This window comes from Amblyomma maculatum, chromosome 1 (genome assembly GCF_055883805.1).
Source record: "Amblyomma maculatum isolate TAMU_Amacu chromosome 1, ASM5588380v1, whole genome shotgun sequence".
Classification (NCBI taxonomy): Eukaryota; Metazoa; Arthropoda; class Arachnida; order Ixodida; family Ixodidae; genus Amblyomma; species Amblyomma maculatum.
This window is the reverse complement of record NC_139344.1, coordinates 328,810,649-328,949,586: the sequence shown is the minus strand read 5'-3', so window position 1 is coordinate 328,949,586 and position 138,938 is coordinate 328,810,649. Positions and strand designations below refer to the sequence as shown.

The following is a 138,938-nucleotide window of genomic DNA, read 5'->3' as shown; positions in this document are numbered from 1 at the left end:
ATTGGGGACACTTAAGCTCATCCTTTAAGAGTATGACGCGAGAGCGTAAGTTTCGTTTCCAGCCCACATATAAATGAGAAGGGTTCAATACTACTGAACCGAATGTGGAGCGAAATAATTAGCTGCCGGTGACCTGAGCGTTCTTCTTCTTCTTCGTTTCTTCTTCGTCTTCTTTTTCTTCTTCTTCGGTTCAAGGTCAAACTTGGCCCTTCCCGGGACGACGCGACGGGCCGAAACCTGGCGCAGTATGGCTATCGCAATAAAACTTTGCTAGGGGTAAGCTTTATATATATATATATACAGACTTGATCTTTAAATTCTACAAAATAAAAATAAAAATTCGCTACCTGACCAAGATATATTCAATTCATCTTAGTCCCAAGGGTGTCCTCGCGTCCAGGGAGTGAGGCTATATCCAAGGTTTCGTCATCCGGATGGTGGGTGAGCTCGACTTATAATCAGCGAGTAATCGCATAGTGACATTTCACGACATTACGACGCAGCCACGAGAGTAGGGGAAAATACCTCCTTTACATAAGATACTTATATTTCGGCAGGTCATCAGGCGACAGCTGCAAACTAGCTCTTTCTCCCATCTCTATACATCCACTGCAGGGGCTTTGGAGGTCACGGAGAGTCACGGGAAAATACCCTCTCCACATAATACACTTATTATATTTTAGCAAGTCATCAGGAGACAGCTGCAAACTGGCTCTTTCTGCCATCTCTATACACCCACTGCAGGGGCTTTGGAGGTAACGGAGAGTCAAGGGCTATATTGTCCGCCTAACGCGACCAAGGAGAAGCAAACCAGTGAATTAAAGAACTTTTACTTAACTGACGAAAATAAAGTTTCTCTCTCTCATTGGGCTGTGCAAAGTTAAATAATGCTTTAGGCAGCTTAAAAAAAATTACAGATCCAAATAGAAAAGCTGAAGGACCAATTCTCTTGATGCAACATGAAGGGGGAGAAAGGATGATGCTTATCAATGCGCTTGGTATAGTGTCACATGGTGGTGACAATGCCAAAGAAAGCAATCGAGGGGACTGGTATTGCATTTAAAGGAACTCCTTATTAGGCTAATTTGCGTCCTCAAAAGAAATAAGCAACTCGGTGCGCGGATGCCCGTTGCACTCCCTACTCGTCAACACTCTATTTAAAGTCTGCTAAGAAATATCTAGATAAACCGCTAAATGTATACAACAACTTGGAACATTGTGGAAGCTAGCGCGAATGGCTGCATTCATTCGAGATAAATCAATATGGAGCTGCACCCGGTAGCTTTGAATATGCCCGAAGATAACGAAATTTTCGCGTCATTCCTAGGTAATTCGGCGCATTAAAAGCAAATTGATACCTTCGGGTGTTGGCAGCCACAGAAAACATCACAGTAGTTTGTGAAAATATATTACGACCTCTCAAAACCTCCCGCTATATGCACATTAAAGATGCGATGATGATATTATACTTGCTTCATAATTTCGTGGTCCCTGCTTTTAATGCAATGGGCAGAACTCTCTTTCTCTCTCTTACGTCGTCAAAGCTTTTAGTTGGATAATGCCTTTAATGAGGAAATTATGAAGTATAACACCCGAAAGCCATGTGAGTGCACGAAAAGGCGATAGAAAAGCGTCGTCGCTCCTTAACCGCCCTCGCAAGGCACATTTTATTTATTTATTTATTTATTTATTTATTTATTTATTTATTTATTTATTTATTTATTTATTTATTTATTTATTTATTTATTTATTTATTTATTTGATACATACTGCTAACCTCCTTGCGGAGGTTGTTGCAGGTTTGGGGTACCACACACAACGCAGCAATGGTACCATATTGACCATATGGCACCAATATGGTGTTGGCGTTAGAGAAACCCGCGACCCGCATACACTGAAGTAATCATTTCTATTTGTTTAGTCTGTTCTCTCAAGATGACGGTGAGAAATCAGCACATGCAGTTTGATAAAATGTTCAAAGTGTAATTCACGCTGTTATTTCGTATACCTGCAGACTATAGAACTTTAATGCAACCGTTTCTTACGAGCACGAAAGAGAACAGAGCGGACGGCATTCCGTTCCGAACTATAGGTGGGAAGAATGTCTCTCGTCAGCCGTACATATGATGCATGTCTGTCAAAGAAAAGAACATTGATTTATGGAGTTTGAAGCAGAATTTTTTGGATACAAAAGGCAAAAGAGAAGGGCACTTCAGATGCAAAGAATGAACGTGACATGTATGTACAGACGACATTCATCCATGGTGAAGAGTTCAAAGTAATCATTAACTCACAGCATAGTCTTTTTCTGGGCCACAACAGCATGGCTTTGGGTCGAGGCTAACGCTACTTCTTTGTAGACAGAAGCGAGGAGGGGTGTGCGGCCCATGCCACATACTCCCTTGGTGTCGTCCATGTCAATGTCCCACACCGCAGTACAACCTATCTTGAACTTCCGGAAGAGTTCGGAAATCTTTGATGACAGCGATGTTGGGCTTTCATACCCGATCCAATTCTTCCCGTGCGTCTGGTAGGCGCAGATTTCTTTGAAGTCCAGAAAAGATTGCGAGTCGTCGAGTGTGCACACTTCGTAAAAGGCCATGCGACCTTTGATGCGTGTGTAGTTTCCTTCGACGCCGGGTCCAAAGGTTCTTGCGGGTACACTTGGTCGCCCAGCGGACGGCAGCTCGATTAGGCGCAAGGTTAAAGCCGAAAACGATAGGCTGAAGCAGATTTTCTGCGTCGTATAAGGAGGCATGTCTTCAACGATGCCAATCAGGGCATTCGTCATAGAAGGGCCACTGCTCGTATAGGGAGACATACAGTGAGTCATATTCGTGTCCGAACCGTAAATGTTGTGAGTCTGAACGATGAAGTAGTCGACGTTTGCTACGAGTTCTTCAAATATATAACCGTTTCTCTGCGTTCTGAAAGGCGGAATTGTGAGCGCGATTGTGTAGTTTCGGGGCAAAATACTTTTCAGCCTAGCGACAAGCTTCGTCAACCATCGAACGTCTTCTGGCGAGCTGCACTCTCCAGCGTCTGAAGCAGTCCAGTGGATGTGTACTCCATCGTAGTCGTTTTCAGTCAACCAAGACAGAACGTTCTGCGAGAACTTCGTCCTTCGTTTCGGTGACGAGGCGAGGAGGCTAATATTCGCCGTGCCTCTCTCATATTCGCCGAACGACACTAGCACCTTCAGATGGGCATACTTTGCCTTAAGCAGGGCGAAGTTCTTGAAGCCTTCTTTGACCACATCATACCCGGGATCAGCGCTGGTCAGTTCGTCCTCGCTGACCTTTGCAGAGGCATAGATCACATGCGTGCAGAGGTGTCCGTTGATGAGGCCGGTGCGAAAGGCCCACTCCTTGTCCCTTCGGTAGCTGGTGTGGTTGAAGACGCAAAAGATGGGACGTTTAAGCGTGTCATTTGCCGGGTAGTCCTCGATAGGATCTGTGAACGGCGGTTTCCATGGCGTTTCCTCGATGACTCTCGGCTTGCGACACTCTTCCGATTCTTGGTACGGCTTGTTCGAGGCTGTCGTCGGGGGGAAGTCCGATACGCGAGGTTGAGGGAACGTTGGCTTGCTTGACAGAGCCCATCTTCGCTTCCATTCTCCGACGAACTCCTTCTGCTCTCGGTACTTCTGGTAGTTACGTGCGAGTGAGATTGCACCCACTCCTAGCGGGAAAGCCAGGATAGCCCAGGTCATGTTACCGAAGAACCAAATGTAGTACAGCCTATGGTGGTGTTGCGCAGCTCTCGCAGCGTCTCTAGACCTCATTGGTTTTCGCTTTACCTTCGCAACTTGAATTAATTTGCGTGATGACGGAGCAGTCGCGATTTTATCAAAACTTCCATAACCTACGGTTACTGGCTTGCCTTCCATGCTCATAATGATTGGCCCTTCTTCCTCGTCGATGGCTGAAGCGCACTGAGCTAAAGAAAAAAAAAAAAGAGAGACTCATCTTGCAAACAGTAATCCCATTATTGTTGGTGCTGACTGATAATGCACGACCGTCAGGAATAAGAAGAAGACAAATGGAAAATGAATAGAACAGATAAGAAAAACTAAAAACTACTGCCACCGAAAATGAAATGTATGCCTCGAAACGATGTCATCGGCGTCTTGACGTACAGGCATGTAGGCAACATCTATCGTTAAGCTAAGCTGATGAAGACTGCATGAATTAGGGCTGGCTGTAGAACAGCTTCACAAACGCACTCGGTTTCATTATGAGACACTCGTGAGGCCATAGTATGTTTTCAAAGCTCCACGCCGAAAAGCAACGTTCAAAAAGGTAAGCAGTCGTGTCGCCTCTGTCCTGATTTCCTTGTGCCGCCAGGGTTGAGGAGGCGGCTTGGGGAGTGGGGTTCGGGCCCATTGGCTATGTGCTCTAACGATTTTCATATTCCCCTTTGCTGTTAAGGCTGAGCGAAATCTCAAACCATAGCAAGCTGTTTGTTGCAGCCACGTATGTGCCAAAAGCGCCATCTATTGCATCCAGGCAAAATTCTTCTGAAATTAACCTCTTCATGAGCTTGTTCATTCGGTTCGTTATTTCAGAAGATCTATAGCAGGGAAAAGTTATAGCGAATATAGGGCTTACAGGTACAATAACCTCCCGTGTGTAAGTTCAAAGCTACAGAGAAGCAGCGTCCCAACGATGGCAACACAGAGAGAAAGAGAGAGAGAGAGAGAGAGAGAGAGAGAGAGAGCCCTAGCGCACACTACCAACTGTTAACGCGTGCTAACAACGAGCCAATATTCTTCCTTCAAACCCATCACATCACACAGTACAATCTCGCAAAATCCTTCTTTCTGTTGTCGTTTTCGACACATCAACGTTGACCTCTTTATTTGGTATGCACTGGCTTCCTATGATAATTATTTCATCGTTTCTTATTGCTTGCTCAGTTCTTCCTTCGACGCGCTCAAGGTGGAAATACTGTCCAAACTCGATGAAGGCTTCGACTCTCTCAAGTTCCTCCAGCGGCTAGGACGAGTTCAAATGAGCGAGTCGCAGTTCAGTGCTCTGATCCAGGTCTGCAACGACTTCGTGTGGACCAAGACCACCATCGAGCGGGCCTTCCGCAAGTACCCGCGCAGCAGCGCGTCTAATGTAGACAAGAGGATTTTCCGCGAAGTGCTCATCCAGCTGTACAAATACGTCACCAAGAGCCTCATCATGCTGCTCACGCAAGTCGGCGTCCAGTGTCCGCAGAATGCCGCAGCCCAGCTGAGCCATGTGCTCGAAATGTTGCTGAAGAGCGTCCAGACCGTAGCTCACCACGAGTGCCTACAGGCGACGCAGAGCAAGTTCGCGGTCATGAACGTCCGCTTGCTATCTAAAACTACGCGACCTAAGGACAGCGACGTCGAGTTCATTACAGTCATGAAGGCCATGAAGAAGGAGCTCGGACAGCGCAAGAACACAATCAAAGCCAGCTCTTGGTTGCCTCTCAGTATGCAGCGATAATTCCCCCAGAAAGTATGCGAGGTCTCCTGTCTCAAGGCAGTGGTGGTGCGCCTGACTGGGGTATCTCGCGCTGTTATCAATGTGTGCGACGTACACTTTGCAGTCTATTAAGTGGGGACTATCTAGCGAGGTGCCTGGACGTTGCAGCCATGTGCTTGTTCAAGGTCGCATACATGTGAAGTAGTTCGCAGTATATTTACCGTCGTCACTGAACGAGAGCATCATGTATATATATTTATTTGTCTACTAATGGTGAATATAAGTTACGCCTTTTATTGTTATGATTTTGTGCGGCATAAAATCTTCATAGCAAATGCACTTCGTCCACTTGCGTCGGTCACCTTGTAATATTTCTTTTACTAGCAAAATGTGAAAAGCTCCTTCAGGGAATTTTCCTTGCGTTCAATTTCGCTTATGGTATCCCAACCGAATGTTATGTTAACTCTCGTAACACATATCTTGCTTTGATCTCGGGACTATCAAGGTGATTTGAAATTAGACATTGCCGCATTGGCTGCTGTCAATTCGCGATGTCACTATGAGTACAGGTTGAGGATTCATTTGCGCATCTCTTGTCTTGTACTACGCAGTAAAATACCGATAGCTACTTTTGTTAAGTGAATGGTGTAAATTTCGCGCTTTATTTAGTGTGTTGCAAGCTTGCTTGTAATGTGGCGTCATCTAGTAACTCTTGTAGACAGTACGTTGCCCATACTCTCTTGTAAAACGCGTTTTAAGACAGTAAATATTATACGTACTATAAATAAATTGTAGAAGCCTTAGACGTTAGTGAGTTGTGAGTTTTCTTAAGTGAATGGCGTAACTTTCGCGCTTTATTTAGATCTTTGCAAGCTTGTTTGTAATGTGGCGCCCTCTAGTAACACTTATAGACAGTACGTTGTATAGCCTATACCTATACTCTCTTGTAAAACGCTTTTTAAAGCAATAAATAATATACCTGCTGTAAATAAATTGCAAAAACGTTTAAAATTAGTGAAATATGAGTTTATTTAATGATAAAAAGAAATTGTATGTTCTGTGTTCTGTGTGTTACCGGTGTTACTGCGTTTTGACGTGCAGCGGGTGCTACGTCTGGCAACAGCAATCAAAACGAACATGGCAGCCTCGTTACGTTACGCTCGTATTTTCAATGTCGTGTTCCAATCGCGATCTCTGCTTTTCTCTTCCTCGAAACCCTGTCATGCGATGAATATAATATGGTCTAGAAAGAAGAGCCACGCCGTACAATACAAGGAGTTCGGCGACCCCTGCAAGGTTTTAGAACTTACTGAAGACCCAGCACCGGAGTCGCTAGGTGCCGAGGAAATTCTTGTTAAGATCTTAGCAGCCCCGATAAACCCATCAGATATAAATATAATACAAGGTACTTATGGATACAGGCCAGATCTTCCTGCAAAAGCAGGATTGGAAGGTGTCGGAGAAGTTGTTGAGGTACGTACTTGCTGAGAGCTGTCTCTTTGTAAGCTTTTCTTGTTTGGAGGTTTGTTCGGGATGCCCTCAAGATTTAACAGGATCTGTTGGCGGGCTAGTTGGTGAATGTCTACTGTAGTCATGGTGAAATGCGCAACAAACACGACACAAAAGTAAGAGGGACACGTAGCACGGGACGAGCGCTAACTACCAACTCTTTATTGAAGGAAAACAAGATTGCCTGTCGGATTCTGCTGTGCCGTCTGAGAAGATAGCGAGGTAGTTGAAAAGTAGAGAAGTGATTTAGGCATGAGATTCTGCAGCGCACAACAGAGAAGGACACAACACAAATGCTGTTGTGTGCTATGGAACCTCAAGCTTATTACACACTAGCCCGAACCCTAATCCTTCTATGCTTTAGGTATTATTTCCTTTTCCCCCTGTGTAGCAGTGTTTTGCAGTGAAATGGCATGCGAACTTATCCAGCAGAGCCTAAAAGGAAAAGCTCGCTTTCATAAAGGTCCCAGGCATTTAAATGATGATTGTTTTTATTGTTTGTTTTTATATCACCAGGCTCCGAGAAAGTTTACTTTCAAACGTTTGATACTTTTTTTTTTTGTCGGTATGGGTAATGTTGCAAGTACGCGCGCACACACACAGACACGCAGGCACATATTGCTTTGCATAGTAAAAAAAAAAAAAAAAAAAAAAAAAAAAAAAAAAAAAAATTGCAGACACAGAGCTGGACATGTACAAGCTATCACAGTTGATATTTAATGAAGTTCGGTATGAGAGAAACCGAGTTTTGTGCCAGCTTGCCGAACTAGGCACTTCCAGCTTGCAAATTAAGTTGCTGCTTTTTATGGCATATATCCATTCCACATGGTGGCTGCACACATAATATGGCTGCTAAAAAAACAAAAGCTCATGAACGTTGTTTGACAAGTTTTTAGTCAAGTAGCAAGGTTTTACAGTGTCTCAATAAACTTTGAAAAGCTGGTGGAACAAATATTAAAGCAAGCAACATGAAAAGGACTGTGCACTACAATGAGGAAGCATTATAGAGAGCTTGCATGAAGCGATGCATGCTGGGTAATCCGCCATGATGATGTCATTGGCAGCAGATGGCGGGTAGCGCAGCCAGGCTGAATGGAGCGAGTGCCTTCTTGTTTTCGACGGTTCACCGAGCAAACACACGGCTTTTCGTGTGCTGCCCTTGCGTGCGTGCAAGATCTTGCAAGATATCAGCGAGGAACCTACGCGTCGACGCTGGGCCCGAAAAATCGGGCGCACTATGAAGAAATGCAAAACAGTGCAGCGCGGACCTGTTCATGCTATGTGCAGACGACTATGTGTGCAGGTCCAGGCGCACCTGTGGCCGCCCGTCACATCGCCGACATTCATGACTTCTAGCTCTGGCGAGTAGTTTCATACTTTCCCGAATTGGCGTCAATCTCCGTGTTTTGCCTGTGCAAACCACTCGCGTCTGCGTCGTTAGAGAGATCCTTTGCCTTCTCATACTGGTGCAGACATATTTTTGGAATTGTGAAGAACCTGCAGTCGGCCTGTCCGATGGCGCCAGCATCGTCTCCGCGCACTACGCGACCATAGACGAGGCTTTTGTGGCAGTGACGTGCTGCGTCGTCTGCTGCCAACGACATCATCATGGCGAATTACCCAGCATGCATCACTTCATGCAAGCTCCCTATATTAGGCTGATAGAGAAATACAAAGTTGAGTACTCTCTCCTGGTAACGTTCAAAGTTTTTCATCCATGTCTGCCACCTTTTTCATTCAGACATAGCATCTCATGCACAAAAAAAGAAACAGAGATGGGAGAGACGACAGAACACATGCTATGCAACTGGAATTTACCGTGGGAAAATTTCAGCAGTTGCGATAGAAAGCCACGGCTGGACATTGCGAATGATGCCTTTAATATTCATCATGCACACCAAAGAAGAAACAGAACAGCATTAGGAAAGATAAGTAGAACAGAAGGCAGGGAAATCTTTGAAGCCTTTTGCATAAAAGAGGCTGGAAGTGAGAAAGTGCTCTGTCATACCTACAAATAAGCCCTCTGTTGCATCTACAAATAAAGAAAGAGTGCATCTGTATTTTTTTTTTTATATATTACAGTACATAGCCCCCAAGAGGCTAGAAATGTTGATGGCTTCATTGGAAACTGTCTAAAAATTTTAGTTTGTCCTATATTGATTCCGGTGGATTTCAAACCTTTAAAGCCATCTTTTTTTTTAACATCCCTTCTGGCATCCCTCATGACCTGAGTCGCTTTTGGACGTGAAACTCTATGACACAAATCAAACATCTCTTCTGCCTTTAGGTCTGCTTCTTTGTAATTATTATGTGAGTGGTTTCCCATATCTTCTTTTATTTTCAATTGTACTTGTTTTCACATCTGATTGAGTTGAACATAGTTCTCTGTTGCTGCCACCTTTTTACTGTTGTTTGTCTAACCCCATGTTCTTTCTTGGTGTGACCATACACGTTTTACTGAATGTTAGCGTAGCTATCTTTATAATTGTCAGTAGTTTTAACCTTATATTTTGCTTTTTTGATGCTTCCATCACTATTACCACATTGAAATTTTGTGGCTTTCGTGCTCTTGAGGTTCATCTCCCCTTTATTTAAATTGTCAGGATTTACATCTACTACCTATATTCTATGCTAGGTGTCGCTTCTCCTGAATTTTCAGCCTTTATCAGGCTTGCTCATGTTCGCATGACTTTTTTTTTTTGATGCCACATGCTTTTTTTTTGTCTTTCATTAACCTGATGACTCAACTGCAGCTGAATGCTGTTTTGGCTAAAAAATGTAAAAAGGAAGAAATCACTGTATAAATGCTTTTGTCCCATAGTAAATTTCTTGTGCAAGTCTAGCGCATGTCCTGTTGTCTCTCCTATTTGTGTGTACCTGTTTGTGTACTAGATACTATGAGTACTCTAACCAACTAGCTCATTTAAGAGCCTAGGTAACATTCTGGTGTTGCTCACTTGAAAATCTGCTCACCCAGCTCCTGTATGGCTCCCTTGCTCTAGTAGCAGCTGTGACAAAAAAACTGCTTTGCTATAGGAGGTATACACGTGACGTCATCCGCAAGGGGCGCTAGTGGCCGGTGCGGCATTTGTAATATACGTGGTTGTGTTTGCGGGTGCCGCAACTAGCTGCAGTATTCAACTCGTTGTGATCAGTGTGATGAGCCTTTCGCGTCTTGTCGGAATTTCTGCAAGCTCTAGAGAAAGCATGCGAATGAGTGGATACACCCGTAGACTGCGTGGAACAAGAAAAACGACAGTCTCGATATATGTTCGACTATGTGAAAACATCGGCTCGTAGTCGTATGACTGCGGTAACTTCGTCATGGTGGGCGGCGTAGTACAAGACCACTGCTTCGCATTGAATTCCCATACACCTGGGCCTGCCTTGTCAAGTGCGGTCTCAAGTTTTGCGACAGGTGAAGCAATTAAAACGTACAAATCCATGAAAGCATTTTAATTTTTTGGCAAGCGGGCGAGGCCGAGAGACACGTGTGTGAGGGTGCAGATGGTCGACGTGCTGTTTTCAGAGGTGAGTAAATTGCGATGTGTCTGTTCTTTTTGCTAGTGCTGTCACCTCTGCTGACTTGCAAGTGACGTGTTACAACCGTATGAAGGGTTATCGCTGCATTGTTGCGAACCTAGGTTGCATAGGTTATGTGCATTTCAAGCAGAGTTACGTTTAGTTCAGTACAGTCGTGACCCTATGGACCATATCACGCCAAGCTTTCCGGTCTCCCACTGTGTTCCTAATATCACATAGCTTCATCTGCAGCGCCTCGAGGATGCCATCTAACCAACACGTTCGCTGCCTACCCCTTCCCCTGTGACCCTCAATCTTTCCCAGCATCAAAGTTTTCTCCAGCGACTCCTCTCTTCTCATCAGATGACCAAAGTAGTTGAGCTTTAACTTTAGAATTTGACCCTCTAATGAGCAGTCAGGGTTTATGGTCGACAATATCGACTGATTTGGTCTTTTAGCAGTCCAAGGAACTCTCAAGAGTCTCTGCCAGCACCACAATTCAAAAGCGTCAATTCTTCGGGCCTTCTACGTTGCCGACACTAAATTTGTAAAACATGCTTGCTGAGTGTGCCGTTTATGGTGCGAGCATGTGACAGTATTTGTTCGACCTTCTGTCACCCAAATTAAGCAACTGCATTACTTCGCTTGTATACTGCTGGAACAGCGCCCATGAAAGCTTCGATTGGCAGTTTGCCGGCTAACGCCACTCGAAATGTGCGTTTCACGGCCATGCTAGCTTCGGAATTGGGGCAACTTAATGCACTCTGTGTTCAAGATGTGTTCTGCCTTGGTGGTAGCTAACAATGGATTTAATGAACTGCAAGTCGGGTTGCGCGCAATGTGCAGCCGGCTACTTTTGCTGTCGAACGGTTGTACGGGTAACTGCCTAGTTACAACACTGAACAGCCAGTGTTATGTCCCGGAGCACGAAAATACCGTTACAGACTCCATACTTATAAAGGGCTTCACAATGAAAAGTGGGTGTTGAAGTATTTACAACTTGATAAAACTTTACGGATCACTTCCAATATACGGCGGGCACCTGACAGCGAACCTGATACTGCGCGAGACGACGTGCTCCGATGACATTGGCGACCTCCGACATTGCGGACAAGGCTTGACGATGTCCGTGCCTGCTGGTGGTACTGCCTCATGAATACCTCTTATATGACGAAGGTGCCCGTAACTGTACTTACGAAAACATTCCAGTTTGCTGCAGATGATATGATGCAGCCAGCCTGCATAGAAAGCTTGTGTAGTTGAGTGTTTACATTCAGATTGTTTTACTTTATCATGATGAGGCAGCTTTGCTGTGGATGCACGTGGTTGATTTGTAACAACTATTTACAAGTTGCTCATTTTCTTAGCTTTCCTGTAGTAAACAATTTTTGTTTAATGCATTACCATTGCATTGGGAGATTTCCCACATGCTTAACTGAATAATTCTTTATATGAGGTGTTTCAACGAACACTTTCAAAAATTCATAAAAATATTGAGCTCAAGTTAGAAAAAAATATTTGCAGTGGCAAACTCTCTGATGCGGTGGGCAGTTTGCTGCAGAACTTTATTTATACCACTAATTGACAAACTCTCACTAAACTTTTAATTATCGCTGTTGGGTGGTCAGTCCCGATGGGGAGTTCGAAGCTTTGAGCAACACAATGCTGTATCAGCTTTTGAAATTAGGGAAAACTAATTTTCTAAAGCACGGTAGCATCAGGAGATTCGACGCTTTTCTCTGTACAAAACCAAAACTGAGTGCAAAAGATGTGCATGAAGCTTGGCATAGAATCAAAATCCAATGATGATGTGTGCAGTGGCTATCTTGCCAAATTTGAACTGCCTGCTCTACTACGATGAGTTATGCACTTTATTTCATTTCGTCGCTATCAAAAATAATCATCATGTAGTTGACAATGTCTTGCCTTTCCCTTGCACCAAAGTGTGCTGCAAGAGAATGTACATGGCATGGTGCAATACCAGTTGCAGTTCAATCTGAGCACCTTAGCCACAGCACATGTCGTCAGTGGACATTGCTTCTGTACTGATCTTCCTGTGCATATCTAGCACTCAGTTTCAGTTTTGTACAAAAAAGAAGCATCGAAGTTTATTTGGGGCATTAGGAAATAAGCTTTCCCTCATTTCAAAAAATTATATGGCATCGTCGTCTTCGAGCCTTCAAACCCCTATTGGAACTAACCACCAAACTGCCGGCCTCGGCGGCCGCTTTTCGATGAGGGCGAAAAGCAAGGCGTCCGTGTGCCGTACGATGTCAGTGCACGTTAAAGAATCCCAGGTGGTAAAAATTTCTGGAGTCCTCCACTACAGCGTCTCTCATAGCCTGAGTCGCTTTGGGACGTTAAACCCCACAAACCACAAACCAAACCTAGCAATTAAAAATGAAATTAAGGGGTTAGAAATTTCAGTTAAATAGAAATAAATTTCAGTTAGAAAGAAATAAAAAGGGTTTACCTTTCTACTTTAATTGTAAACACTTTCTTGTGTTATAGGTTGGACCACAGGTGAGAAATATGGAAGTAGGGAGTTGGGTACTCTTGCCTGGTGGTGCATGGGGAACGTGGAGGAACTTTGGGAAAGGAGACCAGAAAGGCTTTCGGAAGGTAAGTGTGCATTGGCTTCACACACAAAATAAATGTCCGGGAGAAAATGACTACCTATTTATAGAATAATGGGCTGCAGAAGCTAGCTTAGGAAAGCCCACTAAGCACATTGAATTGTGCAAATGGATGAAGAAATTAAACTTTTATAGAGGTGCTTTGGCTTGTGGGTAGACTCCTTAGTCTATAGCCTTGTTTGCATCCTGCCACATCCCTTGCCATTTGTGCTAGATTCCAGTTTCCTCTGGCTGAGTCCAAGCTAACCAGCGCTCGCTGCTGAAGTATTGGGTTTCTTAATTTAGTGATAGATTTATTTCTTTGACAGGGCCATACTCTGTGGTGTAGGTTGTGGTGCTCGTCGGTGTTATTCTGGCACATAAAGTGGTAACCGCATGAGGCGACAACCCCTAGCGATCCATCGCGCGACATCGCCGCCAATGCCTGTTGTTGTCGCTGGTGCATACCGCGCGGAGCGACGGGGCTCAGCGACAGAGAGGCGCGTTTTCAGCGTTGCTGTTACTGCTGCCTCATCATTCGGTCAAGGGGATGTGCAATCTCGCTATATCCCATTTCTAGCACTAAACAGAATGAAGTAACGATAAAACATTGATGAAATTTATCTTAACGCATTGCATTTTAAAGGGTCATAGCTAGCGCAGCGGTGCGCTACTACACTACGATGCTGACTTGCATTGCAAGTAGTGACTTTCTCCTGCTCCTTTCGAAAATTAACAATATCTAGCCACACTCGTCTCGATCACTCATATATACACGGATCAGACGAAGTCAGAGCGTGCAGGCACTAGGTTCTTTGCCCAAACCGGACTAGGAAAACAAACTTCACACACAAAAACAAACAAAAAAAGCCAGAACGGAAGTTGAGCACACCAAAGCCTTCTGCGATTGGCTGCCTCGCGAGCTGCTTCCGGGCGACACGCGAAATTTTCTAAAAACCCAGAAACTGAGCGACAGCGACGAGCGGCAATGCTTTAGCGGCCCTCAGCCCGTCGCGCGCTATGTCGCCACGAATTGTCGCCTCATGCGGTTAGCGCTTAAATAGGTCCATCTTCTGAAAGAAGCTTAAGCGTGAGGATGTATTAGTTTGCATTTTTAGTAGGGCAACCTCCTCTTTATTTATTTTATTTTATTTTATTTGAGCATACTGCAAGCCAGAGTTGGCTCAAGCAGGAGGGGCATACAGCTAAATATAAACCTATAAAAGCATCAGCCACAACAGCCGCTAGTCAATAACAGGACACAAAACCAGCAGGCACCAAAAAACAATACTAGGAAACATACAATAAATTCTCCAGCTCATTTACAAAACGCTTGGATGAAGATAGACCCGAAGGAAGACTATTTCATTCCGCGACAGTATTCGGGAAAAAACTGTGCTTAAATCCACTAGTTCTTGCGAAAATTGGTGCTAATGAATGCTCATGTATATGTTGTGTTCTCCTAGTGCTTGCCAATTTAACACAATCAGGAAGATCTGCCTTCAGATTTCCAGTCAAGTAATTATGCTTTTGCTTTGTGTTTTGCTCGTTTGTGGGTATACCCTTTTACTTTGTCTGTGCCTGAGCGCACTGCGTGTTTTGTGGGTGTCCGATGACAAACCACTGTCATTTTAGTAATCACTGTGCATCATCACGAAGAGGAAAGGTTGAAGCTTCGACTAGTAACAGTGACATATTTCTCTAAATTAGGTGATAAACGAGGTATGTGAGAGAATAAACTGTAAAGGAAAACAGTGTTGTCTTTTCCTGCCTCCACAGTCTTTATTGAAGCATTCACATTATGCTATCAGCAGTTTTCTGGTCTTTTGTACCAAATTTTGCATCTTCTCTGCAGTTTTGGTCTAACTGACAAAATAAGCATTGCTTCTGTTTAGTCACAGTGCTTTGAAGTGCGACTGTGGTCGGAACTCTGTGCTAATACAAATGCTTTTGGGTTTCTGATGAGCTGGCAACGTCCAGCGGGTGTCTTGGTTGTATGTTTGTCTCCACAATCTCATGGCAATCTAGCTCGCAGTCGAAAAACTCCTAAAGCTTGTTAAGCTCCGGTTCATATAAGGCCAAGCGGTCTATCCACTTGCCTTCTGCCTGCAAATCAGCATGATTGGAGCTGTGCTGTCTTGATGATATGCGAATCTCATGAAATAAAAGGACCAGGTCCATCAGAAGGTGTCTCAGCCTCACTCAGCATGGAACAATATGTGCTTGAGCTCATGCCGAAGGCTTTTATAGTTTTTTTTATGTGCAGCTGCACGTGGTCAGAGAGATGTCGTAATCGTCGAATGTCAGATGAACGATATTATTGGCTTTAGGTGTAGAGGCTACTAACATGTTCCTGTATGGTGAGCTAATGATCGTATAAACATTTTTTGCAGAATCTCGACGGCGTCTTTGTAGCAGGTTTTGGTGGGCTGCAAACTTGCAGCGGCCGATGCCGCTCATCCTGTCATGAAGCTGTTCAAGTAAATTGAACTTGTCAAAAGCAGTCAGCACCTTGTTCTTTTGGATGGCTGATTTTAATTGCATCCAGAAACGCTGCCGAGACTTGCAGTTCCTATCAAATTCACAAAGTCTCCTTGTGTCAGCTTACACTTTGCATCATCAGCTGTGATGCAGTCAATAGTCTGCCGAGGAACTGGGCATAGCCACTTGTACTGCGACTAAAACTGAAGGTGTCACTGTCATCCTGACCACCTTGTCACCGAACATTGCAGTGTCAACCTACTCGCTTTTGTCCAGGTAATCTGGCACTTCATTGGTGGTTATTTCGTTAAACTTCTCAACTTGACAGTACAATGCTTCGGCCCTTAGCAATGGAATGTTTACCTCGAGAGTAAGAGGATCTGGCACTCCTCATGTCATTTCATCTAAGATGGCATTAAGCCGCAAGTGGAGGTACTGATATCTTTGAAGCTGTCACTTCATTTTGTCCGCTGAAGCAGGAGGCGTCCACACTGAGGTTGCGACAGCCATGGATCTTCATAAAACAGGAGCAGCTTGTTGTATAGCTAATTGTAGCTAAGATCGGATGTTAGTACTTGTGAATCCGTTAGTAATGTCCGTTAGTAATGTTAGTAATGTCAGATTGCAGACAGGTGTCAAGACAAAATGTTTCTTTAATGATACAATGAACAATTGAACGCAAGCAAACTAGTTAGTGAATGAGTAACAATGATGGTGGTGTCTTTGTCTTCATCTGTCGATGAGGTGCTGACAGTGCCCCTAGAAACAAGCTAAAGCAGAGCCAGAAACAGGCTAACATTGACTTGTGCACTACATTAGCAGACGTTTTTGTGATCTTTGTGGATGAATGCCAAACCATGCGATAGAAACTGTATACATCCTGACATAATTAGCGGGCCTCAAAATAGGCGAGGCTAGATAAACGCTGAGCGGTCTTATCACCTGCATAAAGTGCTTAAGAACAATTTTGCTGATTAGCATAGCAGTGAATGTAATATCATCAGCGTTTTTATATGGTGAATGAAGTCTACAGCTTGAGGCATTTTAGCATTTTTAAATCCTTTAAAAGCTGAGATTTTAGCGAACATTTTTTCTTTTGTTCCAAATAGGACCAAATTTTAGTTGTAATAATTAAATTAAATTCCTCAAGTATACAGATGAATGTATCACTTGCTCTAAATTATGCATACTTTATCTTGTTCTGTGTTTGTTTTTCTTGGGAAATGATGCAGTCCATTTCCTTATACTGGGGCTGTCCAACCCATATTTTGATGGTGTGGTTTGTCATACACTTTTTCAGGTTTCAAACAAGCTGGATATAGTGACAGCAGCAACAATGACAGTGAACACACCAACGGCCTTCCGCATGCTCTCAGATTTTGAGACAATGATGCCTGGCGACACGTTCATTCAGAATGGGGCCAACAGTGGCGTCGGGCAGGCGGCCATTCAGATTGGGAAGAGCATGGGCCTCAACTCAGTCAACATTGTACGGGACCGGCCCAATTTGCAAGAACTCAAGGACACACTGAAATCCCTTGGAGCAGACTACATTGTTACTGAAGAGGAGTTGAGGTAAAGAATTTGAATGAATGAAGCGTTTTAGCATATTACCGCATGCTGTGCTCGGGCTGGTGGCAGTAAGTGAAAGCTGATGCTTTTTCATCTTTTGAAGTAGCTCACCTGATCTGCTCTCATAGTCGTGTTAAGAAAGCAATATCAGCGAGTATCAGGTTGAGCCTGTCAACTTTGTTGCTGTTGAATCACGTGATTACTGCCCAGTTTAGAGATTTCATCAATGGCACATTTGATTTCAGTAACTTTTTAACATGTCTCTATGTTTTTCAGCATTTTTGCTTACTGTGTCATCGGGAACAAAACTGGTTTGCATAATGTGAGCTTCAACCAGCTGTGTTTGTTGCTGAAACATTATAAATATGCACAAGATTTATGGGTGGGCGTTAACATGCTTGTTCCAGTCCCTTTCTTAACTGCTTGCTGAAATGCTGAGGGACCGTGAAGATGTGGTTTAATTTACATCTAAACAAGTTGAAAGAGAAGAGACATTGTGGAGTGATTAGACACTTCACGCGACAACTCTGTGAAAGAAGTTGGCATTACGCTTGATGATTATTTGATGCTTTTATTCCTAGCCAGGGCAGAGTTCTACAATGCTTACTGGCTACGAAACTTTCCGGAATTCTATGGGAGCGCTTGATATGCCACTCTGTGGTGCCACCGTCTGCAGATGTGCATCACTGAGAGAGCTTGATGCACTCGCAGCCAGGAAGAAAGCCCCCTTAACTGTTAATGTGACATCATAATTCAACGGTGACTGTACTTTTTGGCAGTGAGATGACGTAATTTGTGTACATGGGATCATGTCAAGCACTTATCAGTTAATATATGTCAGCATGCCATTCCAGCCACATTGGCACAACCGAGAAAAGTCTTGCTGGCCCCCGCTTCAGTGAAACTCACCTGTAGAGGAAGACGAAGCAGGTAGTAGTGCATGACTAGGGACCGAAGGATCATGGAGGGTCCAGTTCTCAATCTCATCTTCCCATCTCAAAGAGGCTGCCCGAGTTGGCAATTCCTGCCAGCATCTGATAACTACAACTGCGCAGTAATAAAAAAGCATCAGTTTATTACTTTTTGGTAATTGGCAGGAAACATTCCCTGCATCTGAACTGTGCAAACTGTATAAAACGATGAATAAGCTTTATTTGCTGTTTTCAGGTGTCAGCGCCTTTAATCTGAACTAGCTCGTTTGTTTCACTTGTGTGGCGTGGCTATGAGCAGTAACTTCAGAGGCTTTGCAATGGTGTTGCTCCAAAGAAACCCAGATAAAGTTTTCAATTTCATATTTGAATGCATAGTGCTTGCTATATAATTCATCATTGTGAAAAAAGTAGCTACCTGAGTTGGCAGCTCCTGCCAACAGCCATCATGTGGTCTTGTGATGTCACTTGACCTGTCGACAAATCAGTGCCAGCCATGTCACCTGCCATTTGCCATCTACTAGAGGCGTGCTTGTGATTTTTCGCTCACCACGTCAACAATGCCAACAGTGCCTGATTTTCCAGAGAACAAGAATCGCATAAAAATATGTAACCTGCTTCTGTGCAAGAAAGTGTACTCTCAGAAGATGGCTTCCCCTCACCATTGCAGAGAACTGCCGAGGAGCTGTCTTGCGGACGCACATTTTCTCGGGCCGAAGCTTTTGTGGCCAATGCGGAAAACCGTAGGGTACAATCGCACCTACTTTCACTGGCCAGATATCCGTATCACGTGTTCATCACGTGCCATGCGCTGCTTCCCACAGACTAAAAGGCACATCCATCTAAACATGGTGTACATAAAGCACGAAAACACAGAGAGAACAGGATGGACAGGAATGCACCAGCAACTGATGCATGGCTGAAGAAACACTTCTCGCTCAGTGAGCATGCGCCAGGAAATTTAGCAGTGTCAACAACATACAAACCAAATCAAACCATGATGTAGCTGTACTATAAACATACGGAAGAAAGCAAGACAAATTCTAAACCCTACGGGTTATTGAAGCAACCAATCTGCACATGTTAAAGGCAAAAATTTTTCACCTCTCTTTGTTTATGTGTCTTATAAGCACCGTTTTTAGACGGATCGTTACCAACTGGCCTAACTTTCTATTTTACTGACTAAAAGGCACAAAGTGCTGCTGCTCAGTGCTTGGAGGCTTGAAAATTTTAGGATCACATTTTCAACTGACACAGCGCTGGAACATGCGTTATCGTAGTGCTAAGATGGCCAGATATCGACCGTACGCATATTTCCTATGGCATATGCAATGGTGCATGGTGTGCCTTCTAGAGGAAAGGGTAACAGCTATGCTGTAGATGGATCGACAGAGAGAGAGAGAGAGAGACACTTCTGGGCACCTTTGAAGTGTTCTGGGCAGAATGGAAAGCAAAATTGAAAAAAACAAATCCACACAAATAGCCGCTGTCGGACAGTGAGAAGGATGAGATTTCGAAACAAGAGAAATTGACCAATGCCATTTTAGAGTAGGATAACATGAGTTGCTTTTATGCTCTCAGCTTTCAGTTCACCTCATGCTTAGCACAGTGATTGACTGTTTTCAATTATCTTTTTGCTGAAATTAGAGATGTAAAATGTGCAGAAATTTTGGGTACTGGAAACAAAGCCAAAAAAGAAAACAAGCTTTTCCCAGGAATATATGAAACATTGTGATGATACTTGGAACACAAATATGGAGGACAATTTATATCCAGACATGCCTGATGTTTGATACGCGAAATACTTTCTCAGGGATTCTTGTTCATACGCATAAGGTCTTTACTGGTGTTTTATCTTCTTAAAATACTGCTACTTGGGGGCGTGTGGTAGTGATGGGGTACACAACTTTTGTGTGCTCCCTCAGAGGCAAAGAAGGCACATGTAGAGCAGTGCTGTAAGGTTCAGGAAGTGGCCGCCTTAGTTGCAGTCTCTGCAGAACCTCATTGATTGAAGTTTTCAGACTCAATGGAAAGGGCCAATCGTGTGCGACATCAACAACTGTGGCATGTAGGCTGCAGTAGCACTGCTTCTGTACAGAGCACAAAGCCCTCTATCACATGCCACATCTGTCCTCTAAAAGACTATGAAGGACTTAGGACAAAGAACAAATACGCAGAAGAACAATGATAGTTGCATAGTATAGTAATTAGAAGGTAGTACCGAATTGCATATATCCCTACAGGAAAAAAAAAAAAAAGAAGAAGAGGGCCTGCAGTGTTTGTTACTTGAGTCAGTTTATTACTTTTTGGTAATTGGCAGGAAACATTCCCTGCATCTGAACTGTGCAAACTGTATAAAAAGATGAATAAGTTTTATGCGCTGTTTTCAGGTGTCAGCGCCTTTAATCTGAACTAGCACATTTGTTTCACTTGTGGGACGTGGCTATGAGCAGTAACTTTATAGGCTTTGCAATGGTGTTGCTCCAAAGAGTGGAGGTTCTCGGCCATGGATGTGTCGGGGTCTCCTTGTGGACCATTGGAAATGGTGGGGGACCCCTGGAACTGAAAAGGGGGGGGGGGGGCGATTTTATGCAGACTGTTACCACATTTCTAGAAACAGGTTGTGGAATTGGGATAGGCTAAAATAGGCTCTAAAAATTCCTACTTAATAAGCTGCCACACCACGGCCTGCAGAGGACTTGGGAAAGAGGTGGCGTGTCAGCTCGTGAATGCATGATGCCGCTAGGAGGGATTCGACTCCTCCTAACACTGCGCTGTTCGCTCTTCGGACACCCAGGACTCTTCACATTGCAGCCCCGTCCAGCACTGCAGTGAGAGCTCGAGTTTCACTAGTACCAACATCAACAAATGTCGTAGAGGCTCTCTCCCTCTCTCTTGTGTGCGCCCTCTGCTCCTCACTTCAGGAACTAAAGTCGGCTTGAACATCTGTTCTTTTCTCCCTGTCTAGCCAGGCCAGAGCTATCGCGCAGCCTTTTCTTTTATTGTGACGTTGGTTTTGCAGATCCCCATTTGAGAAATACTGTTGTAGAGAACTGAAAAGAAAGCATCTCAGAAAGAAACAAAGTCTGCATCTTAAAAACGTCTTTTGAGCAGCACCAAAGTGCCTGAAAAAGCTTGACGAAGCACTGACAGAAAAGATATACTCCTGTGGGGCAGCTTTCTTGCTAAGCGCCGATGTTCGCGTAACCCCTTCGAGCTTCAGAGCCTCACATTCAAGCTGTCATCAGCTGCATGCTAACAGAGTGACTATAGGCAGTTGGATATGACAGGGTAATGAGGCACTTTAGCAGCGGAACAAACTGTGAAAGAATATGAAGAATTATCATTTGGTATGGGGGGCATACATCATCCCAATACAAGAGAGCATTAATTCTAGTCACACTTTGTTTCTCTATTGCCACCATGCTCGGGCATTAATGTTTAAATTTTCTTTTGGGAATGAAAATATGAAGGGTTGTAGTGTCAAAGCCAAAAAGGAAGTTTACCGTGAGCTCTTCTTATCTGTCAAAACAAATGTTTTAGGCATAGGTAATGTGGCAGTGGGGAAACAGCAGCTGATCTTTTTCGCTTCAAAATTTTGCCTCATGTGTGGCCTCATTGTCATGTATAACATAACTATGCAGCATGTGTTCTTTAGTCCTTTTTTTTGGACTGTATGAGAGATAGGCATTATTTATTGGCTCACCCTCGAATTGTTTCGGAACTATAGCATAATACTAAATTATGCACACTTTTTCTTGTTTTCTAGTTTTTCATATGTACCCATCCATCACGGCTGGAGCATTCTCTGAAATATTTACTGAATATCATATTTACTAGCCCTGTAGGCCCTGTATGATTTTCCTTTTTTTTTTCTTCATTTTCTGTCCTTTGAGAGAAACTCTGAAGGAAGCAGTTCTGTGCAGAACATTTCTTTTCTTTAGCCCACTCAACTTTATATAAAAGGCTGTTTTATTGATTGTTCTCATGTCACATATATGATATATGTGGACACACCTAGCATGTTCACATCTTTATTTATTTTATTTTTTTTCGGGACAAAAGCAAAATTTTGATAAGATGAACAAATGTTCTGCTTCTTTCAAATTGGCCCTAGATGGAGTGTTCTGTACCTTCAAGCTAATGTAGCATCTAAAGAAGTCTGCAATTTGTATCTTTCACCACAGTTGATGCAGATCGTTGTGAGTCTTATAGCTGTCAATGAGCCATCTCTGCTGCACATTTGAGTCACCCTGCAAAGTAAAGTGAACAACTGCTCTCCTGGTCAGGATGGGACAGAGGTCCCATAAGCTTACTTTAGTACGCCTGAAAGCCCATCTTTGCACCGAGATTGTGTAGTCGTGTGATTGAGTTTGGGGTTTCAGTAAGGTACAAAAGATAGCACCCCGCCAGGGTGGCACATTGGTTACGGCGTTCGACTACTGTTCCCAAGGATGCGGGATCGAGTCCCGGCCTTGGCGGCCGCTTTTCGATGCAGGCGAAATGCAAGGCGCTCGTGTGCTATGCGATGTCGATGCACGTTAAAGAACCCCAGGCGGTCGAAATTTCCAGAGTCCTTCACTGCGGCGTCTCTCATAGCCTGAGTCACTTTGGTACGCTAAACACCACAAACCAAACCGAAGATAGTGTGATCGAAATGAAGGTTCAGTAAGGTTCAGACCTGATGGCAGTTGGCCAGAGCTCTTTTACATATCATATTGTTCATTACGTGTCCCTGCTTATCCAAACGTTGATGCTAATCATTTCACAGGATGACACGGATGTTTTTTCAACTTTGCAACCTTAGCTGCCAGGTTGCATGAACTTAGGAAAGCTGTCACATGAAAATAGAACAATTTTTACCTTTGTGTAGCTCTTTAAAGAGATTGCGCACTGCAGGAACTAGGCTAAGAAGATTTTTGTGTTGTGATCTCTGTGCCGAAGCAATCCAGCGTGATTATACTGAAACTTTTTGAAGATCCTTGAAGGGCGCCTGCAACAAACGGGCCGTGCCATGCCATAGAGCAAGTACAAATTTATGAATAAGACATGCGTGACCAGCAAAGAAGACTGCTGCAATGCAGTGTAAAGATACTTTTCATCCTGTTTCTGGCCCCAGTCATGTTGGCGCAGTGGTTAGGGCCTTTGACTGCTGAACCCAAGGATGCGCGATTGAATCCTGGCCATGATGACCACCTTTTGATAGTGGCAAAAAGCGAGGCACCCATGTGGTGTGCGATGTCAGTGCACGCTAATGAACCCCACTTAGTCGAAATTTCCAGTCTTCACTGTGGCGTCTCTCATAGCCTCAGTCATTTTGAGATGTTAAACCCCATAAACCAAACCAAGCCATCATCGTAGTTGGAAACATTTCAGTGTTAGAGCTGAAAATCTTCCTAGAATGTTGCTCTTCATTTTGATCTCAGCTTGATGTGCATTTGAAGTAGAAGGATCAGACTCATGCAGGGCCTAAACAGTGCATTACAAAACATTTGTTTGAGAACTCTTTCCTGAAAGATATCTGGTTATACTATGTTTCATCCTAGTGCTATTATTCACATAAAGGTTCTCGCTGTTTAAAACACCTGATTGTGTGAGTGAACCTTGAAGTGACTGTCTTCATTCTCTTCAAGGCCTAAATGATATGAAAAAAATATATGAGGGGGGCTTATGTGAGTATTTTGCTGTGCTCCTGAAGGCTAGTTTATTGCTTCACACTTTGGTCAGAGGTGTATGTCATGTCTTCTTTTTTGCTGCACAACCTAATGCTAATGTTTCCCTTTTTTTTTTTTCTTCTTTCTTCCTTGTTGAATTAATTGCGAAAGGACCCCTGTCATGAAGGACATTTTCGCTGTGGTTCCACCTCCAAAGTTAGCACTGAACTGTGTTGGTGGCAAGAATGCCACGGACATGATGCGCCACCTGGCGAGAGGTGGCACGATGGTTACATACGGTGGCATGTCGAAGCAGCCTGTCATAGTGTCGACAGCTGCGCTCATCTTCCAGAACATCAAAGTGGTGGGATTTTGGAGAACATTTTGGGCCAAGGAGCATGCCAATAGCAAGCTTGATGACGAAATGTACGACTACTTGACCAAGATCTCCTTGGAAGGAAAGCTGCAGCCACCTGCTCATAACCTGGTCCCTTTTCAGAGCTATGAGGATGCTGTGAGGATGTCTATGGAATCTTTTGCAGGAGCGAAACAGATTTTGGTTATGGATGAGAGGTTTCTTTGAGTCTTTGAATGCATTGCAGGAGGCTGAATAGAAAAATGTTTTGCCAGTGTGCATTTTTTGCTTTATGACTCTAAGTGCTTGGATTGGGGTACTATATGTGCAGTTAGTCATTGCCAGTATCACGGTTTACTGAACTTTAAGCACTAAATTTCCAGCCTTACATCTCAAATCCATATCTTTTCTTTTTATGACTGTATAGTTTTTAAACTTGTTATCAGATTTATTTGTCGGTTAGCAGTCAGGATAGACTGAAAACTGGGAAGGAAAACCTTTAGAGCCGCATAATGTAAATTTTTAAAGAACCTCTGTGAAAGTGTTTTGCAGAAAAATATGGGTTTTCATTATTGATGGTCGTGGTACTGGTCTCGCAGAAAAAAAAAGAAAAAAAGATGGGTACCAGTCGTAGAAACTGTCATGCGTTCATTGGGCACCTGATCTGTGGCCCACAATAATGACAGGAACAAGGTAGAGAAATAAGTTGAGAGTAAAAGGTGATGGCAATTCACAGGTTAAAAGACTGTGGAGTACTAGAAGCTGTTAACTTTTCAATGGCACACAGACAGTAAGACTTCCTTACCTTTTTTTTCGGTACACTTTGTAGCCATCTAAACTGTATTCTAAGCATCATATTATTTTGAGCGTATCATGCATTGACCTTTTCTTGCTCATTCCATGAGACAGTCGCTGTTTGAATTCTTGGATATCAAATTCTTGTTAATGGTTGTCACTATAACATGAGCTACCGGATGAATATTTGATATTTTTGTGACTCCTTCTGTTCTGGCCAAGTATGATTAACGTGGTCCTCTCATTGCTTCAAGTCTGCTTGTTTTTGCATGATCATTGTCAGGGACCGTGCAAGTGTCTTGCTCACTTGCAGTTTTACGGCAGGGTTAGTCAAACTGGATAACTTGTGATGATGGGCCCTGATATGTAAAAAAACTGTTACTGGTCCTAGATGCATTACTGGAAATAGTATTAGGGTTGTGTGGGGAAGTAATTTTGGCAATGCTGGAACGGTTAAAGTATTAACAACTTCCAATTATGCTTGTTTATTTACAGCTAAAGATATTTAGCAATGAAACACTGGTATTGAGAATGTGACCTTGCATTGCCTCAGCACATGCATTTCCAGTTAGGACGAAGGGAAGTTTTGTAAGAATTTCCTTTGCTGTTCTTACTTAGATTTAAATAAAGCTTTGTATTGAAAGACAGTGTTCTTAAACTGTATTTTTGTGGTTGCACTGGCTAATGAGCTCAGTGTGTCTCGTTCTCTTCAGTGTCCTGAGTGTGCACACCGGTCATCACAATCACAATCATTGAACAACACTTCAGCATTATCTATATGTGGCGTACAAAGCAACAGTTACACTGGAGGTGCCTGGATTGTTAAGTACACCCTGGAGGGGAGCCAGCTGCTCACCATTTACAGTGCTTACATTGTATGTTTGTCCCATTGTTGTTACAGCTAGCACTTGCTAAACCTCAAAATAATATACCACCTAGCCCCAATAGCTGCTCCCTTGGCTCACCATGTATTCCTATGCAGTCATAGCCATTGCCAGTTTCTCTCTTTTTTTTTGCATGTTTATGTTGTGATACAAGCATCATTCACTGCTGACACCGTGTGAAGCAAACTTTGGGGCATCTATACGCTCGTTGAGTGGGCTGCAGAGTGGATGTGTGTACGTAGCCCCAGCTTGACAGAAAACACTGAAAGCATACTGTTTGATCACATGTCATTTTAACAAGTCTTGTTATTCCTACCTTATACTTTATAATGAGGAGTATGGTTGCTTCAAGTAATTTGAAGCAGTTCGTGCTTTGCGATAAATTGTAAAACATTGAGCACCATTTGAGTTTAGGCATAGGCAATGAAAAAGCTTGCTACTCTTTATGCTGTTAATATAGTTCACTTTTGTGCTACGGTGGTGCGAATTTTGTGGTGCCTAATTTTTTCTTATATTTTCATAGGTCTTGAGCACAAGTTCAACATGAGGTAGATCGTCGTAAGGCACAGGGCTCAATGAATGAAATAGTGTTCTTTACACTTATGTTACCACTCTACACATAGCCAGCCGTGAATGCATTTCTTCTAAGTGAGGCGCTCAGGGGACACATCTAGCAAAAGACATGGAGAGCAAAAAGCCATTTAGGAATGAAACATGAGGGAAGGCATCATTATGAATCCACTTGGGTAGAACGGGAAGTGGCTGGCGGTAAAGCAAAACAGAAATGTGTGGAAGAAAGGAAAACAATGAATAAAGGAGGGGGAAAAGAGCAAAAGAAAGTGTGAAAATTTTGCACAGTAGAATAGACTTAGACAACTTTATTTTTGTTTTTACTTTATATTTACTTAATTTAGACTAAATACAGAAATGTGCATTGAAATGTTCCAGCTTCACTCTTCCAGAAACCACTATGTTCACAGCTTACTCCTTTATCAGTAGCGTGCAAACCTTTTTGAAAAATCATTTTTCCTATGAACAGCCACAGACTGGATTGCCTTGCCTGCCACTACTTTTGCAGCTGAACCTGTTGCTAAGTGACTTTGAAAAGCATTGCAAGCACTTCATATTGTGTTTCTGTTTATAGAGAGTAACCTGGTATTTCTTCTGTGCATCTATTGTCAGAGTTTAAGAAGCCTTTTTTTTCTACTAGTTTAAAAAACTTTTTTAAAGCGCCATGGCCTGTTATTTGACTTCCAGCTACGCACCACTTTTTTATCAGACACTTGAGACTTCACATGCCCTCACACAGGGCATGTGAAGTCTCAAATGTCTGATGAGAAAGTGGTGCGTAAGTGGGAGTCAATAACAGGCCATGGCGCAGTCCCCTACAGCCATTACACTGGGCCAACATGTTTGATGGTTTAAACAAGCATGTGCATTCTTAGAGACTCCAGCGTGCAAATGCTTCATAAGCACAGGAGTGGTGGCCATGTCGACGCTGTAGGATGCAATGTGGCTTTTATGGTCATGCTTTCGCATTATCACATCTGAGCAGTCTTAAGTTTCTCTACCGAATTTTGGGTTTGCATGTTTGCCTTTTAGCATGTTTTTTGCTTGCCATGGTTTGTTGCTGTTAATGAAATGTCCATCCGTGTTAGTTACCATTGGCGGATATGGACAATACATGTTATCTGTTTTATTACATAGTTTTTCATACTAGCCTGGTCTCTCAGGAGTGCAGTATGGTTGCAAATAAACAAGTGAACCGTAAGCAAGAACGGCAGGGCAGAAAAAAACAAAGAAAGTAAAGCTAACGGTAAGCGGCCAACAGCTTAAAGGATTATGTCCAATGACTGTTCAGACTTGCAGTAAGACACTTTTCTGTGGGAATGAAGGGTACGCTGATAGAAATAACACCTGGGAAGTTTCATTTATACTCGTGGTAAGGCAGGTGCCACTTTTCGTGACCATTGAGCAGTTTTTAGCGGACAACAGGTAGCAGCAATTCCTGCAATAAGATACCCGCCACCCATTAACCACTTTGTACACGTGTGAGAGCCAATACACTGTGCAAACGGGGAATTATATGGTACATTTCTCTGTGTATGTATCGTAAATAATAAGAGGTGTTATTTTATTAGTGAATAGTTCTTTTTCAGCACAGAATGTCCGTCGAAGCCTGCAAAAATTATCTATGAAGAATGAAAACATGAAGGAAAAATCTATAAAGAATGAAATTTCAGTTAATTGCATCAAGATTAGGATTTTGTAATTGGAAATTACATATTTTGGCAACATGAATTTCGGCAGCATGAAGAGCAGGCAGTAGTGACATGGAACATTTAATGTCCAAATTAGTAGTAAAGATACTCTATAGAGTATAAGAAGGAAGTGTCAGGTCATTTTACCATTTAAGTGGACTAGAATGAAGTGCAAGGGAATATTGTCTAGCACTGGGCAGAAAATTACACGCTATATGCCAGAGGTGTGGTGCGCATGAATGTATGAAGGGCTGTTATTTGGAGGATAGTTAGTGAAATATTACTACAGTGATATTGGTTAATCTGGGACCCCAGTATATGCCTTGTTAGGATGAACACTTTGGCTTCATAAAGCGAGAACTGTCTATAAAGCGAATGGTATGTAATAATGTAATGTATGTAATAGAAAACTCACCTACGAGGTGTACGTTTGACCTAAACTTGAATATTCCAACGCAATATGGAACAATCACCAGCTATATCTAATTGAATCTCGAAAGCATTCAGAATCGGGCGGCTCGCTTCATCTGTTCCGAATATGATAGACAGGTTAGCGTTAGTGCCATTAAATCATCCATTAGCCTTGACTCATTAGCACTTCGAAGGAAGATTTTGCGGCTCTGCCTATTTCATAGTCTATATTATAATCGCCCTGACCTGAGAACTTTCTTTTTAGTGCCACCTGTATGAACATCACATCGTCTTTTCAATTCCATGAGCGTGCAGCGCATAACTGGTTCAATAAACTCTTTTAATAAGTCATTTTTAGCCTTGGCAATTGAAGAATGGAATTCAATCCCTGAACCAATAGTCTATGAATGTGACAACTCTAAATTCAGGCAGCCAATATCAGCTCACTTTGCCAAATAATCTTATTATCAGTAAACATTTCCTACTTGACTAATGTATCAAACACGAATTTTGCTTTGTAGTTCTTCCCTAAGCCCATGTATATGTCATATTTTTCTGCTTTAACTTGTATGTCTTTTCTTGCCTTTCTTTGCAATAACTGTGCATATATGCATTATTTTTTTTTTTTTTGAAAGGAAGTGAAAGTTTATTCGGTTGAACATATTTACAAAGTGCATAAAAATACAGACGAGGGTCTCATAGTCATAAGACTGCACCGGGACCCTCGATAGATGACAACAACAAAATGAATAATAACAGCAAAGTTAGCGAAAGGTTATAATATACAAAACGTGGCAAATCGGTATTTTTACACAAAAACAAAGGCACTAACACAGGAATTAGGCAAATCAGTAGTGAATGTATCATGAATCAAATGAGTGTTCTTTTCGTCGTTGTCCTTTCATTACTTACGGTTCCATAGAAATGTATAACGTTACCTTGCCTCTTTGCTTTTTATTTCACTGTATAATCATATGACCACATACTTATTTTACTCGTTAACTCCCCCCCTCCCCCCTCCCCTTATGTAATGCTGCATGACCCAGGGCCCTTAAGGGACAATAAATGACGATAATGATGAGTTTCAATGAAAAAATATTAAAAAAGTGCTATAGTAAATGTCCACTTTTATGCATAGTAATGGTCAATGAACTTGAAATAAGACATAATTTTGGGAGCTGCAAACCCTTCGTGCTATTTACCATTATGTTTGCAATAATGTGGTCCAGATTGAGTCTAGTGGTCTTTGTTATTCATGATGCATCTCACGGATGAATGGCAGTTTGTGCTATTACTGTTCATATCATAGAAACTGCTGCCACATATCGGCACTTGGTCGATTGAAACTTGACAGCTGCTTTCCACATAGCACAATCTGCAATGCATACACGGTGTTCGTGTGTGCAGGGAAATGCACGAAAGCAGCCGAAAGTAGCCCTGTTCTAACACCCAGACGCTGTCGGAAAGCAGGCGTTTAACTGCTGCTTCCCCTGCTTCACAAGGGAAGCTTTCAGCCGCTTTTGCATGCGGCACGCGTGTTTCCGAGCACTAGCGCCTCCATACCAGAGCACGAGGCCTCTGCGTTGCAGGGTCCGTATTCCGTGTTTGCGTCGTTTCCTAAAGTGTCATCTCTCTGACCTCGAGTTATGTGATTGGTGGAAACGTCGGAAGTGGAACTGATTTCTGGTTTCGGTGTTTCCACCAGTCAGGCGACTCGAGGTCAGGAATATAACGTCGACGCTTCCGGAAACGACGCAAACTCGTAATACAGACAGAGGATAGGCCAACATTTTATGCCGACGCAGTCGCTTATATCCAGTCGCCTGAAAACGGTATACCGGGTGATTTCTTTTAGGTCTAAATTGAAAAAAAAAAAAAAAAAAAACTAACTGCCTTAGGTTTATTTTATACCTGGCGCTATATTAGGAACTACGGTGAGCATCAGGTAAGAGGCAAAATGCTTCAAGTTCAACAATTAACTGGATACGTTAATTAACTTTTTAATTTTAGTTTTAGTGGATTTGCAAAATTGGAGCTTTGCCTCCAAATAGTGTAGCCAAGAAAAAGCTTCTTAAAAAATTGTAGTGCGTTACAAGGCACAAGGATGTAAGCCTGAGAGGTGGCTTCACATCGTAACACAGCGTCAGCAGGGCCGTCCGCGGAGATCGCTCCTACTCTGCACTTTGAGGCCGGATTTTGAGCGAAATGATTGCGCGCATTGGGTTCACCGACGCCGCCGCGTACAAACGAACTTGAAACTAACCGCCGCGTGCCCGTCTGGCTCTCAGGTATGGCTGGCAGGGTGGCGAAATTTCTAGGTGGAACGATCCATGTCACAAGCGGGCCAGCGTTGTGTTACGATTTCAATCCGACTAACAGGGAGACATTTGTGGGCCTTGGAACGCGTGCTGCAATTTTTATAAGTTTTTTTTTTCTTCTCTGCTATGCTATTTGATGCGCGTACAAGAAGATGCGCGTACTTCTGATGCGCGTACAAGAAGAGTGTGAGAAGTTTGGGCTTAAAATGAACATTAAAGAGACAAAGATCATGGCGTCTTCACCTATCAAGTCCTGGAGCATCAAGGGACAAGAAGTGGAAGCTGTGACAGATTTTCTCTTCTTGGGCTCCAAGATTACCCCGGAAGGAGACTGCAGCCATGAAATTAGGAGACGCCTGCTTCTGGGAAGGAGAGCCATGGCTAGCCTTGACCGCCTAGTAAAGTGCAGAGACATTAGTCTGCCAACCAAGATCCGTATAACTCGTGCTATGGTCTTTCCAGTTTTGATGTATGGATGCGAGAGTTGGACTGTGAAAAAGGCTGACCGCCGAAGAATTGACGCGTTTGTATTGTGGTGCTGGCGAAGACTCTTTAGAGTTCCTTTTGGACTGCCAGAAGATCAAATCAGTCGATATTGTCGACCATAAACCCTGACTGCTCATTGGAGGGTCAAATTCTAAAGTTAAAGCTCTGCTACTTTGGTCATCTGATGAGAAGAGAGGAGTCGCTGGAGAAGGATTTGATGTTGGGAAAGGTTGAGGGTCACCGGAGAAGGGGTAGGCAGCGAACGCGATGGTTAGATGGCATCCTCGAGGCGCTGCAGAGGAAGTTATGTGATGTTAGGAAGATAGTGAGAGACCGCAAAGCAGACATGGTCCATAGGGTCACGAAGAGTCGGACGCGACTGAACTGAACTGATGCTATTTGAGGGCGAGCCACAGTTCTGCATATGCAACATATCCCCCAAAACAAAAATTACAAATTTTATTTAACACTTTTAGTTAATTAGCGAACTAATCGAAACACCGTTTCTTACTTGGTTTCTGCCGTATAATATAGCCGCAGGGCTAAAATAAATCTAATGCCAGTTTCCTTTGTTTAAAAAAGTTGGGTGTTCTAAAAAAAAAAAAGCACATAATATAAAGGGACGTACAGTCATGAGCAAAAGTGGTATACAACACGCAGCCAGTGACATTGCAACACCACCTAGCAACGGTTTAATTAGCGGCGCGCACACGTGGCATCTACTCCTTGATGCTTGATTGCACTAGTCGATGCTGTTGCGCCTGCTCAGGAAGACTGGTCACCGGACAGGCAGGTTCAAATAAACACAGTTGCAAGAAGCATTTGTCTGGTCCACTTCTCTCGTCCCTGTCTGCCTCAGCGTTTCCAAAAGTAGCGATGATATACCAACTATCCCAGCAATTAACCTTGTTTAACACGATTAACAGCAATTAACAGTTGCCTGGTGGTGCCCCATTTTATCGACATGCATGTGTCGCTGTCGTTGGCCCTCTAGCTGCCGCTAGGTACCGTTTCGATGCAGTTTTCTCAAGCTTCGCCACCGGCTGCGTGTTGTATACCACTTTTGCTGATGACCGTACGAGCGCTCTCTCTAAACGCCGGTAACATTAGTAACAAATAATTACTTGGTTGCGAGGCATGTCTGCATTAAATTCCTTTCCAAAAATTCGTGTCCCTTGAACTATGTTGCCGATAGTGCGTAAGTCGAGTACGCAGGCTACTTTTGGTACCGTGTTGTAATAAGCAAAGCAAAAAATGGCGCTAGTTGGTTGTGCATCTCCAGAGTATGTATACCCGCACCTCCGTGACAGAGGAACGGACACAAAACAATACGGATAACGTGCGCGAAAAAGCTGGAACGTCAAACTTCCTGAACTTATCGAGCGAGCAGCACAAAAGGTAGTAACCGACGCATTGAAGTCCCATGTGCCGCAAGTTCACTTTTGATGGAGAGGTTTTGCCAGGTATGAACGGGGAACTGCACGAGCCTCTGCAGCCTCTAGAAAACTGATTTTAGTGTGCAGAAAAGGTATCGGTATAGAAAGCAGATGATCAACATGTGCGGAATCGTTCAGCAACGGAAATTCCTGAAACGTGACAAGCGTATTGTGTACAACGGCTTTCTGTCATGCGACAAGAGGTACGTGGGCTAGACTATGGGATGCATAAACACGCGGTTGATGGAACATTGAAAGAACTGCGGCGAGATCAGCCACCCGGCAACCGGGCTAACCTGACTGGGCATATGGCTATAATAGGATAAAACTTGTGTCCGATGACTCGCAAATCTTATATAATGCGGCATTTATTGACATGGACATATTTGCCAAATTTCTGTTTTCATGCCTTGTTTTAGATGTTTTTAATTTGCCTTTGTGATGTATATGACATAGTGTGCGCTCGTTTAGGCCATTTGGCTGTTGAGACATATTCAAATAAATATATCTATTAACTTATAAATACAACAGTCTCCAACTATGGTGCACGGCCCGTGCGGAACGTGTTACTATAGTGTTACTATGGTTAGCGTTACTCCGCCAACCAATCGCAGAATCAAACAAATTGACTTCATTTGACCTTTTCAAGATGGCGTCGTGCTTGTTAGCTCCAAAGCCTTTGCTGCTCTCTGAGGGTTTTCATCGGTAGAAGCGATGAAGCGTGCGGAAGGCATGAACAGAATCCGGGGTTCGCACTTTAGAAGGTCTTAGTACAGGTCATTTTATTGCTAGGGAATAGCAGGAATAGCATCCTGGAAAGTGGACGACGTCTAAACCCCGATTAGTTTTGTACAGAGGAAATTTTTTTACATAATAGTGAACAATAGTTGCAGTTATTAAATATAACTTTTCGGTGAAAACGAATTAATTATTAGTAATTTTGTACAAAACTTCCGACAAATTAGGTTTTTTGCTTCTTGTGAAAATGCGTGGCGTGCGCAGAGTTTTTACGGTTTTGAATGTTTTATTTAAACTCAATAAAGAATTAATGCGTTTATAATTTTTTTTTTTTTGTTTACCACCGTATTTAGGAAACGGAGAAGGTCTGAACGGCAGACTATTTCAGGGTCGCGGAGGAACAGTGACTGGCGGTAATGAGCCTACTGGTGAGGCTTAGCAGCAGAATTAAGTTGTATTCGACTATAGAGAGGCCTGCCGAGATTTGCTTAAACCGCCATAATCGGCAAGGTTGTTTCTTGGGTGGTTGGTGGGGTTTGCTCAATTTTTGGCGAAGCCTGAAGCGCAAAAAGACAGGGACATGAGAGAGAGGCAGGACACTATAATCGGTTGGTTCAGGGGTGGAAACGAAAGGCGCTGTTCTCTGAGGCATACGGAATAGCACCAGCTAGATCCGGGAAATGCGTGAGGGATCCGGCCATAGAGCTGTCTGGAGGTAAGTCGAATATTTGACAGGAGGCGAGGTGCGAAAGGCAGTACAGCGGGTCTTGGATTTTTTATTCGTGTATCTGATCATTTCTATACATCGCGTACGTTGTCTGTATTGTCAATTCCTCCCTCGTAGAGCTTAAGTGCAGCGCTTCGATACGTTAAAGATGCATGCAAATTTATGGGCGACGCTATGGCGCAGTAGCGTTAATGGCTTCTGTCGGTGGCTCTGCTTGCGGTTCGTCGTTCGCATACTCGAATGAGGGCTGCTATAATATCTCACACATTCTCACTAATGCGTTAACATTAAGTGGTTATATTTGAGGAGCTTGTCACCAGACTTTGTCGGCAGGATTGCGTTCAAGTGAGAGATAGAAAAAAGCGAATGAGTTGTTCGATAGAGGATGAAAAAAATGTCGGCAGGGAAAAAATTTGGTCCGTGTAGACTACTCAGTTAATTAATTAGGGCCTGTTAAGTCGGTTAGACGTCGAAACAGCCAAACGAGGTAATGGCAACGTCGAAAGTGAACACGTGGTACCTCACTTCTGGTCATGTCACCTATGAGGGCGTCGTAGTAGTGACGTAGTTAAGTCGATGTCGGATGTGACATCATAAAATCGGAAATGGACGTGTTTGGACGTGGAGCCGAATAAACGAGTTAAATTGATCAGAAAGGGTGTTAATTAATCAAAGGAAGTATAGTTAAAGCATACACAAGGGAAAAAGGTGTCCAACAATACGTAACGATTATATAACGTACAAAAGACGCGGTTGTTACAGTAGCTGCCGCCGTGTCGTCATGGCGCAGCCTAGCAACGCGTGACGTGCTTAGCATTCCTCCAATGCGGGTGGCCGCAGGGATCTCAAACATTTTTAACAAAGCTACCACATTATGCAGCTACCGTGTTAGTAAGCGACCTCGCTGCATAGATATAATTAAAGCACCACTTTAACCAAGCCATACGAACATGCCTGCATAGCCTAGAAGTAGCATGCATGACTCGGCATTCAAGATCCCTGCAAAGGTTGATTCCTGTCCCGCACTTTCACATCAAATGAGTGACACTAGTTGGCAGCTCCTCCCATATTTGTGACAGCATGTGACATTTTTACAGCACGCAACCTATCGGCGAATCGGTGCTCGGTCATGTCTTCTACCAGTACCAGCTACCGCCTGCCAAGGCCATGTTCGTGATTTAACTCCGACGCCGGATTTTTTGTAGAATGGGGCCTTTAGCTCTAGCGCGTTAGTAATCCACTGTTTTTATTATTTTTCTTTCATTTTTGAAACGTTCACATCAGTGTTCTCTCACATTTCTCGAAGCCTTCCTGGCATTCGTAGGCAGGTTGCGTCTGGCATCCTGTGTGTCAGTGTAGAGCCCACATTAAACCAGGGCGGATACGTTGTCCTTGGAATCGGTGGGGAATCGTCGGTCCCTAGCGCACACTGTCTACACTTTGCTACAAAACCTTGCGGTTGGCGGTCACCTTTTGTCCGTCGTCACTGAATTCGCGAGAGCATTCTTGTTGAGCTGTCTTCGGGTTCAGAACCTGGTGATCTCGGGGAACTCGTCGATTTTTGAGATACTCTCAACCGAGAGCGCCTCAGCGATGGTAGTCTTGCTCTCGTACTTATCTTGCTCATCAGTGCTGTTCTCAGCGAGGTCATCCTCATAGAAGCGCTTTATGCGTCCGCTCAGCAGGAACTGGCCGATGTGGCAGGCAACGCCTATGGAAAGGAAGATGACCGTGATGAGGTGCAACGAGTAGCGCAGCTTGTCCGCGTCGTAGACCCAGCAGTTGCCGCGCTGGCCACATTTCTCCTCCCAGACGATGCATGAACGGTCCAGGATGGCACCATACACAAGAGGGTAAGGGATGAAAGCTGCGAAAAGAATGAGAGGCCACTGTGAGATCAGGTTAAAAGTACACCGCTAAAACATAGCCATACAGTGATGAATAGTCAATAGACATACTAAATTCTCTTTTGTCCCAAATTGTTTTACCTTAACGATATGATGTCAAGTTGTGCACTCTGAATTAGGACATTATTTGCAACAGTTTTACATTTATTTTTAAGTTGTGTCACATTGCTACTGTTCTGTAGTATTTAGCCCATCCTAATTTTACCAAATAATAATAGTAGAAAGTTAAGCGCCGGTGTTTTCCCTGGATAGTATGGCAATGGCCGAAGTGTAATTGTTAGGGATGTGTAAATGGTACTTCGAAACCGAATTAAGTCCGGATAGTCGTGCTTCTGTACGAAATCGAATACAAATAGGTTAGCTGCGAACCATGTCGAAGGTAAATCGAATAACGGAAGAATCGAATCGAATATTTGCATGATTATTTGCGACTTGTGCAAATAATCCTACAAGAACGATATTGGCGCAGAACATCGAAGAACTAGCGGCCACGCTGTCATGGAGTTAGATAGAGCTGGAGCTGTCGAAATACGCGACAGTGATCGTACCATGAGGCACCGAGTGTGATGTTAACGTTTAATTCTGACCATCATTGTTGCACCTCGGAAAAATTACCATTTTTTTTTTCTGGCAACGGCAGTGACCAAGCAAGTGCCATATCTCAGGGGATAAGATTGAGGAGAGATGTGTGTGTGTGTGTGTGTGTGTGTGTGTGTGTGTGTGTGTGTGTGTGTGTGTGTGTGTGTGTGTGTGTGTGTGTGTGTGTGTGTGTGTGTGTGTGTGTGTGTGTGTGTGTGTGTGTGTGTGTGTGTGTGTGCGTGCGTGCGTGCGTGCGTGCGTGCGTGCGTGCGTGCGTGCGTGCGTGCGTGTGTGTGTGTGTGTGTGTGTGTGTGTGTGTGTGTGAGACAAATATGTAACAAAATACCAAGCAAACCAATTAGGTCATTCAGGTCTAAGTAAATTGGCTTATGGCGATAAAAATTTGAAAGAAAATACCGTAATAGTAATCAATTCATCATCATCATCATCAGCCTGACTATACCTACTGCAGGGCGAAGGCCTCTCCCACATTTCTCCACTTAACATTTCTCCACTTAACGGTACTATGTGCGTTCTCTGTTCGTGTGAAAAAAAAAAAAGAAAAGGAAAGATACAAATGGAATATTAATGCTTACCAAACATGTTCAAGAGAGAACCTGTGGCACCCAGGGCCATGCTCTTGTCAGTGGGATCAACGCTCCTGCGAACGACAGCCAGCCTGAATTAGCAACTGTTGCGTTATACTTGGTTAGAGCGAGTGCTAAAAGCGCCGGCAAGGGCTGCAGAGAAAGTTGCCGCATCGACAAGTCCGTTTCACGCAACCGGTGAAACTTGTCTTTGACATATAAAATTTTGCAACCTTGTAAAAGTGCATTTTTACTCTGCAGACTGATGTAGAGTAGTTCGGGCTAGTTGGTCTAGATAGTTCATTGCTATGCTCTAATGCAGCACACTGTTGTACTGTGTTCATCCTGCGTTTTCGTTTTGTGTCCGCTATATTACTCTACAGATTCTGTGGTTTTTAAGATTGCTTTGATAGTGAGTCCACCGAGGTTAAGAAAAGCCGATGATGCATTGATGCTGGCAGAAATTGAATCAGCTCTCCGCGAAAGCTTCGCCAATAAACGTAGCTCAGTTGTATACTCCCCCCCTTCCACTTCAATTTATTTATTTTGCTGTTTTCTATTCCCCCATGGCTGTACAATAAAAAAAATTCCGAGAGCACTGTGGAATCTATACACTGCAAAAATGCGAAAACCTGAGTGTTGCTGGTGCTCACTGCGCATCACGTTTGCTCTCATTATCATCATCAACTAAATGCACTGTCATTATCATTGCTAGTACCATCATTGTCATTATCACTAATTACAATGCCATCGCTATTATGATCCTTACGGTAAACAAGGAGAATTATGATGTGCGTTTCACGATCCTGGCCGTTGCATAGTTCTTAAAGTGCTAGGCTGGGGATCCGAGGGATGGAGGTTCGATTCCCGGTGGCGACCGTGTTTTTATTAAGGCGAAAGCTTTTAATGGCTCATACTGTCCTTCGCAGAAGGTGTCACACTTTGCGGCCACCCTAGGTTGCGGGATGCCACCGAAGATGACGGCCACCATAGATTAAGGTGGGCCATCCTGGGCCCACGCCCCCCAAAGGGGGACGTGTAAGCCTTAATACACTTTCGTTACGTGGGAGGCGGCAGCTGGCAACTGACATGACCGAGCACTAACTGGACGTAAGGCTTCCTGACATTACGTTTGGCATGCGCTGCCAACTCAGCCCTCTCCTTTCATATGGAAGGGTGATATCAGAGTCAGCCTGCCAAGACCCTTGCATTCACGTTATCCCTAGGTTACGCAGGCACGGAGCTTGCTCGAAACGCTGAGAGCGCCATTTTCCTGTGCAGTGCAGCAGTCGACCGTGGAGCGGGCAGCGCAAATAGTGCCAAAAGGATGGTTTAGTGGGGTCGTGGGCTCGGCAAAAGGTAAATTAGTCCGGACTGCGGGTTTTTCAATATACCGAAGATACGATTGCACGAATGCGACACGACCGTCGCAGACGAGAATGGCTTGCACGCATCAACAGACAGCATTCACAGAAGTCCGGACAAATACCAAGTGTGTGTACGTCATTTCGTATCAAGATTGCAGTCATCGAAAAGTTTAGACGGCCGACCTGCAAAATGAACACTTGAAGCTAGGATGGTGAGCTCCTGCAGCAGTCAACATTCGAGGTGCACGCATGCGCCACTCTCGTCTGCGACGTTCCGATCGCCGATCTTGTTGTCCCATTCGTGCAAGCGTACCTTTTGTATTTTGAAAAACCCGCAGTCGTCTTGTCCGGACTTCACCTTTTTCACTTTAGTCTGCTTTCGGCTATTACATATCCCACGACCGCGCAGTAGACCATCGCTTTGACACTTTGCGCTGCCCGCTCCACGGTCGACTGCTGCACTGTGGGGGACAATGGGGACATTTAAATATGTCTTGTAAATTGTCAACATACTTTTGATTTCTTGTACGTGGCATGAACGGTAAATGGTCTGCACTCTACATATTGCAAGCATTTGATAACCACTATCTGAACAGCTTTTCCGGGATCCTTTCCGGAGCAGTGCCCGAACATTTCCGGTAGTGTCGGTCAGAAAAAGCTGTTAATGCTACGAGGGATACTGACAGCCACGCTTATTATTACTTGTAATTGATAGGAAGTTGATTAGCTGATAACTAATGTGGGGCACACGGAATGTACTGAGGCGCACTGCAAAATGGTTCTAATGATTTTGAACGAATGTTAAAATGGCTATTGGGGCTTCAGACTGAAACAGCGAGTGTGACTGTCACTGATCAAGTTTGTAGTGCCATTCGCCTGTGTGGTACAGCTGGAAATTCAATAGCAGGATTTTTTATGTGCCGTAAGGCGTACCTGAGAAAGATAATCAGACCGCCTACACGGTCCGTGGAGCCGAGGAACTGGCAAGCGATAACAATGGCCAGAAAGAGGCCCAATTGCTGGCAAGAGGACCCACACAGTCCCGAGGTTACGTAGTCATCGTCCACTCCCTGGCCTCCTTGCGCAACGCAGTTACAGTTCTTGTATATCTGCGAAGGAAGTGGCAGAAAGAGGTCATCGTGAGAGCTCTTCATCGTACATGCGCTGGAATGGAAGAGGGGGGAAAAAAAAAGTCAGCGCTTTGCCAGGTCTTTCCGCCCATTTCTAGCAACCTGATGTAGTTCTACAATGTTAACAGCATTTCCTGTCCCGGCTAGCTTGTTCAGTTTAAGCAAAATATGATTCGTTTACCGTCACGTTGGACGGCGTGGTTCCCACACTTGTGCAGCCAGCGTGGCAAGGTGAGAAGTAGCTCGTCACTTTATTGCTTCCGCACACTGGCTCGTAGATCTGCGTATTGCAGTTGCAGTCCACATTGCACGTGTTCAGCAGCGAATTCCTGCAGAAGAAGTATGGGATCTTATCAGTATTGATGCTGTAGGTGTAATCTACGTTACACACCTGTTTTCCTGACCGTCATGTGGTTTTCGATTAGAAGGAAATAGTAAAAGTGAAAACGGCTTATGAGTTGCCTTGTTCACTTATTAGCCGGATATTTATCTTAAAATCTTGCACGAACTACCATTCGATATCAGTCTATCATCGCCTCGTCTACAAACCCTATAAAAAAAAAAAAGAAAAACTTGCTGGGGTAGAACTATACCTCAGTTTTCCGAGACAGCAAAACGAACAGGATCTAGAAACGTTACAAGTACACTGAGCCTCCCCGATGATTCTTGTTCAGTTAGCTTCGCAGTGTCAAGGATTCCCTCTTGAATGCCTTATTCTGCCTGCAGTGGACCAATTTTTCGAGGAAAGATAGGCATATTAGAGTACCCGAATGACTGCTGAAGTGCTTTGTAGTATTTCGTCTTTCATTAAAGGTGCTGACGTATGACTCACGTGGGGACGTTTGCACCCGGAGTGACTCCCGCAATGACAGGGCTCTCGCAGCCAATGAATATTAAGGCTACGAAGCCCGCCGTCATGGCTAGCGCGACGAATGCTGAGTAGCCGGCCACGGTACGTGGCCGCGGGCGGAACCGATGCACCAGGATGCCGCCGGTGAGCATGCCGACCATGGTAGTCACCACGTTGGCCGCTCCTGGAGCGATGGAGTGACACCAGAGACTGTGAAACTGTGGAACATATCCTACTCGAGTGCCATGCGTACGCTGACAAGCGTGCGTACTATGAACATAGCATGGAGAAGCTCTCCCCAGTGCCTTTAACAATAAACAGCGTATTAGGTCCCTTAATCTGCCCTAGGCAACAGAGACTCGCAATAACTTTTTATTTACGTATTCGAAAGATATTGGACTTTTTGACAAACTCTAAATTCACCTTGCATGTTTCCCACATGCATTTTACAAGCTGTGAACTCTAAGCACATTTGTCGGATCATGCATTTCACCATTGCGTTTTATACCATTACTCCACGAAGTACCTTAACACGTATTTAATGGCCGCATTTGATCTCCCCCTTCAATTCTATTATTTTCCTCACCATTCTTTTTCGATCTTTCCCTCCCGAATTCCCTTTCCTACACAGAGTGGCATGCCAGCGAAATCTAAACGCCGGCAAAATCCTGTTTTTCATTAAAGCGTCTCTCTCTCTCTCTCTCTCTCTCTCTCTCTCTCTCTCTCTCTCTCTCTCTCTCTCTCTCTCTCAATATCTGTGTACTTTTATCTCTGAGCTGGTCATATCGCAAATAGAAATGTTAACGCACTGCAATATGCACCTATCACAGTACGTCTGATATATGTCTGTAAAAAGCTATCCTCATCTTAAATATATGTAGCGACGCGCTACGCGTATCAGATTGTCTGTAAAAAGCTAAAGCTGCCTTAAATATCTAAAGCTGTGCTCTACAAATGTAATATAATCTTGAAGTCGACAATACGATACGTTTTCGACGTCTACGCAACTTTGTTAGACCTATACGTACAGTCGCGTGTAAAAAAAGATCAGCACACGTGACAGATCTCCGGATAACGGGAATGAACGCTGTTAACGAAGACGTGATAACGAGAGTACCGCGCCGTTCCGATTCTTCAGTATTATGGGAGGTTCAGCGAACTCTCATGACCCCACAAAAGTTATTTTTGCTGACATAAAAATAACAAAAAAAGAAGCCATCGTTGCTCATAAAGATCTAGCCGGGGTTGTCATATGCATAGTCACGTAAGGTCGGCACTTCAACGTTCGGTCGACGGCACGCTTGGTACAGGGTGGACGCCTGTCCCCTCTGTGCTGCAAAAATGAAAACGGCCCGATAGGCACGTCTACGATCCGCAGCGCTGCCTGATGCGATATTACAGCTCTGGTCGCCAGTATGGTGCTGATATATATATATATATATATATATATATATATATATATATATATATATATATATATATATATATATATATGGAGGCGAAACGAAGAGGCGTCCGTGTGCTGTGCGATGTCAGCGCACGTTAAAGATCCCCAGGTGGTCGAAATTTCCGGAGTCCTCCACTACGGCGTCTCTCATAGCCTCAGTCGCTTTGGGACGTTAAATCCCACAAACCAAACCAAACCATATATATATATTTTACTCGAGGCTCTACAGGCCTTTGTACACTGATGAAGATGCGAAAGTGCCGACTTCGCTGCTCGAAGGCCCGGGCTGACTTTGAAGAAAGTGCTGTGCTTAACGGATTTGAGTAGTACACCGTTCAATGTTTTGAATGCTACACGTTTCAGTTCTTTTTTTAATTTTATATGTCCCAAAGATTGTCCTGGGCGCCTGTAAAATGTGTCTACTATGCTCATACTACGGTATATATATACAGTGAGAGTCTCGTGACCTAGACTGTAGCATTTGTTTTTCGTTATCCAAGCTTCTTTATCAGTAAATACTGGTTATCAGCTTTTAACTGCTGGCTTGACGTCAAAGTACCAATAAAATGGTTTTAGATCGCCTTGAAAAACAGCTGATGTTAATGTTCGCACTAAGCTGTCTGTTACGCATAGTAGCTTTTTACCGTCTTTAAACGATAACTCGCGCGATTAAGAATTTAATAAGCTTCCACGTGACAGCGGTGCTGTTTCAACGACCCGATAGCCGTCTGTGAGAACTAAATCCGTTTTTATCTGGAGCGGCTTTATGTACGCACCAGATGAGAGATGCGAGCAAGCAGCAGTTCTTGTGATAGCCTTCTTTGAAGGCCCAATAAATTAAGCTACGTAAATCATTCCTAGTGTGAAACATCACAGCTAGATGTTTTTCGAGAGAATGTACAACTTTTGTATTGACACTTTTTTTCCTCAAGACAGTAATAAAAAGTTAGCTAAATAAAATAAGGGTGGGCTAAGGTGCCTGGTTCACTGAGACGACTGTATAGTTTCTATTTCTTTATGTTTAATGTGCGTGTATAAGTTATTCTGTGATGGCCTTTGTTACGCAGTGCTAATTTGACCTAATACCGCGTGGTTCAGTAAGCACTCAGAAATTACTGGACATTAAAAGTTTGCAAGGGCCACCGGACGCTGAAGTTCTCTAGCTTCTCAAGTGTAAGATTTACCTGCAGCCGCACTTGCTGACATGTAGCCTAAGCCGTCTCTTTAGAAACCCTTGTCGACGTCTGAAGCAGGATGTCTTGAAGGCAACTTGTCTAAGCTGTCTTCTAAGTGTCTTGCTTTGCTAAATTCGTATAAATTCTTCCAAATATATTTTCTAGGTGTTATGTTAGATATCCGTGGTCATTATAGACATCCCAAGATATCTGCGAGACATTTTGCGTTCAGTGGGTTCTTACCTGCGTAATAATTAGCCGTGGATGCCGACTGTCTGAACTGAAACTCAACGTACTTGCTGAACGAAGTGCCATACCCGGCCGTGGCAAGAAGGTCGAAGACCAGGCCAGTCGTGTGAAATATGAAGATCGGGTTAGTTGCCAGTCGCTTTAAGGTCACCATTATATCTGCATCGGAGAAATCGTCAATCGTACTTGTGAAGAGTTCATTTTATAACATATTATTTTCTCTGTTATGCTGCCGCGATAACCTCCAGATGAATGACAATGGCGTACCATGCGCTACAAAATAAAACATTCTGTTTCTGTTTCTGAATCACCATGCTTGAACGGATTGTTGGGTGCATCGCGGAATTCATTTAAGTACTCTGAAACATACAGCATTGCTGAACACCGTGATATCGAAACATTGTAGTATTGAATTTGGCGCATTATCGCACCGGAGGAAAAGTGCGAACAGACTGTCCCTTTTGTTGAGCTACTAGAGTTTATCTGAAGTTTTGAATGGCAACTTTCTGTTTTCTGTTTTTCATTTCATTTCATTTCTGCTTTGTACTGTTGTTTGTACTTTTTAATTCGATTTGTCTATTAGTTGTTGCACCGCCATATGCCAAGCGATAGGGTTCCACGACCTCGTCAAGCTGTTATAAAAGCTTTTAGCCGTGGGACCCGTCCAGGATATTTTCTGGGCAAATAAAGAAATGAAATGAAATGAAACTGTTCGCCTGATACGAGGTATACCACTCGGGGATTAGTTGCGACCACAACAGCTGCGAGAGGCTTATGCAACGTCTAAATTTTTTACGCAGCTCAATCAATCAATCAATCAATCAATCAATCAATCAATCAATCGTAGATAAATCAATCAACCAACCAAATTTCTTCCATCATGAGGGTGAAGAGGCTTATCTCTGCTTCGAGAAATGAGCCCTTCGCTAATTTTAAGCTGACGATGTGAAGGACGGTATACGTATGAATCTTTTTTCTCCAGGCACCTCAGCATCGTGAACGTACACAAAGTCTCGGGTGCGCATACCTTTGACCATGGCGATGCTGAAGCCTTGCTTTCTCGACCCTTCGGGTCCGTCCTCGCCCTTGATGGCGTCCTTGTGGGACTTGATCGCGGAGAGCTTCTGAGGGCGGTTCACCTTGTAGTTCTTCCCGGCGGGCAGAATGCGCGGGAAGAGCATCATGGGGAGAGCGACGATGCTGAGCCCGATGGCGAACAGGATATAGCCCATCCACCAGGCGCCCACCCACCGGGGGTCTCTGGGTGTGATGCCTGGGTCGTCTGCAGAGCGAAAGCGCAACGCGCTGGACTCAATTTTCACTTAAAAAGAAGAGAAAAAACGTAGGCTACCAGAATTGATTTACAAATTTTTGGTGCCGAGAAGGCGCCTTCAAGAAGGCGTCTTCAACAAACATTTACGGGCAGTGGAATCTGGAATCTAGTCTGCCGTGATATTACTTTCAGGGCTTTCGGTGTTGAAGCTAAGAACACTGGAAAAGAATACTGTTTATCAGGATCTTCGTCTAAACAATTCTACATTTCGCTATTAAAAACCATGATTACAAAATATGTGAATGTAATCGCTTCGCATCTGTACTTTAATCGCCCTTTCTCCCTTTTTTTTTTCCTGCATTTTTCATCGCACAGTCTAAATGTGTTGTTTCAGCCGCTGACTACAGATTTACTGAATTAAAGAACGTAAGAATGGTACTAATGTAAGAATGTCATCTTTCTATTTTTTTTTACATGCTTTATGTGCTCCTGCCAAGCTTATTTTGTTAGCTCTACTGACTTTCATGTTATATTGCTTTCTTTTTTTCCTTTCGCTTGACAATTACTTTTGTCATCTGCCAATGTTTCTACAAAGCACTCTGCACACGGCCAAAGAATAAAAATGTCACAGGACGGTTTACACCGTGCTACGTAGATTCAGCGACAGAAGCTTAGCTTCTCATGATATATGGGACCAAATAATTTGAGAGTGACATGACATATGGATAGTAATAGAGCGCGCTCTTTTTAGTTTCCCCGACATTACGGTTCTTCGAAGTACGCCACTTACCCTCGGACATTGTGTTTTGCAGTAATCACAGATGGACCATGTGACATTCACATTCCTTCGCTTTCGCCATACTTTCCCTCATCCTTCCATGGTATACCGTCTGGTCGGATCGTTCGTGTGGCAGACATTTTCCGGTTACTCATTCCTCGCACTTGCCACATCCTCCTCATAGTAAACTTTCTCGTTTGATGTTAACCGCCATCCTAGTGGTTTCCATGGAAGCAACCTCCAGGTTATACTGGCTCTACTACTATTTACAGATCGACATGAAGCTCTTGTACGTACTTTTAACTGCTGATGGTGTGGACACAAATTTATTTTATTTTAGCCCTCCTTTACCGCAATTGTTATCATTGGCGTGGCTTCACCGCAAGGGAAAATATGAAATCACCCGTTTTGGGCTATCTGCCGGAACAAATTCCCTAACCTCACTTTTTTTTTTTTTTTTTTTTTGCAACATTGTATCTAGTGGAACCTTCAAATGGCTGATGTATTGAAAGGTGCAGTGTACACGCGAAGTGGCTAACATTTAGCCCAGATGCAGAAATGCTGCCTGTATATTTCATAAAGTTTTATAAATGACAGACACGAGTTTATTAGATGGGGATGGGTGGAAAAAATTTCACATAAACTCAAGCAAGCATTTCGCCTGAAATGTCCCCAAGCACATAGGTGCTGGGACGTCCATTACCCAGTGGCTGGTATCAAAACAACGGCAGAGATGCAGTGAATTTCTTATCGAGCAAACGCATCCCGTAAACATTTCTTGCCGAGTGCACACTGTAAAGTCGGAACTCAACGGGCACATATTGTAAATACGAATATCTCGCGGCATTTCAGCCGCATTGACAATCCAACCACAAAAAAGAAATACCTCAATATATAGCCAAGCGCTTCCATATTCGACGCTTGACGAAGAGAGATAGCTGAAATGTCATTTATATTTTGATTTGAATTGTAAATGCGAATATCTCGCGGCATTTCCATCACTTTGTCAATCCAACCACAAAGAAGAAAGACCTCATCATGAAACCAGGCGCTTCCTATTTGACGTGTGACGAAGAGAGATAGGTGAATCGTTATTGGTATTTTGATTTGAATATTAGTTGCTGTTATGTTCTTTGGATGCATTACTAGTTTTTGAACGAGGTTTAGGTTGCCAACTCGGGGAGGATAATTCGCAGCAACCCATCATTTTTAAATCGAATTATGCGCAATAAGACCTATCGCAAGAAGGCAATTCATAGGATATATATTCGTGGCTTGGTATCAGACTGATGGATACATTTTTTTACATGTGAAATGAATTTCTGTCTGGCACAGTATTCAGCGGGAATAAAGCTCGCGGACTCACAAAAATGTACGAAAAAAAAAAAAAAGAAATGAGTCTGCGAGGCGGAAATTTTCATGCAGCAGTGCACTTACTTGAGCGTGCATATATCATTTATACTATACCGATGGGCTCATCAGTTGACTGGATGCCCACGCGCTTTTCATGATCAGCTGGGACCGGTTGTGGCTGGGACTAACAATGACTTTGTTCTTGCTTCATGCACGAACGCATCGCGATCAGTACACTACGAATTTTAATTTCGTTTCCTCTTTCTAAATTATGCTTTAAATTGAATGCAAGCCACTTTATACATTTATCGAGGTCGCTCAATGGAAACATTAACTATTGTAAAAATTTAAATTAATGCATACTGATATTTATTAGAGTATTGCCTTTTGCCTCAAAACAGTCAGTGGAATGTCCTGATTGATGATGTTAAGACTACTCCGCAATCTCCATTTATTTGTAAACTTTCTACCTTTTTACTACAGAATGAAATTGAATTTATTCGTGACGTTACTTTGTTTGTCAAACGCTTTAATTAAAATGAAGGCTATATCTGCTATTTTTTTCTTACTGCTGTCAACCACTATTCGATTCATTAACTTTTGGGTGCTTGCGTTTTTTTTCCCCTCAATTTTTCAGATATTGTTCTTTTTGAGTTACACTGTGTTTTGAACTTTACAGGAATTCAGTCGAAGGTAGCAATATGTTATAAATAAAAAAAAGCGATGAAATGATTACGATGCTTGGTGTACTTACGGAATGGATCTTCGTGTAAGCGGAGGCATACCCCAGCAGTCACGAATCCCAGAACAGGGCCCAGGAGTCTGAGGGAAGTCGAAATGCCTGCAAATTGAAAATAATTGTTCCGAGTTGTTTTCATTCACCTCGTTTATATTACCCTCTGCTGAAGGTGCAATAAAAAGGAGTGGAAAATTGAACAAACACAATCAACAAAAGGCCGTCCTCTCATGCCGGTCTTCATTTCTTGAAGCCGTAAGAATTCATTTTCATACACAATGACCATGCTTGCATTTTTTCATGTCTGTAATCGCACCCCTTATGTAACGTCTCCAGAGAGAGGTCTTTTAGGAAGGCAAGTGATGTGATGAATCAATGAGAAAAGTCTGCCTTCACCTTCCCCTCCAACGGCACACTCCGGGAGCTACCTGCAAATCCGCCCTTGAATGATGTAGAGTATGCGTGGAACTTCCGTAGCGTATTTGTCCAATCCTACCTGGAGTATGCAGTTTCCCCTTTACATATCTTTTTTCTTGCTTTGCAGAACTTACAATTCAAGAAAGCATGTGATCAGATCGTTTTGTTTGGTTTGCACTGCTGTCGCAACTATACCCCAAGTCCTTCGACTCTATATGACGTCGCTCTATTCAAGTATTCGGAGAGAGGCTCTCGAAGTGACTTTTATAGCAACGACAGTTACTCACAGAACTCCTATGCGCTTTGAGTCAAACATCTGTGAAGTGGCGCTAAACGATAAACATAGTCATGGTGACTCTGTGAGCCGAACTGTGGCTCGTGACCGCTTTGAATTTAGTCTTCCAAACGGAGCAATACCTTTTCTCTCAGTGAATTTTTGTAAAAGCACGCGGTTACTCCTCACACAAGCAAATATACCGCTTTAATCCTTTTTGGCCTGAATTTATCTGTTATTCTGGGCTTGTACACGTTCGTGCAAGCACGCAATACTCACCGAAGTAGAGCGGCGAATTTTTCTTCCGTATGTTGTCGTCCATGTAGCTGCCACCGGCGATGAAGAAGGTTGTTCCACCAAAGCCGTTAAGGAAGTTGGCCGCGAAGAAGAGCGCGAACGGCGTGTAGCTGTCCGTGAGCGAGGAGCCGCCACACGCCTTGTTGCCTGCCGCCGCTGAGTTGCAGAGCAGGCTGTCCGGACTTTTCCTCCGTACACTCAGGGCATGCGCCGAGTTCGCTGCGGAGCACGGTATCAGTGTGAGACGACGGACTGGCTTTGGACAGCCAGACAAGATTGTATTACGCCATAATTTCGCTCAGCGAAGCAACAGAAGTAGTTTTACAAGTAATAGTTTGACAAAACGGGACATCGGATAGCTTTTTCTGCGTATTTTTCCCCTCGATATTTTGAAGTCATGTTGATGCTGCTGAACGTCATGTTACCGGGGTTTTTCGTTCCGTAGGGTAGCTTTAAGGGTTGGTTCGGGTCATCATATTGAGGCCAGAGATAAAAGCAGAATATTGGACAAACAGGTGATATTTTATTCTGGGTTGAAGAGTCCCGTAACCAATCAAGTGATGCGTATCAGGCGCGCACAACATCGACGTAGCTGACGAAACCATAAGGATGGAGCATTGAGGCAAGTTAGCTAGCATGCCGCAGGCCGTGGAGACCTTTGGCGACATCGGTCCATTCTACGGCCTTGGACTTATAGGCGATTCCTCTGCTCGATGTGCACACGAACTGACTCGAGGCGGGTCGTATAAACATAGGGGTTTATTTCTCACATGTCCGGAGATCAGGGATGTCGTGGTCGGGAGCCAGCAGCAGGAGCACCCGCACTGAAGACAATGCCGGCCAGGAAGAGGGAGAGGCGACGGCGTGCGGGACCGGTTATCCCGGCACGAGCGGGAGAGGGTAGGGGTAAAGGGGCGGCGTATCCGTAGCTGCGGGAAAAGCCAAAGCCACCTAGATACTTTAACCTAGACTAGGAAAAGCGCTCCATTCAAATGTGGCTGGCGCGGTCCCCACAGACTGGATGTCCGAGTCATCTCTGGATCTTAGCTTATTCCTAGCTTATTTAGAGCAATCAGTCATTTTGTGGAAAACGAGGCCTTTGACATTGTCGCGTTAAAAGTACTTTATGTAAATGTCAGCTGGTGCAAACATCACAGCTTACTGTCTTTCGAGAATATCGACGACTTTTGAAATTACACTTGTTTCCTCAGACATTAATTATAAGATTTAGCTGATTATTGTTTACTGATAACTATCACGAACAAATAAATAAATACTGCTGGCTAGTCCAGACGACTCTCAACAGTTGTTAGTTCTGAGGCAGACTGATGGACTTTGCAGAAAGCTTATACGATCTCTTTTGTAGACGCGCCAGGATAGGGAAAAGCGCACGTCGGTACCGTCTCGAGACGACAGCCTCACAACGATTGCGCCATAACGCGAAAGCGCCAGCTACAATCAGCAATTGTGCAAAGCCATTGCGAGGAAATCTGCCATTTATCTGAAATCGGTTGATACCAAGAGTTCTGAAACCAGCATGGACTGCCCTCCAAAAAACATGAAAAACAACGCATTTCTGGACAATGTGACGATTGGATTCTTGAAGTGGACAGTTGGGGGACTACGCTGCCGGTCTCGTGTAGGCAAAACCACCCACTCCAAGAGCCACGTAAAGTCACGTATAAGCCCTGGAAGAAACGATGCCGTGAGTGGTAACATGGGTGTAACCAAGAAGTAAAATCCGCTCTTCGCCTGCGTTCTGCATTCACTAGCGGAAGAAGTAATGTTCCCATTGACTGTACTACTCTGTTCGCCGAAATGTGTAAGTCCGGGCTGACATGGTGGGCGTGGCGACAAAATGCCATCATAAACGAATAAAATAAAAAGGCATCCAGGAAGCCTGTGGACTCTTTGTTACACTTGTGTCTTGTACCTAAGGTGCACGAAGGCGTGCACCCGCGCTGGGGACTATCCCCTTGCAACAAACGAAGGTAGCGCAGAGCCAGCAGCTGGCAGCAGACAAAGAAGGGAAGGTGAACGCACCCTTCGAACGTGGCTGGCCGAGTGCCGCACGGCATACCAACACGAGAATAAAAAATTATTTTTTTTTCTTTTCAGCGTCCTTAGAGGTGTACCTGTTTTTTTTGGTAGTTTAAATTTCCTTTCTCCACAGCGACAGAGAGTGCTGAAAATTTTCATATTCGTTAGCGCATCGCAATGTGGATGGCTTCCGGTATCTCTCTTTCATCCTTGCTTTTACTTTTTCCTATTATTGCAATCTCGCTGAAAGCAGGTGCTCGCATTGCATGCAGTGACGCGGAAGGTAATCGGATCGAAACATTTTATAGGGAATGCTTATGTTCGCGAGTTAGGTCATTTATGCACCTGACGGTCTGTGTACACTCTATGAAAGAGCACTGAACAAGGGTTGAGGGTTGCCTCAGTTCGCAAGCCGAGATGGGGACTTGTCTTTGTGTGGTTGAAGACAAGTCCCCTTATCGAAACGTTGGCTCGGCTTGCGAACTGAGGCTGCCCCTCAACTCTTTATGAAGACAAGTTGTCCCCTTATCGAAACGTTGGCTCGGCTCGCGAACCGAGGCTGCCCCTCAACTCTTTATGAAGACAAGTTGTCCCCTTATCGAAACGTTGGCTCGGCTTGCGAACTGAGGCTGCCCCTCAACTCTTTATGAAGACAAGTTGTCCCTTTGTCGAAACGTTGGCTCGGCTTACGAATTGAGGCCGCCCTTCAACCCTTGTTCAGTGCTCTTTCATCTTATTTCACTCGTACTACTCTGGATCGTGTATACACTCTGCGAGAGGGGTATGATACGTGTGGGACATCCAACAAACTTGTTTGCATGCTTGATAACGCTGCCGTTAGAAGCTCCCTTCTGTCTCTGCCCTTCTAAACTGCCCTTCACACAGACCAGATAGCTTACTGGGTGCAGAGAATACCACAGTTACGCCGTGACACTTCCTTCACGTTATGGAAACTGCAGTGAAGGTAGAGAACTAGTTCGAATTTCTTTCCACCCTGGCATTTCCTTAGCCCTTGGCGGTTTCTCTTTTGGCGCAGTGGTTACGGCGCTCGACTACTGTTCCCAAGGACGCGGGATCGAATCCCGGCCTCGGCGGCAGCTTTTCGATGGAGGCGAAAAGCAAGGCGCCCGTGTGCTGTGCGATGTCAGTGCACGTTAAAGAACCCCAGGTGGTCGAAATTTCCGGAGTCCTCCACTACGGCGTCTCTCATAGCCTGAGTTGCTTTGGGACGTTAAACCCCACAAACCAAACCAAACCAAACCTTTTTATTTTCTGCGGCTAGGACTCGGCAAACCACGCTCAGTGCATCAGCCAGGTAACCTGAGTCACGTAGACGAATGACATGCTCCAGATATCTTTGTTCCGATATCTTAATTTAGTACTTTATTCTGAGCTTGTGCACGGCACTTCTAAGTTCAGTCATTTCACTAAATCTGTCTCTGCCAAAACACTCAAACAGAGCCCAGAGGGGCAGCTCACTGAGTATATGGAGTCCCGGCCCGTAGATCATGTAGGGAACGATGTTGAGGAAGCAGCTGACGACCGCCAGGAGTGCTCCGATCCCCATGATCTTCGGCCTGCTGACACGGTTCGCATAGTAGCCGGCCACCAGGTTGATGATGATGGGGCTCAGGTTGTCCGCGATCAGGATGATGCCCGTCGTCTGGCTGGACATGGCGAACCGCCGTTCGATGGTCGACAGGGTGCCCACGAAGTACGTCTTGCACGCGCCCTGCGATGAATAGTGCCTTTCATTGCCCCCACACTCAGGTTAACAGCACACTGCGCTCCAGCATCGAGAAAAGAAGTTCGCACTAGGAATAACAAAGTATAGTCAGCAGTCGCCATTAATTAGTAACCTTTACCGGAGCTGCACCAAGAAGCTAGGTTCTGGCTCTTGGCGTACCACGAAATTACTGAGAGAAGAGGACAAGGAAGGAAAGTCAAGGAGGAATCATGACCAGGAAAAGACAAGACCTAACTTTTTGCTTCTTTTACGATATTGGCGATATATGATTTGACGTGCGCTTTAGTTTTGCTGCGCGACATGAGGTGTGAAAACTGACCATTCTCTGAATGGTTTCTCTAAAATCGATCTTACACCTTAGTTAAATTCGATTACACATAACTACAGTGCTGACTTTGCAGGTTCGGTGGAATAACATATAATTCATCTTCTTACGAATAGAAGAACTGCAGTCATTTAATATGTTTGTAAGTCATTGTTAGTAACCGCCTCCATCTACATCCTGTTTTGAAATTTTTTACTGACGTTTCAAAATAACAAGCGAGGAAGGATTTAAAAAAAAATGCCATCTATTTATTGCGCAAGCATCAAAAACAAATTTTTATTTTTCCCTTTACACATGCTGAGTATCGAATACTTTTGGAGTATTTTCTCTCGCAGTAGAGGCGCCACAAGTAGGACAAATGTTTAAATTGTGCACCGCTTCGTCTACTCGATTCCTGCAGACAGCTTTTTCCTTTTTTGTTCTCCCCTGTTGTTATTGAATCAGGTGCCGGGAAGCAAGACGGGGATGAGACCTTAGCGGAATAACTATTCGGCGACTCCTATACAGTTTACAAGAAACACGCGAGATAGTGTGTGTTCGTGTGTACCTGGAGGATTCCCATGAGGCAGTAGACAAATAAGAACACCCTAGGACTGGCAAACCGCTGCAGGAACCGTGGGTAGCAGTTTCCCAGGCCGCACATGTAATCACGTTGCCGCTGAATTTCATCGTCGTCGCATCCACCACCCGCCATGCCGTCCGACCTAGGCCTCGCGTCGGACCTCTCCTGTTCTGCAATAGCCCGCTCGACGGTCCATGCCGGTTTCTGGGGACCTGCCGGAAGGCAGTAAGCAAAGGGGTATACACGCACACACAGACAAACATATTATCGGTGATGCTTGTAATAGCTTCGAAGATCGATTGATTGCTCATTCATTCATTCATTCATTCATTCATTCATTCATTCATTCATTCATTCATTCATTCATTCATTCATTCATTTAATAAGCAAGTTTTTTGCTCGAAGGATAGGGCGATTGCGAAAATCGCTTTTAAGTGGGAACTCAATTGACGTGAGGCTACGTGGACTTCGTGTGTAAACAAAATGCGCCACATTCAAAAACACGTCGTGGGCCATACTTTGTAATGATTCATTTCATTTTTGTTTCATCCTGTTATGACGAAAGCAACAGGAGGTGGGGAAGTGAACGGTCAATCGCAGTTACATCAGGCTCACTCGCGGTGCTGTCGCTAGGCGCCCTGATGCGGCCTTACCCATTCAGACCGATTAACATTGATCGTGCTCAGAGGGGCAAGAAGGAATGACTCAGAAACCACACTAGTATGCACCGAATAACGAAGTGTGGTGATAAAGAGATAAAAGAGGAGAGGGAAGAGAGAATAGAATGGTCACCATTGTATAACACGAGACTCAGGGGTAGCTGTTGAATTTTAATTTCACGATATGCAGGCAAACTGTGTGACAACGACAAGCATATGCAATGTGGCTCAAGGATGGTGCCACTAATTTAAAGAAAAATAAGCTTTTTGAGATATGAACGCGATTTCTACAGCATAGTTGTAGCAGTGCTAGTTGACGTCAGAAACATGGCAATAATGTTGTCCGGTATGCTGGTGAGCTAATTGCTTATATTTAACTTTTCAACAATTGTAGTTAGGCTTCTACGGTTGCGACAAGAGAGCTGTAGTCGACCAGTATCAATAGCCATGGCAGTTTTTGGAGTTTCGAAAACAAGGCTACCAGGTGTTGTGGCTTAACACGTTGTGGTTAAATCGCTGCGAAACATGCGCTCTCTCAAGGAATCTGCGCTCTAAGCACAGCTCCTAACGCCGTCAATCAATGCCTTCCGTCACCTTTTCTGTCCTGCGTAGACTGGAGCAGGATGCAGTGGCGAACATTGGCAGACTCGGCGGGGCAGAGAAGCGTCATTGATTGACGGTGCTAGAGCGCGGTGTTTTAGGAAGCACGTGTTTTTTTGGTACAAGGAAGCCGATATTCTTTGAGCGAGAACAACGAGGGTAGTCGCATTTTCGAAATTCTGAAAACTGACATGGCTATTAGCAATGGCCGGCTGCAAATCACTAATTGCAACTAAGCACCAAGTATGACAGTTAAAAAGATAGTTATCAAGGATTAGTTAGCCAGCTCACGAGTTAACATTACTATCCTCTTTATCGATGTCCACCAATACTGCTATACTAGTGTCGCAGTAGCCGTCTACATATCTCGAAAAGCCTATCTTTAAAAAGTAGTGTTCGGCTTCCTTGACACACTTGACATGAATAGTTATAGACTGCCTTTTATTTTTTAGATTTCTGCGTATATCTGATCTTCGACTAGCGCTGCTACCCAGTCTGTCGATTCAGGCGCACGGCGTCATCACCGCAGCTCTCGCCACGCTCTCCCTTCTCATTCCAAGTTGATCACTTTTCGGCTGACTCCCGTTTCTTACTGTACACTCTTCTTTTGTTATGACAACCATCAACATCCTCCAGTTCCACGTTCCTTCACTCACTAAACTATCCTCCATTGCACGGTGACCACTTGCCGGTTGCGCACTTTTCCGCTGTAACCGTATACGCTCTCCTCTTTCCACTGTAACCACTTCCTCCTTCTACGGTAACCATATTCTGGTCGCATATTCCCCAGCTGTCGCCATACTCCTCTTTCGCGGTAACCACCTTCTGGCCACGCATTATTTTTGTTTTCGCTCTCGCTGTAGTCTCCACGTGACACAGTAATCACCCTCTTGGAGGTTCCCGTGGAAGCAATCAAGTCCTTTGGTTGCGCATTCCTCCGCTGTCACCATTGCCCCCGTCCTCCCATGGTTAACACCTTCCTAGTAGTTCACGTGGCAGGTAACTCGCACCTTCCACGGTAAACGCCGTTTGGTTTCGCGTTCTTACGCTTTGTCATAACCCATCCCCTGGTGGTAATAAAATTCCGAGTTGCACCCGTGGCAACAACCCTTCAGTTTTACACACTAATATTAGCCTGCTGTTACTGCAACAACAACAGTCACTCGTACTACTATTGGTACTGATATTACATCGACGATGCGAAACACGGGGAACAGTCCTTCACAGCCGGTGCTATTAAATCGGTGTGCGTGCGTGTTTGCTTGTTTGGGTTGTCTTGCCTGTGCAACTGTTGACAGAATGAAAAAGATGGCAGAGAGAGAGAGAGGGAGAGAGAGAGAGAGAGGCTTATTGAAATGAAAGGCAGAGAGGCTGGCCGGAATAATTAAAATTTGGCCTGCTATTCTGCACTGGGGAAGGGGAGAAGAAAGAGGACCATGATAGGTGATTATGTGGGAGAAGGCATATGAAAAAATACAGGAACGGCAGCTTGCTTTACAAGCGCGAATCAAGTCCGGTGGCGCGCGAAAAACGGCAAAGAGCCTGCACTGCCTGCGCACCCTTCCCCTTGTCATGCCAAACGCCCATCAGCAATTCCCCGACAGAGGCCTTTTGTCCAAACGCTTCAAGGAAGCGGCTAGCACATTTCTTTCACACGCATACAGTGGGTAAACCAATAATATATGGTCCACAGTCTCGGGGATGCCACAAGTTGAACATTCCGGTGAGTCCGCCTGTTCAATTAAATATAAATCTAATCTTAGTGGCTTAGCGCATCAGTCAGCATGAGCTGAGTGGCATTTGTCGCCGAAAGGTATGGTGTAATATAAAGCTCCGAACATAGGCTGGGTGTGCAGGCGGCACGCTTTGCTCTCTGTCCCTGCTCTTTCCACAGCAACGATGTGCAGCAGTTTAAATAGTCGTTATCGCCTGGCACGTCACGGCACGGCACGGCTCACCAAGAGATTCGGGTTGCAGACTCGATCGATACAAGCCGCCTGGTGCGACCATGTGCCCTCCTCCCATCTGATCTACAAGGCAAGTGGAGTAATGGAGTAATTAAGAATCTACCCGAGCACAGCCGTACGGCTACAAAGGAAAGCTGTGCAGCTTTATCAGGAAGTTAGTATTTCGGAAAGCTGCAGGTTTCCTTGTAGCCGTGCGGCTGCCATCAGGGTGATGTTGATGAGTAAATGCTTTTCTATTAGAGATTTGCTCCACTTGTGGGAATCATGTAGGCCATTCGACAAAGAGAACTTGGCAACTTTTTTTCTCTGTCGCGAAGTTAGACAGCCGAAAATCTGGACGTTCCCAAGACTGCAGTAATTCTGAGATGTGAACTTAATCAGCTACAGTGAACCTTACGTCTTACAGACAAGCTGCTTTTCAAGTACAAAAACGCTCTAACCATAGTAAGAGCGTTTTTGTATTTGAAATTTCAAGGCTTTTTTTTTTTTTTTTGAGTTTTTGCGTGTGCAGGACACGACTAGTTTTCAGTTTTGAACCCTGTGAGACAGTCAAGCGTCTAAGCGTTAAAAATTTGGCTTGCACGCTCCGGCTCCTTAGTTTCGCATGCAGCACCCAGGGAAGCTGACCTGCGCGCTTCGCCATGGGTTGGAGTCAAATTCGTTGCCACATGCTATTCATTTATTTGATTTATTATGCGCCCATCTGATGGTGCGTGACATCACACTATGATGACGACAGAGTGTAACCGGCATGGCTGAAGCACTGCCGCTCACGTTTTTCTTGCTGCTTTTGCAGATACATGGCATCTCAGCTTTGAAGCAATGTTGCGGTTGCGCCGTTTCATGTGCATCGCTTACGAGTTCATCCTTTTCGTCTGGCATATTCGTCGACGGATCAAGGAACGCAACTTCGCCTGCAGCTATCAAGGACGGACAATTCGACGAGCATCGCCGCTGACTTCGACAGATGTGCCGTACCGGTCTGTGAACACTGGTGCAGTGATCGCCTTATCGACAGCCTACAAATACCGGGATGTGGCGGTCACCCAGATAGGCGTGGAACCAAGCACTGCAGCTCACGTTTTTTTTTTTTTTTTTTTTTTTTTTTTGCTGCTTTTGCAGGTTAGTAACTCAAACTTGCACTGTTTTCGCGCCCATTTCGTTTTGCCGGTTCCACCCCAAGTGTTATTTGCTTGTCTCAGAGCTCACTCGCAACCGAAAGATGACTCGCGTCGTCGTTTTCGCTTATTGCGTCACATTTCCTTTTATCTGTTGCTGCTACTTCTATGTGGCGATGTTGAGCCTAACCCAGGTCCGTCTACCGCAGTAACTCTGCAGATGCTCCTAGATGGCCAAGATACGAGCAAGGCCAAGGCCAAGTTGAGTGCAATAAAACTGACCCAAGTTGAAAGTAAGAGAGCCATGCATGATCTCGGCAGCTGTATTGTATCGATAGAATCAAGAATAGCGAGTCTTGATGAAATGAACTGTGGAGTTGATGAATGGAAAAAACAATTTGAAGAACAGCAGCGGATGTTGAGTTCAGCAATGGCGAAGGTTGAGCATCTGGAGAACCTGAGGAGGCGTTGCAATTTGCTTTTCTTTGGTGTCGAGGATACAAAACCAAACGAGTCAAATGAGGACTGAGGAAATGAGGAAGTCCGGTAGCAACCGTCCTTTAATAGCGATTTTCGCCTCATACGCCGACAAGCAGAAGGTTTTAAAGAGGGCTTATAAATTAAAAGGAAGCGATGTCAGTATTTCAGAGGACTTTTCTGAGGAAGTACGTAGAGAACGACTCTATGGCAGTCCGCGAAATTACGAGAACGAAGTGGCGACAAGATCAGCCTCACGTATGGCACTCTTATTATAAACGGTAAGAAGTACTTGTTTGATGATAATACAAATGAGGTCGTATCGGTAGTAGGTGATAAGGCCGGTGCTACAAAGGAGATAGTACCGGTCGGGTGGCAGTGTTGGCATAATGCAACGCTTATTTCCTTTCTTGTGATTACCTGCCGTAACATTAAAAACAAGGTTGATTATTTTGCAGCACTAGTTGATATGGTGAAGCCGTCTGTTATTCTCGGCACCGAATCATGGTTAGCAAATCAAATTTCTGATGGTGAATTTTTCTCAGATTGCTTTATATGTTATAGAAAGGACAGACACATGCATGGAGGAGGTGTATTTATTCTTGTGGATGCTACAATTTCTTCTTACCTGAACAAAAACAAAACGTTGCGGGCTAGTTGGTTCATCGCAAGGGGGAAACAGCGCAAGCTAAACACGGACAAAAAGGGAGGACGAGACACACACAGCGCTGACTTACAACTGAAGGTTTATTTCGGACATGTCGGTAAATATACAGTAGCATCAAGGGATACAACAACAACCTGGTTGGGAACAGTCATCGCCATCAGAAAACATACAGGTAAACACAGATCATCCAGCTCTCGATAAGAACTGCAATTCTTTATCTATAAGGGCTATGGAGGGGGTGCTGACACAATGTTCTTTAAGATGCGCAATGTTTAAAGCTTCAATAATCTCTCGCGTGGTTTTGTCACCACTCCTGCTTAACACGCTCGTGTTGACCAACTCGGGTGCATTTGCAATCTCGGCAATGAATGCCCAGATGGCCCGAGATTCGTTGCGTAACATTGTGATTGTGCTCAGACAATCTCTTGTTGAGGCATCTGCCGGTTTGGCCTACATATGCATGGCCGCAAGACAAGGGGATGGAATATACAACACCCTGAGCACAGGAAACGAACTGGTCGCGATGATTGATTGTGCATCCTGATTGCCTACCAGGTAAATGTTGCCGATGAATGTGAAGCTGTATGGTGCAGACTGGCGCTTAATAACAACAAAGTTATAACTTTGCGTTCGTTCTACCTTTTTCCTGATTCATCCGTTGATGTGTTTGCGCAGCCGGCGGTGACAGTTGACGCAATTCAATCGAATTTTATGGTGATCGGAGGTGATTTCAATCTACCTAGTATTAACTGGACTCATCAACCTCAATTCCAGTCTTATACGAACCGCTCCTGCCAAGAACTGATTAACTTGATTGAACTTTATGTGTTGCGTCAAACGGTTTTGGAACCGACACGTGGGGATCACATCTTAGATTTGTTGTTCACAAATCAACCTGAATTCGTCAGTTCCACTCAAGTGTTACCTGGAATAAGCGATCACAGTGATTTAAGGACAAGATGTTTGAACTGAGGCAGCGTTTTGTTCCGGCATAGATATTAACGAAAATGAGAAGTAAAAGCAAACCATGGTTTACTCGGGAGCTACGCGGTCTTACGCGCAAAAGGCAACGTGTTTACGTTAAATTTAAAGGAAATCCGACGCGTGAGAATTCGTTCAAGCTGCAGGAAATTGCCGGAAGAATTAAAGTTGCTGTGGCAGCTGCAAATAATTCATTTGGCATTTCAATGGAATTGAAATTAAAAGAAAATCCAAAGGAATTTTAGAAGCATGTAAAGAGAAATGGAAAAGACTCTAACTATACCACCTTTTGTGTCTAGTAACACCTTTGTTGATGACGACGCAGAAAAAGCTGAGTTCTTTAATAAGTATTTCAGCTCTGTTTTCAGCTCTGAAATTGAACGTACTGATACTGATTGAACATACATACTGAACATACGAATACCCTGAATTTCCAGCCAGTGGTGAGTGTTATGGATGATGTTGTGATCAGCATCAACGGTATACAGTCTCTGTTGCAGAATCTGAAGTTTGCTAAGGCTGGTTGTTTTGATGACTTGCCAAACAAATTCTACAAACTGTGTGCGGAGTCAGTCGCGCCCTACTTAAAGAGCATTTTTGAAAAATCGCGTGAAGAATCTTGTCTTCCAGATGACTGGACAATTGCAGGCATTGTGCCAATTTAGAAATCTGGCCCTCGCAACACTGTATCAAATTATAGACCAGTATTTCAGTTGCGTGCAAGACACTCGAACATAATTTGTACACCAGTATAGCAGCACATGTGGGCACACATTCATTGTTTAATCCTCGTCAGCATGGTTTTTGAAGTGGCCTATCGTGTACCACGCAGCTGACTGAATCTGGCAGGGGCACTGGTCAGGCGACATAGCGTGGACTGCGTGTTTTTGGACTTTAAAAGGGCCTTCGATACCGTAACGCATTCTTTACTAATTCAAAAAATGTCGTTTTACAATATTAGCCCTAAAGTGATATCATGGATAAAAGATTACCTATGTTTACGGCAGCAGTTTGTGGTTGTGAATGGCGCCGAGTCTCAAAGAGTACAGGTTGTGTCTGGTATTCCCCAGGGCTCTGTGTTGGGGCCACTATTGTTCTTACTGTACGTGAATGACATTAGGGACGGAATATTATCTAAAATGTGGTTATTTGCGAATGACTGCGTTCTTTCTTGTGTTGTCACTAGTGATCGAGATGTTGAAATGTTTCAGGAAGACTTGAGCAGAATCTCAGAGTGGTGTGTTAAATGGAATATGAATTTGAATTTGTCCAAAACTGTCCATATGAAGTTTACAAGAAGGAAAAACCCTGATGTGCATTCATAAGTTATTAGGAACACAATGTTAGAACAGGTATTCGAATTTAAATATCTAGACGTTTATTTTACTCCTGAATTGAGCTAAGGGGGGGGGGGAGTGGGGGGGGTGCGCCGTCACGTCGATTACGTCTCTGCTAAAGCATGCAGAAACTTGGGATTTCTTCGCCGAAATGCAAACACTTTTCCACTGTCATGTCGGGACATTTTATTCAAGACTTAAGTCAGGTCGATTCTGGACTACGCGTGCACTGTCTGGGACCCGCCTACTGCTAGAGATAAAGATAAGTTAGAGAGGGTGCAGAACATTGCCTCTTGTTTCGTGTCTGGCACACGCGGGGCTCGTTACAGTGCATCGCGTACGAAGGATGCACTCAACTGGGAATTGCTTAACACGCGCCGAAAGAAGTTACGTCTGAAGCTATTTCATGCTGTTTATTATTCAACTGTTCGTGTTGAACGTGAAAAGTATGTGCAGGAGCCTTTTTATAGATCTAACCGTGTTGACCATGTTTTTAAAGTCCGTCAATTCGCTGCAAAAAATGAATTGTTCAAAATGTCTTTTTTTCCGAAACCCATTAGGGAATGGAACACACTGCTGAGCGATGTTGTGAGTGTGACATCAAATGATGCGTTCTTTTTGAAGTTGTAGATATAGATGTACATCCTCCTTCTTGGTCTTTATGCTTGTAGCTGTGCCTGAGAGCAGAGGTGTCATGTGTGCTTCTTTTTGTACATTCCCTGCCCCCCTCCCACACACACACACACAAACGCACACATTGTAATGCCTTGGCGCTGTGGGTTTCTTAATAAATAAATAAATAAATAAATAAATAAATAAATAAATAAATAAATAAATAAATAAATAAATAAATAAATAAATAAATAAATAAATAAATAAATAAATAAATAAATAAATAAATAAATAAATAAATAAATAAATAAATAAATAAATAAATAAATAAATAAATAAATAAATAAATAAATAAATAAATAAATAAATAAATAAATAAATAAATAAATAAATAAATAAATAAATAAATAAATAAATAAATAAATAAATAAATAAATAAATAAATAAATAAATAAATAAATAAATAAATAAATAAATAAATAAATAAATAAATAAATAAATAAATAAATAAATAAATAAATAAATAAATAAATAAATAAATAAATAAATAAATAAATAAATAAATAAATAAATAAATAAATAAATAAATAAATAAATAAATAAATAAATAAATAAATAAATAAATAAATAAATAAATAAATAAATAAATAAATAAATAAATAAATAAATAAATAAATAAATAAATAGTACCTCAGGGCTTCATACCAGGGATTCGCCGACACGTCGCAACAGCCACTTCTACCGAGGCGGCGAGGACGCCGATAGACACCCCTGTGGCAAGGCACCTCCGCCGCAATCAGCGGTCCCGAACTAGGTACCACCTACCCCTCTTTTCAGGTCGTTATTGTTTCGACTGAAGGAATAATGCAAAGGAATATTCACAGATCTGATGCACAACCACTGCGCTTGCTGACAAAGAAAAGTAAAAAAAAAAAATGTGACAGGTCGACCTTTTATACATATGAGGAGTCGCAAAATTCCTTTAACAAAAGCTGGCTCGAATAAAAGTTCGCCGCCCGGCTGATATACCGCACATTTGAACGCCGCTATTATCCAGCTGTTTCTGCCAGGGTAGTGATGGAGCTACTGAAAGAGGACTGCTTTTGGTGATTCCTCTGGTTGCAGCTTCACCATCGTAGAAGTTGCGGTTGTCTCCACACCGAACAGCGGCTGCGGATCGCGCGCATCGAGTCACCTTTGTGGAGTTGGGCGATGGTACGAAACGTCCCGCGTTATTTTGCTGATCAATCACAAAAGTAAACAAAATCAGGTTTTTGATCCTTGAAGACATTAAGCAATACTGAGGAGTGTAAACTGAACATATTGTTTCTCTGGTAGTCATCTTTATTCTACAACGGTGGAGTCGCTGTCACACCATGCTTGGGCGTTTGCGCGCGGAAAGGAGTAAAGCGGAGAGTTACGGGAGAGTGAAAGCCTCGCAGAACGTAAGCGCGAAGCTCGGACCAGTTGCTATGACAACAGCGGTGGCCATCACGTGGCGCGGTACGTAGCACTGGATCATCAACTGCGGTGCCGAAGGAGACCTTTTGCTTGAAAGCAGTAGCCGATGTTCGTACGGCGCCGCCCAAACATACGGGACCTGCTAAATTTCACTACGTCGTCACTCATCAACTGCGCAGGTTGCGGCGGTGATGGAGGAGCATATTCTCGCAGCTGCTCGTGATTAGCGTCTATGTTTAATAGGAGTGTCTTTGTTTACGTGCGGTTGTATGCGGACGTCATGGACGTCGTTGCCTCGGGATGTTGCCGTGAGCTGGTCAGCAACCGACGCTGGCGCGCCGCGGCCAGTGTCTCGGTGCACAAACAAGACGCGCCTCGCCGTGCCGGAAGTATCGTCGCCGTTGTAAAGGGGGCAATGCTCGAAGATTTAACGTGTCTGCAGTACCGTCTATAATACGCGAGGAAACAAATGACCGCAAAAGACTAGTACGCGAGTGCAGAGAAGTTAAGATCGGCCTATGAGACGCACCATGCAAGGCAGTCACCTGCGAAATACGGAAACAGGGCTGTCGCTCCAGACCTCTCGGCCCCCAATGCCAATTCGCTAATGCAATTAAGCTTTCGCTGAATAATGCGATAAGCCTGTAGGCTCAGCTCTACAGTTTTTTTTTTTTTTAAGAACAAGAAGACTTTAATGACGCAGTACATTTTTTCACTGATTCTTAATGGTAGTCACTGCAGACTACATATGAATCTATAGGACCCCTTTAAATGGTGGGATATGGGAGAGGCATTTCCCCTGCAGCGGGTGCAGTCAAGCTGATCATAATTACTGCCCTCATTTGTCCAGTGTAGCCCCTAGCTGCTACGTCACCGACGGCGAATGTTGCCAGGGAGAAATTGTTTCCTGCTGCCTTCACTTCTGCTTTGTTCATGCAGCTCGCGAAAGTTGTTTTACGTAGATGCGAACGTCGGCGTCCTTAGTGATATTTCTTCAGGTAGCACAATGTGACGCAATATTCACGCAATAAACAGTCACATGCCGTTTTAAAGCCAATTTTAAGTCTTAATCTGTCTCCACATGCTATTCACGCCTCCTCGAAAGAGGTGCGGTGCACGGAGTTTTCTCGAGGACATTCTCGCTGGAGGAATCGCCAAGTAACACTTTCGAACACCAATGGTTATTAAAAAAGATAAGCGGCCGGTTCATTCACTCCATGTTGTAGCTAGCGGCGGAGCTTCGAGTCGAGGCGCGTTTGTGAAACCGGTGATGAAGATTTATTTCTGCCTCCTGTTCCTTATGTGTGAATAATTCGATCTCCCATGCCACCTGCAGTGCAAGCGCGGTAGGAGAATAACACAAAAGCTATGAGTGCCCTTTAAGTCATACGAAGCCGGCAATACTCTGTGCGTCAGAACGTTGGAATTTCGCGATCGCATGCAGAAGGAAGAGTGCATAAAAGATTTTTGCTGCGCGTTAAAGAAACCAGCAGTGATTCAAAGGCACGAAGCCATACGGGCATATTTCTTAAGGATGGCGTTGATCGATCATACTTTTTTGGGCTAGCTGGTACTTCATTGTTAATTAATTTTGGTAGCGCACAAATGCAAGTACTAAATGGGGCTGTGTATACGTCTCCATTTCTTGCACCCTTGCCTTTGAGCGCTACCTGAACCGGCAGTGAGAAGATAACAGCATAAATGCTTTGGTTTGGCTAGAAAACGATAAAAAAAAAAGAAATACAACTATATTCCGCTGGTATGATCCGTACTCCTGATATACTCATGCCGTGTGCATAGCTCTACAAACTGCGTTACAGTGGCGTCAGTCTAATTTTATAGCGTCCGGTTTATTTGTGTTGTATGTAACCTAACCTTGAGAGTTGGGCTACGCAACAAGGATAAAAGTGCCTGCGCTTGGGCTAGAACATGATTTTGTACAAGATGTTAATTCTGCTTGTTGTCGTCTTTAACTCTTTCCTCGTCAGCTTAAGCAGCGCACATATTGCCAATAATCAACAAACGTAGCGGAGCGAAAGAGAAATTTTTACGTTGTCTATCCTTTACCGTACAGGAACACCGGGGAATAAGTGGTGTGTGTGTGCGCGTGTGTGTGTGTGCGTGCGTGCGGTTGTGTGTGTGTGTGTGTGTGTGTGTGTGTGTGTGTGTGTGTGTGTGTGTGTGTGTGTGTGTGTGTGTGTGTGTGTGTGTGTGTGTGTGTGTGTGTGTGTGTGTGTGTGTGTGTGTGTGTGTGTGTGTGTGTGTGTGTGTGTGTGTGTGTTTGTGTGTGTGTGTGTGTGTGTGTGTGCGTGCGTGCGTGCGTGTGGGCGTGTGGGCGTGTGCGCGCGCGCGCCCACACACCTGGCCCAAGCTCTTTAAAAAAATCCCAAACTTTTAGTTTCCTCAAAATGGGTCTTAGTTCGTGCCGGAAGGGTTAAGCTTACGACGGGTAGCTAAAAATCTTAAGTAGCATTGACGGTAATTTATAAAACGATTACAGACGCGCTCATGTCCTTATCAGAAGAGAATTTCGCTGGGCAGCCGAGCCGTGGGCTCAGCGATTGTCATGACAGGTTATCGGCTACCGCGAGTACATTAAATCATTTGATCACAGAATGCTGCCGCAGTTGCTGTCATGAAGAATCCTCAAGAAAGCCTGCAATAAGATGACTTGCTGGAATATCTTGAAAAACAGACTGGGATTGTACAGTCAGGCTGGAATGAAACACGAACACCCTTTCACCTTTACAATGAATTATTCCTGCACAATCGATTTGTGAATACATACTTGGGCAGATGCTTCACCCAGGAAGATCAATTAAGCTAGATTTAGAATGCAGCTGAAAATAGCCTGGCAATATTTTTTTTCTTCTGCACAGCCGCTATTCGCGTTCCATTCTGAGCTGTCTGTCTTTTCACCTCTCAATACATATCGGTTGATTGACGCAGTGAATTTCTCATTGGGGAAGGTTAACAAATTCACCCGAACATAGCATTGTGGTTATACAAGGAAGTTGTACATTTTTTTCAGCTGTTCGAAGTCAAATAATAAATCAGAACCACAATCTTACCTGTCTGGGGATCATATCCTGGAGCACCATGGTATCCAGAAGATTTCAGTTCCAGGCCGAACTGATACATTACTCGCACAAAGAAGTGTTATTTCAGTGGCTTTCAGGATGAATGTGCAGCAGCCAAGCCTTTAAACGGCTGCAAACTTTCCTTCGCTGCGAGTGAAAACGTGTGCACGCTCTGAGTTCAGGGAAAGTGCAGTTGATCTATAGATCGTCAAGTAAATATAAAGGATCGCATAGAGGTGCGGCGATAGGCTAAGTTATGCAATACGAGCGTTAAGAAGAAATTATCTATGTTGTGTGACAAATATTAAAACAAAAAGAGTTGAAGAACGCATTGTCCTATCGGCATCTCCGGCTGGGCGAAAAGAGTTCTGCCTACGCGCCGGTCTATGTGTGCGTGACCTTTCTGAATCAAACGCATTGTTCGGCGGACATGGTTTCAATGAATTAGAAGCTCACCTGTAAACTACCGGCGAGAAAACATTCTCCGAGTTTCAAGTTTCCAGAAACATGGGACCCATGGCGACTGCTGTGCAAGTGAAATGCTTTAGATATTACTTTCCAGGAAGATGTACAGGGTGATCAATTTAAAGATGCTGACAGGTACAGCCTTTGTCAAAAGTTTATAGCCCAGAGGGTTTGCTTTTAAGCCGTATATTGTGAGTTCTTTAACAACTGTGGAAGTGGTAGCCATTGGAGAGGGTAGGATGAAAAATATTGCCTTGTAAAAATACACATAATTAACGAACATTAAATAATTATTTAAGTAAAATACATTAATTACCTTTTTAATGACTGCAGTCAGCGAATATGTTTATAGTGGAAACTTATTGGCAGCCATATTTCTGCACAATTCCACTCAGCAGGATTCTCTTAGCACTAGCGTATTCAATATATTCGCTTTTAGTTCGTCGGCTCGATTGGCGTAAGCGCGTACAAGGCAATAACTATCGGCATCAAATTCCTCCCGATTAGGTGCAGCGTTTTGTCAGGCAGCAACGCAGAGTGAGCTGGTGAAGCTGATAGCTATTTACCCTTCACTTTCGGCTTTCAAAATGGAATAAACACCTGACGCAACCGCTGCTTTACACTAAGCAGGAGTATCAATTAAGTGGACTGCCATACTTGCATGCATAATTACGGGAAATCATAGGACGGAATATATAAGAAAACGTCTGCTCTTCAACGAGGCTAAAAAATAGAGTAATCTGCAAATGTAACCAGCTCTCTGTTTTCAATTGAATATTTTCGCTGGAGAACGAAACAGTTGTTTGCTACATTTTCGCGTATTAGGTGTTTGATGGTGTGAATTATCATCTCACGGTGTGGTTCCCTTTTCCGCATAACATATGTGGGGAAGTGAATTTTACGCATCTCTAAAACTTAATTAGGATCATCACGTAGAAAGTTTTCAGTGGTCAGAACAACTATTCTGCAGCTAAAAGAGCAGTATATGCATGGTTCGGGCCAGCTAGAAATCAAGAGATCCGATTGAGGGTCACTGATCTAATGGTTCATTTCGACTAAATATAAAGCAGATATTTTGTCGTTTAACTGACTTCCTATTCCCTTGCCCGAAGTGTCATGCGACGATAGAAGAAACACTCTGGTACGGCTTTAGACACGACGTACTCAGTGGTGCTCTCTTGTGTTCGACATAACGATATTCTTTCGCAAAAACGTGCCGAGGAAGAGTTGGAAACAGCGGGCTTTCTCATGTATTTACATTAAACCTTCCAAACATTCCAGTGGACCATTTTGCTGCATTGTTTGGAAGAATGGTTCCCTGAAAACACACAATGCGCATGTTATAGCCTTAGTCAGAGCTCTTCATACAAAACTGTGCATACATATCTTTGCGGGAGAACAATATCACGGCAGACTCACGCTCGATGCTCTGGGTGATATTGCTTCATTAATATATTCTCACTGAATAGCCAGCGTCTCTTTTACTTTTTTTTTTTTAATTTTCAACTTTGCGGAAGTATGCATGGCACACCCATTGGCCAAGGTTTGGCGCAGAAACAACCAGCAGATGGAGCACCCACAGTCTGTTAGGTCGAACCAACGTTGAAACTGCACTGGGTACGCAGTTGAGGAGCCTGGAACTCTTGTCATGATATCGTAAGAGAATGTGAACTATCTTGGACGAAAAAAAGCAAGAAGCTATTTCGGAATAAATTGTAAAAAAAAAAAAAAGAATCACTCGTTGATTGCAGTATTAAACGGAAACTAACAAGCCTATTTTTGGGATGCCCTCAATGTTCGCCCCGTAAGAAACAACTGGAACTGAGAAGGATCGAGTGGAATAATCTCCAAATAAATTCTTCTCTGAGGACAAAACTACCGCTAGGTAAACGACAGGCCATTAAAGGCACTTAATACCCCTAAAGGTGAAGCTTGAGTGTCCTTCATTTTTTTTATTTGTATATTAAATATCTGGTCCTGTGATAGTATTGTATTGCATTGTATTGTAGGGTCGTTCACTTCTAACTATAACATGGTCACTGGTTTCAAAGCACCACTTCGTCCCTACCGGCCATGCAATAAATTTAAGTGGCAGGCCATGCAAGGAACCACCTCCCGGTCCCTCTGTGGTTATTTCGATTTTCTGCGATATGCGTCTGCGTCGGACGCAATGTTACTTCGAAAGTAGTAACCGTGTTGTAATTAGAAGTGGATGAGCCTGTACATATTGTTGTGACCGGAGTTCCGGCCAGACTTCAGTAGCTGACAATGGAGGCTATTGTAACCGGAGTTCTGGCCAGGCTTCAGCAGCTCACAATGGAGGCGTACTTAGCGGACGCCGGCGAGCGACCGCGAACAAAAGCAGCGAAGCGACGGCGACAACAGGGCACCTATTCTTGTGCTTAATGGGCACGAGACGCGTCGCCGAGCAGCATTGACCCCGCTCGCCGAATTCTCGAGGCAAGCAGGTGGCCCCCTTGGAATTTCGCGGGGTGAATGACCACCGTCAATGGGCGACTTCTCGGACCATTTTGCCCTGGTACCGAAACTCCATCGCCCGCACAAAATCGTCATCGACACCAGAAGATTTGCCCTCGCCACCGGAAGATGTGCAAGGAGGTTCACCCTCGGCAGTGGGTGGCACCTCGAGTGATCCCTTGCCCCCACTGATTGGATAGCATCGATGAACTCTGCTTCCCCAGCTAGGGAACTGGGGATACCAAAGCATATTTAACTGACGGATTTTGTTTGTACAGATAGCTCCGTTTTCCTCTCATGACCTGTACCTTCTTCAGTATGTAAAAAGTGTATATAAACTTTGCGTTTTGCCTCTCCTCCCTGGCTGTCTTCCGCCTCGATGCATCGTCGCCTCCTGAGCCCGCTGCGGTGAAGCTCGCCCCCTGAACCGGCACACTTCAATATCATGTTTCATTTAAAAGGGGTTCTCATTAAAGTAGATTCATGGCTAGATAGATTGCTTGAACGCGTGGCTTGGACGGCCCGAAATGCCGCCAGCGACGCAAACTCAACGTCGCGGTCACACAACCCGCCGATGAATCGGGACGAATCAGTGCGCGCCCATGTCACCTGGCAGCCACCGCCTGCCAGCGCCGTACCCGTGATGTTTCGTTCACAACGCCAACGCCGTATCTTCTGCAACTCGTTAACGATTTCACATTAGAGAGAAGGCAGCGAAAAAAAGAAGATAGGTCAAGACAAACCTTCTCTGACTCGTCCGAAACTACACAACACGCCCGCTCATGCGTTTTAGCGACAGCCTTAACGACCCAATTCATCAAAAATTCGACGACGGCGTTGGTTTGTGCTCGAAAAATCACGAGCATGGCCCTGGAAGGCGGTAGCTGGCAGCTGACATGGCCGATCACTAACTGGATGTAGGTTTCCCGAAATTACGTTTGGCGGGACCTGTCAACTCGGGTCTCTCCTTTCATATATAGGAGAGTGATATCAGAATCAGCCTGCCAGGGCCCTTGCATTCACGTTAGCTCTAGGCCACGCAGACACGTTCATACGGCTCGGTTAAAGCGGGGCTTTATACGTGGCTGGTAGCCTACGCTATCGTGTCATACCCTTAAAGGCGGAGCTTATAGTGTATCTTCCATGATTTTTTATTTAACTTTTGTATGCGTATGCTTTGGTGTTCTGTCGACTCTTGAGGAATATCTCGTTGAAGTCATTGCGAAAGCAACATGTGATATGTTCCGCGGGTTAATAGACGAGCACTTCGACGAACAATCGCTAATTTTCACGATATATATATACTTGATGTAAGGCGCCTGGTTAAGTTGATGAGAGTGGTCGTTTGAGACGTTGTAATAAATCTTTAGAATTATTTCTGAAGCACTGAACGTTCATTTGGTCCTAGATTTGAATTTAACTCTCAGATTCCAGTGTCTCATATTCCGAGTTTCATTCATACTGGAAGTGAGAGAGCAATTTCTGCGGAGCCCACGCAAATTCTACTCGACTCAGAGGATTTAAGATATGAGCGTGCCACCTGGACCTGGGCGTGCCTCTTACCGCCTCTGGGTATTGGTGCCATCTCACCTTTAACTAAACAAATGTGTTAAAAGGTAATCCTTCAATACAATATCAAAGTAATTTCTGCAATATCTCTTTTTTTGAGACATAATGAATACCATATATATGTTCATAAACCACTCACTGCTTATGCACAGCCTCAAAGGCTACAAGCAGCAATATTGAAATTCACTAATTTCACCGAAGCTTGTACCGTAGGTTTCCAGCAGTCTTTCGTTCGCTTGTACTAATGTTTGAGCGTGTTGACGTTTTCGTTTATCGCAAATAAATTATAATATTTCCATATGCTTGGCCTTAATCGCAGCATTGTCTACTGGCCACCTTGCATTTGGGACGTCATCAACTGCTTCATCGTTGATAATGACCCGCGTTTTCGTAATGCGATATGTTCACAGTTTGTTTTGGTCATGTTTTGGTTGATACTCAGTTTATGTAGGTTTGTATGCGTTATGTTCAATATCTTGAACCGTCGGTCATTACACATAAGATAGAGACGTGCAGCAAACATGCGGTCAGGAGCAAAAAAATTCCTGCCTTGGTTTTGGAGACTGCGCGTTCACGCACATCTCTCCTCGCACCGGATGCCAGCCGAATAAGAGTCCTTAAAACGCTGGACTGACAGCCAGTACTTCTATTTTTTTTCTTTATTGCCTGGTTTTGACACACGACAACACGAAAGGAAACTCCGATCAAAACATGAAAAAAGACACAACGAATGTACATGAATTTATGTCATGATCAGCCAGTATTAGTCTGGCCTCGTCGCATTAAAACCCCCGCAGCGACAACAAAGGCTCTACCCTTGAGAGCCATTCGGGAGGTTCTGCAGCCACTTTTTGAATGGCAATCAACCACTTCATACGCTCTCGAAAGTAAATTCGAGCAGGTCTGGCATCCCTGTCACAGTGATAGCCTGCCATTCTGGAGCGCCACATACTGTGGAGGCCCATAAGCATAATAAAGTCAAATGGAACCCCATCCTCATTCTCTATTCTTAAGTATCGAAGGCCGTGCGAGTCTAGTGGAACTTATCTAGTGGAGCCAGTAGCGCTGTTAATGCAAAAGCATTCATACGCACACCACCACATATCAAGAATCATGTCCGATCTTGTTTATGCCGAATTGGCAACCCTGGTTACACAGGCACGTCGCCTCGCGCGGGTAATTCAAACTAATTAAACTGTATAGCACCTCTCACTTGAATGAACGTTAAAGAAACCCGTGCTGGTTGAAATTTCCGGAGCTCTCCATTACGGCGTCTCTCATAGCCTGTGTCACTTTGGGACGTCAAACCCCATAAACCAAATCAAACCAGGCCTAAGTGTCTTTGGCTTTGTTTTTGTTCAACACTACGCCAGCCAGCTCGGCTCGTCGCGTATGCTTGTATGCCGTAGCCGCAAATGGCAGGATCTGCCAACTCGGGTATCTAGTTTTCCTGGTATTCATAGGGTATTCACCCTGGTATTCATAGGGCTTGGTTAAAGCGGGGCTTTAAATGCGGGCTGGTGGCCTTCGCTATCGCGTCATACACTTAAAGGCGGAGCTTAAGTGTCCCCCATATTTAGATGCAATAAACGCTTTTACTACCACCACCTAAAATGCCGGTGAAATTTAATGCGTTCTGGTTGCGTTGGATGCAAAGCTCGGTTGCCCGCAGCCAAAGATTTCGCTCCACACTCGTATGCCGTAGCCTCAAATGGCAGGTTCAACGAAACCCTAAGGAGACGGCGTGTAGAATAAACGGATGAAGAGCGCGCTGCACGTATCGAGAAAAGAAGGAAGAGGACCTTGGCCGGTTTAATCGTTGAGCCTGTAGACGTCGAAGGTGGTCGGCGCGCAGACTTTGCACAAAGAGTGGGTGAGCACGAGTCGGCCACGCGAGAGTTTCACCGCCGCCAAACAAGCCCTTTGGAAGTGTGTGTTCTGTGTGCGACCAGCTGGGGCATAAAAATGATCTAACACCGATGAGTGAAATTATGCATCTGTCTGTTCATTTGGCCACAAGCGTAGCGATGCAGCCGTTGCTTTCGCAATTCAAGTATGGTTAACCAGAGCTAAACCACAGTCAACTTTTTTTATTCTACTTTTGGTTTCTTGGCTACGATGGGGTGTAACTTGGCTACGAGCGATAACGTTGGCGATTTTTTATTGGTGTTCCTGGAAGGAAGGCTATATATAGCAAGCGTTGAAGAATATATAAGGGCTTAAAAGCGCGATCCGCATGAGCCCTATAATTTTAAATAATTTGAAGGCGGAAGCCTTCATTGCTTCATCGTTGTCAGCAGGAGCTGTCGGCAGAGGGTGTCACACTTTCGAGGGATATAGTTAAAAATAAATAAATAAACCTTGCCTTCACCGGGAATCGAGCCTGCCTCCCTTGGATCCCCAGCCGAGCGTTTTACCAAGAGGATAGCGGGATTCCGCGAGTTACAGATACTGCGTCTTTAATTTCTTGTAAACGAATTATATAACGCCGGTAAACTTTGATGCGTTCAATGAAATGCTGGTTGTGTTCGACAAGGGGCGTGCCTTGTACCGTCACTTGTACCGTCGCGACTGGCCATGACGTCACAAGGGGATTCATGCATATACGAAGCTGACCCCGCCGGGCGTCCGATCCAGGTGTCCGTGCAGCGCTTTTTATTTGGCGCTTCCTCGAACGCCGCACCACTCAGTAAACAGAAGCAGACACAGGTGTCTAGGAGGCGTTAGTACAGCAGGTATCAGAGGTATTTCGAATTGGTTTACAGGATAGAAAAGGCGCAGTGTAAGTCACAATTCTGTATCGAAAGTTGTCGAAAGTTGCACCTATCTTTCAGGGCATCGAATTGGTGTGTTTTTGGAGAGCACCCCGTTGACGAACTCCCACGCCGATAGCATGATGGACGATGAGATATACGAATATAGAAGAACATTTTTTTAGAGGGACACCCACTCATCACCTTGCTATCTTTGAAAGCTGTGAAAATGTTTTGAGAATCGTTTAGTCAGCAGCAAATATTTTGGTTGAATGGAGCAACACGTATTTAGCGCAGCTACAAAGGAACACATTGCTTGGGCATGATTCAGAAATATGCAATAGAAACGTGTTTGGTGATCAGACGTGGGTCGCTGGCATTGGGGTACGATTCCCGCAGTCAATGCCATTATTACGGTTTCCTAAATGCTAAACACTGCTTTCTTATTCACCTCGTATAGCAAGCTGTGCAGTTAAAGGCAAATTTTCACTTTCTATTGCTGTTTAGTTTTTATGCTTGTTTCAAATGTATTTCTCGTTTTATTTGAAGCACAAACAGCAGTGTCACTGAAGGATTCAGGATATTAATTAAGTTGGGGCACGAAAACTGATTCACATAATTTTGTAAGGAATCTTGACATATGTATCTGTTGCAGATTTTAGTTTTCAGTGCTGTGTAATTGTTTTACTAAAACAATTAAGAAAAAAAAAAACAGCGAAAAAGCTGGGTGCCAGTCAAGGAAACTTCCACATGAGAGGCGTAAGGACTACGGAGTAGCGACAATACATACCTTAAAATGCCACATATGCGGTCGCATTTTTATGCATACTCTGTAGCAGCAAAAACTGTTTGAGTTTCATGCTAGCTTGAGTTCATCAATTCAAATTGCTTGTTTTTACAATAACAAAATTGTGCTTTAATTTTTTAATGTCAATTCTTTGTTAATCTTTGTCATTACGACATGAGCTACTGAGTGAACATTTCGCACCATTATGAGACTTTCTGTTTGGAGGTGGCATTATTACTGTGCCCCCAGATCTACGAACCCGCTTGTTTTCACACGCTCATTTGCGTTTGCGGAGCATTAGAGATCACGTGAGTACCTTAGTCACTCTAATCAAGACAAATTACTTGTAATAGTAGCCCCAGAAATCTGAAACTTTGCTAGTGATCTTAGATGTGTTGCTATAAACAATATCAAACTTGTGAGAATGTACTATCAGAAAAATTTGAAGCTTAAAAAAGTAACAACTGCAATAACGCATTTTATTTGCACCAAAATATATTCAGCAATAAAAATTCCGGTATAAAAACATGATCTTGCTTTTTCTCAGCCAGAACATTTCCAGTAACAACAAAACCACAGATCTGTAATATTGTCAAAATGTCTTCTGCAACGCGTACTTACCAAGATGTAAATAAAACTGTGTATTAAAAGAGCGTGCCCGTTAATATGGTCATTTGGTGACACAGTACGATGAGCTCGGTGCGTCTTGTCCATTTGAGTAGTCGTCGATGCACACACAGCTTATCACAATCATTGCACAATACTTCAACGTTGTCCATAGTGTACGTCACCACTTGCAGCTGGTCCTTGCGCAGTCAACTTAAAACCACTCCATGATGTAAGCGAAGCCCAAGGAAAAACAGAAGTCTTACCACTTTATTCGGAGGGGAAGAAGTCCTCAAGAGTTCTATATAGAGGCTGTATGACCAGACTGAATAAAACGCATTACAGCTCTAACATAAGCTCGAACTCTATGTCTCATTAGTGCATCTTCACCTATTTCTTGGGAGTGCTCCCTAGACATGTTTTGCGACATATGAAAGATGTAGGCTAGCAATAGCAGAGGCATAACAAACATTGGGGGACACTTAAGCTTAAAGGTATGATGCAACAGCGTTAATAACTCCTGTCTTCGGCTCCTATATTCCTCCTTCACGTACATAGCATCTTGTTACTCGCTCAATCACTACTGTCTAAATGTGTGCCTCTACATCTCACACATCTTATTGATATGCAGTCGTAACCTACCACAATACGCGAATGGGTGCTTCGCTTTAATCAGGACGTTCGAACGGGCACGCGTGGCCCGATGCCTCACATGCGATCCAAGGGTCTCAGTGGGTTCGAGTCCCACATTGAAGTTTGCAGTCGGATCTTGCAGCTCCTGGGATAATATTTGGTCTCGTGACGTCTTCACAACCCACTGACTAATCCAGTTCCCGCCATTGTCACCGCTTAACTACCATTTGCCAGCCATGCTTGTGATTTTTTTCTCTCTCCATGCCACAAAGCTCAGAGTGCAATAGGGCCTTTACCGCTATTGAGTTAACATATACATTAAATCTTGCTTCTGATGTCCATCTATTGGCTGCTCTTTTATTGCTACCAATGGGACGTTTTAAGTTAATTTTGTTCGTGTTTATCACCAAAATTCAGAGGTGAACTTGCTAGTTGTAAAATTTATATGATATATAAATGAGCCAATAAGTTGAATCCGAATCAAACTGTATCCCGTATAAGATGGTGTATGTACTGTTTAATGTGATGCCGCTCCTGCATGCACAATTTTTCATTCCAACTGACCTGCACGTTTCCCTGTCGAAGTTAGTTTTGCATACCAAACATTTACCATTGCTAACCTGACCAGGGTCTTGTGGATGAAAGGAGAATTATCTTGGTTTTGGTGAATTATTACTTAGGCACCTGGTTCCCGCTGCAGTGACACTGTTTTGTGTTACAAACAAATTGCTCGCATGAACAGTAGGTGACAGTCTCTGCTTGATCTGGTTTTAACATTAGTGCTTGCTCAAAAATTGTACATAATTTGTTGATAATGTATCTTTGGATCTCTGCGTGCGGATACTCATAAAACTGTTCATCCGCTATAGTGCTTTGGTAACTCCTTCAGCTTACCTTTCCAAGCTGTTTCTTTCTGCTTGCAAACATATTCATTTCAGCATAACACAAAATCCCTACTGCTAACTCGCACTCGGGTTTATCTCTGCAAAATATTTCAAACGGAAGATGCGTGAATCTTCGCGCACTCTGGTGATGTCATGCTGTGATTTCGCGGATCCCGGTGCCCATAAAAGCGCTAGCAGTAATTCGACTGTAAATGCGTTCACAACATGATAGATGTACGTCCGTAGAGTTCCTTGGTGGCCTCTAGCACTTAGTGCTGTCACTATCTTGTAATAAGCCTCTGCTTTGCATACTTTTTCTTCCATTGTCAAAATATCCGCATTATTTTTCTGTCACGTATCTTGAGTCTTCCTTTCGTTCGAAAGTAGGTTGTGTCTGGCAGTCTCTCTGTCAATGCAGGGCACACACCAACTAGGACGGAGGCATTGTCCTTGGAATCAATGGGAAAGTGTCCGTGGCTAGGGTATACAGTGCCCTGATTTCATTCCGAAACCACGTGGTTCGAAATTTCCTTCTGTACGTTGTCACTGGAGCCACTAGGACATATCTCTAAAGATACCCTGGAATTCAAAACCTTGTGGCCTCCGGCAATTCTTCGACCTTTTGGATGCTCTCAACCGAGAGCGCCTCCGCAATGGTAGTCTTGCTCTCGTACTTATCTTGCTCATCAGTGCTGTCCTCTGCGAGGTCATCCTCGTAGAAGCGTTTTATGCGTCCGCTCAGCAGAAACTGGCCGATGTAGCAGACGCCAGCTATGGCTAGAAAGATGACCGTGATGAGGTGCAACCAGTAGCGCAGCTTGTCCGCGTCGTAAACCCAACAGTTACCTCGCCGACCACATTTTTCCTCCCAGATGATGCACGAGTGATCTAGGATGGCTCCATACACCAGTGGGTATGGGATGAAAGCTGTGGAGAGAATGAGATAGGTCAGTGTAAGAACAACTTAAAAGAGCACTGTCAAAGCACTGAGACATTTGATGGTGGGTGACTACCGTTAATCGTAAAAAAAAAAAAAATACCTCCGTGCGAATTGTTCAAATTCAGTGATATGATGCAAATGTACACATACTGAATTAGAATAGATTAGTTGCTGCCGTACAACATTTAAATTATATCACTTTGCTGCAGTTCTTTTTACCGGTCATCTACACTAGATTTTAGATTTTACCGACTGACAATACTGCTGTGTCAGATGCAGTTTCCCTGATATAGTGCCGCAGTGGCTGAAATATAATTCAGAATAGTGATAACTGCTCTGTGAAGCTGCGGGTCCTGTGGGTGTCCTATGAAGGCATATAAGTAAGCACAAGCTTCACTTAGTTTGTACTTGCTTAGTCATTTCTTTTCACACCTTCGTTCATAGTAAGGACGTCAAATGTTCGTAGAAAAAAAGGGAAGATACCAGAGAAGTTGTGGTGCTTACCGAGCATGTTCAAGAGAGATCCTGTGGTTCCCAGGGCCATGCTTTTATCAATAGGGTCCACGCACCTGCAAACGAATGCAGTTTGAATCGGCGACAGTCATGTTTTGATTTCTCAGTTGTGCTCGAATACTAACACCAGACACTGAATGTCGCTGCACTCACTATGCAATGGCATTGTAGGTAGGGGTGGGGGTTGAGGGTTGGGGGAGGGGGTTCTTCCTGCTTCCTCCAAGGTTTGTCCTTTCGTACAAATGCATACACTTTAAATCTGCTCAGCAAAAGTATTTCCTTACTTTTCGATGACTTTCTTTAGTCCATCGAGAATTTATCAGTTCAGATTATCACCAAAACAAACATTTCGTAGGTGTTGTTCACCAGAAGCTGCTTCCGATGAGAACCGTGCATATGCTTTATTTATTTTTTTTCTTGGTCACAGACTGAAAGTTCTTGCTGGTCAAAAACGAAAATAACAAAAGTGGTGGATGTAGTACAGGTACACATTCAAGTGTGGTGGAGTGCAATTTGATGCTAGTGATATTGACGAAATTGTAATATATGAGATCTGTGTGATGTATGTGCACGTTAGAAATCTCCAGGTGGTCAGAATTATTCCAGAAACATTTACTACGCCACCTCTTTCTGTCTTTTTTCGTTCACCCATACCTTCCTTTCTTGACAGAGGTGTTCAGAGGTCCAGCGAAAAGTATTTACCGCGCCTTCCATATCCTCAAAAACCAATTCTTTTGATTTTTTTTTCACTGCCCCGTCGCGGTGGCGCAGTGGTTAAGATGCCCGACCGCCAGCGGTTACTTTTTGATGGAGGCGAAACGGAGAGGCGTCCGTCACCTGTGCGTTGTCAGTGCACGTTAAAGACCGCCGGGTGGTCGAAATTACTTCATAGTCTTGCAATACAGCACCTCTTTCTCTATTTCCGCTTTCACTCCCACCTTCCTCTCTTCCTTTACGGCGTGGTTCAGGTGTCCACAGAATATGCGTGACAGATACCGAGCATTTCTTTTTCTGTAAATCAATAAGTTCAGTGGAACGTGAAAAAATTTATTATTATTATTATTATTATTATTATTATTATTATTATTATTATTATTATTATTATTATTATTATTATTATTATTATTATTATTATTATTATTATTATTATTATTTTGTGTTCTCTCTGTGTGTGTAAACATGTTTGTGCTTTTTCATTTTTGTTTCTTTTTTTTTTTTTATTTGTGCTGCAGCACAAAGACCACATGGTTGTTCCTGCGCACATTAAATAAAGATTGATTGATTGATTGATTGATTGATTGATTATTATTATTATTTTCACGTTCCACTGAACTGGAGCACCTAGTGCAATTCTTTTTGAGCACCTAACACGCACCTGAGAAAGATCAACAGACCGCCTACACGGCCTGTTGAGCCCAGGAACTGGCCAGCGATAACAATGCCCAGAAAGAGGCCCAGTTGCTGGCAAGTGGACCCGCAGAGCCCAGAGGTGACATAGGCGTCGTCCACTCCTTGGCTCCCTTGCGCAACACAACTGCAGTCCTTGTATATCTGCGAAAGAAGTAGCAGCAATCGGCCATTGTGAGTTCGTCGTCTCACATACGTTGAAAATAGTTCAGTGTTTCTGCAGCTCTCCTAGCCCTTTTCCGGCTGCATGATGCAGTTGAACTTAGCAGTACTTCTGACTCAACTTTTTCGGTTCAAACAAAGGACGATGTGCTTACCGTCATATTGGACAACGTCGTTCCCACACTTTTGCAGCCGGCATGGCAAGGTGAAAAGTAGCTGGTCATCCTATTGCTAGCGCAAACCGGCTCGTAGATCTGCGTGTTGCAGTTGCAGTCCACATTGCACGTGTCTAGCAGCGAACTCCTGCAGAGAAGTATGGTATCTTATCAGTATTCTTGCTGTGTGTGTGTGATCGACGCTCAGCGTTTGTATTCCTGATTGCCATTGCGTTTGAACCACGAAAAAATCAGTGGAACTAAAACAGGCTTACTATTTTTTCTAATAACGTTGTTTTTTGTCTCAGGGCATATGAAATATGTCATTGCGGAAGCTGTTCCGATGCTCCGTTGTGGCTGTGATCAGTTCCGCCATCAGACAACAATAAGTCCGCCTTGTGCGGCAAAAGTTCATTATGTGGCCCTTTTTTTGTGACCTATGACCCTTTTCCCAAACATTTCACCCCAAAGAGCCGAGCACCAGGCCAGGGGAAAGCTTGTACTCATTGAAAAGCCGGTGGGTACCCGGCGGCACCAGGGATAGAACCTGGTACCTCCCGAACACGAGGAGGATGCTCTACCACAAGGCCATGCTCCTCCTTCTCCACAGCAGCATGGCCGGATACTTCTCATGGAATTCTTTTTAACCTGTCACTCCGCATCAGTCACCTTTGCTGGCTTACAAGCTATAAGCAATAGTTTGTTCTTGTAACAGGCATATTTTGGTTGGCGCTGTATGAATTCGAACATGTCAAATCTAAATGCCCGATAAATAACAAGCAGGTGGAACTAGCACAGTTTGTCAGAACAGAAGGAAATTAACAAACTATTCTTGTCGGGGCGCTGCCTTAGATTGATTTTCCCTCTCTACAATGATTCATATTTTTTTTTTTTTTACGTTGTCAAGAAACAAATCTTCCTGCTGCTTCTATATCGCACGTGGATCAATGTTTCAAGAAAAGTTTGGCGCATAAAAGTGCATGCATCTTTGCTAAGGTGGTTTGTAGTACAGCATCTTCTATTAAAGGAGGTGAGCAGGGACTCACGCGGTGATGTTTCCACCGGGAGTGACTCCCGCGATGACTGGGCTTTCACATCCGATGAACATCAATACAATGAAGCCCGCCATCATGGCGAGCTCGACGAATGCCGAGTAGCCGGCTACGATGCGCGGCCGCGGTCGGAATCGATGCACCACAACGCCACCGGTGACGATGCCGATGAGGGTAGTCACCACTTTGGCCGCCCCTGGGATGATATGTATTGGAAAGACATCGCATATGTATTTATATGCCATTTTGTTTCCAAGCTACGTATATCGCAAACAGAAATGCTGACGCGCCACAATATCCACTGACCACAGTATAGGTCTGATATATGTGTACAAAAAGTTAAAATGATCTGCAGCATGTAAAGTTCCATAGGAAGTGTGTTAGAGATTTTTTGAGCCAATATGACACCTTTCGAAGACGTCTAGGCAATATTTTTAAAGAACTCTTATATACAGGCGCTTACAAATATAAGAAATTTAGAGGATCGCACAGAAAGTCCGAATGAGCTGAGGACTGCCATGCAGAAAAACGCTTTCGTGATTTATGTGTTTTGAAAACTTGAGCGGGATCCTGTAGACTGTGCCCGCTGCATCGATCCGTGCAAGAGCATTTCGTTTACAGTTTTGTTTTTAATTCAGGCACGAATCAAGGCTTTCATCTAAAGAAAAAAACATTGCATTCGAATCGAATTCCGCGGCTCAAACAGTAAATAATAGACACTGAAATATGCATTTCATATGGTCACTTTATCTATTACCGTTTATCCTGGTGGCTATATCAGAATGCCATTTCGGTGCTGCCCATGAGGATGAACGAAGGATTTGGGAAGAGTGAGGTGGCTGCGTAGTTTTTATTCCATTGTGCCCCGTATGCATCCATGCATGATTATTTAGCGATCATTGTTGGTGCTGATGTTCAAATTCACTGGAGCAAAGGTAGGTTTGGCCAAAATTGACATGACGCAAAGTATTAAAGACCCATTATCTTAACATTTCTCCCTCAGATGCCGAGCACCAGACCAGGAGAAAGCATGTACTCATTCTGTCACGGATAGGCATCCGGCGGTACCGGGTATCGAACCCCGAACATGCCGCATGCGAGGCGAATACTCAAAAACGCTAGGCCACCGCTGTAGTTATTGGTTTTTTCAACTGCGTGCTAATTGAGTCATATAATAATAATTAGTGCATTAGGAATAATTCTAGTTTAGTTTTGAAGCCGCCATTTTTCAACATATAGAAAACATCTCACAAGATACTTTGTAACATAGGATTGGCAGGGAATTAGAGCAGCAACATATGAGGCAACTATATATTGCAGACCTCACTATATCTTGAAATGGACTGACAGAATGACTTCTAGATGTTTCGGAGCAGTTCTTAGTGTTTACCTGATTGTCAGAGAGACGCTATGCATATCTTCCAGGTGGGTAGCAGACGCATCTGTGTTATATATTTTTCAAATCGAGAGGATTGTTGCTCTAAATTTAATGAACGTATTGACCAAAACTTCGCTTTCTTAGAGGCTTTAATATCGTGATCACTGAGGTTTTACCTCCCTGTCTGTCAGTTTCTGTTTTATGTCTGTCGCGTTTTAGAGAAGTACCTCCTTACCTGTGTAGTAGTTTGCCTTGGACGCTGACTGCCTGAACTGGAACTCGACGTACTTGCTGAAAGAGGTGCCGTAGCCGGCAGTGGCAAGAAGGACAAAGATGAGCCCAATCGAGTGGAACATGAAGATCCCGTTGCTCGCCAGTCTCTTTAGAATCACCATTATGTCTGCGTCGCAAAAGAGGGAGAGTAATCAGTATAAATAGCCCGTTTATATAGCATGCCATTTTTCACGGTGTACTGCCGTGACAAGCACCAGCTGAGTGGCAAGAGCGCATGCGCTACATAGTTATGGGTATGTATAATTAGCACCCTTCATGAACGGGTTGAAGCATGCTGAAACAATGTAACATTGAACATGGCGACACTGCAGAACAAGTGCGAACGGGCCTTGCAAATTGCTGAAGCATTGAATTTTACCTGAATGCCGACTTTCCTCCCGCAGTAAGGAACTCGCACCCTCAACAGCCGTGAGATGCTGCTACAACGCATACATTTCGTACGCAACTCTTTATTCCCAGAGTAATGATAGGAAGAAATGAATTCGCTGTTTAGGATCTAACTTTCTTGAAGGTCCTGGTAATGTTGTGTAGTAAGTAAATGCAAATTCTATTTATCTATATTTATGCAACCAATATGAACGGGTACACCCGGAAACATAACACTGCACTAGCTCATTGTTCACCGATAAAAAAATTTAGTTCTCTATACTGCGAGTTTACTCCCAGTATATACTCAAAAAACCGGCTCCCTTAATATGACGTTACGCTGATTGACAGCGTTGTATACTGGCCTTTAGCCTCGATCGCTATTCATGCAGTCTCACATAGCATTTAATGGAATACACGTGTCAACTGGCAGCTGCCAACAGAACCTTTCTTCGTGTTGCTGGTACATTTGAACTCATTCGCTGACCACGGTAGCATATCGTCATTTTCCCACACATTTTCATCATTTGTGGTCTCTAGGATTAAATATTAAAAGAAGAATGGAAAATGTACGCAGAACTAATATAGGACATCAAATGTGGGTATAATCAATCAATGAATCAATCAATCAATCAATCAATCAATCAATCAATCAATCAATCAATCAATAAAATAATTCCGTCCTGAGGGTAAAGAAGCTTATCTCTGCTTCGACAAACGAGCACTTTGCTAATTGTGAGGAGATGTGAAGGACGTTGTAAAGTATCATTTTTTTCCCCAGGCGCCTCAGCATTGTGCATGTGCACGAAATGCACGAAGGGCGTGCATTTCTGACTTTAATGATGAAGCACGGTTCATAAATCATTGTGGCATTCCTGTAGAATCTTTTTTAGAATTAGTTTCTTTTTACCTTAAGTCAACTTTTGTTGGTGGAAGGGTTCTTTATACTTACAAAAATCTGGCGTTTGCATCGGTTCGCGAGTAGCGCCAGTTCTTTCAGACATTTTTCTTGGCCAAATAGACAAAGCTATTCAAAAGAATCTAGATGGCCTTTCATTGAGTATTTTTCGTTACGTTGATGATTATTTAGTCCTTCTCCCTTCCAATCGGTTCAATCATTCTGTTGTTAATATTTTAAAGGTTTTCAAAGAAAGTGGTCATGGTTTGAACTTTACTTTTGAATTGCCTAATGATGATATTATACAATTTCTTGACTTATTTCTTCATTTTGGGAATAAGCATGTGTGTTGGGGTTATCACACTAGATCATCCAAGCCTTTACAACATTTTCGTTCCGGACATTCCAAAGTGGTGAAAAATGCACTTGTCTCGTCTTGTTTGCGCTCTGCTTTAATTAAATCTTGCGAGCATAGAATTTGTAAAAGTTTTCTAGATCAAGTCAATAGATTGAGTAATTCTGGTTATCCGCTTCCGTTAATCAGTACCAGATGTGATAAACTCCTGCTTTGGGTGAAGGGAAAGGACACGAAAAAGTCTAAGTGTTGCAGCAATAAAAGGAAACCAGTGGTTCTGCCGTACGTGCACTGTTTTTCACATGGGTTGCGGAATGTCGCCAATCGATATGATGTAGGCACAGTAATGTCAGCCCCCACGAAATTGTCAGGTGTGTGTGCTTTGGTAAGAAGAAAGGCAGACGCGTTAAAAAGTGAGCTTCGCTGCTATGTTAACCATAAATCTAGGTACGTACAGTGCAAAACCCAGGTAATTTACAAAATTCCTCTTTCTTGTGAAAAATACTACATAGGGCAGACTGGCCGTTGTTTGAATGTCCGGCTCTTCGAACATAGAAATTCTTTAACCCCAACATCACAAGACAATTTGCCTAAACATTGCACGAAATGTAAATGCCGCCCCATTTTCGATAAAACTATCGTTCTTGGCACATCGCGCAATCAACGTACAAGAGAAATTATAGAGGCATATCATATCATGAAAGGAGGGGATAAGTGTGTTAGCGAAGCATCCATTAACTTAACAAAAGTAGAGATTACATACCTTGAATCAGTGGTCAAGTAGTATTTTCACGTGCTTTTTTTGTGTATCTTTGCAGACTCGCCTTTTTTCCACATTTTTGTCAATTTTTGTCAATTTTTGTCAATTCACCTCCTTTATTTCATGTATTTGATAATTTTTTTTTGTACCCTATATATTCTGTTAGCTTTTCTAATAAAAAAATCAGTTGTGAGTAAGCGCTCGTGTGTGTATCCTTCTTTTTTGTCCTTGTCTTCTTTGCGCTACGTTTCCTAAAATGCACGAAGTCTCGGTTGCGCATACCTTTGAGCATGGCGATGCTGAAGCCGTGCTTTCCCGACCCTTCGGGTCCGTCCTTGCCCTTGACGGCGCCTTTGTTGGACTTGATCGCGGAGAGCTTCTGCAGGCGGTTCACCTTGTAGTTCTTCCCGGCGGGCAGAATGCGCGGGAAGAGCATCATGGGAAGGGCGACGATGCTGAGTCCGATGCCGAACAGGATATAGCCCATCCACCAGGCGCCCACCCAGCGGGGGTCTCTGGGAGTGATGCCTGGGTCGTCTGCAGAGCGAAAGCGGCTCTTGTGTGGGTACCTTTTCTTAAATTATGTTATGGAATGCGATTCTGGCAATTGAGTGAATTTTTTTAATAGTTCTCACGCTCACTATTTGCCTATATTAGTTTTTATTTAGAAACTACATGCAAATGCGCCCTGAAATAGTTTTTTTTTTAAACATATCTTTTTATTACTCTTCAACTGACTGCAGGGCAGAGCGTATTTTCGAACCAAAACTTTTTTCACCCTGACCAGATATGATAAAGACTGGCTCTAAAATCAATTTTCACAGGAAAAGGCACCTTAAGGAAAGGCATACTGTCGGTATTTTATCGGAAGTAGTGAATATATCTGTCATATTGAACGGCAGTTTGGGCGAGTTGGTTATGCATTTTCGTATAAAACAGCGCGAAAGAAACACACGGCGCCGTGTGTTTCTTTTCCTTTTTCTTCGTCCCGTGTCTTCGAGTTTTTTATATTTGTCGTATTCTAGAATAATAATATGTTATTTATATATTAATGATTTTAACTCTCGTTCTCCACTTGATAAATTTACGACTTGCATATTTCGTGCGAAAGCGGGTAGTAACAGCCGAGACTCAAATTTGCCAGCATGAGGATTACAATGTGCATTAATCAGCAGAAAATTATGGCATGTAGTTGTGCTGAAAACAAGCGCTTTCGATGACCCCATGCGAGCCAGTCGGCTTAAACATCTTCAGATATTATTGGGTTGCAAGCTCGTATCATAGCAGTATGCGCTAGACAGCGCACCAATAACTTTTACCCAGCACTCGCATCCCTTAAACTACTGGTGCTGGCTGTACGCGACGAAATAATCAAATTCGTTTACATAAACCTTCTATAATTCTTATCACATCGCTTATTTAAAAAAAAAAAAAAACAAGACTTCGCTCTGAAAAAAGAAAACAAAAGGACCAGTTGCCCTTTGCACATGTTTTTCTAGTTCTAGCTTGCAGAGTTTATAATTCGCTCGTCGCACGAGTAGGATATATAGGTGAAAAACGTTTACCATGTTTTGTTTAACATTTAGTCATAGCCTGTGCTTGCTACGTCGCATTCATTTATGCGCAAGATTCAGCTCACTAAAGCTAGGCGAAACGCTTGCACCAGCCTAGCATTTTCCGCGTTTTGTGTAGTCAGACCTGCAGTGAGGATACAAATTTAGGGTGTAAATACATGGTTTTGTAAGAGACTGACAAATTCATTTGTTTGCATTTAAAATTAAGTAACACTAAGCGTAGTGTTCAGCATCGGGGAAAATGCGCGAACGCAAGAAAATTTAAAAAGGGGGTCTTTGCGGCAACCATTTCCATGCAGCATTCCCCGTAACTGCAAAGAGGCTCAGTTGCGAGCATCACCCTACAATGCATGATCAGCTGAAAGGAACGCATCTGCGGCCCTTATTGAACAAAATGACCGTCATGACTATAGGAAATAACTGAATCCAGAGGCCGTACTTACTTTCATTTTCCATTTCGTTTGGCATGGCGCGGTGTCATCTTGAGCTAAAGCGAACACATAAAGGCGCTCTTTCTAGACACCGTCCTAGACCTCAGTCTTTGGGTGCGCGCTCTTGGCCCATCTTTAAACAATTACTGCGATCGGTTGCTGAACCATTTGCGAGGACAGGGGGCTTAATTCCGGCCGCAGAGGCCGTTTTTCAATGCAGGCAAAACGCAAGGCACCCATGTTCTGCGCGATGCCAGTGCCCGTTAAAGAACTCCCGGTGGTTGAATTTTTCGGAGTCCTCCACTACGGCGACCCTCACAGCCTGAGTTGCTTCGGGACATTAGACCCTATAAACCGAACCAAACCAAACTGTTTCATTTGGTCGGGCATCCGCATGACGACAGCACTGAACGAAATAAGCGAGCAGCCAGTCACAGAAATCACAACATAGCGTGTCTCGCCGTCGGCCAAAGCCATCGCTATTTGCCGTTAGCGCCGGCTAATTACTGACTACGTCATGCAGCTAATGCCGAGGTGGGCCCTGTAGTGGTCCGGCCGCTTCCCATGGGCGCTTGAAAGCCGTGGCTTTGTCATTCAACCGATGTCAGAGGACCAAATTGATTCAAATCGAAAATGGATACTTATGGAATACAGCACCAGGACTCTGCTTGGTATACTTACGAAAGGGGTCTTCGTAGAAACGCAGGCACACTCCGGCAGTGACAAATCCCAGCACAGGACCCAGGAGCCTGAAGGCAAGCCCCATTCCTGCACGTTTAAAAAAATGAGTTGTGGTTTAGCTCTGGTTAGCCATAGCTAAATTGCGAAAGCAACGGCGGAAGCTTCTCATGCCTGATACATTATTCCACTATCACGCCCTATCAGTGTAAGGTGCTACATTATTGGGGACACTTAAGCTCATCCTTTAAGGGTAAGACGCGAGAGTAAGCTGCCAGTCCACATATAAAATCAGGCTTCAACCAAGCCGTATAGACGTGCCTGCGTGTCGTAGGGGTAACGAGAATGCAAACGGTTGTGGCAGGCTGATTTTGATATCACTCTCCCATATGAAAGGGGCGACCCGAGTTGGCAGCTCCTGCTCGTTAGTGGGACACGCTCATGCTACAGAGTACCTCATGCAGCACGTCAACCTGTAGAGTGACGAGTGCGTTCGAGATCCCAGCGCTCACCGAAGTAGAGCGGCGAGTTCTTCTTGCGGATGTTGTCGTCCATGTAGCTGCTGCCGGCGATGAAGAAGGTGGATCCGCCAAAGCCGTTCAGGAAGTTAGCAGCGAAGAAGAGCGCGAACGGCGTGTAGCTGTCCGCGAGCGAGGCGCCTCCGCACTCGCGATGGCCCGCCGCCACCGAGTTGCAGAGAAAGCTGTCCGGACTCCTCCGTCGCGCACCAAGGGCGTGCGCCGATTTGGCTGTGGGACAGAGTCTCTTTTTAAGGCGATGAACTTTCTTTAAACCATCAGATCTGATGGGGTTAAATCGTTTTCGCTGAGCGAAGAAACGAAAAGAGTTTTACAAATAATCGATTCGCAGACCGGCACTTCTACTTTGATGGTCTGGGCGTTGTTCTTAGAGTTTATCCCTATGTTTAGAGGAAAACAAGGGTTGAAGGAGAGCATCACTTCTCAAATCACCGTTTCGATAACTGGACGTGTTGAAATTACGGCTTCGACAAGTCCCTTCACCCCCCCCCCCCCCCTCCCCCCTTCCCTCTTCCCACTCCCGCTTTTGTTCTTCGGAAGCAGGAGCGTATAAAATCCTGCCAGTAATAATCGCGCTGCTCAGACGAAGGCAAGACCCCTTATCGAAACGTTGGCTTCTGAACTGAGTCTTCCCCTGAAGTATGTATGTACGGGCCTAAACTAGCTTCGGCTATTGGCCCAACTTTTTTTGCAATTTGTATATTTACAGAAATAAATGACTGACTGATTGATTGAATCTTTGTCCGGTTCCTTTTTAAGGAGAGGCTTCCGTGTGCTGTGCGATATCAGTGCACGTTAAAGATCCCCATGTGGTCACAATTACTCCGCAGCCTTCCACTACGGCTCCCCTTCTCTCTTTCCACTTTCACTCCCCCCCGTTACTTCATTCCTTTACGGCGCGGTGCAGGTGTCCACAGAACAAGTGTGACAGATACTGTGCCTTTCTTTTGCTGTGAACCAATTATTATTATTATTATTATTATTATTATTATTATTATTATTATTATTATTATTATTATTATTATTATTATTATTATTATTATTATTATTATTATTATTATTATTATTATTATTATTATACTGTGCAGCTGTCTTCTTTCCCTCGTTCTTCCCTGAATTTTCTATGTTTGCAGTTATATTATGTCTGCTGAGTTGATGCCTTTCTTTTATTCGCCATTATATTTCAGTTTTGCGTGCTGCTCTGAGCTGGCACATAATACTGCACAGTCTAAAGAGATGTGATCATATTTGTCTGTCTCTCTGTCACAAACTACCCACACACAATTGAACAGCAGCTTACTGAGTATATGCAGTCCCGGCCCGTAGATCATGTAAGGCACGATGCTGATGAAGCAGCTGCCGACTACAAGTAGTGCGCCGATACCCATGATCTTAGGCCTGCTGATGCGATTCGCGTAGTAGCCGGCCAGCAGGTTGATGATAATAGGACTCAGGTTGTCCGCGATCAGGATGATGCCTGTCGTCTGACTGGACATGGCGAATCGCCTCTCGATAGTCGACAGAGTGCCCACGAAGTACGTCTTGTACGCTCCCTGCGAGAGGTAAGACCCGCAGCCAACGCCACACATTGGTAAGCGGTGCATCATCTATCCAGGAGGGATTGAGTGGGCCAAAAAAAAAAAAAAAAAAGGCGCAGGTGCAAACTTCGTGCTAAGGATTACGGATGCTAGGCTGCCATTACCTTCTGACGAAGCTGCGGCGAAAAAGTGAATCTTTTTTGTTTACTTACTACGTAATTATAGTGTAAGAAGGAGCATAGCCTTCTAGGAGGCTATGAAAGGAGACATGTAGAAGGACAAGAGGTGAATGATAAAGAGCATACTGGTTGCATACCTTGAGCTGTAAGCGAAGAAAACTTTCTATCCTGTGTTTTTGTGATATTACATTATTTATTTATTGTTAATTTGATACAAACTGCTAACTTCTTTGCGGACGCTGTTACAGGGCTGGTGCATAGAATGGAAACTGAAAATGACAGTAATACTGACAATCCACGCTTGCCTAATTTTGATATAATTCTAGATGGTAGAGTAGAACAAGAAATTGAAAACAAGAGAATGATATTACACAATACAATCACACTGAAGACAGATGTCTTACAATATTTATATAGGGGTCAGACTATACATATATGCGGTATTCGAGGAATAGTTGTCAACAGCGAAATAAAATTATCTAGTGATGAGCAATTAAGCACTATTATTGTGGCTATATATTACAATGTATTGTATAATGACACAATGCGGTCTCTGTTTTTGCTACATGACATATACTTTGAAAGTTACCCATAGTCTTAACGACGTTTCTGAATTCCATCTCATGATACATCTTTTTTATTATGTAAAGATTAAGGTAATGGCTTCCTAGGTGCGGTGGTTGTAAAGCCATTGTAAAAATATAAATAAAAAGAAGAGTTCTAGTGCGAAGCCACGTGGTTGCTTATTGGTTTGAAGTTTTTTTTTTTTTTTTCTATTTTACAGTAGCCACGTAAAGTCGTATTTTTAATGGAGTTTTCAGGATAGCAGTCGACAAAATTTTGTTATATATTTCTTAGCTCAAGTTATCAAATCAAGTTGCTCTTTTTCCTGAAACGTTCGTTAACCACTGTCTTGAGGGAGATCTTTTTTGTTTGTTTCTTGAGGTAAAATACCGCGAGGAGGACAAGTATGAGCAGTGCTGTGCACCGTCTACGCGATTCTAAAAAGAAAAAAAAAAGAAAACCTAGATACTTTCAGTGAATAGAAGTCAAGTTTCAGTCAAGTGTTAGGAAGCAAGGTCTGGACGACAGTTTAGCAGAGCGACTACTCAAGATTTTTGCGCAAAGTTTACACGGCCCCACTTGAGATTGCACGAATGTGCTGTACCTGGAGGATTCCCATGAGGCTGTAGACGAAGAAAAACATCCTAGGAGTGGCGAATCGCTGCAGGAACCGTGGATAGCAGCTTCCCAGGCCGCACATGTACTCCCGATCTTCCTGAATTCCGCCGTCGGCGCATCCACCGTTCGCCACGGCATCGGGGTTCGCTTTCGGATCGGATCGTTCCTGTTCCGCGGTCGTCCGCTCGACGGTCCATGCCGGTTTCTGGGTGCCTGCAGGAAGGACGCGTGTTCAAGGACTCTGCAAGCCAATCCATCAGTCAGTCAATCAGTCAGCCAGTCAATAAATCACTCAGAATTATTCTGCTAGTGATTTTAGGAATAATGCAATCGCAGAAGGTCTTTTTGCTCTTTTCAATTTAACCACACTTCCATTTTATCTATGCGAGTGACCTTGTAGCAACCTGTTTCGCATTCATTTGGTTTGGTCGTTTCGTAAATAGTGACGAAAGCAACAGAAGGCGGGGAAGCGAACGGACAATCACAGACGCGGCCGATTTGGTTTCGATACTTCCGTTATAGCCGCCCTACAGCCACCCCGTCCAGTTCAGCCGAGTTGCCCGGACCACGTATTTGGGTTTGCTCGGTACGGTGGCTCCGCAAGGGACAAAGCAAGAGAAGAGACGAAGAAAACGGGCTGTTCCGACTAGCATCTACCGCCCCCAGGAGCCAAGCAGCCTAGCGATTAGCGGCGCATGCTTTTTCAGTGGGCGTCTCGTTGGACGCAGCACTAGCTTGAGAGAGCCTATAATACAATTACTACTACTACTACTACTACTACTACTACTACTACTACTACTACTACTACTACTACTACTACTACTACTACTACTACTACTACTACTACTACTACTACTACTACTACTACTACTACTACTACTACTACTACTACTACTACTACTACTACTACTACTACTACTACTACTACTACTACTACTACTACTACTACTACTACTACTACTACTACTACTACTACTACTACTACTACTACTACTACTACTACTACTACTACTACTACTACTACTACTACTACTACTACTACTACTACTACTACTACTACTACTACTACTACTACTACTACTACTACTACTACTACTACTACTACTACTACTACTACTACTACTACTACTACTACTACTACTACTACTACTACTACTACTACTACTACTACTACTACTACTACTACTACTACTACTACTACTACTACTACTACTACTACTACTACTACTACTACTACTACTACTACTACTACTACTACTACTACTACTACTACTACTACTACTACTACTACTACTACTACTACTACTACTACTACTACTACTACTACTACTACTACTACTACTACTACTACTACTACTACTACTACTACTACTACTACTACTACTACTACTACTACTACTACTACTACTACTACTACTACTACTACTACTACTACTACTACTACTACTACTACTACTACTACTACTACTACTACTACTACTACTACTACTACTACTACTACTACTACTACTACTACTACTACTACTACTACTACTACTACTACTACTACTACTACTACTACTACTACTACTACTACTACTACTACTACTACTACTACTACTACTACTACTACTACTACTACTACTACTACTACTACTACTACTACTACTACTACTACTACTACTACTACTACTACTACTACTACTACTACTACTACTACTACTACTACTACTACTACTACTACTACTACTACTACTACTACTACTACTACTACTACTACTACTACTACTACTACTACTACTACTACTACTACTACTACTACTACTACTACTACTACTACTACTACTACTACTACTACTACTACTACTACTACTACTACTACTACTACTACTACTACTACTACTACTACTACTACTACTACTACTACTACTACTACTACTACTACTACTACTACTACTACTACTACTACTACTACTACTACTACTACTACTACTACTACTACTACTACTATAATAATAATAATAATAATAATAATAATAATAATAATAATAATAATAATAATAATAATAATAATAGTAGTAGTAGTAGTAGTAGTAGTAGTAGTAGTAGTAGTAGTAGTAGTAGTAGTAGTAGTAGTAGTAGTAGTAGTAGTAGTATAGGCTTTCTCAAGCTAGTGCCGCGTCCAACATGCCCATTGAAAAAGCATGCGCCGCTAATCGCTAGGCTGCTCGGCTCCTGGGGGCGGTAGATGCTAGTCGGAACAGCCCGCTTTCTTCGTCTCTTCTGTCGTTTTGTCCCTTGCGGAGCCACCGTACCGAGCAAACCCAAATACGCGCCCGGACCTGCTAAGGGAGAAAGGAAAAAAGAAACACTATATGATTGCAAAACCGAATACTAACAAATGGCGAGAGAGGAATATAAATTACGGGGGATGCTTAATCTTCTGAGATTATGAAGGCGAAAGCCTCATTGGAGGTCCTGTTTCTTTCCTGTCGACGTTTGTGCTGCACTTTTTGTTGCTCTACTTTTGACATTTATGTTCTTCTTTCTTTTGATCTGCTGTAGAACAATGCGATCAAAGCTCTATTGCTTCCTGCTTGCTCCCGTCAGTACCTTCACCTTTGAAGGCAGCTTGTCTTGCATGTGCGACATCGGCATCTCTCGTCAGTGAATCTGCCTTCCCAGAACGCCTGCGTAGCATTAGGGCCTCATGTTGCTATCGCAGCAGCTTCATCCATAGCCGCTTCCTCCTAGTGGTGGTTACGACAAATGGTATTTGGCCGTGGCGTACTTTCCCGGTCTTCTCCGCCCGCAACCCGGACCTGATTTATCGTAATGAAGCTTCGAGCACACGCGGCAACGTATGCAAGTACGTGATTTCACGGTTACACCGCACTCTCGCAGCCGATGCGAAGGGCGAAACTGAAAAGGCTCCGTTTGCTTTGTACCTCGCGAAGCGGTCATAAGTCATAGAGAATTAAGGCGCCTTAAGAATTGGGAGGTGAGGGTATGACGAGTCTGTGTATCTTTTGCTCTTTTCAATTTAACCACACTTCCATCTTATCTATACGTGTAAGGAGCTTCTTTTCCAAGTTTGCGGACACTTTCATTGCCCAACACTTTTATGCCTCCGCTCAATCGTGCCCCTCCTGGAAAGGACCGCGCACTTTCCCAGACGAAAATAAGTATAATCTTGTTGCCGAAATGTTAGTGAGAATACTGAAGCTTTCCGCCCGCCACTTCTTTGTTTTACACAATCAAGAATGTTTCAATTATCTGAAATGAATGCGCGTCCAAGAGAAGTTTAAAGTTCCGTGACAAATACACGCATCAGCGGAGCAACACAAATGTTTTACCTGTAGCTGCACTGAAATGCTCTGAATTTGTGCTACAAAATGTCGGCTTTCCTCGCTTGCATGCAGACAGGAAGTAAACAATATGAAAGATATTTGTTGCACGCTAAAGAAGCTAGCAGTCACTGAAAGCTAGAAAGGCATAAGAGAATGTCTTTTCTTTTAATGATGACGTTGAAGAATCGTTTCACGCTGCGTCAGTTTCACTGCATTGTTTTTCTTGAAGCGCGAAGACACGGACAAAGCGTTATATGCGTTTTCATTTCTATCCATCTATGCTTTTGCGCGATGTCAGAACCAAAAGAGTGCTGATCGAAGTGGGATATAACTCCACGAACAGTATAAGAAAGAACATTTTGCTGGTAGAACTCGAAAGCAGGATCTCCGCTTGAGTCGAATATAGTGCTCTACAAACCGAGCTTCTTAGGCGGATATGTAAATTTAAACTTTTCAGTTCATTTGTTGTTGCATGTAGTTTAACCCTTGAGAGTTGCGCTACGAAGCAACCATAGCCCTCAGCCTCTCATTTTGTAGAATTACTTGACGATCAGCCGAAGGGCGGGACGTGGCGATGGGTGGCAATGAGATTATTTCTTCTTCTTGCCTGATCATGATTATTTCAATAGCTGATAGCCTAGAGGGAGCGCTTTATCTCGCGCCACTGCCCGCTTCGCTTTCTTGTAGTCCGTGGTGGTATTTTTTCCTCTACGTAAGGAAGCTCCTCGAGCAATTGTGCAACGGTGCATACCTGTGCAAGTGAATATGCATATAAGCGCTATTCTGGATCGACGTTGTTATGAAACCTTCTTAGATGCCACAGAGATGACCTTATCGGAATGACATTCTCTAGTCATTTGCATGATGGCTCGCCGTCTGCAAGGGGCTACATTAGAACATTGGCGCGAGGATATGCCGCCGCTTCTGCCCTAATGTTTCGAAACATCTCGAGAATATTGGCACTAGAAAAAAATTGTTGGCATTTTCAGCAAAATACATCCTTAATATACAGTTCAATGTGATTTGCGCCACCTAGATGCTCCCCAATATTCGTGTTTTATTAGTAGTATGGAGGCGAGTGCAAGTTCTCTCTATGGACTATCAGGAAATCAATCTTTCGAGCTAGGAAAGCGCCAGGAAAGTCAACCTGGTCGCATGGCTACACAAGGAAGTTATACTATGTTCTCAACACTACGTAGAACTACGAAGAGAAAGGGAAAAAGAGGAGGGAAGTCAGAAAGGGTACCTGGTAGAACAAAGCGGTTTGGGGTTGTGGCTGTAAAACGGGAAGGGACCAAAAGGCATACAACGTGGAGTGAGTGATGCGTAGTTTTGTTTCCAAAAAGCATAAAACGTACGATAACCTCATAGCATGTGGTGGGAATGACTCAGCCGAATTGGATGCATGGTTGTCTATATTGCCTCTGCGTTTGCTGCAGGACAAAATTTAGAGCCTGTTTTTGGTCATTTCAGACAAGTGGTGACTCCAGCTCTCACTTATAATCGCCAGATTATCTAATCAACACGCGCACGATTGTTTTTGCGGCTGTACCGGTGACGTCATAGCTTTCTTGGTATGCCGCGACGTCATAGGCTGACCGAGACCTACCTTCGGCTTCGGTTTCATCGTTCTCGCTCTTTTAAACACTCCTACATGGCATTTTGAAAAAAAAAAAAGAGATATAATATATATATATATATATATATATATATTTTTTAGGCGATCTTAAGTAATCTGTTGTGGTTTCGTTCTGAACATGTTCATAAAAAAAAAAAAAGAAGAAAACTCCGTATTTTCTCTTCAAAGCGTAGCGCATTTTTTGACCCTGCGAAGAAATATAAAAGGTCGCAGCGATGCACTGAGAAATGGAATAACACGAAATATGAATGTCAAAAGGAAATATTGCGAATTAAGTCATATATATAAACCAGAAAGAATACGCATTGGATAACCTGCTTGCTATCATGCTGACATCTTCGGCTGAGTGAAAAGAACATTCTGTCAGCAGGGCGATGGGTTGTTGGACAAGGGTGATGACAGTATCGTCGAAGCACGAGAAGCTATGCTCCTTGTTTCTTACTCCGGAGAACATGAAATCTAAGGCTCCGGCTGAGTAAGCAAAAGGCCAGAGAGAAAACGCTTCAGGCAGAGACAGTAACGGATGCGGAAAACAATTTTGAGATCACTGCAGAGATCTGCATTGGAGAAATTAAAACTCGTGTGCGTTGGCTGCTCTTCAGTAGTTCTTAGTGTCATGACTCAGTACTTTTGAATGTCATGAAACTAGTCATGGTCGTAACTTTGATCGACTTACGCAAGTCATGGACTTCGTTGTCATGCAAATTGAATCTCCGATCTGACTGACTCATGACAAGTGACCATGACTCATGACTAAACTATAATGACTCACATGACATGCTATTTATATACCACTTTTCATTACATACACATTCATGACTACCAGTCTCATCTTAAAGTGGCGTCATATCATACGTTATATTTTGCTTCCATGTGCTGCTTGCACTTTTTGAGGACACGTTTTCGCAAACACAGCCGAGTATAAGCCTTCTGCCTTAATAAGAGATTTGTGATTAAATGAGTGACAAATGAAACACGAAGTGCATGAACGCCAGCGAGGATCTGCAAATGGAAGCGTGGATGGAAGCCATTACGGCTTTCCTGTCATGACCTTAAAGCCAGAGCTTAAGCGTCCCCCATTTTTTGTCACGCAATTGCCTCTGTAAAAATGAGCCTCATGTTTCCTAGTGTAAATAACCTGGAAAGCAAGAAAGCATGAACTAATATGGCTTTACACATTTGTGGTCACTGGAAGCACCGAGCTATGCTATGGTGCTTTTTGTTGCGTGGGAAATTAAGTACTTTGTTTAAAAAACATGCTGTGGCATAGCTTTTAAAGGGCGGGGGTTGGTGTGATGGCAATCATCCAACGATGATATTTTTTAAAAATACACAGCGCAACAAACATAGCACAAGCGAGTAGACGGGAACAGCGCTGACTATCAACTGCATGATTTATTGAAAGAACGCGAATATATACAAAAATGCTCTGACAACCAAGTGCGCATGTTCGCAGATAAAAAACATTTCACTTTAACCAGTTTCGTCAAGATATGAGATTTCTCGGGGATGAATGATAACAGATGGAGTGCTTACGCATGTGTCAGAATTCTTGTGAATGAGATAGGCCTCTTGATCTCATTCACAAGAATTCTGACACATGCGTAATCACCCCATCTGTTATCATTAATCCCCGAGAAATCTCATATCTTGACGAAACTGGTTAAAGTGAAATGTTTTTTATCTGCGAACATGCGCACTTGGTTGTCAGAGCATTTTTGTATATATTCGTGTTCTTTCAATAAATCATGCAGTTGATAGTCAGCGCTGTTCCCGTCTACTCGCCTGTCCTATATGTTTGTTCGGCTGTGTATTTTTAAAAATGATGCACCAACTAGCTCAACTCACAGTTCTTCAACGATGATAACTGACGAAAATTCACAAACGCACCATGCATGGGTTCACATTGTTGATGCGGGGGAGTCACTGGATGCCTGGGTGCAACTGCTACAGAAATGCACTCTGTTGGTTCGTTTAGTGCATTCATTCATTCATTCCGCCGAGACTGTCCCCTCCTTCCTTCAAGCTCAGACGGACATCGTGTAAACCTATCGATCCACCAATACTACCATGAATTTAGGATGGCCTATACACGGACACGCATGTAAATAAGCTATTTAGGACGTGAGTGATGGTTTTTCTTATCCAAGTTAGGTTTGACTTGGATTAGATGAGCTCGTCAGGGTGGACACAAGAGCTCTCGCGAAGTGCGGACACATGTGCGGGCCCGCAAAATCCCTGCCTGCAAGGCATTTCTGCATCCAAAAGAAGCGCGAACAAGGCAGTGACACTGATATCCAGAGCAACAGAGGGAGCGCATTTCTTAACTGACATTTGATTAAGATTCCTTAACCGCGATAAATCACCGGAGCTGATCTCTGAAGTGTGCCGAAATGTTTTTGAGCGCGGTAACTACTTCTTATACAGAAGCGTGTAGGGTCTGCTAAGCGATGTGCGTCCTAATGTCAAAGTAAAATATGTCGCAATTCCTTTCTGGTGATCTTACTGAGGCCATGCGATCGTAATCGACGTTGTGGTGTGCGGGCTTTCTTTACATCATTTTCGTGCTGCTTAATTGGCTTAACCGGCGCGTTTGTAACATTTTGCTACTACTGAGGCCTCCTGAAAAATGCCGAAAAAGTAACTAGCGGAAACCTTGAAGGGTAGCGACGTACATAGCTGACATAATAATGGATAAATAAACAGACCTATCTCATAACAACAAGCCCAGTCATGAGCTTTGCTTTAGTTTTTTCTCAAGAGGTGGTTTAGCTTTTTTATTCGAAGACTTGCCACGTGGCATAAGCTTCTACTCGCAAAGCGCATATGCGCTGGTACTTTGTTGTGAGGTTTTTGATGCAATTAAAACCAGCTGTGAGTGCAGCGTTTTCCCATCAGCCACCCTTTTTATGCCCGGCCTGCTTTTTAGTCCAACTATTTAATCTGTACGGTGGCAGCCTTTGAAGGATAGCTCATTAGCTCATTAGTTGACAGCAAATAACATAAGGATGTCAAATTGAAGAAAGGGACAAGTGACGGAGGGAATGAGCACGACCACCAAAAACAAGTTGCTAATAACCAGTCTTTAAAGGAAGTAAACAATCTTCACTAATTAATTTTGTTAACCTCTAAGTTAGCATAAATAAGGCATCAGACATAGAAATCAGTGGATGTCCGAAATTATGTACGAGTAGCAGCATGCAAAACGAGCAAATAATAGTCTGGTTATTTGACTTCCCGTTTATAATAGAGCAGCTAATGAAGAACGGGAATGGTGAAATGTCTCCAATATTTCGGGCAACCAAAGTGTCGCTGTACACTTTTGTAAAACTTACAAATTCTTGCCATGCTCGAATCAGGGCTTGGACAAGTACGGAAGATAATAAGAAAGCGAGATAATTTCCGCGATAATCAAAACAAGAGTGGTTTTACGCGCCTTTCGCTCATGATATTATGGGGACGATTTCACGTGCGTGTCATTGATTTCGTACTCATTGGCTCTTTTCAAGAAAGCCACATCCACAAGATGAGCGCAGGTGCAAAGTGAATGACACTGAGTAATTGTTATTCTAGTCAGAGTTCCTGTAGAGAGCGCGCGACGTTGGTGGAAAACTTCGTGGACATTAGGAGCTGTTACGCGCTTTGAGAGCAGAATAGGCTCACTTAATCTGAGATAAGGTCGGGCTGTCGGGGACTGTGACGCGGTGTAGATCTTGTTAAACCTACTAGACTACAGCTCGCCTAACGCCATAGTGGGCGAAAAAGACCAGGATACCTTGCCTCTAACACTATAGCGAATTGTTCCAGGATCCTCTGAGCAGCGTCACCTGGCGACAGATAGCGTAAATATTGTAAAAAGAAATATTAGCAGGTTTAAAGCATGCCGTACACGTTGCTTCAGTGGCGCAATACATTCTCACTACTTACCTCAGCAATTAGCGATTAAAACATCGGTTCTGTAATAGGAACTTTTTTCTTTTCATTTTTTTAACACAACATTACAATAAGCTACCAAGCTTATTCCTCGGAAGTGTTCCAAATTAGGTTACAATATGTACTGTTTTTATTTCTTAATAGCCACAAAACCAGCCTTTAACAGAGCCACGAGGTGATGGCATGACAATGAACACTAATCAATTACCTTCACTGCAATCATTTCCTGCCTTCAGTGAGTGTATGTTACCTTTATGTTGCGTTCAGAGACACCTTTCGGTAACTATCACCGTTTAACCCGCTGAGAGGTAACCAGTGAGGAGAAAAGTTGCGGGACCCAACCGTTGAGGAGACGGAATTACGCCAGCCTGACGATTTATAAGCTTTCATAGAACAGAAGGTACAATTGTGCGAATAAGACTGGACAGGAGGTAGGAACGAAAAACGACACCACGGGCGCAGACTGTGGGCTGGCAGGTGGTTAAAACCTCATCGCTGTAACCATCTGTCGGTCCCCGGTCTGTGCCATTAGAGTCGTCTTACATTTCCATGTCTCTTCCCCTGCCTTATTCGCGCAGTTATAAATTTTATCTGTAATGAACCAACTAACCCGCAAGAACGTTTTACATTCATCGAAGTGTGCAAGTCAGCAGCAAATCGGTGCCCCATAACTCACAGCGTATGTTCGTGGCTAAATATATGACTAGATCCTGTCCCAGAACCCCGCGGCGCCAAAGATACACTTCTATAACTTACATGGCGGACATCTACAATGATTATCTATTAGTTATGAATAAGATGCACACTTCGATCCCCATAAAACGTTTTGCTTGCGATGAAGAAATACAAATGTTTCTGGAGTTTTGATTCTAACATGCTACGCTTCCCATTTTACGCATCTTTATACAAATTATCTTTCTCAGCGTCTGCCAAGGCATTTCACATCACGACAGTGCACAAAACACGTGAACATTTTTTATTCGCAGTGTAAAAGAGGGTATAGAATTTTTGCATTTATTTTTTTTTTTTTACTATTTTATATGCATTAAGGTAAATACGAATATAGAACACGTAAACATTGAAATACGCAGCCAACAATTTGTTCACTCCTTTCTGGACGAAGTTTACCTCCCCTTTTTTTTTTCGGTTTCACTGCGTAGCTGGAAAAAAAAAAAAGAAAAAAAAGATCCCGTTACCCTTAACACATATTTGCTTTATGGCGCTTTTGATTGGCTGCAGAAGTTGGCGTCATACCTACATTCACCAAGCCTTTCTTGAGCCGCCTGTTTTACCGCTCTGTTACACTGTTAGATTTCTATTTTCTTCTATTTTCTTTGATTCTCCGTTTCCGAATGCTACCTGCTATTCAGCCTCACGTTGACAAGGTGCAGTTCGTGCTTCGTTACAACTGTGTTGTTTTAGACGTGGAAAACTGGTACTGAAACCGCTGAACACGGCATACCGTAGCAAGCACGTTTAGCGCGTTTCCTACGATGCAGGCGAAAATTCTGAGCGAGAATCAAATTATTTTCCAAGTGTTTACAGAAGGCGCAGAATAAACAAGCAAAAATATAACAGCGATTACTTCTTGCGCCAGACGCTGACAAGCATGCAAGCAACCGAGCTGCTTTTTGCCACATATTATAGTCGGCGGTATTGTCCTGTCGCGTGTTTTAGGCAACACGCTTTTGCTCAGTCATGTGCCCAGCTTCTCGGCTCTCAGAAGTAAACAGGTTGTCACATATCAAGGCCAGGCTTTTGTTACCGCGTGTTGTGAAGCTCATGTCGTAACATGCATATGTATATGCGCAAGCTCGTGTTTTGTGCGATCGGTTTTCGTCGATAAGGATGCAATAGGGAGCAAATATAGAAAAAGGTCTGCAGTGTCCCCCTTTATGCTTACTGCCTGGACAGCGGCGCTTACTATATGTCATGGGTATTTCTGCTTTGCTCGGAAGCCATCGCAGCAAAACACGCCCTCGCCAACTTTCACGCACTCTTTGCTTTCCCAGCTAGTATGTAATGGATAGCTTTGTTTTGGAGCACGTGTTTCTATGTACTGGATACCACCGAACTGCTGTCACTGCTCTCTCCGCTCGCTGCTGAGCCGCAGATTCCAGCGAGAACGCGCATTCAAAAACACCGGGAACCCCTTCTGAAATGTCTCACTAGCGTCATTACGGAAGCGACTGGTGAGATCTTACGCTCATTGATAGACCAGCATTTCGACGAAAAAGCATTTATTTGTGTGCTGTTCGGATTTCTTGTTATCAAAATAGGGCCTGGCATAGAACTGATATATGATGCTTTATTGTGATTCGATTGTTGAGAAGCGTTGTTTGAACTTTCATTAGAACCCTTCTAAGAACTTATTTTCTTTTCAATTTTCAACTTCTAAGAACTCTTCCCCAATCAAAACATTCGCTTCTTTCAGGCACAGAAATGTTGACGTACAATGTTCATCGTCTGGAGTCAAATGATACGACGATCCTCGCGATGATAAACCAGCAACTAAGCCAACTATAAGCCGAATATAAGGATCCACAAGGTTCACTCATTTTTATGAAACCTTTACTGTAGGTCCCCCGCTGTCTTCTCATTGCTTCTGTTAAATGCCCCAGCCTGAAGGCTTTATAATTTCATTTAGAGCAAATTAACTTTATAATTTTCCACCGCTTCATGGTCTAAAAAAGGGCACATTATACTAAAAACCTTGTTTTTGTGACTACATGAACTTACCCTCTCGTTGATATGTGCACAGCGTCTGCTGAATGCGAGACCAATTGTCACGTAACTTGTTACAACTTCGTGTCGTCATATGCTTGTCAAAACCCAGTTCACGGTTCCTGTTGTTGTTTTTCGTTTTATGTTCATTTTGTTGAACATTTTGAGAAGCCATTTATCGAAGCCCTTTGGCATTACCCGCTCTCTTTAAATGACTCCATTTTATTTCATAAAATGGAAGTTTTTGGTTTTCTTTTTTTTATTGGAGAGAAAGAGAGGGGAGGAGGGGGTCTTATATAAATTTTCATGTGAGAAAATACGTCACGTGCACTTCTTACTGTCCTATATTTTTGTTTTCTTATTCCGCAAAACTATATTGCATCGTGTCATTTTCAACTACTTCTGCCTCTCTCGAAGGCTCTGAAGGTATTAGAGCCAGTCTTCTGAATATAAATAACCGTTGTCTGTCCGTGATAGCAGAGGTTTATGAGGCCTTAGTGTCCGACTGAGAAATGGCCAAAGGGAAAACCCGGGATGTTTACACTACATGTTTTACAAAGATATTTCTGCCTCGTCGGTGCTGAACCGGTTGAGGGTTCTAATAATGACAGTTTTGCTGAAGCTCCGCGTGACACTGTTGTCGAAAAAAATTAAGTGAAATAAAACGCTGCCAAAATAAGGCCGCGTATACGACATTCTGCATTTCTTTGCTTTTCCGAACGCTACTCAAAATGACACACAACCAAGGTGGTCCATTTTAGACGGCATAATCTAACTCATACGAGATAACACGCCAAACCCTTGTCCGAGGCGAAATTTCAATGTTGAATACCCCAAGTGATACACACAGTTTGCAGGATCGACACACGTAAAATCTGCAGACGAACACACGCCATAAGTTTTGATGGCCGACCAGGAAGGATTGTTCTCGCAGTTGCCACCCATGAAGGCACACACATCGTATCCAGGGGAATGTCTGACAGAGCCCGAGTTACTCCGCAACTCCTCCTTCCTTCTCCTCCGCAGCAACAATTCAGATAGGGTTTTCACAGAGTATGCATCGCCTTTTGGCCCCGCCGTACACGTCGCAACTTGACGCAATGTCCCGCGGGTGTGCATAGACAATACCCCTGGTTCTTCGGAAGAAAGAGTTATTCGACCCCCCCCCCCCCCCCCATCCCCTATTCCCACCCGCCGCCTCTTTTATTTTTCGATCCTGCATGCTGACTGGTGCACTCCAGTCAGACTAGCCGGTGTCTCACGCGGCAAGAAAAGAGCTTTATCGGAATATCAAATAACCGATAAAAGGCAGCCCAGGCCGGCACAAGACAGTTCACATGCGGTAACTCACCGTAGTGGGCAATGGAATCGGACTCGGGGCCCAGCAAAGGCGGATCTTTTCGTGTCATGGTTCTCACTCACGGCGCGCAGAAGGCTGGCAGTAGTCAGTTCGTCTGGCGAGGCACATCCTCACAATGTAACTTGCGAACGCTCATGCGAGCACTGCGTCTTTCGGATCGCGTCGACGACAGAAGCGACCTTGCTCCCACACAGCTGCAGCACTTGGTGCCACAGTTTCCTAGATCTCTCTCGAGCAGCTGTTCCCGGCTCGGGAGGCGATAGAACTGCTACAACTTTCTGCACCTGTGCTTAGCTTCTTCACGCGGTAGGCAGCGAAGGCGGTTTTTTTCAACATGCTTAGCGGGCCGTGACTATCATGCTCAGATCGCACCTGCAGTTGGGCACTGAACAGCAGTTTTGCATGCCTTGAAATTCTTTTTTGCAAAATAAATTAGTTAACAAATATAAATCACTACCTTTATTCAAACTTAGAAGCGAGGTCTTCACCGTCAGCACTCACTCACCTATACTCACTTCACTAACTCTCACTCACTCACTCACTCACTCACTCACTCACTCACTCACTCACTCACTCACTCACTCACTCACTCACTCACTCACTCGCTTTCTTTCTCGGAAATTCGCTCACCCCACAGTCACTTCCGCATTCACTTGGTGACTAAGCTAATTTCTGACTCACTCGCTCTCTAATAATCCATCACTAAGGTGCACTCAGTAAAAGTCACACACAACTTGTTGCCTCTCCCATTCATTCGCTCGCTTACTGACACACTCATTCGTTCACTCAGGCGATAGCTGCAAGCACTTGCCAATTAAACCTGACATTTAGAGTCACTGTCCTTTGTATCTTTTTCAATGCATTATTTTTCTCTCTTTTCCCTTTCTCGACAAACACTGCCGGTTAATGCGCAGGTTCATGCACAGCCGTTACCCACCATTTTGGTTCATCTTGTTTGGCGACGTCTCCAGGCCGGCTGGTTCCTCGCAGTTCGAAGGCGCAGTCACACCTTGTGCGGCCGCAGGTGTAGCGTATTTGGAAGCGGGGCCGCAGCAGCAGGGGCTGACCACAGGCGAGCGGCGGCAACAGCACGGGAGTACTTACGCACTGGTGGCGGAGGCGTTTCCGCTTCGAACGCAACCTGTGTACACACAGCTGTCCAGCACCATTGTGTCACCAGGACAGCGGTTCATCGTGTCTGCCGGGCTGCCTTCTCTCTCTCTGTGCGTAGTCGCCGAGCTACGCCAGACAAGAGAACGTGCAAGTCAAGATTACGTACCAAGAGGCCCGGGTAAACAGAGAGAGCGCAGGGAAAGCACCGACAGCGATGTGTTCTTAGCGCGTCCCTTTGATTTTCGCCTTTTCCGCGGCATTTTTAGCTCTGCAGAGAGTGAATTGGTAAGGTTTTGGGGTACAGAGCATCAGAGCCCGCCTTCTGGTCGTTGGACACTTTCCCTTCATTATATGTTTTCTTTGTAACTTTTATTGTATCTATACAATCTACGTAGGATTTACTTGACACAGCTGCGGGGAGGCAAGCTGAGTATCAAACGAATGAGGATGGTACTCGATATGATTTTGCGAATCAGTGGCGACTTTTTGTGCGCACCGCACACATGACTATGTGAGACCACAGGAGTAGAAAATGAGACAACTTGAATGAAAATAACATGGCGAAAAATACGCTAGAAACCACTGCTATATAAGCATTTCGGAGGGAGAATCTGGAAAGGAACACAAGTAGGTTGCAAACGTTATTAAGCAGCGTATCAAGCTATGCGTCGAAGCTCTGGGGCTTTGTTATTTATAGGTGTCAGATATGGGCACTACCTTAACCAGAATACGTGGGAGCAAATGAAGTGGACTACGCTGAGTATGCAATGGTTAAGTTCAAAACCTAAGTGTCTTTGCAAAGGAAATGATCAGAATGATATATCGGTCCTAAAGGCTTATCTTTGCTTTGTCTCCATTGTTTTAACACCTTCAAATACTTTGCGTAAAATTTATTCTAAGAGTCTGTAAAGTGTTTCGAAACTTTCGTGATCAAAGCGTGGTTTTAAATCCCGAAACCGCACAGCGGAGGCGAATTATACACAAGATATGTATACATCGATTCTCAGCTAACAAAACAGTAATGTCTGATGGACAAAATAGACGCAATTTGCGAAATAATTTCGGAATCAGCCGCTGCAATTAAGCAAACTGTTTTTTCCAACTTGCGGATGTGCAAAAAAAAACATTATCTGCAATGCTCCAATAACCGGACAATGTGTTATTGAATAACCGTTACTCGATAATAAAAAAGACGAAAGTTTGTACACGATAACAAATGTTTCTCTCCTGTTGTCTCCATAGATAGTGACACACTCAGAAATTTTGGACAAATTTTGGGAACTACATTCATTATAATACTTTTAAAATTGCAGATTACATATGTAATTTACATATCTACATATGTACATATGTAATATGCATATTTTCAAACATTGTAAAATTGCGCCATAAAAATAAATAAAACCATAGAATCTCACTGGGCAGGCTTGAAGTCGCTTTTTTTTTTTTTTTTTTTGTATTGTCAGAACACATCCAGTTGGGTTTCTATGGTAGATTTAGTTTCTCGTTGCGACAAACCTCAGGAATAAAACTTTGCTACTACGCATCAGAATCTATAACCATGTCTATCAATACGTTCAAAGCGCGTCTTACAATATTTCACACTTGCGTCACAATTTAAACGCAGCCGTTGGTTTTTTTATGGCAGTTTTAACGGCTTGATATGAGCGCAGAAAATTTTAAAAGCAAATTTTTGCTGCGTATTGGAAGCGTAAAGCATTCATACTAACATGTACGCGTACACAATACAACTCAATTTCCTCACACTTAAAATGGTGTCCCAGAAAGTTGAACACGGCTTCAGGTAAATAAATATAGCTGCCACCACGCTTCCTTCTCAAAGGTGCCAGAAGAAGGTGTCTGCTCACTATCGTTCGGCACAATAGATGTCGTGATTCTATTTTTATGGCTGTTTTCTCCAACACGAGCAGGAAATCAGCAGGTGTTATTGAAGGGAACGCCTCAACTTTGCTTTCTTTCTGTTACCAGAAGACACCTAGAGCAGTAAATTTGGCAGCACTCTGCTTCGTATACTTCTACGTGGTCGACAGAACTATATGCTTTATCTTGGTCCTCCATTCATGCACATTCCAACGCTTGTATTTATTTGCAGCGAACATGAGGATGCTTAGGCGCTGGGGTCTCTTAACGCACTTATCTGAAGAGTACGAGTTGTGGGCAAACCCAGACAATTGGGCCTTATCTCGGGTGCGCTCGAAGTCACGACAGAGCCTCACTTGTTCCTTTACACGCAGTTGGCAAACACTAGAGCCTACGATCGGGCGAGCTCAAAGCCTTACGACATAATGAATCCCAAATCGATTCCGTCGTCGCGATGGTTGCGCAACAGCCATAACCACCACTGATCGGTTTAGACGCAAATGAGCCGAGCAGCATCGCGTGTCACTTTGCTTTCGGTTCACGTCCACCTCCTCTTATTGATTACCGCTGTTCGTATTTTTCTGGTTTCTTTTAATGCGTTAACGTTATTACCCAATTTGCCCACATGTCGGTAAAAAGATGTCCGGTGGCGTCGGTGGCTTCGACTATTTGAAGCCCCGCAGCCTCGAAATATCATGATGATGCATCTGACAGGTGGTACTTGGCAGGTCACATTGGCGGCCACTGAATGGTCGGCGGTTTGGATGACGTTACGAGACAAGACGGCAAGGTGAAAATGGATGGAGCTGCTAACTCGAGTAGTTCGATCCTTCCATATAGAAGACGAAATGGGAATCGAACACACCGAAACTTTCTCAATCACTGTTTGAAGCTTCGTAGCCTGAAAATATCACGAGCATGCATATGGCAGCAGGTAGTTGACACATGACATGACTGGATTCTGAGCTGATTTGGCTAACAGAGTTTAAAGTCCTAAAGCGACTCACTCTATAAGAGAAGCCGTAGTGGAGGGCTCTGCAAATTTAGACCACCTGGGGTTCTTTAACGTGCACTGACACCGCACAGCAGAACTTGCGTGCGGGCTAGTTGGTTAGATGAACCTGTTGTGTACACGTCTTGTTGTAATCTCTTTTGTATGTGTGTATGTGATGGACTGTGCAGCGTTAGAAATCATCAGAAACGGCACAGCACACGGCGCCCTGCTTTTCGCCCCCAATCGAAAAGCAGCTGCCGCGACCAAGATTTACAGTCAATTAGGAATAAAGCTCCTAGCATAAGAGTTTGATATTTTCCTTTGAGAAAGCTGGGCGTTGGTTGATCGCAGGGTTGTACGAATTTACGAGACCACATCGTATGGGCGAGTAGACAGGAACCGCTAACGTGTATGGCTTCTTTATGATGGGAATCAAATCCGCCGGGACCCTTGGATTGTCTTGATTCATTCTGCACTTATTATTTCTTGTTAACTGAAATAATCTTCCTATAGGAATCAAAGTAGGATATGCGTTTGTTTTTACGCAGTTGACTCTGTTATAAGTTGATCGGAAATATGTCACATCTTTTTCATGTTTCTCATTACATATTGTGTACTAGTTCCCCACGCTTCACCTGTAGTGCTTTCTGTCAAACGTATATTCATCAATCAATCAAGCAAATGAAAGAAACGAAGAAACAGATGACATATAAAACCTTTGTTAATTATTCGTTGTAATTGGTTGGCTCCGACTTTTTGCGGCGTATGGCAGCAATTATTTTTTCTTTCCTTTTAATTTTATTTTTTTGCCTTGTTATGTCTCGTATCATCTGCAGAATCTCTAAATGCGTTTACATCCGCGCACAAGAACTGTTCAATCTTATCGCCACATAATTTTACTCTTCCATAGATGACCTCTCTATTCTATCTGTGTCCTCCGGTGAAGCCAGATGGATGTATGACGTCCATTTTTTCCTGGTCTGTCCTCGCTATCTTTCGACGCTTTGTTCAAGTGTGCTCGATTAACGCCGCTTTCGAGGAAAACTTGCGCAATGACTCTGAAAGCGTTAGTCTTCGAAGCGCACTTTTAAGGCGAAAGCCTTTATTGCCTCATCGTTGTCAGCAAAAGTGTCACGCTTTTGCGGTGGCTTTTATTGGACGAGACTGGATGATGTCATGAAGGTCTCGACCAATCACAGAGCACCACCACAGTATGTGCGAATGCGTGCCTTATATGGCCATATGCCAATGAATGATCAGTTACTAATTAGTGACTGATTAATTTATTAGTTTTAGATAATTACTAAATAATAATTAATAAATAATCACTAATTGATGTTTAATTAACTAACATTTACTAATTAATGCTATTTGCTTTAATAATAATTATGAATCAATTACTTACACAACTACTAGTTACTACTTGTTGATTACTAATTGCTAATTACTGATGGTTAATTAATTATTCATGACTAATTCATGCCAAGTTATTTATAGTTACTGATTATTGACAGTTGGATAATTAATTATTTACTCATTAATGACGCGCCCCCGGTAAAATCAACCCCACAACAGTAAACGTAGAACCAGAATTCACTGAATAAATGCACTCGTAGAATATGAAAGAGTAGTCGCTCGCTTTACTCGTAGCAGCATTCACCGCTACATGTAAAACAGTCGCGTAGCAGAATGCAGCACTCAGGCTTTCGCCTTTCATCACTTTCGTCGCCAAAGTGTCCTCGAATTTTTAAAGTTACTTTCGGGTTCATACTATAGCGTTAACCAATGCGCATGTTATTATTCTGCTTAGTGAAGATGTTTGGAGTATCCATTACAAATATGTAAACAAGTTACTCTTGAGTAGTGTCTACCTGCATGCTCTGCCGCTGGCAACGGCAACGACCAACAGGGTGTACACAATTCAGCTCTGCCTATAATGGTTAGAGTTCTTCAGCACAAAAACAAACAAAGGAGCCACATCGCTATATGCTTCATGAAACCAGATGTGTAAATTGCGTTCGAATTTTCCTCAATCCTTGAGGATATTATATCTGTGATATGATATGATGAGATAATATTGAATAAGAAGGTATGATTTAAATATATTTTGCTGTGCGTCAAAAATTTAGCTTTGTTCTGATAAACGTTCAGTATATAAAAAGTAAAGAAATATCCGAACAACAAACTGGAATCACATTCTTTTTGTTCAAATATGTGATGGTTTAACTGTTAGAAATACTACTGAGTGTTCAAAAGTTGTAATTATCACCGATTCGAATGAATGTGAGTCGGTTGGATTTTTTTAACCCCTATTTTCCACTTTTTTTTTACCCCTATCCCCACTGTCCTACCCATTTTGTGAAATTCCGAAAAGAGGGGAGCCGATAAGGCTTTGATCGTGCGCTCTCAAGGAATGACTACTTAAGAAAGTGGAAGATCGAACAGCCGTCGCCGTAGCTGAGTTGTCGAGCACCAGGCGCGAAATTCTTAGCTCATGGGTTCCGATTACACCGGCGGCATGTGGTTTTCTCTTCTACTTTCTAATCGATTATCTCGATGATTTTATGATTTCACCTTGATCGACATCAAAAAATAATCCTCCATGTTTTTCTTGTTATCAGTGGCTATTAAACCTCTATCTGCATATTTTTCATAAGGACCCTCATTTTCCCTGCATTCGTTCGATATAGTGGGGGAACATTTGTTTCTCAAGTTTTCTTTGATTTGAGAGTTGAGGGCTGTCAACAAAACCCACGAAATTAGTTTTATTCTCTACAAGAGCTTGTTTTTTTTTTCTTTTTTTTAATATTGAGCTCGATTGTGGCCCCTATCCCATATTGCTCTCTGACTTGGCGCTCCCTGAATGGATCAGTGGCTCTCGTTTTAACGAGGGGTGACGTTATCGTTTTCTTGTTTCTGGCATTTTGTTTAGAGCGCGTAAAAATGCAACAATTAACAATATGTAAAGCTATGTTCAAATATGTTATGCCATTGAAGGAGGGTGGTGAGGAAGGAAGCAATAGTTCTATATTTTCCAGGTTTCTAAATTATACCTTTTGCGTAGCTCTACTGATAGAATATTTGTATGTAATCGCAGACGCCGGAAAGGGTTCGAGGGCATCGGTGGCATCACCACCATCATAATCCAAACCATGTCTACGATAAAAACAAAAATTTCATAGACTGATCTAGAGTTAACCGTCTCCCCACACCTTATTTCCACAATATTCCTGACATCATCCGCCCACCCGACTCATTTCCAGTTCCTGCTACGTTTTTCTACACTTGGACTCCAATCCGTTTTCCTAAGCCTGCGCTGCGGATTACATGCCCTGCCCATGCCTATCGAGGGAATAGAAGCAATATTGCACTGGTCCAATTTGCTCCGCTAGCCAAGACACCTTGTGTATTTACACTGTCTCTATATACGTAAAATCGAGAACTAAAACCGTCCTTGTACGCTTTCCGTGGTCATTGCTAAGACCGCATAGGATGTAAGTATTGCGCACTTCGTTGCGAGCCAAAAACATAGGGAACAAGCATCCATACATACGTTGAGGCGATAGCATTTAACTAAATTTAGCGCTGAAACGAACGACTAAGTAGCCAAACTTTAACGCCGAAATGTATGAAAGCTGTTGCAAGGGACATAATTACGACCTGCAAATTTTGGGTCACTCCTTCCGCATGCATCTGCCTGCCTCCGCCGTCCTTCTACGCTTCCCGTGGCCATTGCAAGGGACTTATGCCCGCATAGGATGTAACACGAGCCAAAAACAGGTGCGAGGATAAGAGGGGTGCCCCCTCACATATTGACCGTCCGTGAAGCCGCCACTGGGCGACGACCTTGACGCCAGCGTGGGGCCTTGATTTAACGAGGCTGCGCTAGGCTGCGCGGCTATCTCGTGCCCCTCTCACAATGCAGGCTGTTTGCAGCAGCATGATAGGGACTACGCAGGAGCCGCATGAAGCCCGATATCGTATACGCGACATCGGAACTGAAACTCCAACATTTGTGAGAGACCCACAAGTAGGCGGTTTGAGAGATTTTGAGGTGCCCAACGAACTGTACTTCATGTAAAGAAGCTTTCATTCGGCATTCGTCCTTGGGTAGCCAATTATCCGTGGGGCTCTAGAACAGCAGTGGATGTGCTGTGAGCAAACGCCAACATATATTCAAAGTTCGCTGTATTCGTAGGGATTTACTAGTATTAGTAAGATTTCTAAAGGAGAATGCGCTCGGTATGGTAGATAAAAAAGAATTGAGGGGCACTTAACTTCACCCTATGCGCGTTGCGAGATATCGTTAGAGTTAGATAATCGTTAGAGTTATTGAACGATTGGAGTGGTGGTGCCGCTGACATCGACTGTTATTTATGAATGTTGTAATAACTTTGAAATATGGGGGAGGTGGGGCAGTTGCTTTTAAAGTTTCATTTGCTGCGTGGTTGTGACTCTGCTCTCAATGCTGAGATGCTCTCCATAGTATTGGACATGACAGCCGTGGCAGTGACAGACTACGGCTGTTGTTTTTGCGATGCATGTGTCATTATCGTCTTAAACTTGGCATCATGAGCGATAATGAACCATACGTAAACAACAATATGGGAAGTACAGCTTCATTTAAACATTGAAACAGAGTCAGCTGCGTTTTACGTGCGGCACCTTTTGATCATAGAAACTGTTGGAGCAAGGAAGTTCATTGGCCATGATAAGTGAACTAACAAATTTAATTGCATGCGTTTCGAATGATGCGGTATACAAATGAAAAGAAGGAAATTTTGTGACACCGACCAGTGTACGGTTGTGATGGATTGTTTAAAAATTTTCTAGACGCGGTAAACTCACATACGCAAAAAAAAAAAGAAAAAAAAAAACGCTGCTAGCATTGTACAGCAGCGCTGTCTGGCTGTTTTCTTTTCTTTTTTGAAATAGATGAGTAGAAGCAGATTATGCGAATATCTGAGGAAATATTATATGCAGATTAGTCAAGTTGAATGGAGCCAATTATTCTGTTCTGGTGCAACACTGAACTAGTTTCTTTTGTGCAAAGCGGACTATACCTCATGAACGAGTTCCGCAGAAGCGCGCTTCGTCGATCCTGCTCCTTTAAGCGAACGCTGCTGTCGGAAAACCCTTTCGGCTAACTGTCTGAGCTCGCTTTAGCTCTTGTATTTTTCTTGTCCTCGTTAAGCCGTGAAAACCCATTGCTCCTCAGTCCGCTAACGGTTAGCCGTCCACTGTCTGAACAAAGAGCTCTCGGTCGATGACCTGACGCGTCGTCGGCCGAGAGAGTCACGCAGTCAGTCCCCGGTTTCTGCTTCTGCTTTCTTTGTCATATGAGATTTGTATTTGTTTTCACTGTTTTCGGGCCAGCAATGTTTCTGCTTATCCGCTGAAATACTTGACACCGTTTTGCTAACAGTTATAGTATTTCCTAACATGCGTTACAGCGCCTGCGCAATGATATAAACTTTCAGTGCAGCCATTCAGTCGAATTGTTTTTTTTTTTTTTTTAACATGTACTTCATTTTTTTTTTACAAGTGTGCGAAGTTGGAATTAGAAACATGCATTTCTTGTGAAAATTACGCAGTCCTCAGCAGTTTCTGCGGAGCCGCGGAATGTGGGTTTTGTAGCGAGCCAGGCGTTCCTGAGTGCATGAGGTGTAGTTTTATGATAACGCGAAACGAAATACGCTTCACAGCCTACAAGTACGCATGATAGGACTTGCTTTTCTGGCGTAGACTGTCCGTGTGACATTGCGTACTATTTCATAGTGATGGCATGGACATCATCTGTTCGCTCTCGCCTGTTGCACAGAGGCCCGCCGAAATTAGAGCAATGGACATGCATAATCTAGAGGCACCTACTTCTCAAAATCTGTTTTCGACCAGCATTGAGGTCACAACAAAAATGCTTTTTATTGAACTCCGAGCAAATTTCGTGCAGTAGCAATGTCATTTTTACTAGCTCGAGACCGAGAAACGCACGTTTGCAAGGAAGTTGTCAACAATATTAACAGTCGCTCAATGCTGATTGTACATTGCAGTGATATCAGCCTCTCATCCCGTACGTTGAATGTGCGCAATGTAGTCCCTACTAAAACCGAAATATTCCTTAGCAAGAGAGGGGATGTCATTTCATACTGCGATCGGTAGTGTACTGAGGAAAGCAGTCTGTATCCTAAAATATGAGGTAAAATACGCGAAAAACACACACGAATGTAAGAAAGGCAGCGGGACTGAACTTCAAGAAAGGCACTTTGTCCCGTTGCCTTTCTTGTGTTCATGTGTGTTTCTCGGGCCTTCTTTCCGAGGTCAACTGTCACCAACTAGCCTAGCAACGCGTAATTTCGACATGGGGTAGTTTAGCCCGGTCCAATAAGAGTTTGTTTGGTAGAACTTATTCGAAATTTCCACATTCACCTTTATGTTCCACCCTTTTTTCCTTCTCTACTGCAAGGAGAGCATTCTGGATTCTCTTCTGATTACTCTCCCAACTTTCCAACTACCTCTCCTGAGCCATAGAACTTTCTCTTTATTTTTATTTATCGTTAGCGAATAAAATGTTATTTAACAGCCACTCTTACCATGTTAGCTCAAGGCGAACGCATGAAGAGAAACTTGTAGTCAAGCTAAAGTGAACGACTGCCCCCCCTCCCCCCCCCCCCCCCTCCCTTCCCCGTTTTAGTAAACTCTGCCTTCGACGCACCTGTGGCCTTTGATATAGCTACGCGTACAAGTTTGAAAGCGTGGACATCCGTCATATTCACATCTATTACGCTGTCGATTCGACGGCTAAGTGCAAACGTGTAATAGCTGTACTCTTTCTTAGTGTTGCGTGATGAAGCATCTTGAGTGCATGCTCGCCGTTCGTGTGGAAATAACTGCGGCAGTTATCACACGCGTTTTCCTCGTTCGAGCAGCGTCGCTTGCTCCGTAGTACCGAAGGGACAGCTGGAGGCGTTGCCGAAGCGTTCTGCTTTTAAACAGAATTGCGCCAGGAATAAACTGTATCCGGAGCGAAATCCAGAATTGCATATGCATATAACGTGGGCAGCCATGCTGGAGTGAGTTAGAATAAAGGTATGCATCGTAATCGAGGGCTGTTGTGCAATTTGAGTGGAAACATTATCATATACGCTTTTGTCTGGAGCGCGGCAGTTAGGCGGTTATTGCTGGTTTGAGCCATCGGGTTCTGATGCTGCAACCATAAAAGCGCAAGGAGGAAAACGAGATAAGAGGCAAGGGTAAGAATGGTGGGGAAAGACAGCTACGATTAGTAATAGATAGGTGCCACGTAGGGCGCCGGCTCCGACTAGACAGCAAGAACCATGCGACATAGGGGACAGCCATGTAATCACTTTCCGATGCGGGCAGCGCATGCCATGTGTAGCCTTAGCTCTATAGGCGTAATCGCGGGGCCTGACATATACCATAGCCTGCTACGATAGCGCTTGTATCACTTTCATTGACACACGTACGGTCAGACCACACCTAACTCAGACAAGATGCACGACGACGAACGTGGACTCTGCCTTGGGGCACAGTTAATTGCCACCAATGAATGATCGATTTATAACACGTTCAGTACTGAAAACAAATGACCAACACTGCAAAAGCGTTCGGCAAGAATAAGAAGACACGCCGCGCAACAAGTACGGACCCAACTGCAGGTGGAATGCTTGAGTTTTAGCCACCAGGCGTCTTAAAAATTGATTTTGAGGAAAGAGAAGGCGGAGTAACTGTCTCACTTCTCAGTGGAAATGCCAACCTTGAGGGATCAGGTAAAGAAGGGAATGAAAGAAGGAAGAGCGAAAGAAATGCCGCAGTGGAGGGCTCGACGATAACCTGCACCGAGGTCACAGAGCGCACATATGCCTTCTGAGCGTTCATCGGCATCCGTAGGCGCTACAGAGCATGCACCCTCCGGCTCAACAACCGAGCGGATTAGCACTCAGCTGCCATACCTGGTTTAGTTTCGCAACGCTGACAGTAACTGCCGCTTTGAAAAGGGATGCGAAAAGTTAACCTTTCTTCATTGATTTTACCATACCCCTCATCCGTCATAGCATATCTTTTTATGCCCCGAAGCAATAAACATTGAAAAAAAAAAAAAAGAAAAGATGGAAGGAGGAACAATGAAACGCAAAGCGGAGTGACTCCGACAGACGGACGCCGCCCTGCAAGTGCAATTAGAAGGTGCTGCCTTGAGCCAACTCCACCTGCGGGCATCATACTTGCAAATCGATAGCCAACGCAACCTACCGCACCCGTCGGAGACCAACGCAACTGCTCAGCTGCGCCATGCATTCTTAATACGAAGGAATTTTATCGATGCACTTATTTTACGCAAGAAGCCTTCTTTGCCAAATCTCGTCATGGTAATGACTTTACAATTTTAAATATGTTGCAAGACTACCGTATTTTAATACCCCCCCCCCCCCCCCCCCACCTCCCCTATGGTCCCTGCATTAGCAAGTTTGGGTGAATTAATGGTGAGTTTAATTCAATAGGATTCACTCCCTGCGTGCGAGGTGGTTTACGATGTAAAGTTTCGAACCCTTGAGTTAAGGAACATGCATGTAATCTAAAGAGCCGAATTCATCATATAAGTTGTGTCCAAATTATAGCAGTTGAGAGGGTATCCTTGCTACAGACATAGGGCTCAGTGCTATTGTCAAGAAACGGATCTGCTTTTTTTTTTTTTTCTATAATTGCAGCAACACTTATGGGCTTCCATCTAAATCGCCTGAGTAATCACAACCTGCAAAAGAGGGGGGACAAACACATATTTACTAAATGGGCCCTCAATTATTCGCTGGAGTCGACGCCAATCAAGTCCTTTCGAGGCCTTGCTTAGGTAAGCATTCAATGAAAGGCGAAAGTGTTTTGACGTATCTGTTCAGGCTGAAAGCCGTCATTGTCTGCCTTTTTTACGCGTTTTGTTCGATTTAAACGCTGTCCAGAGATGTTGGGCAAAATCCAAGGACTCGGCACAGCGCGACAAATAAGCGCCGCTATGCCAGCCTTTCATTTAGATTCGTCTTTCTTCTTTTTATTGCATAAAGTACCGGAAACGCTTCGCTGCAAGCATGCGTGCCATTGGGCAACTAACGAGTATCCGTTTGTTACCTTATCAAAGAGCTGCTGGTTAACTATCAGCGTAGTCCTGGACCGCTGAGCTGGACAACGTCGAAGTCGTCGGTTGTTATTGAAATATGTGGCTGGCAGTCGCAGCCTCCGCTTTCATGTGCGCCCCCTAAAAATGTACCACGAACTTACCAGGCTTTTGAGTTTATGTTGACAGTGTTCTTCAGCGTGAAAGTCAAGATGAATGAAAATACAGCTTGATTAAAACTCGAACTATAAGCTGAGGTTTCCGAACCAGCTAATTTGTGCGGCTCGTTAACACCTTACTTCCAGCGACGCCGACGTTTGTCGGGTCTCGCAAATTTCAGCGGAACGCTCGATAAATAAAACAATAACATCGTTCTCATTATTAACACATCGATTGCAGTTGGTGGCATTACACACAACCGTTGAGAGGTAACATTTTTATTCATGTTAATCATTATTTCGAGCGTGATTTGTTTCCTTAGTTTCTTACAGATTCGAAGTTGGGGTAATACGTTAGCCACAGTAGTGCTGATTCGGTAATTTTAGCATTCATGGTGATCGGGAGAGACTATGTTGCTCATAGGCTGGTGTCAGCAAGTTTTGACCCTGTTCAAAGTCTATCATAAAAGCACATACGTACGTATGAATGTACAAAGACACATTCATACGCGCATTGTGCATGCACACCGCATATAGTCTCAGTACCGGCCGCAGTGACTCAGTGGCTACGGCGGTTGACAGGTGAAAAAGTTTTATTTGCTCCATAAAAAACAACCAAGAAATAAAAATAAAAAGAGAGTCGAAGCCAGCAAAAGCTTTGCCGAGCTTAAAGTCAACAACAACAACAAAAAAAAAAAGGGGGGGGGGGGTGGAAGCAAAGATTCAATATATATAAAAACAACAAGAATTTGAACCCACGGATGCGGGACCTAATCTCCGGCCGCGGCGACCGCTTTTCGATAGAGGTGAAAAGCAAGACGCCCGTGTACTGTGCGACGCCAGGGCACGTTGAATAAGTCTAGGTAGTTGATATTTCCGAAGCCCCTTCTTCACAGCCTAAGCCGCTCAGCGGCGTTAAACCTTATCAACCCTTCAATCCACCTCATTAATTCGTATTTGTGCGTGGATCCCACAGTACATCCTTTGGTTACGGATCCTCTAAGCTATATATACTTGAAGTTTTGCTGTTCAATACAAAACAAAAATAAACCTAACCAGATTGATCAGTGCGACTGTGTGAATATTCTTATGCGTCTTTCAGCCACGCTTTACCGGGCGTCGCCAGGCGGCCTCCTGCTGATAAAGCCATCGGAACAGCCGCCCAGCGAGGCATCGACCTCACAGGGTCAGCAAAACAACAAGACATGGAGAACTTCAGACCGGGAGAAGGCTCTTTTCGCTGATTCCTCCAAGACTACAGCGGGGATTTTCCTAGATCTCCATCGCTTCTGGAAGGAAGCGGAGTCTGTACCGTACTGCGACTTGATTACGGTCTTTCCCGCTGTCACAACGTAAAAGAAAGATGTAATGAAAGAACACGAGACAAAGAAATAAGGAAGCGGCGCCTCCTCGTAGCGTAGTTCGCGAAGGCTTTCACAGGTCGGCACCGTTGGGTCCACGGCTGCAACGATTCTGAGAAAGGCCGGGCCTTGCACACAAACACTCATGCACGCCTTTCGGCGCGAAGGATGGTTGCGCCGTTGAACAAACTGTTTCCGCTTCTCCGCGCACGTTTGAGTTGGCGACCTCGCGACCGCTGAAGCTGCGGCCTGTCTTGTATTGGCACCGTCGTCGTCCGCCTGGAAAGTCCACGCCTCGGGAGGCGTCTGTATTACATCCTTTCGTTTGTGAGCCGCTGGCGGTGGTAGTACGGGCGTGCGCCAAGGCCGTCAGAACGGCGGAACGTCATCAAACGCGGGTTGTTTGACATTGTCGGCAGTTCACGCGAGTAGTTTGACATGGCGTGTACGTGTGTAACCTGTACACATTGGTTAAACGTAATTTTTTTTTTTTTGCGTGTGTGTGGTTGTAAAGTTTAGCGTATGCCTATATCGCGCGTGTACTTGGGTTAAAAGGCGTGTATGTCTTGATGTACACTAGAGCTGCGCGCGTTGAGTGTGTGGGCAGTGAAGACCAGTGAAGACAAGTGCACTTGTCGTAACGTTGACTCGGCTTGCGAGCTGAGGCTGCCCCTCTAACCTTGTTCAGTGCTCTTTCATATTCACTTCTTTGAGCGTTTTGCCACTTGGGGTCCCTTACAGCGTTTAAAATCGCCTTTCACACTGAGCTCGGATCGGACGCGTGGTTTGTTTTCGTATGTCTAGAGCTCTAACAAAGCCCTGGAATAACGTCATGGCTATTGTACTAGGTCTTCAGAAGCGATCAATGCAGCTAAGTTGTTACGTGTCAATATGAAGGATCCTTCTGGCTATTAACAAATTACCTATGCTTCTTTCAGAAGCACCGAGTGCGGAAAAGCCACCATCTCTCTGTATTCCTCTCGAGCGACGCGTCTTTCTGCGTCCGTGTTACTCAATCGCCTAAGCCATTACGCTGTCAAGGAGTCAACACACGTTTTCTTGAATTCAGGAAGCGGTAGCCCCGAGATTATGCTCGTAATACTTTTGCTGTTGAGCGATTGTTCAGTAGCGGGCTCAGAAATTAAATATATATTTCGCAATCGTTGACAATAAAACGAAGGGCAAATTTGACGTCGTCTTATTGCTTTTCAGCCTCTTGCTGTGCTCGACCTGAACTGAGACATGAAATGCCTTGCAAGTGAATGCAGGCATTCGCTTTATTTATATGCGTGCTGCTCATGTATCTGACACTGTGTTGTTGATTCCATTGTGCCTGCAGACGTGTGTTTGTGCATTAATCGAGGGTTTTATTTATTGCTTGAACCATACTATTGCCAACCAAAGATGCAGCGTTTGCCCTTGCTGGACGCTTTTCCTACCCCCCCCCCCCCCCCCCCTTGCCGAGTCTGTTTCTTTCTCTTGATATTTTTATTTTTCGAGGACTTGCCATGGGGGGGTGGCTTGAGGTGTGGCTGTGGATATACTATAGAAGGACGTGGAAGCTTTTTTTCTTCCGGGATACCTGAGGGACTCCGGCTCTCAAAATGCTGTCACGGGTTGAAGGCTTCCTTCCTGGTAGCCGTTAGTTTGACTTCCCATATAGATGTCCTATTCTTGTAGCCTTTGTTCCGGACCACGTCCACAGCAAGAGGCGAGCATTCACATCAGCGGCGGGTGTGGGACATTTATGGCATGTGTTAGACCCAGTTTCATCTTGAGAGCGTCAGTATATATAAAACATCAATAACTTAGTATAGTTTTGTAATACATGGTGCCCTTTTCCTGTAGCTGATGTCGCCCTTGTTTTCCTTTTAGTAGGTCTAGGCGCTGTTCCATCTAGTTTCAAGCTTTTAAATTTGCTCGCATCCAAGTTTAGTATCATGGGTAAATGTTTCTGGCGGAACGAGGCAAAACGTGGCGTATGCTGACCTATTTCTGCAATTTCTGCTACCTTCCCATACGCCAGATTTCCTCTTTTGACTATCTTCATTTACTTACACTAGCGTACGCATGCTGACTTTAGTCACCATCACCGTGAACCAGTCACCAAATTCTGCAATCTTTCCCATGGCTATGCGGTAGACGATGGATCAACGCCGAATTCACGTGGCTTCGAAGAAGTGTCTGGAGCGGGAATTCCCCAGAACCGCTTGCACACTGGGTGCCTGCCTCCTGGCCGTTTTAGATTCCACGCGAGCCGCAAGTCTGCTTCGATTAAGGTGGTGAAAACCTAGACTCCCAATGTTGTACTTTCTAGAACGGCGTTATCTTTTCCTCCTTCTTTCTACAACATTCCTGCATCGTGTACCTGAGCTGCACTGCTTCCGCTTACAAGACCAAGCGTGGTATACTTTTTATAACAAGGTGGGCTAAGATGATTGACCTCAACTGTACATTTCCTTATTGGAGCAGCCAGGACCTTCGCGGTGATATCAGCATCTGTTACACACACACAAAAAAAAAAACAAGGTCATGCATGCTTCACTCGGCATCGTGGTAGGAGAAAAAAAATTAGCTGGAGTTTATTTAATTATGGGGATTATTAAATTAGCTTTAGTTAAATCCGGTAGGCTGCGTAAGCAAAGCTGACATAGCTTCTCTTTCTGTTATTTCTTCTTCTTCTTGTTCTTGTTCTTGTTGTTGTTGTTGTTGTTGTTGTTCTTGTTCTTCTTCTTCTTCTTGTTGTTCTTGTTCTTCTTCTTTTTTCCTTTTCCTTTTCCTTTTCTTCTTCTTCTTCTTCTTTTTCTTTTTCTTTTTGTTTTTCTTTTCCTTTTCCTTTTTCTTCTTCTTTTTCTTTTTCTTTTTGTTTTTCTTTCCTTTTTCTTCTTCTTCTTCTTCTTCTTCTTCTTCTTCTTCTTCTTCTTCTTCTTCCTTCTTCTTCTTCTTCTTCTTCTTTCTTCTTCTTCTTCTTCTTCTTCTTCTTCTTCTCTTCTTCTTCTTCTTCTTCTTCTTCTTCTTCTTCCTTCTTCTTCTTCTTCTCTTCTTCTTCTTCTTCTTCTTCTTCTTCTTCTTCTCTTCTTCTTCTTCTTCTTCTTCTTCTTCTTCTTCTTCTTCTTCTTCTTCTTCTCTCTTCTTCTTTCTTCTTCTTCTCTCTTCTTCTTCTTCTTCTTCTTCTTCTTCTTCTTCTTCTTCTTTCTTCTTCTTCTCTTCTTCTTCTTCTTCTTCTTCTTCTTCTTCTTCTTCTTCTTCTTCTTCTTCTTCTTCTTCTTCTTCTTCTTCTTCTTCTTCTTCTTCTTCTTCTTCTTCTTCTTCTTCCTTCTTCTTCTTCTTCTTCTTCTTCTTCTTCTTCTTCTTCTTCTCTTCTTCTTCTTCTTCTTCTTCTTCTTCTTCTTCTTCTTCTTCTTTCTTCTTCTTCTTCTTCTTTCTTCTTCTTCTCTCTTCTTCTTCTTCTTCTCTAAAAGTCAAACGTGGCTACCGGCCGGGTTTACGCGACGGGCTGAAACCTCGCGTAGTATTGCTTACGCAATAAAAATATATTTTTGGTTGAAAAACAGGGAAACCATGCTAGCAAGAAATTTCTTCCATAAGAAAACAGGCTGATTGAGTACCCGACTATTAAAAAATGACAGTCAATCGCGACAGCCATCCAAAAGGCCACGAACCAATTATTGGTTATCATTGTAGACCAATTGCCAGCGCAACCAGTTTACCTGTGCAGGCCGTTGCAACATACAGTAACGAAGAATGTTCGCCTTCTTTGAAGGAATAGTTTTCAGCTTCTTAAGACAGAGCTTGGTATGGTCAGCATCTGAAACGCCTTCACCAGAGATTGAAACGAATACCTGTGTCGCCGTTTTCAGTGCATTTATCACGCCTTAGCGGACACTAAACGAGCAGCAGAGTACTTTCAGGGTCCATAAGGACTAAGATCAAACTTTATAAAAAGAACGACGTCACGAAGCTGCTAAGCTAAGCGAATAAAAATGTAATTGTGGGAGAGCTGGTGCCTGCGCGGAAAAAAGTAAACGGAGCACGCATTTTTCTTCTAAAATATTCCACTCGTTGCGTAATTGCGTAAAATTGCGTAAATGAAACTGGCAGCCGTGGTATGTGCTAGCCGGTAGTAGACGCCAGTACCCTTCCACTTGGACAAATATTGTTTTCTTATCTCCAGTGCAGAAGGCGTGATTTTACTTTGAACGGAAAAGCGTGCTCCCTTTGTGTCCACACCTGTACGTGTTTATTTGGCTATGCGCACCAAGACAGGACGAAAAATAAAGGGAGTCTTGGGGGTGCTGTGGGCTAAATGAAAGTAAGGTGCAGATTTGACAAACGCCACATGGCGCTTATTTGCAAGTATAAAGTAATCGGTTAAAATAAATGGAATGAAAATTTCAGCGTAGGGGAACAATAAGAAGAGTAAGGACTTTGCAAAAACATAAAAATAAAATATACATGCAGTTATCAACTATACGGTATGCCTCAGGCTACAAACAAGGTATGGCATTCAGTAGGGTTTTTAAAGATAGCGCAGTGCATGATTAAGTCTCTCGAGGCTAATTATAAGGACGCGGGCTCTATCTTGACCACTTTAAGTTTAGAAGAACTTCTTGTTGGGCGAGTTGGTGCATTGCTTTAAAGGAACCAAGATGCGCTAAAAAAAGACAGCTACAGGGAAAAAGCCAAGGAGACAGACAGAGCGCAAACTATCAACGGCGGTCGCTTTTTGACAGAGGTTGAAACAAAGCAAGCTTGTACTGTGTTATGTCAGTGCATGTTAAACAAAAATATCGTGGTGGTCGAAATTTCCGCAGCATTCCACTACGACGTTCTTTTAGCCTGAACCACTTTTGGACATTGCACTCTAAAACAAAATAGCAAATGCAAACGAGTGTGCAAGAGAAATTACACTTCATAGTCGATTATGTGGCATAAGCATCTTGTCCACACGTCTGTAGAGTAATGAGCTGTATTTGTTTTTATTTCATTAATGCGATTGCAGAAAATGCGGCACTAGGCGAAGATACCGGCGCTAGGTGTTTGAAACCTCAGTGAATGATTCCTCTATGTGTAGCCCTTGGGAAGAAGCACCACGCACCACGCAAGTCTCCATTGCACCTCCCTGGCTGGAGCCGGAACACACACCCACAGACACCCCCGATCCACCTTCCAACCTTACCCACATTCACCTTCCAAAAGCACTATCAACATATCAACAGCCAACTCTACCTTCCGTAAATATCACCAACGTACAACCCACCTGCCTCAACCCTCCCTCCACATGTCCTCCATCCAGTAGAAGCAAACACAGAAGAGCAAATAAAAAAAAAATTAGGGGGGGGGGGGGAGGGGAAGGGGGGGCTCTTACGTGGCCTTTAAGGATATGGTGCGGCAGCTTTAATGACTCCTGTCCGTGACTTCCTTTGCGTATACTCGTTCGCGTGCATGAACTTTGCTACTTACCTAATTAATCGATGATCTGTTAATCTGCCCCTCTATTACATCATGCATTCTCATCAGCATACATTTGTAAACTACCGCACTACGTGAAAGATCGCCCGATATAACGCTTCCCTCCAGTAAAATATTACGAACGTGCCCGTGTGGCCTGGGGGCATGCTACGTGATGCCATGACGTCACACAACGCTAATCAGCATCAGCCAGAAGCACGCTCATGATTTTTAGTTTACGACGCTAACGCCAGATTTTCTGCGCAACGAGGACTTTAATGCTATCGCGTTAATAAGTTCACAAATGCACTCCCTGAAGAACATTTGCTTTTTATAATTGTTCATCTCTTGGTGCCTGAAGACACAAGTTGTGCTCCAAGAAGCCTGGCGTCATTCTACACATCACGAGCATTCTGCTGTATCCACTCGCAACACATTCGCCAACGGTGAACCGGATTCTGGCCAGATCTGACTGCTGGTCACGATCCTCCGTTAGCCTCGACCTTTGACTTCACCACCCAGTTTCATGAGGAACTAAGCATACATACGGACATTATTTCGCAGTGCGACGTAGTAGTGACTATAGTGGCGAACAGCCGTGACGCATTAAGCCTCTGGCCAAATGGGAAATGCATTGCAAATTACAATGCGCACTAGGCGTCTAACCACTGTTGGTGACGTGCTCTGAATTATCAACACGGTGACTGCTGGAACGAGCAGAGGGACAGATCGTCGCTTCCTTCGTTTCTTCGCATAACTTTATCTCAGCGTAACTACGTATCGTATACTTTAAAAAAGGTGCTAGCTTGTGACCCTGTCGTATGATCGTCTTCTAAACTTTTTGTTTTCCTCACGCACGTATCACTGCCGCAAGTTTCATCTAGCTGCTTTTGTTATGTTGGTATTTACGCTGTGAAACTAGTCGAAAAGCTTTCGCTGCTCTCAGAATACGAGCGTAAGCGTGTATCTTTTCCCGTTTGGGAGAAACTTACACAGCATCTATCGTGTTGTCGTGAAATTAGTTTCTGACAGGTGCCGCTAATGTGAAACCTGGAGTTCACCCCTATGACGCGGCCATGTGCGACCTAAGAATGAGGGAGAATCATTTATTGAAGAACTTCGCTTAGGGCCCAGTGGCTTCTATAGTAGGCAGGGTCAAGTGTGGTGCTCTTGAAACCCAACCGTGAGTTGGGAAACACGAGAATTCGCTGCTACAGCCAGTAAAGACAAATTTGAATTGAAGAGTGCACATCATTAAGCATCATTCAAAAAATGTCCTCCATACGCTAAAACCACTGAATAACACGATCACACATGCTCACAAACCTCCCGGCGAGAGCTTCGCTTTCCCACTTCACCAGTTCAAAGGATGCTTGCAGTATGACCGACCTGTATCGGTGTCCGGCCACTAGTGCGTTGTCGGCTGCCACGACTCTATCCTACCGAGTGATCGTCCTTTTGAACCCGTGATCCATGCCGGATGTATGCTGCCAACGTGTCTTGCACCGCGACTTAAGAAGTTTCCTGATCCTCGGACCTACTTCTGGATGGCCCATCACGACCGTGATGAAAGCTTTCCCTAAACACCTGGTATTTTAGTCTTCATCTGCCGCCTAAGCTGCGGAAGCTGGCTGGTTCGAAACCCATCTCTCGACACGTGCGTCTCGGCTTTCTTGCACTGAAAAGCTTGCAAAATGGCTCTCGGACACCACATTTTATACGATTTAAAAGAACCGTTTTCTAAGCATTTCACCTCAGGAATGTCAGCACGAGGCCAGGAGAACTTGTATCCGTGCCACAGGTGAGAAACTTGTGGCACTGTAGATCGGTCCGGTCCCTCCAACATGCGACGAAAGTCGACTCTTTTCACCCCTTTTATCACCGGTGGTTATTTGCCGGCGCTGTGATGACCTATCACCTCCCGCATACGAGGCCAGGAAAAATTGTTTTCCGCTAGGCTCGGTCCCCCCCCCCCCCCCTCCCGTTTTCCGAGGCAGATGCGAGAGATCACATGGCCACCTCTGCGATCTCCAGGCAGCGATCATCCCCATCCGCTCCAGCGCCTCTCTTTAGGAGTACTCAATGCAACCAGCCTGGTGCGCCATCTCAAATTGTCACGAGACTCACGACAACGTCTGAGGCCAACTATACGCTTACTATACGAATCTGGCTATGTCGGTGCGGTAGCGACGTATAGAAAATGATTCGCGGCGCTCGAGATTATAGGAGCTAACTTCTAGGAAGAAGACGACATGTGCGACCACTTGAAGCTTCGCCCACCATGGTCATGGCTTGAAAATGCAGCTGGATAGCGCTTAACAAGCAAGGGTGAATGCGGGAGAACGCATACACCGCAATATAAAAATTACACCTGATCACGAGAATATCACCAGAAGATCAATGGCTGGGCACTGCGTTTTTAACAGCGCACATGTATGTATGTAGGGCGGCAAGCTGCCTCGAACCGTGTTTCACAAGCAGCTGAAACCATTTCGCGCTTCTTCTTGAATAACGGCGTTGTGGAGCAGCCGTGCACTCTTTGAAGAGTGCCTCGGTACTACCAGAGTCGATGAAAAAACAACGTCGTGGTTTCCAGGAACCGATACCCGGTATCGGGCACCGAACGCCGCACAGGCTTATAAGTTATGCGCAGCACGTGTTTGATACCTTGAGAGTGTCTGGAAGAATAAAGAAGGCTAGGTAATGCCGCCGTCACTGCAGTTTTCCGTCCTGAAAAGATTGCACATAACGGGTTTGACGTGTCTGGTTGGCTTTCTTTATCGTGGCTCTCATCGAAACTATACCTGATTGAGGTGCGTAACTTGGCTCAGATACTTAGCGGTAAGTGATTCGTGCTTTACTCTTAAAGCGACCTCTGAAGCTAAACGACGTACTATCTCCGGAAAAGTATGTCACAGCCTGAACTCCCTTTACTCCATTGCCAAAAATGTTCTAAGGACGACTACGATGTTCTTTAATGCAAATGTTTGAGCGCAGCTATTTAGGCGCTTTTGTGACATATTGAGACAGAGAATATGAGATGCTTGTGTGTGTGTGTGTGTGTGTGTGTGTGTGTGTGTGTGTGTGTGTGTGTGTGTGTGTGTGTGTGTGTGTGTGTGTGTGTGTGTGTGTGTGTGTGTGTGTGTGTGTGTGTGTGTGTGTGTGTGTGTGTGTGTGTGTGTGTGTGTGTGTGTGTGTGTGTGTGTGTGTGTGTGTGTGTGTGTGTGTGTGTGTGTGTGTGTGTGTGTGTGTGTGTGTGTGTGTGTGTGTGTGTGTGTGTGTGTGTGTGTGTGTGTGTGTGTGTGTGTGTGTGTGTGTGTGTGTGTGTGTGTGTGTGTGTGTGTGTGTGTGTGTGTGTGTGTGTGTGTGTGTGTGTGTGTGTGTGTGTGTGTGTGTGTGTGTGTGTGTGTGTGTGTGTGTGTGTGTGTGTGTGTGTGTGTGTGTGTGTGTGTGTGTGTGTGTGTGTGTGTGTGTGTGTGTGTGTGTGTGTGTGTGTGTGTGTGTGTGTGTGTGTGTGTGTGTGTGTGTGTGTGTGTGTGTGTGTGTGTGTGTGTGTGTGTGTGTGTGTGTGTGTGTGTGTGTGTGTGTGTGTGTGTGTGTGTGTGTGTGTGTGTGTGTGTGTGTGTGTGTGTGTGTGTGTGTGTGTGTGTGTGTGTGTGTGTGTGTGTGTGTGTGTGTGTGTGTGTGTGTGTGTGTGTGTGTGTGTGTGTGTGTGTGTGTGTGTGTGTGTGTGTGTGTGTGTGTGTGTGTGTGTGTGTGTGTGTGTGTGTGTGTGTGTGTGTGTGTGTGTGTGTGTGTGTGTGTGTGTGTGTGTGTGTGTGTGTGTGTGTGTGTGTGTGTGTGTGTGTGTGTGTGTGTGTGTGTGTTAATTCGTCCCAAAGCGACTCATGCTGAGAGACGCCGTAGTCGAGGCTCCAAAAATTTCGAACACATGGGGTTGTGACATCGCACAGCACACAGGCACCTAGCTTTTAGCCTCCATCGAAAAGCGGCCGACACGTCCCGGACTTGGTTCCACATCGTCTGGCACAGCAGGCTTCCATTTCATGTTATTATCGGATGAAGTGCACAATGTGTTTTTGAAGTGAAAGCTTCAGCCAAGGTCAACCTGGCAGGCTGTTCGACCTTCAAGGAGCCCGACATGACAGTGTGGCTATACAGCTCAATCATGGTACCATCTATGGTGTACCACCACTTGACATTTAACTTCTCGACTACATAGTCTCAGCAGTTTAATCGCTGCAGAACCATATATGCTCATGCCTAAACAAGCCTAACCAAAGCAACATCAAGCAAAATGACGCTCTCGCTTCTCCTAACTAGGTTTTGCAGGATTGAACTTCAGCCATTGTTTGGTACTTATCATAGAGAATATATAATCTGCCATGAGAAGTACTTAAATCATTAGCATAAATAAAGGTTCGTATTTCAAGCATTCCACCAAAAGGACTTGAGCACTGCCTCGCCACAGTGGCTCAGCGCTTAGGGCGTTCGAATGCTAAGCGAAATGTCGCGGGTTCGATACAGGCCGCCGAGGTTGCGTTTCGATAAAGGTGAAACGCAAGGAGCACGCGCGCTGCGCAATGTCAGTGTACTCCAGATGTTCGAAATAACCGCAGCCCCTACTAAGGCGTCCCTTCAGTCGATGTCGCTACCCCATACCATGCCATACCATACCATACCATACCATACCACACCATACCATACCATACCGTACTCTTCCCTCCCTCCTTTTAAGAGTGGAATATGTGTGATTGTCGATATAAATCAAGGAGAGCATTTCGTATGCAGAATACTTTGTTACGTTTGCAGGAAAAATGATGTAAATATGGTTTTTGAATAAACATTTATGGCTGTTAAATGATGGTGATTCGTCACCATTTAAATCCACCCCTTCACTCTCGCTTCATGGTTGTCTAAAGACAATTTTGTGCGTTCGCAAAAGGTTTGGCTTGGTTTGGAGGGTTACGATGGACGCCGTAGTGGAGGGTTCCGGAAATTTAGGTCATCTGGGGGGCCCTGACATCGCACAGTATGCGGGTACATCCCCATCTAAAGGCCACTGCCGCGGCAAGAATCGAACTGACGTTTTTTGGGTTCAGAAGTCGAGCGCGTTAGCTACTGACCCAACGCGGCGGGGAACTTGTAAAGGGATAGAGCTAACGTAGAATGGTGTAGGCATACAGTTGTTCTTTTCTGCAAAGCTCAGACTCATTTTACCTGCAGCACACAATTTATAATGGGAAAAAGCAGCATGCGGACCGAGTTGCGCGCGCGAGTGATTGTTTTGCGTATCACTCCTGACATATATCTTACACCCTCGTTCGCTGCCACTGTTCTCCGATTATCACAGGCAGCCATTAAGATACAAACTTCTTTAACCTATCTGCTGTCGTTTTGGTGCCACCTCACCACAGAGCAAGCTTATTTTCTTTATCGTCGTTCTTATATAGTCATCGACAATGTATACCGCGGCCACCATTACCAGCATAGATTGCGGTAGCGGGCTTCCATCGATGCATCTATAAAAGCCCCATCGAACGCATGTCTGGAAGAATAGGTACAGCACTCATCTACGGAAGTTACGTTCTTTATGAATGGTGAAATGTTGGCGCATGTACCATCTACTGCCTGTGTGTCTGGTTTCCGTGCTTCGACGATGCCTTTATTCGAGTTGTCTGAGAGCTTTCGTTTGTGTGTCAGTGTTCACAAATAAGTTAGCTCTTTACCGTTGGAGGAAAACAAAACTAGTCACTCCTTACACTTTTAGATTGTCATCCTTTTTGGCATCGTCGTCGTTGGTGGCGTCCAAATCGCACATTGTAAGGAACGAGATGAAGGCGAAGAGCAAACTGGCTTTTTCGTAATCGCTGATTATTTGCGCACGAGTCTCCTGCTTGAGATTTCGGTAGGGATTGCTGGTTGCCGCTAGATTGGCCTTATGCGCGCTTGTGGTCTATATTCACCATCAATTAATTGTTTATGACGTTAATCCATAACGTTTTCAGTGCTTTAGTTCCCGTATCTCGGCCCTCTGCTGTAGTGCCGCCAGCTAAAACGTACCAGCGCGTCAGCTGCTGTTAAGCAAGTATATAGTGTGCGCAGTGCAGCAAACTATGCATATCTACTACAATGCATGTATTATAAGAGGCCAGCGAAATTATGCGGAATGACAATGGTGCACAAGTCGACGCGTGCCGCAGTACATGAGCTCTATAGCATCGGAGGGGAGCCGAGCAATTCAATTCCAAACAGCATAATAATTATTTGTTCTCGAACATTCGTGTTACAGACTCGTAGCCGTCACAAAAGATGATTTCTTTTTGTCTTCTTGTGATAACAACGCCCCGCACGAGAGTTGCGACAAGCGACGTGCTAAAGAGGCCGTCGTAATGAAGCCGCGAAAACGTGACGCATTTTTGAATATCTTTCACGAGATCTGCCTCACAAACTTCCCGGCATCTTCCACCATGTGAAGAAAGCGACAGTGCACTTCGTGTTCTTGAAACCCCTAGTAAGTCGGTTTCGCGTGCCTAAGCACGTTCACAGCGTTTTTTTTTTTTTTTTTTTTTTTTTTAGCTTGCACGAGAGAGCGGGCGGAAAAGTCGTGGTACAGCGCAGCCTAACCCGTTTTCACTCTTTCTTTGTGCGTGTGTACATAAACACCCCTTAATATTCCTTGCCTCGGTAATGACTCTGTCACACAAAGTGAGGCCGGGGCACGGAGCATTACGTCGAACCGCGCAACAAGGAAAGGTGTGACATTCCGAATGCGCGCACTCGTAATCGTGTCACGAAGGGACTGGTACTACTAGCGTTACGGCAAGCATCGGACACTGCGTGATCCGTCATTTGCGGCACCACACAGAGGCAGTGCTCTGTAATCGTTTCACTATCTTCCTGAAACTTCATTCTGGCGCAAACTTCCTTACTTTTTTTTTCTTTATCATTTCAGCGACATTCCGGGCTAGAAAATGACCCTCGTGCATTTCCTAGCGTTGCTGCTTTCTTTTTGCTGCGGAGTTTCTTTTTATCTGTCCCGTTTCTCCGCTAATGAAATGACTGACATTCCAGCTGCCCACTGGGCCATCTTAAAGGGAATCAGGTCACGCCGTGTACGTGAAGGTCTGTGGTTACGGGATTAAGGTTGCGTGAGAGCTGCTCGAGGCTGGTGACCCACTGCGGCTGCGTCTTAAACGGCCGACATCGGGCCGTTTTGAATACGCCACCGTAACGGTAAGCAGCCTTGAAGGGAACGCCTGAAGCGTTCGTTTCAACCGTAGCACTTTGCCTCGAGTCCCTTGGTAAAGCCGTTAGTATTCGAAACAGTTCAATAAAGGGAAGTTGAGTTCGGTTCTTATAGGAACTGAGACTACATGCAATATGTCAGCTTGACCAACATATTGTGGCTCTGTCCGTCGCGGAATAGTACATGTTCCAGCAAAGGTGAATGCGCGTCATGCTTCGAACGCCTTGATTGGTATACATTTTGGAATTGTAGAGCTAGTGCGAATTCAGAAAATGGCCTCGTGTGACTTCTTTTTTTTTTTTTGCCATCTTTTCCCGCTTGTCATTATGTCTTTCTGTTAGCACGTCATAAGCACAGATTTTGAAGAAGCGCACATGCTACATAACGCAAAGTTGTTTATTCGACATCCGTGTGATCGGTGTTCTTAGCTAAAGATCATCAGCATGCCTATGGCAGGTTAAGAGGGTAGGCACTGATTGGTTGGCCGATTGTATGACGTCACAAGACCCCATACCAGGATATGGGAAGTGAGCCAGGGAGCCTCGGATCCCAGGCAGAAATGGGGCTTCACGCCTTCCTTTAATTTTCCTGCAGGACTTAGACCTCGACTCCAAATGCTGACAGCTAGTGTTGAAACTATGTATGGTCTTTTACAAAGATAACAAACTTGCGTGGTTTGCTCCTCATTAACATGACCGAGCTCTTATTGCGTCCCTGAAGACAAGAAGATCTCTAAATGCAAGGACAAGGGCTCTTCTCTAGGTGACCTAAGTCGGCAACTATAAAACAGAGGAGCAAACCTTTCAGTCGGTTACTTTTGACAAAGACGGTACTACTATGAGTGGAAGTACTTGCACTAGGGCTAGTTAGTTCGAGCTATATTCATTGGAACGGCACAATGACGCAATTAAAAATAACGTCCAATGAAGCTTGACTTGGAACGAAGAGTAGTAACGCGTTTTTCCTTGTACCATCTCGTTATGTACATGCAATGGTAAAGGATAATGGATTCAAGCGCGCGGCTGAAAGACAAATCGTAAGGATCTTCCAAAAATTCGAAACTGTAGATATACGTTGCAAAGAATAACTAACTGAAGCTCGCAACTGAAGGACGATTGGTAAGAGTTTTTAATTAAAATATGCAAAATTAACTGTCGAAGAAAGCGAGTCATGCATGCTACCTCTGGAACTTTGCTGCAGTGATATCATAGCATTTCAAAGAGCTAATTGTTTAGTAAAATGTAGAATAGCTTCCCTAAGTTCGGTCGCAGTTTGGCGGCGAATTTCGCCCTGATATCTCACGGCCGCAGCGAGCGTTGCTCGTGAACGCGACCTCACTCAATGGCTCTTAAGACCGGTTGCCCGAAACAGCACTCGGAAGAAGAACGTTTTCAGCGCCGCCGCGAACGTGAGCGCTAGCGAAAGCGAGATCGACGTGAAGATTTTCGAAGTGCAGCGAGAACATTTGCGGTAAGTGGATCAGGAAGTGCGCTTCTGCGCATAAAAGCCATAGCCGCTAGTCGCAAAAATCACGCAAATCTGCGAGGGACTGAAAGAACATTAGTAGTAGGTGCACACTTAACTGCCAGCATCTCTGACTTTTCCTTTCTAATGTTCTTCTCCCATCTCAATTGGACGTAAAAGCCTATTTTACTTTTTTTTTTTTTTTTTCTGCAAAGGCTGTGGCGAGCTGCATGATCGTGGAGCAGCGTTTTGACCGAGGCTTACAACACCGATATTTAGCCTTACTCAGGCCGTGTTTTCCTTTCGCTTGCACTTTTGATCGACGGCGTTTCGACAGCGTTACACGAAGGCAAATGGTCTACTATTAGCAATTTATACCCCTCGCATGTTAACCTTCCCGCATAGCTAATGGGACCTGTTGTGCAAGGACGCTCTGACTGTGTAACTAAGGAGCATCAACTACTTTTCTCGAGACCATTTAGGTTACTAACCCTCTCGTTCGGTTTATCCTTCGTTACCTTTTTGCATTTTGCATCTCCAAACTGGCACTCATCTAGCAAGCGTTGCGCGTGTATAAACTCTACGTGCTGGTGTTGCCGGCAGTACAGGTCACTAAGCTTTCTCACCTCCGGGTTGGTTGCTTGGCGATGTCATTTGCTGCCGTGCTTTGACTTAATTATTGGAGCAGGAAGCAGGCTGATAAAATAGACGTCCCTGTGGAGTGACTGCATTCCCAGCGCACGTTATAACATCAGTCGGAAAGCTGCTGAAAGGCACTTGCCTGGCGTGTTGCGTGCATACACTATTGCGCAGCTGTCGCCCGTGTTCAGTATGCTGCAGGAGGGTTCAACAAACCTGCCGCGCAGACTTCAATGCTTGTTTTTGTTTTCGAATCATACATCTAGCGCTAACGAACAGCCTGAAGAATCGCACAACAATACGCGTGCTAATATAGAGGTCACAGTCGCAGAGATGATGAAACTTTGATTTAAAATCAAGCACTGAGGTTGCTTTGCGGTGGGAGCAGGCCGCAGCAACACGTTTATCGCCACATGAAAAAAATAAATGATTTATGTGTAATGAAGACAACAGAACGAAAAAAAAGAAAAAAAAAACTGAGAAACCGGATAAGTTGAAAAACTAGAAAAAAAAACTGAGAAACCGGATAAGTTGAAAAACTAAGCAACGCGCACAACTTGCCTTACTATTCCGCCAATGTATAGCATGCGGAAATTAAAGAGATGGTTACTGGAAAGGAAGTTTCAAGTAATAGTGGCTCCTTTAAAATCGCGAAGTCGCCCAACCTATATAAGGCATGGGCAGTTGTCATAAAGCGGACAGTACAGCACAGTTATATTGGGAACACGATCGACGTCAAGTGAGTGTATTCGCGGCGCTGTGCCTATATATCTATAGCACCTTAAGGCCTGTTTATTCGCAATGAGACATTCGAATACAAAAAAAAAAAACAAAAAAAAAAAAGGTGTACTTCCTGTGCTTTTATGGAAATCGCGTGCCGCTCACTGGGCGCTACATCGTGATTGCTTCTTAGAAATCTACTCTGGCTACGCGAGTCTCTCTTTATGACTGAGAACCAGCGTATCGCGATATAGAGCTCAATTAGATTTAAAGCTTTATTTGCTGTAAAAAAGACAAAACAAAGACGGGCTGATCCTGATCCAGAGATTAAACAACTCACAGAACGCGAACGCGTACACAAGTTCTGCGGGAGGTCGGTGCGAACAAGCCTTCTACTTAAGATCTCAAGCCGCGACAGCGTCATGGCTGACCGACTACAGCTAATTAGGAAGAGATCGAATACTGTTGGCAGAATGCGTCGCTTGCCCTTTTGAGGCAATACGTCTAATCTATAGTAGCGATGCGAAAACATGCTAACTTGAAATGGCAACGATGTGAAGAAAATGAGAAAGTGGCTCTTGCATTGAAAGAAACATACAAAAAAAAAGTGAGATAGAACGAAGGGAAGGCAGGGTGGTTGATTTGGTTTGGTTTGTGGGGTTTAACGTCCCGAAGCAACTCAGGCTATGAGAGACGCCGTAGTGGAGGATTCCGGAAATTTCGACCATCTGGGGTTCTCTAACGTGCACTGACATCGCACAGTACACGAGAGCCTTGCTTTTCGCCTCAATCAAAAAGCAGCCCGCAACCTTGGGCACAGTAGTCGAGAGCCCTAACCACTTCGCCACCCCGGCGGGGCGCAGGGTGGTTGAGAGAGGGAGCATAAAGGACGCGAAAGACAAGAGAGAAATAAAATAGTGATCGTTGTAAGCTACCGCTATTTAAATGCAAGCAATCGTAATTATAATATGTAGAAGAGTAAAAAAAGAAAAAGAAAGAAAACGAGTTATGGGTCATGGGAGGTTCGTTTTTGCTGACTGCGTTGAAAACTGTTAACATTGGTCTCTATTTATTTATTATTATTATTATTATTATTATTTTTTTTTTTCAAATTGCTGTTTCGTTTTTTGAGACACTGCAGTGCTTGGGAAATTGAAATAAATGTGCTGTTCACCATTATTTAGTTACCATGCGCTGTGTTTCCTGCTCTTGAGATTGATGCCATAGTTATAAACGTTCGCCCCGCTGCGGTGGCTTAGTGCGAGCGCTCGACTGCTAAATCCAAGGACACGGGATCGAATGCCGGCCATGGCAGCCGTTTTTCGATGGAGGCAACAAACGTGGATCCCGAGTGCTTGGCGATATCATTGCACGTTAAAGAACCCCGTGTGGTCGAAATTACTACGCAGCCCTCCACTACAGCGTCTCTCATAGCCTGAGTCGCTTTGGGATGTTAAACCTAAACCTAAGTTATAAACATATGTTACAGTCAACGAATTTTATTTGTTACTGCTTACTGATCGACACTTCCCATGCTTTATTGCTGCATTTTACCTACTGCTCGTGCATATTCATGGACTCCAGGATAAAAGTTCCGCTTTAGATAACACCATTTCACTATACAATGCAACCATCGCCGAGCAAGGTCACTTATTTACTTCCCGGATGTTGGCGCTTAGAAACGGGGAGATCAGTTTTTCGAACAGGATTATGTTTATTGCTCTTCTATGATAATGGGGTGTCAGGAGAGCATTAAATGCAGACTGAAAAGAGTCAGGTAGCGCATTTTCGTTTCAAATTAATACATTTCGTCGGAGCCTCTCAAACAAAAAAAAGCAAAAAAAAGAAACGCAGAGAGACTGCAGCGCAGCTATATGCATTGATGTTCGCCTATAGACGTGTCTGGACGCGACAGCACTTGGGCTAACCAGCATATTGGCCCTCACCCAATTTGCCCCACAGCAGCACTTATCTGAGCTCGACTACTCCCAGCATGAGAGTGTTTTTTATATTTTTCACTCAAACAGAATATCATATGTATCCAAAGAGCCGATGTGTTGACGATGTTGCCCTCGCCGTCGATACGTGGCAAGGAACACGTGTCCTTCATATACAATGGCCCTGAGCTGGGCAGCTTCATACAATATTTGCTCTTTGTAAAAATCGTTTGTACGACTCCTAGTGGCATTCTATGTTTACTCGGCATTAAAAGACGCTTTTACAGCAGAGAAATTGGGATTTAGAAAGGAATATTTTCCCGCAACTCGACTGAAACTGATAAAAAAAAAAAAAAAAAAAAAAAAAAAGAAGTCAGTGTTTACACCGTTTACTTGTCAAAACAACCAGTGGCCGTGATGCCTGCGTTATTTCGCAATTTCTTGTTTCTTTTATTTTCTAGTCTCTAAAATATTTGTAAAAGCATCATCTTTTAGTTCAGTTTGCTCTTTGCGTCCCTCATACACCTTTGCGCGTTTTTACTACTCCGCGTGTCCGTTACGTACGCTTGTATTGGGGCTGAAGAAGCGTATTGCAATGAATATACAGATTGCTCAAAATTGTTTTTTTTTTTTTTTGTTTTTTTTTTCATTTCTCCTACCGTTTGAAGAAGCCTTCTTTCACCTCCGCGGTACACACGAATGTGAACCCTACTTGTTCGTTTTAAGACCGCAGCGACGTTGTTAATGTCGGCACTCCTTCTAGAGTTTATAAACAAAAATCCCCCCCGCTGAAAGCCCGACCTTGAGCAAGCCGGTGTGCAGTCGTATTTCCGATAGTCGCTTCCGCTAGAAGCCTCCGCTGCGCTTCTTGGACCGTATCGACGCAGATGTTCGGTCTGTACGCGTCTTGAGGTGGTAGACAAGCGCTCGTTAAAATAAATAACATTGTACTTCCAAATACCTTTTTAATGAAAAAAACATCCTCGGTTTGGTGTGCTGTATAGTTCGGCTTGTTTTTGTACATGTTACAGCACCCTGCAGCTCGCACCTCTTTCGAGCAATAAACATAGTAGGACCTGCTGCAAAAGGAGAAATTGTCTGAATGTGCATTTGGTATGCAAGGGCTTAACATCTCCAAGCCACACAAAGCCTATTCAAGACGAATTAGTGAAAGCTAGAGCTTCATTTCGACCGCATGGGCTTCATTAACCAGATCTTGTTGTTTCGTTCCACCATACTTGGGTACAGCCACAGGTATGTTTTTAATTGCCATTCGAAACTTCTTAATGAAATCCAAACATCTGCCTTGCTAATATACTTATTTTTAATCACTGGCAGTGGCTACAAATCTCCCAGTGTTCACCTCCTCCGTACGTTGCAATTTCTCCTTTTTATTTTAGTGTTTCATCTTTTCGCTTCTTTCTCTCTTCCCTAGCAATCATTTTATTTTTGGCGATGTAATTATACATCTAAAAAAAAAACAATCTCTCTGCACACCGATTTTCGACCGATCCCCCTATGTGGTTATGTGCCATCAATTTAAAGGACAAGAACATCAACATCACTGATATAGTCCACTTATATCGCAAGCCGCTCGAAAGCTTTTACATTCTCCACCGAAATGCAGAAATGCGATATGCGATGAAAACTCGGAACCGCGTCCTTGGCTGAGAAGTCACTGAGCCAACGCAGCGGGCTATCAATGCCTGTCATCGTGTCGCTAAGCGCAGGACGCGAAGCTGCCATGAGAAGCGATCAGCTGGAACATCTATAGGTGGAATATTGTCCTACTGGGATGAAGGACACTGCTCTGTGGGGTTTCATTTGCACTATCACAGTAGACAGTGTCTAGACAGAGGATCCTTGAATTTTCGATTTTATAAATATTAAAGAAAAATGCGGGTCTAGATTGAAAATATATCGGGTACTACAGTATTTCTAATCATAAAACCCTTTATGTCTCGTCCCTAATCAACCAGCAACAAGCCTATTGTAGGCACACCCTTCCGCATGTGATGCCGCACGCTGCATTCGTTACCGAAATATCCGCATAGTCTTATATAATGTGATCGATTAGCGTTTCCGTTATCGTTCGACCGTCGGACAACAACTTTCTCCCAATCATTAACACAGAGGGAAAAATAATAATTATCGGCGAGGAGCGTTAAGCTCTGCTTACCTGGAACGCCGGCCGCCGAAGAAGCAAGAAGAGTAATTTGTCCGCGAAGTTCCGGCGGAACTATTTTTTTTTTTTCTTTCCCTTGAACCTTGGCACAGATGTCGAAGCCGGGGGTAGCTGTGCCAGTCGAACGCAACGCAGCAGTGTTGTTAACTTCTTTCGTAATCGAGCGTCCCTGTTTTCGAAATCCGCGTGTATGCGGCCAACTCGAGAGAGGTATAGGCGAAGCTATGCGCAACACCGTGAATCTTCTTCACGCAGTGCAACCGCGTTTCTCTGGCGCTTGGCTAAGTGCGCGACTGGCTCAACGCATCCAGGCACGGCGGCGAGTCGTCGCTTACACGCACGCTCGCAGCGCGTACTAAACGTGCAGCACGCCGAGAGGTATCTTCGAGAGACTCCTCCTAAAGGGGCCAAGTGTCTCTCACACAACGGGCACGGCGACTGGAGCGGCGGCGGAGTCGTCTTCGGCTGCCTGCATCTGCGGGATCTCTCCGACGTTCTCTCGGCGTCGCCGATGTGTGGAGGGCGCCGGCTGCGAAGGCGGTGCGGCAGGCGCAGGTCGTCCTGCGACCGAAGGGCCAGCCAGTCGTCTACTACGAGCTCTTGCCGGCGTCACCGGCCGACTCGCTGCCAAAGCGCACGCCAGGAAAAAAAAAAAAAAAAAAAGGCGAAAATGACAAGAAAGAAATATGCAGTGGAGGAGGAGGAGGGTGACAGAAAGGGAGACCGCATAGCGCCGCTCGCCGTTTTTCTATCTTCCCGATTTCGAGGATACAGGGAGAGGAGGTTCGCATATGAAATGATTGCGCTCAGCGCACGCGCGGGGGTCCCATGAAGCGCATGAAACTGTGTGTCAAGCGGTGAGGGAAGGGGTATCCTTTGTGAGGAAGGGATACGTAAGGT

General features: G+C 44.0%; 5 protein-coding genes across 6 annotated transcripts; 2 read left to right on the top strand and 3 right to left on the bottom strand.

Moving 5' to 3' along the window:
* Window positions 1–2,290: 2,290 nt before the first annotated feature.
* Window positions 2,291–3,889, bottom strand: LOC146207401 (chitinase-3-like protein 1). The gene has a single exon (XM_084576699.1). It carries the CDS (start codon window positions 3,887–3,889, stop codon window positions 2,291–2,293), a length of 1,599 nt encoding a protein of 532 aa, XP_084432825.1.
* A 371-nt stretch (window positions 3,890–4,260) lies between these two features.
* On the top strand, window positions 4,261–5,480 carry LOC146207400 (uncharacterized). The gene is made up of 2 exons (XM_084576687.1): window positions 4,261–4,301; window positions 4,919–5,480. Exons 1-2 carry the CDS (start codon window positions 4,261–4,263, stop codon window positions 5,478–5,480), a joined length of 603 nt encoding a protein of 200 aa, XP_084432813.1.
* Window positions 5,481–6,571: 1,091 nt separating this feature from the next.
* Window positions 6,572–25,538, top strand: LOC146207399 (enoyl-[acyl-carrier-protein] reductase, mitochondrial). The gene is made up of 4 exons (XM_084587095.1): window positions 6,572–6,932; window positions 13,002–13,112; window positions 16,887–17,161; window positions 23,913–25,538. Exons 1-4 carry the CDS (start codon window positions 6,597–6,599, stop codon window positions 24,322–24,324), a joined length of 1,134 nt encoding a protein of 377 aa, XP_084443221.1. The 5' UTR covers window positions 6,572–6,596; the 3' UTR covers window positions 24,325–25,538.
* A 9,813-nt stretch (window positions 25,539–35,351) lies between these two features.
* Window positions 35,352–66,265, bottom strand: LOC146207398 (solute carrier organic anion transporter family member 74D-like). The gene is made up of 12 exons (XM_084576679.1): window positions 66,196–66,265; window positions 53,231–53,457; window positions 52,091–52,343; window positions 48,554–48,790; window positions 47,602–47,688; window positions 44,471–44,725; window positions 43,438–43,602; window positions 40,555–40,756; window positions 39,904–40,051; window positions 39,526–39,701; window positions 37,235–37,299; window positions 35,352–36,019 (listed from the first exon to the last, which is right to left on the bottom strand). The coding sequence occupies exons 1-12, from the start codon at window positions 66,263–66,265 to the stop codon at window positions 35,679–35,681; spliced, it is 2,226 nt and encodes a 741-aa protein (XP_084432805.1). The 3' UTR covers window positions 35,352–35,678.
* Window positions 66,266–74,726: 8,461 nt separating this feature from the next.
* Window positions 74,727–138,654, bottom strand: LOC146207397 (solute carrier organic anion transporter family member 74D-like). Of its 2 annotated transcripts, XM_084587091.1 has the most exons (13): window positions 138,033–138,654; window positions 104,703–105,004; window positions 90,767–90,993; window positions 89,182–89,434; window positions 87,855–88,091; window positions 87,346–87,432; window positions 84,942–85,196; window positions 82,222–82,386; window positions 80,603–80,804; window positions 79,557–79,704; window positions 79,208–79,383; window positions 77,824–77,888; window positions 74,727–77,306 (listed from the first exon to the last, which is right to left on the bottom strand). In XM_084587091.1, the coding sequence occupies exons 2-13, from the start codon at window positions 104,713–104,715 to the stop codon at window positions 76,966–76,968; spliced, it is 2,169 nt and encodes a 722-aa protein (XP_084443217.1). In that variant the 5' UTR covers window positions 104,716–105,004; window positions 138,033–138,654; the 3' UTR covers window positions 74,727–76,965. The 2 variants fall into 2 exon arrangements, with proteins under 2 accessions (XP_084443217.1, XP_084443214.1); XM_084587088.1 differs by lacking the exons at window positions 104,703–105,004; window positions 138,033–138,654 and adding an exon at window positions 103,757–103,963.
* Between the last annotated feature and the right edge of the window lie 284 nt (window positions 138,655–138,938).

Coding starts and splice junctions, on each gene's coding strand:
- LOC146207400 (XM_084576687.1), top strand. CDS start 4,261: ATGTTTTCAAAGCTCCACGCCGAAAAGCAACGTTCAAAAAG. Junction 4,302..4,918: donor GAAAAGCAACGTTCAAAAAG/GTAAGCAGTCGT, acceptor TTGCTTGCTCAG/TTCTTCCTTCGACGCGCTCA.
- LOC146207399 (XM_084587095.1), top strand. CDS start 6,597: ATGGCAGCCTCGTTACGTTACGCTCGTATTTTCAATGTCGTGTTCCAA. Junction 13,113..16,886: donor ACCAGAAAGGCTTTCGGAAG/GTAAGTGTGCAT, acceptor ACACTTTTTCAG/GTTTCAAACAAGCTGGATAT. Junction 17,162..23,912: donor GTTACTGAAGAGGAGTTGAG/GTAAAGAATTTG, acceptor TAATTGCGAAAG/GACCCCTGTCATGAAGGACA.
- LOC146207398 (XM_084576679.1), bottom strand. CDS start 66,265: ATGTATCAGTTCGGCCTGGAACTGAAATCTTCTGGATACCATGGTGCT. Junction 52,344..53,230: donor GCCTCATGGGAATCCTCCAG/GTACACACGAAC, acceptor TATTCATCGCAG/GGCGCGTGCAAGACGTACTT. Junction 43,603..44,470: donor CAGCATCGCCATGGTCAAAG/GTATGCGCACCC, acceptor TCTCCGATGCAG/ATATAATGGTGACCTTAAAG.
- LOC146207397 (XM_084587088.1), bottom strand. CDS start 103,814: ATGACACGAAAAGATCCGCCTTTGCTGGGCCCCGAGTCCGATTCCATT. Junction 87,433..87,854: donor GAACTCGCCGCTCTACTTCG/GTGAGCGCTGGG, acceptor TTAAACGTGCAG/GAATGGGGCTTGCCTTCAGG. Junction 80,805..82,221: donor CAAGGCAAACTACTACACAG/GTAAGGAGGTAC, acceptor ATATCATCCCAG/GGGCGGCCAAAGTGGTGACT.
- LOC146207401 (XM_084576699.1), bottom strand. CDS start 3,889: ATGGAAGGCAAGCCAGTAACCGTAGGTTATGGAAGTTTTGATAAAATC.